Source organism: Pogona vitticeps, chromosome 2 (genome assembly GCF_051106095.1).
Source record: "Pogona vitticeps strain Pit_001003342236 chromosome 2, PviZW2.1, whole genome shotgun sequence".
NCBI lineage: Eukaryota > Metazoa > Chordata > Lepidosauria > Squamata > Agamidae > Pogona > Pogona vitticeps.
In genome coordinates this window covers 296,220,054-296,332,239 of record NC_135784.1, presented here as the reverse complement: position 1 = coordinate 296,332,239, position 112,186 = coordinate 296,220,054, and the positions used below count along the sequence as shown (strand labels likewise).

The window sequence follows — 112,186 nt, the reverse complement described above, 5'->3', positions numbered from 1 at the left end:
AGTGGCAATTCACCACTGAAGTTTACACAGGTGGACTTACACTAGCAGCTCTTTGTTCACATAAACATCATGTTGGTTGAAACAGTAATTTCCTCCTGACACTTAGGCAAGTGAGGAGAAACTATAAGAATTAGAGATCTTGGGAATTATCGAGTTGCAGAGTTCTGACACTGTGTAGTAATAATATGCCATCAAATCAACTCTGACTTATGGCAACCTTTTCCAGAGTTTCCTAAGTAGAACATACTCAGAATTGGTGTACTGTTTCCTATTTCTGGGGGTACCTTGGGGCTGTGCAGCTTGTCCAAGGTTACACAGGCTGGCCCTTCTCCTTAGAGGCACAGAGGGAAGTGTACTCCCAAACTCTGGCTCCACAGCCAGATACCAAAACTGTGTACACTCCTGAAATGGCTTTAATTTAAAATTTTTCAAATTGCCAACCATATAAAATTGTTATAACAACAGGTGGTTGGTGAAGCACAGCCTAGCGGCAAGTAGGTGGCAACACAATAATGTTATTTATATTGGTCTATTTTATCTCAGTGGTTTATGTGTCTGGCTTCAGAGCCAGAGGCTAGGCGTTCAGTTCCCCACTGTGCCTCTGGTTAGGGCATTCAGTCTGTGTAGCCTTGGGTAAGCTGTCCAGTCCCAGAGCACCACAGAAGAAGGGAATGGCAAACCACTTCTGAATATTGTCTACCTGCAAAACCCTGAAAAAGGTGGCCATAGGTCAGAATTGACTTGATAACACATGATGATGATTTATTTTCTATCTTTAAGTACTAATGCAATATAAAGTTTTTAGTTTACTCACATGGAGGCCATATTTTGAAATAGTCTGTTTACTTCTAAATGCAAATGAAAAAAGTGATTAAAGAGAGGCAGAAAGAAGGGCAAAGGTTTGGAAAGGGGTACAGATAACTATGGGGGGAGAACTAGCTTAGTTTCATGCAGGTTGCACACCATAGAGATGACGTCCTAAAAATTATGTGTACAGCAACCTGTAGGCAAAAGTTCAGTGTCAACAATTTCCTATGTTTCCATGCAGGTGAGCATACGGAGCTTAAATAGCTGGTGACAGGCCATCTGTAAAAGGCTAGCAGTGTGTTTATTAATCAGTATGAGCTGCAATATAATCAGGCATGTGTGCAATGAATAATTCAGCGTTGACTGGCATATGAAGAACAAGTAAAACCGCACATCTGGTGCAATAAAGAACAGGGAGGAAAACAGTATTTAAGTTTCCTGAAGCAAAAGAGCCTTATTAGGCCAGGTATTAATTGTGTATGTGATTAATACCCAGAGTGTAAAGGCCTAACTAAAAACTGCAACATCAAACATGGGTTTGGAAAAGGAAGCTTACTGTCTCTGCTCTTACTTTGAAGGAAAAGAAACCAATTGAGTAAGAAATTTTGACACAAAGTCAGACATGCTGTTGTTAAATATAGAGATCTAAATCTTATTGCTAGTCCCAACTAGAGTCGCCCTACTGAATCAATTATTTAATAGCAAGCCAATGCTTTTATAAATCTTATTGATTCAATTATCTACGCTAGGTGGGACTAAGAATTGGACTTAAGCCAGTGTATGCTGTTAAAAAATCCTTTTTTTTTTTTTATTCTGATCTGGATCGAGTCCAATGTGTGGAAGTGAACTTTTACCTTTCCCCCATACCGTTAATAAAAAAAAATCAGCCATCCCAACTCATGCTTGGGTTAAGAAAGGATTAAAACTCATAGTAGCACCAGTGAAAGAGGGCAAATATCAAAACAAAAGCAAAAGAGGGCAGTGCTTGCTTTTACCTCCGCTCTTGATTGATCGGGCCCACAATGGAGCCTAGAATGTAAACATTCTGCCATCTCACTCTCATGTCTCGCTCTGAGCAATGTGGCATAGACAGCTAGTTACAGAAAAAGCAACAACCTCATCTCTCTCTCTTACCCGTTATCTCCCGCTGAGTGATACAGTGGTGAGAATTGGGACCACCTGGCCATTTCTTGTTGGTTCAAATTTAGAAAAGCCAGGGAAGCTCGTGGCGCAGTGGTTAAAACGCTGTACTGCAGCTAAAACTGTGCTCACGACCTGGGGTTCAAATCCCAGGTAGCCGGCTCAAGGTTGACTCAGCCTTCCATCCTTCCGAGGTCGGTAAAATGAGTACCCAGCTTGCTGGGGGGGGGGCAATGTGTAGCCTGTATAATTAAAAATTGTAAACCGCCCGGAGAGTGCTTGTAGCACTATGGGGCGGTATATAAGTCCAATAAATAAATAAATAAATAAGCTCATAAGACTGGTGGCTGAATAGATGTGTCCTAGATATGACCAGTTAGGGTTGCCAGATTGATACCATCCCATTCCTCAATATCTACATGAAGGTCCTTGCAATGTTGGGATGCAGACCGAGCAGCCACAATTGCACAGTGTGGCAAAGACACAGACGGACAATGTCAAGAATGAGAAGTGGATTTAAAGACCAATATAGGAACAGAACTCTAGAGCATTCAAGTCAGTGAAAAAGACAACTGTGTTTCTGGACATTGCTAAATGGGATGTCCTAAAGCCATGAAAACAAATTCCAAAATGTAGACTTGGTCCATTGGCAGCATCCGAGTCCCTGAGATTTCAGGTCTAAAACTTGAGAACTGGAGAACCAGCCCTATGGTCACTAAAGATGTTGTGCAGTATCACAAAATGGGGTCGCTTAAAATTTACACTCCAGACACCCCCATATTGCCATGGTTTTTCAGGCTCAAAGACAAATGGGAAGAGTGTGATGCCTCAAAGCACCAGATTCCCAACCTTGTCCTGGTCCTGTATTGCCTTATGGAGCCTTACAGGATGTGTCTTCCTTTGAGTGGACTTACACTGGTGCTGCTTGCATGAACAGGTAGTGTAAATTATAAGACAATGCTTGGTATAAATATTAAGCCTTGTCAGGTGACATGGGCTCATCAGGGATGCTTTATCAAAGGGTCACTCAGAATCCTGCAACTGATATGTTGGTGTGACCTTGGGCCAGTCATTCTTTTGCTTGGCTTAATTACTGTAATGCCATAGGGCTGTTTTGTTAGGATGTTGTTGTTTAGTCGTTTAGTTGTGTCCGACTCTTCGTGACCCCAGGGACCAGAGCACACCAGGCCTTCCTGTCTTCCACTGCCTCCTGGAGTTGGGTCAAATTCATGTTGGTCACTTCGGTGACACTGTCCAAGCATCTTGTCCTCTGTCATCCCCTTCTCCTCTTACCTTCACACTTTCCCAACATGAGGGTCTTTTCCAGGGAGTCTTCTCTTCTCATGAGAGGGCCAAAGTATTGGAGCCTCAGCTTCAGGATCTGTCCATCCAGTGAGCACTCAGGGTTGATTTCCTTCAGAATGGATAGGTTTGTTCTCTTTGCAGTCCAGGGGACTCTCAAGAGCCTCTTCCAGCACCACAATTCAAATTTGTTAGGATAAAAGGGAGTATTCCCACATTGTCTCCTCTCTTCATCTCCTTGGGATAATAATGTGAAGAGAAAATAAATCCTACTTCCCAGCTCAACTCATTGTGAGATGATCCTCCACATTTTTGCTGTCTGAAGTTGAGAAATGACAACTGGTACAGTTATATTTTTTTTACAGTTAATAAAAGTTCAAAGAATAATGGAAGGAGAGAAAAATTCACATTCAGGGCTCTCAATCAGTAATTAATACATTGTAGGAGCTTGTAAATAAATAACATAATACAAGTTGCTTTGGGAACAAATTCTGAGATAGCAATTAAGCTTCCAAAGTCGATGGCTGTTTTAATGAAAGTTTTAAAGATGCTACTAGGAGGGAAAGATTCTATTTCCAAGAAGAAGTTGTTTAATTAAAGTTTTAGTTTGTCAGCCAAATAAAGCCCACAGGACTGGGTGCAAGGCAAAATGGATGTTTTAATGAAATGCAGCTAACAACCCTGAGAAATTGCTTTCATAAATAAACCCGTATGTTTATCATACAAAGAAAAGAGAGGAAAATTGAGGAAAATGTAAGATTGGCTTTGGAAAAAGTCCCTTAAAATGCCATTCTTAGAATCTGAAGGAACAATAAATCCCCCAATCCTTTTTTTAAATCTAAAATCATTATATGATTTCTTTTGGAGAAGCCACATACTCTCCAGAGGAGGATAGCAAACTTCTGCTACCTGGGTTGAATGTGATTCATGACAGGTTCCCTACAAGGTAAGCTCTAGTGTGCACTTCCAGAAACCACAGCGTGGAAATGAGTAGTGCTTTTCAGCCCATGAGCCCTTAAAGTTTGTATTTGCAGGAAATGCCAAATGGTTTACTGTACTTGAAGAAGTAGCTCCTCTCTGGATTAAAGGAAATTGCATTTGTATTTGTTTTTGTTTGAGTAAATAGTGCCTTGCGTTGATGAAGGCAATGATCTTTTAATAAAGGAAACTGCTTATCCATCTCAAAACAAATTCTGGTGCATCCATTGGCTCGACATTCCCTCCCCTCTTTCTTCCTGCAGCAAGTGGTTCTTCCTGCTCATTCTTCATAGATCATCTGGTGAGAAGTGGGTGTATGAAGGAGCAATGCATAGTTAAATGCCTGCCACAATTTCTGTGAACTGCGCAGCACTTTGGAGCTGCTGCAATCCTATCAGGTTGTTTGGAAAACCTTTTCCTACAATCTGTGTAGTTTGAGAATACTGAGAAAGAATAATAATAGATGCATGCTGCAAGTGCATAGCCAGGAAATAAGCAAATGCTACTTTTGAGCCACAATATAAAATACTCACATCTATATGAAAACAACCCAGAGTCTTAGGGTGTTACCAAAATCATAGCATGAGCTCTTGTGTACTCTGTTCAGATACATAATGTGTTATCCAGAATTTCAGAAACATAACCTATACACAGTACATATAGCCAGGGCTGAAGTGTAGACAATTTGGTCCGCGGGAAATGAAATGTAGGAAGTCCTGCCAGTGACAGTTTCATTATGAACACTGGCCATTCAGCAACCCGTTGCTGATATCACAAATGTGTTGGCACTAGACAAGCCAATTAACACAAGTAATGTGATAAGAAACTACGTGTGGGAAATGTCTCCCTCTTTTGTACCTTTGTTGAATGTCATCAAGGCTATTTTGATTTGGGATGCAGCTGTTCTGAACTACAGTATAGTATTGTGTTACTGTACTTTCAGATTAGTTTCCAAATAATCCCTTACCTTCTGTTTATGGATGCATACGTTTCTGCTGCTAGTTCTCCCTTCTCTGACCCCCCCCCATACATTTAAGCTTGTTGATAATGTGTTGTTGCTTTTTAAAAGATTATTTATGAAGGAGGAGTCCAAAAGAGAGTGTTAGTGAAAGGGTCTTCCTGAGAGGTAAGGGTAGAGATGCCGCAACTACTTTCTGAGAAAGGTCCGATGGGGGTGGGGAGGGAAATGAGATTTTCGTGGCTAGAATATGTGTATTTCATTTGCCACTATGGCCATGTTAGGGATGCAACTACAGATGAGGTTGGCCCAGGTTGATCAAAGTGTGCACCATGCCTTCTCACTTTGTACCAGCTGAATTCACTGCCACTATTTACCCAGAAACGTTTAATTATCCTACGAAAGTGTATTTCAGATGTCCACATAGAGGGTCAATTTCGCTCTACTTCACAGCTCTATCGCAGAGCCCCTTCCTTTCTCTGTGCCATTATCACTGCCCCTGTTCCTCATCTCTTCTCCTGGTCCCTTACTGCAGCTCCTGTCAGGCTTTCCAAGAGTTCAGATGATGCTCGAGCCATTTCCCATTAAAAGCCCCCCTCCCCATAGTTCGGGAAGAGAGGTAAAAATATTCCTATGTAAAGAATGTGGTGATTATTTTTTTATTTATTTGTAGAATGAAGAACAGTACAATTTTATTTGGCGGTATCTTTAGGCTTTAAATGGAGGTGAGCCCCCCAAGATAAGGCTTGGGCCAAATGGCTCTGCTGTCTCCTCCATGTAGAGCCCAGCGACTGCTACCTATTCACCATTGTCATTGCTGCAGAAAGTGGAAGCCCCAGTGGCTGAAATCCTGTTGCTTAACATAGTAAATTGCACAAAAGAAGGCCCACTGAATCAGTGGGATTGGGTGATTCAAAAGGACCTACTCTAATTGCAACTTATTATGCCATATTAAGAAAGAAATAGAGGAAGCCCATTTGAATCAACAGCAATTATGGAGGAACTGGAGCACCATATCACTACTGCTTCAATGGGCCTGCCTAGTGTGACTTACAATGCTAAGCAACAGGATTTCAGCCATTGTTTTATAATACATATCTAAGTGTTAGATATGGACATCTATACCACACATACACTTTTCTTGTCCCTTTAGCCTGTAACAAGGGATTTCAATTCCTTCTTTTTAAAAAACATTTAGTATATGATAGAGCACTGAATCGGTAAGAAGATTTGTCACAAGAGTGCAAAAATGACCAAATTTTTTTTAAAGAACTGGAACATCACATAATACACATTTTTGTATATACTCTCTTCTTAGTCAGGTCAGTTAAAGAGGTGGTGATGACAGAGAATTCTGATATAAACTGTCTTTAGTATGCCACCAGACCCAAAAATTGCTGTACTTCGCTTTTTGTCCCTGGGCAGTACCACTGAGTAATTTTAGTGACCTTTTCTTTTTGAGGTTGTATCTCTCCTCCTCCCACCAGAAAGCCCAAATAATTTGCCTTGGATCTGGCTGTCCTACATTTGTTAGAGTTTGCAGTAAGTCCTGTCCTCCTCAATTCCTCCAAAACCCTGCATAAGTGAATCAGATGTTCCTCCCAAGTAGAACTATATACAGTGGTGCCTTGCATTACGATGTTAATTCGTTCCAGCAAAATCACTGTAGAACGAAAACATCGTAAAGCGATTTTAAAAAGCCCATAGAAACGCATTAAAACCCGATTAAGGCATTCCTATGGGCTTGAAACTCACCGTCCAGAGAAGATCCTCCATAGCGCGGCCATTTTCGCTGCCCGTGCAGTGAGGAATCCGTCCCAGAAAACAGCGGGCGGCCATTTATTTTACCCAGACATTTTGAATCTGCCGATCAGGCATGCGCAAATCATCATTTTGCGATAATCGGTTAGCGAAGCAGGGAACCGATCATCGCAAAGTGAAAAAACCCCATAGGAAACATCGTTTTGTGATCGCTTTTGCAATCGCAAAAACTTCGTTGTTATGCGATTTTGTCATAAAGCAAAGCGCTCGTCTTGTGGGGCACCACTGTATAATGATATCATCTATGTAGGCGGCAGCGCAATCTTGTGCAGAGTGTAAAACCTTATCCATCAGATGTTGGAAGGTTGCAGCTGCCCCATGTAATTCGAAAGGCATTCTGGTAAATTGGAAGAGGCCCCTCGGGGTGGAAAAGGCTGTTTTCTCTTTATCTTGGTCTCTTAAGAGGATCTGCTAGTACCCTTTCATAAGATCTAATGATGATAGGTACGTGGCGCCCCCTAGTCTGTCTAGAAGATCTCCCACTTTGCGCATGGGGTATGCAATGAATTTGGAGACCACATTGACCTTATGATAATCGATACAGAACCGCACTGTACCATCCGGTTTTGGCACCACTACAGGGTAGCTGCGCCATGGTCCCTTGGCTGGTTCTATTACCCCAAGGTTTAGCATCTCAGTTACTTCTTGTTTTACTACTGAAGTCAACTGCTGTGGCCAAGACCTCCTTACTGACCTCACTACCACACCAGGTCTGGTTTCAATACTGTGCTCTACCAAATGGGTGTGTCCCGGTTTCTTAGAAAAAACATCCTTTCATCAATAAGTATCTGTGTATCCTTTTCCATCACTACCTCCCCCACTTCTGGCCCCAGTTCTTCTTCACAATCTCCAAAGAGGGTTTCCCTATCTACCCAGCACTTTAGCAAATTAACATGAAGTACTTGTAGTTTCTTTTTCTTACCTACCATGTTTACTTCATAATCCACCTCACTAGTTAGGCATCCTTCAGTCTCGAAAGACTATGGTAATGTACTCTGTATGGGGGACTTGGAACAGTGTCTAGTGTGGCTGAGGAGGCCAATTCGAGAGTGACAATCTCTTCCACACTGAAGACAAATACAATCTGTTCCCTGTCCAGCTCCCTGGTTTTGCTGCTTTTGTGACTTCCTCTTTGCCTCGGCCTGCTGGACAAGGGTCTCTTCAAATTGGGAGAGGCCGTGATGCACCGCCTGCCTCCAGGCTGAACGCTCAGATGTCAGGGTTTCCCATCTGTTGAGGTCTATTCCTAAGGCCTTCAGATCCCGCTTGCAGATATCCTTGTATCGCAGCTGTGGTCTCCCTCTGGGGCGATTTCCCTGCACTAATTCTCCATACAGGAGATCCTTTGGAATCCGACCATCAGCCATTCTCACGACATGCCCAAGCCAACGTAGATGTCGCTGTTTCAGTAATGTATACATGCAGAAAATTCCAGCTCGTTCTAGGACTACTCTGTTTGGAACGGTTAAAGTTTCCCATCTGTTGAGGTCAATTCCTAAGGCCTTCAGATCCCACATGCAGACATCCTTGTATTACAGCTGTGGTCTCCCTCTGGGGCGCTTTCCCTGCACTAATTCTCCATAGAGGAGATCTTTTGGAATCCGACCATCAGCCATTCTCACGACGTCACTGTTTCAGTAATGTATACATGCTAAAAATCCCAGCTTGTCCTAGGACGACTCTAGACTAGACTCCTTTGGTACAGGAGTCTATTGCTATTTCTTGTGTTGGGGTTGAGGGGTGGTTATCAATGAGAATGTGTTGCTTGTGAGCACTCCTTCTCACCCGTTTTAGGCATGCATCTCAAACTTAGCTAACCTCATTCTGCTTTGTATTTTAATGCCAAATAACCTTTGGTTATCATCTTGGAGTCTACCACCCCCACTCTCGAGACTTATGCCACTTTGGTATACCGTGTTTCCTCAAAAATAAGACAGGGTTTTATATTAATTTTTGCTCCAAAAAACACAGTAGGGCTTATTTTCAGGGGATGTTTTATTTTTTAATGGGCAACACTCTACATTTATTGAAATACAGTCATCTTCTTTTGGTTGCTGCACAAGGCTGAAGGGTGGGTTTCACTTAACTGTGACTTATTTTTAGAGTAGGGTTTATATTAGGAGCATCCTGAAAAATCATACTAGGGCTTATTTTCAGGGTAGGTCTTATTTTCTGGCAAACAGGGTACTACTGGTGAGGTGTCTAGACACCACCGCATAACCACTATGCATGTGTGGTGGAAGTTGCCAGTGGGATAATCCTGTGTAGATCTCCAAAAAGGAACTGGTGCTTCACCAAAAGAAGACAAAAGAGAGAATTTATTTGCATAAAATTGCATATGCTGCTTTATTTATTTGCATAGAATTGCACATGCTAATTTATATGCACAAATGCAAAATCAGATATAGGGTTAATAATGTACGCAGAAATATAATGCATCTTAACCTGTCCAGGAAAGACAATAGCTAGAGGACCTCTGCCTATTATATCAGTTGTCCAAATACGAACAATAGTCAATTTTGTAGTCCTTGGTCTCCCACCTTATGGTTCTTTATCTTCAAATCAGCTTTGGGATGGACAGTCAATTATATAAGGATAACTAAAAAACAAGATTGTCCTTTGGTGTCCTTTCCAATGGTGGGGAAAACACTTCTCATAGCCTTCTCCCAACAATACTGTACTTTAAAAACGGCTTGATTGAAAGAGCCTCATGGCTCAGTGGTTAAACTGCTGTACTGCAGCTAAAACTGTGCTCACGATCCGAGGCTCAATCTCAGGTAGCCAACTCAAGGTTGACTCAGCCTTCTATCCTTCTGAGGTTGGTAAATGAGTATCCAGCTTGCTGGGGGTGGGGGCAATGTGTAGCCTGCATAATTAACCTGTAAACTGCCCACAGAGAGCTTGAAGAGTTGTGGGGTGTATATAAGCAGCAAGCTATGCTTTGCTTTCTAATGCACTTGGATCCAAAACCAAGGTAGTATCTGAAAGGCAGAGTGGTAGAGTGCAAGGTGTAAAATGATTTTTTTAAATAAAATGGGGCTCGGGGGAGATCACATGCTTGGGCCTTTTGAGGGTGGGAGTGCCTTATTGTCGTGACCCAGGTTCCAAAATTATTAGGTGTTGGCGAAGAAGCTGATTTATGAATAGGCTTGGGTTGTAACACATAGTGCAGGGAACATGCTTTGCATGCAACCCTTGCTAGCTTCAATTTCTGGCATTTCTAGTTCGGTGGCAGTGCTGTGAAAAATCTCAGATTCCAGAGAGCTGGGTTGCTAGAGAAAGAGTGAATCACAATGTTCTTTTCTTTTAGTGCAAGGAATGCATGAGATCCTCTGGCACTCTTCATTCTGTTTTTGCATTTAGTAGATTGGTTTTGCGTATGTGTAAAATCTGCACAAAATCAGGATTACTGCTTCTTAAAATTCATCAAAAATAAAGAGTGTTAAGTACTAAATAGGTTGTTTCTCTCTGCCTTAAGAATCAGTTAGTACATTCACATTTGTGTACTTTGATTCTCAATAGGAAAGGATGCTTGTTTTGTGCATTTTTGGCTAATCATGGAGACATTAAGGTGGCAAGCTCTTTTTCTTGCAAATAATCTCCAGAGGCTTTCAAAATTCTCATTGAGGTGTGTCAATCCTCTTTGAAGTGCCTCATTAAACTGAGGCAGTTTAAGAACAAAACTTCTGCAACCCCTTGCTTAGTTAGTTACAAAGAAACATAGAGTTTACCATATTTCCATCTGTACTACCTTCTCTGAAGCTACTTTTCTGAAAGCCTCTACTCTCCCAAGGAAATCTTGAAATCCTTAACAAAATCCTTAGGATTAGGTTTAAAACCTCCCAGAACACAAAGTCACTACTAGAGGGTCCCTCGTGCAGCTTTAATTTAAATAAAAAAACAAAACAAAACACCTAATTGAAACTCAATGGAGCACTTCTGTCTGGGAGGTTCTAATGTCCAACATGAAATTGCTTCATTCCTAACATTATTTTAAAATAGTTTTAAAATTCCAATTCCCTGCAGGAAGCTCACTTTCTGAACATTTGTTTGCTTTAGAATTGAAAATGTCCAGTGACATTTTCTTTACGTCTCTAATTAAGAGTGAGCAATACCAAGCAACATTGCCTGGCATGAGAGGAAAGCAACTTCTGACTTTTTATTATTGTTGTTTTTATATCTTGAAAGAGGCAGGAACCTGATAAAGGAAGATTAGCCTGTCAGAAATGCAGCCTGTAACAAAGTCACAAAGAACATTCAGCTCGACAGCCTTAAAATATAAAATTGGAACTCTACATTCAGAAACTGATGTGGCTTCCCTCCCCAGTTTGACCTCTAGAAAATGGGCATGGGGAAGAATGCATGACTCAGGCAGGGCCATTTTCTCACTCCTGTATCATCTTATCGAAAGAAATCAAGACAGTCCAGTCATTCCTCTTATTACTGTCTGACGCTGGGTGTAACTCTCTGTAAGCATATACAGTACTATATGGTGCAGAATATGTCTTAAGCCTGTTCATGTATCACAAATGAATCTTTACCAAATCGTGACTTCCTCCAATGTGCACGGTAACATTAAGCTAGTTGTTTTCGGCCAGACCAGATGACTCAATTACCCCCTGCATGAGCCCCCTTCTATTGTGTAGGTTGTCTGTCTTTACCAATCTGCCAAACGCAAATCCTTCGCAGATACACAACACAGAGGTTGTCTGAACAAGTTCTTTGTATTATCACATTCGTGCTTGATCAAAAATCCTGAGAAGCAGAAGAGTGTTAAAGTTCTTTATTACTTAGCAAGATACATAAACAACAGGGTTACCAAATCATTTACATGTACACTACAAGATGTTGCAAGCTTGAAATCAGTTCTCTATTTAATGATAGCAGAATACTCTTTTCCCCACAGATGCTACTAGCTTCAATCTCTGGCCTTTCTCTTCAAAGGCAGGGAACGGGCCATGAGAACCACTCTCTGCCTGAAATCCTGGGGAGCCTCAGCAACAACTCAGAATAAAAATCACAATGGGCAACTTTGTGGCCATCTAGATGATGCTGGAATACAACTCCTTGACCATTTAGCTCAGCCTGGAAGGGACTAGAGTTGGACATCTTAAAGGCTGCATCTTCCCCAACCTGGTCTTGGGTTACCTGATCAGCAGCATCCCATTCCCTGAAATTTCAAGGCCAAAACCTGTGACCAGGACCAAGTTCTTGTGATGTCACTGAAGAGAGCCCCTGTGATGTCACAAAGGTGGGGCACGCACGTATTGGGAAGTAAGCAAGAAGAACATATAGACAAACACCTCTGTACTGAGTTACTGAACCTGCCAGAGGATGGATTAAGACTGGTATCAAGGCTGTAGAGATATCTATCACACAGATACACAAAATTTAGAGCTTCCTCCCTCACCAGCATTGTTCACACTGCGTTTTGTCTCAGCCTTGAGACCAAGTGAAGCTCAGGGATTCCCTGGATTTCATCCAGAGCCCTGGAATTGGCAATCTTACCTAAACTGAATGGATGATGGTGGAAGGCAGTTTCCTATAATCCCAGTGCAAGGTGTCAGTGCAGTTGAGCACAAGTGAGCCTTTAAGAAACAACAAGAACCTGTGGGGAGAGGGCTGGGCTGGGGACAACCACCCTGACTGACATATCCATGTAATTTTGCTATGGTCCATCGACTGCTAGAAAATTGGTAGTCCTGACATCTGGCTAATTGTAAAACTGCAGAGAAATTTCCCAGGGAACAGCTGAAGGACACTCCTGCTGCTTCAACTGAGGAAACAGAGAATAATATTCTAAAAATAAAGATGTTTACCACACAAGTAGTCAAACAGAGAAAGTCGGAGCCAAGAAAATGAAAGAGTTTCCTTGTCTCCATTGAGTGGAGCAGAAAAATATCCATGTACTGTACTGTAAATGGAAAGTGATAGAGGTTTGTGTATGTGTGTGCATTTTAGAAGAGATTTCTGCTCCTCCTAAGCCACATAAATTATGCCTAAAACAAAGGCTGCTTTATCATTCTAGCTTTTTAACACTGGCCAGCATGCTATTGCAGAAGCAGGCAGTTGGTTGCCTAGATAAACACACTTCACAAGGGGGACACCCCAAGAAGTTTATCATTATCAGAATGGGCTGGAGCCATGCATGTGCCTTCTGCTTTTATTCCACAGCCTCCCATGTTCTTTTTGAGGGCGATTCCCCCCCCCCCCAAAATGGGAGGGAAAGAAGCCCCTTGCCATATTCTTCTGTGGCAATGGGCCATCCTTTACTCTCTGTGCTGCAAAGGCATTTTCCCCAAACCTAGAACATATGGGGAGGTGGGTGGGAGCATTTCCTAGACTTTGCATTGTCTCTATTTTAAAACTCTGCCCCCTGCCTTTCTAATATACTGGATATTAAATTCCTGATAGAAAGAAAAAACCCACAATGTTTTTTAAAGATAGTTTATTTAAGTACACATTATACTCCTAAGCTTCGTTTCCGTTGATGTCCCTTTTATTTGAATAAAGAGGGCAAAGGCCCGAATATATATATATTTTCCCTTGTCACTCCGGTGCCCCTCTGGCCTGCTCAATCCAGGTTTGCAGGAGGAAAATTTCAGAACCACCGCCGCCGCCGCCTCGCTGCCCCCACAGGTTCCATTTTCTGCAGCCTCGCCTCTCCGCCTCCCCCTGTAATTAAAACATGCCCAGAAAGGGAATAGCTTTTAACTCTCCTTTTTCTCTCTGCTTTCTCCACAAGAGGGAATCCCCCGTTTAAAACGGTGTGTGTGTGTGGGGGGGGGGGAAGAAAGCAAGCTTTAAAAGCACCACTAATAAAAGCGGAGGGGGGGGAGAGGAATCTTTGCTTTCTCTCCACCCCCCCTTCCTTCACACTCCAGTGACAAGTTTTAAATTGAATCCACAGGGGAGATCTCTTCCACCCACCCATCCATCCCCTTTTCCAAGCCACAGAAACATTCCTCCCCCCCAACCCCCACCTTTTCCTCTCCTCCTCGTTGTCCCTGCAAAAACCCTCGCTCTCCTTCCTTGCCTGCCTGCCTGCCATTATGTGCAACCATCTTTTTAAAGGCAGGCCTCTCTCTCTCTCTCTTTCTCTCTCTCCCCCTCGCTCTCAATCTCTCTCTCGCTCTCTCTGCAGGCAGCGGGCTCCTCTGGTAGGGAGAGGCAGCCCTTAAACATGTCCGCCTGAAAAAGCACCCCTTGCAAGACCAGCCCCTCCCCGGGTGGCAGCACACTGGCCTCTTGCCCAAGGCTACCAGCAGCAGCAGGTCTGTTTGCATGGGGGTGAGGAGTTTGCATGCGATGTGGGGAATCGGGGAGCTAAATAACAGCTCTAGAATATATAATAATAATTATTATTTATTCTTCTTCCTTATTTCTTTCCCTTCTCTTCCGTCCACTCTGGTGGGGCCTGGCTGCTGCAGCTCTTTATGAAGACCCCCCTCCAATGGGCGCCTATCACACGCAGGCAAAGAGGCACACATAATATTTTACAGCCATGCTCCCTCCCCCGATATTGCAAGGGCTCCGTGCCTTTCACAGGGACACATGCACACACACGAGGGGGGGGGGGGAGAAGCAGCCATTTGTTCCTCTCCGGAACTCTCGCTGCCATGCCTACGCGGCACTGGGGGGGGGGAGGGAGAACCCAACCAACTCCCCGGGAGCTGCAGCCCAGCCTCCGCCCCAAAGGATCGGCGGAAATCTAGGAAAGGGCCCCGGCTTTGCCAGGTTCGCCAGGCCGCTGGAGCGCCCTACAGCCGGGCAGTCAGTGCCTTGGCCGGCAAGCCGCAAAGGCTTGCTTTTTTGTTGATGGCAAGCGGGGTCTTGGAGTTTCAGAGCCGGGTTAAGGGTGGCTGTCATGGCGTATTTGGTAGCTTCCCTCCAGTTCCAAGCGTGTGTGTCGAAGGGGTGGGTTGGAAGGTTTTTTAGTGCATTCAATTGTATGATACGGAACCCCCCCCCTCTTTTCCCCATACAAATCTTTTATTTACAGCAGGAGACAGAGCCAGAGGAATTTTTACTGAGGGCCTGTTTTTCCTGGGTGGAGTGTGTGTGTGTTTGTGTACATGTGTGTAGGTATGCCTCTTCAGCTGTTCCACTTTGGGGCACACATGAAATATCATAGGAGCCCATGTTCTTTCTTCATCACAGGCTTTCCTGTGGGTGACTGACTCTCCTAGGCATCAATATTTCGGTTCCAGGGAATGCAGAAAACCAACACAGTTCTGTCATGTTCACTGCTGTTTGGGAGGTTTGTGTGTATGTGCGTGAGTGGTCTCTGCTTTCCCAAAATGGCCTGTTCAGCCCCCCTCACTCCTCCCCAAGTATTTTTATTTAGGGGACATCTGTATATATTTACTCAGAAGTAAGCCCCACTGAGTTAAACGGTGCTATCCCATCTTTTAATAAAGTTGTTCTTCGTGCAAAATGGCTCCTGTCCATTGAATGTAAACATGTTCTAATCCGTGTTGATGCAACAAAATGTCTCATGGGCCATGGCACCTTAAATATTAAGTCATTTGTCTGGCATAAATTGTCAGTTGAAACCTGCTAGGCTTTAGGGTGGCATTCAGACTCCTTAATTATTTTTGCTGCTGTTGCCCAATATGTTTGCCCTTCCCCCCACCCACCAGAAATTATTCTATGGTAGCAGTTTTCATGGATTCAGATGGTTTTAAGGTGTTCTGAGCATTTGTTTTGAGTGGGAGTCAGAAACATAGAATCTTCTAGATGTTTTGGTTTAAAACCACCTTCAACCTCATCTGGCCTAGCCAGTGACCTCTTCCTACAAATAATCCATGTCTCATTGTTAACTTTTGTACCCGGAACCTAGCTTGTTTCTGGTCTGTCTTTAATGTCTACCTCAGAGGGACAGCAGGTTTCCAGAATACAGTGGTGCCTCGCTTAGTTAATCCGTTCCGGAAAAAAAGTTACTAAGCGAAAACATCGCTAAACGAAATTTAAAAGCCCATAGAAACTCATTAAAACGCGATTAATGCGTTCCTATAGGCTTAAAACCTCACCTTTAAGCGAAAATCCTCCATAGTGCCACCATTTTCGCTGCCTCTTAAGCAAGGAAAAACCGTGGGCGGCCATTTTGTTTCCCCGGTGGCCATTTTGAAACAGGTTCCCCGCGATCATCGCGAAGCGAAAAAGCCCCATAGGGACCATCACAAAGTGATCGCTTTTGCGATCGCAAAAACTCCATCGCTAAGCGATTTCGTCGCTCAACGGAGCGATCGCTATGCGAGGCACCACTGTATCAGACAAAGGCTTTTCACATCACTAGTTCACTGGATCCTTTTAGCAGAACATGGAAATGAAGGAACTTTTCTTTGTCAACCATGTGCTTTCTCACTAATTTATGCCCCTTTTGCTACCACCCATTAGGGGCAACAGGAAGGAAGACGGGTGTGTGGCAGATGAGAATGATCATAAGAGAGAAAACTTGGTTATAAGGTCAAGTTGCTGAGAAAGTAAATCAAACGATGAGAAATTATCACAGGGTTTGAGGGTAGGCCTGATAGTCATTTTGTGGAATGGCTGCCACTGCAAAATCACCACTCTAGTTGATTCCCCTCTTGTGCTAGCTCATACGAGTTGCTAGTACTGTATGATGAACAACTGATTAATGCACGGTTATCAAGGGAAAAGGGAAAGTATCTATAGAATCTGTTCTTGTAAGTGTGGCATGGGGTGCAACCTCTAATGAACAGCTTTGTCTTGGTATATTACTAAGATTGCTTGTGTATCAATCATAGATAGGAATCTTTATAATATGACAGAGAATCTAGGATGAGGGATTAATACTCTGTGTAAAAGTTGCATTTGTATGAGAATGACATAGGGAATGTAAGTAACCAATAAACCCATGAGCTTCATCAGTTTTTGATCTGGTAACACACTATCAATTAAATGGTGCCTTCTATCCCAAAACCTTTACATTTAATAACATAAAGTTAATCTGAAAACTAGTCATTGCAAAGCAAATAACAAAGTTCAAAAAATTGGTTACAGTTACGGTATTGTGAAGTAATTGTCATTGCATGGTGAGAAGAAGAGTGGCATTTTTCAAGACACAATTTTTGGAGTGTTCTTTGTACGAGGAGGTATTCACTACGAACATCTCTCTCTCTCTCTCTCTCTCTCTCACACACACACACACACACACACACACAGATGTGGTGCACACGCACACACAATTGTGGGATGTATTCCCCACTGCAGTCATGACCACCAAGGTTGAATATATAGACCAATTCTAGGCTTTGAAAAGTCATTTCGGTGCCCAGGAAATGTGGCATAGGGTAGAGGTCAGGGACTCTTAGTAATTTATTCATACCGTGGATTTGAAAGGTGACATTTTGGATATTGCTTGAGCCTTGAGAAAGGCTCGCGTATGCCGGGACTCCTTCTTCTGTGCAGGTATGAACGGCAGAGGAAGCACCCTGCTTGCATCCAGGCAAGGCTCAAACAAGATGGTTTTGTTTTATATTTAGGCAATGCTGTCCATGCAGAAAAGGCAGGCACCTTTTGTGTGTGTGGGGAAGAAGGATTGTATAGGTGAGAGCAGGCCTTGCAATAAACCACCTTCTAGGGGAAATTGTTGCCCACAAGGCCGGTGTTTTATATATACTTTGCTAATCACTCAGGGATGAGTAGAAAAGACCTATAAGAACTAATGTTGTGGGAAGAAAGGATTCTGTGTACCAGCCACCTCAACTGCTGTACAGATGTTCGTGCTTGAACTGGAAGGCTTGCTTTGCAGATGGCCGGGCGCTGAGGGCAGTGGGGAAGAACTCGTCCTCTTAGGGAGCAAGAGGCGAGGGAGCCCTATTTAGCAGTCCCCCCTCTTCCTCCTGTGGCTGAGTATCCTTTTGTGAAGCTAAAAGAGATCTTGTGAGGATTTTTGTTTTAAAACTGCCGTCTCTCTTTTGTTAGCTACAGGCACAGCTTCTCAGCCAGGTTCTGGGAGGTAAGTTGTGGAGGAAAGGAAAAAAAGGAGAGGGGGATGATTTGAATGGAAAATGCTGTTGTGGGGGTGCTCTGTGTTAAGGGGGCTGTGATTTTTTTTAAAGTGGGGAGGGGGGGAACACAGAAATTGCCTTCACTCTAAAGAAGAAAGCAACTGAGCCCCTCTGGTTTTCAAGATTTGTTGGCAACTCAGCGAGGGTTGCCATAGCTTTTTATGTAGGGTGACCAGAACCGGCTGAAACTGGTTTGAGGCAGATCAGCTCCTGAACACAATGCAGTCATTGAGCTGCTACAGTGGGATAGCTTCCTCCCTCCATGGCAGCCAAAAGCAGAGGATCTAGCAGAAAAGATACCACCATCCCCTAACAATATGTGAATGCACACTTTAGACACACAGCACTGGTATGTGGCTAATGTAATAGTCATAAAGGTTTCTGTGTATCTCTGTACATATTTGCAGTAACTGCGATTACTTTGGCTGATTCATGCCTTTTTCCTCTTTTTTTTCCTTTCTTTTCCTTTTTTGCTAAAGGAGAGGACAAGAGCTGAGATTTAGCACCCTTATTAAAAATGTTTCCTTTGTTTTGCTAGGTGGTACACATTGCTCTCTAGGTGTTTTCTTCTTTTTAAGCTGAACAAAATAAAAAAAAAATGGAATGAACGATTTGTATTTCTGCTTATGCTTGTGGCTCAGAATTGCTGCTTTGCATGCCGATTTTATTTACAAGCTGTTGTCTTGTGGATTTCTTTTCAGAAAAAAATGTGTGTGTGTGTGTTGTGTCTGTGTTAAAGGCCAAGAGCAAACAGCTTTGTAGGATTGCATATGAAAGCATTTGCAAAAGAGGCTGTAAAGGCATACTCTTTTCTTTTTCCTTGTAGGCCTATTGATTGGGGCTGCCTTTAACCCTTTCAGGTTTGCAGGGGTTATCCATCTGTGGCTGTATAACCTGGTCATTGGTATTAAAAATATTTCACAGGTCAAGGTACACAAGGTGAGCTATCACATTTTTTGACTATGATCACAACAGCATGGCGATAACAAATGTACAAAAGCTGAATTGCAATTTCTGATTGCAATGCCAGACATGTATTGGTGAGTAAACAGTGGTCCAAATTAGGCAAAGAAATAATTTTATATGCATCCAGGTTCACAAAGATTAAAGTTATTGTTTCTGAAGGTTTATTAATGCCCAGATTAGCAATACTGTCTTTGTTTGGGATATAAGCAAACATTTCTTCCTCGCTGCTGAATCACAAAAGAACAGGCCCTATGTGGCAGTCATAAATTGTGGACCATGTACAGTAGTAATAAATTGTTTTATGTTACATGGCCATTTTGCTTTTCCATAATTTTCCATCTTAACCTTTTAAAAATAATGATTTCGTATCTCTGCTCCCTTTTGGACCAGTGAGGTAATCTTTTGTTTATTTGTATGTGAAAGGAATTTTGAGGCAGACCCCTATATTTTTATATACCTAGGGGGGGTATACATATGATAAACATACAAAGCATTCTGCTTAGTAAACTTCATTGTATTGAAGGTTTTTGCAGTCCAGTGGAAGAGGTGTGTTGTAAAGTTTTTTGCCAAAATCCCAGGGATTACTAGTAGGATAAATTACACGAACATTAATTACGTACAAAGAGGAAACCGGATGGACACTGCATCAGCTGGTAAGGCATGTCTCCTTCTGACTCAGTGCTTCAGAACATTAGATAATAGATAAGGTTTGTCTTGTCTTTTCTAAAATATAACATGTACTTAGATTACAGCATTCATTTTGCATTTTATACTGAAGCTGGAGGCTCCAAAGGAAAGGAATGGGGGGGGGGGGAGATGAGACCAAGCAATGTGGGAAGGGAAAGAACAAAGGCTCTTAGAGAGATTGGAGCACTAAACATTTTTGTCTTGGTTGTTCTTTAGCTAGAAACAGTGGCTTCCTAAAACAGGAAATCATCAGCAATGCTGGAATTTTGCATGCATTATAATGTTACTAAAATCCAGCCAGTCCTGGATTGGCATCTGGCATTATAAATCTATAATGGAAAAACAAGGAAAATAAAGATGGAAGATAAACAGTTGTGGGAGAAATGTGTTCTGATTTAGTGTGAATTTTAGGTTGTCCATTGTATTCAAGCGGAATAAAGTAGACAATCTTAAAAGCCTTGGGAGTATTTTGATTGGGTAAGTTCCATGGAGGCTGGTGACAGGCAGGGTTCGCTGCATTTACAGGGTGACACAAGCATTAAGGAACCTCTTTATTTCCTGATTGTGCAGCAGATGACACAAGGTATTTAAGGAATAAATTGTAGTGTATGAAAGTCGCATGTGATCTGTTAAAGCCTGACAATATTTGATGTAGACGTCTTAGTCCAGGTGTAATGTATTGTGCTTCTCAAGTCTGACAGGGCATTAAATAGCTTTGCATGGGGGAATCAAGTGTGCTGTGATACCATCTTCATGTTATGTTTAATATCAGTATACAGAGGTTCTGTTCTAACTGTAGATGTCTGTTTGAGAAGCCACTAATACATGTTACAGCATGGGGGAGAATATTGAGTGTTTGCTTGATTTTTAGCTTTTCTAAGGGTCATTAAAAATACATAGGGTTAGACGAGATCACCTTTATATGTTTTGGAGACTTTTCTAGAACTGTGAGTACTAATACTCTATTTGGTGACAGTATTCTCACCAGATTTAGGTTTGGGAAGTAACATTATACTGTACTGTGGATGTTTGTGTCTGTGAGTTGTCTGCTGCCTTAATTTCCTCTTGCTTACTGCAAAAGTATTTCCCCCCCTTCATTTAAATATTGTGCTGGGAACTGTTTGCTGTAACATGAGAAACGTTAACAGATAATTGTCTATGATTCATTGGCTGCTTCAAAATATATTCAGACATTATACAAAAAAAAGATTTTGTGGTGTCTTAAAAAACACGTAGGCCATTCTTTTGAGCTGAAAATGCAGATGAATATTTGAGGGCTGGCCCTCTTAGGAGGAGCTGATGTTAGAGTCTGCCTTGGCTCAGGAGCTGTTTGTGAAGAGAGGTACGATACTTAATGTTTAATAGGTCTTAGGTCTTTTCTGAAATGGAATAATTGACTTTATCATTGGAAATATCAATATAAAGTAGTAGCCACATATACTGTATTGGTTTGTCCGCAAAGGTGTGAAAATGTTGACCCAGACATTTCTAGGCCTGTTTCTTGCCAGTCATTGATGTGGGGGTTTTTTTCTTGGTGTTACCTCTTATGTCACTTGAGGAGGAGGAGGAGGAGGAGGAGAAAGAAGACATTCATAAAATTGCTTTCAGCAGAGGACAGAAAACTAGTGTAGTTGAGATTACTGTGCTTGGTTGCTACTACTGTACGTTCATCATCACCTTGGATACATGATATCTCTAATGGTTTACTGAGCTGCCCTGTTACACGATTGTGAGTTTTCCCAATTTCCATGTCCAATAGTAGTCATGTCTGCAGTGTCAAAGAGACCACTGACTTTTAGGGAGAGTCTTATTTAGGTTGGAGGGAGGGACTTAAAACATTTTGGCCCACGTTCAGGAAATCCTGTCATATATTTGGGGGTTCTGTCAGTTTCCCTCAAATCTGACCCAGGGTATTTTTGATCCTGATGTACAATCAAAGTGGTCCATTGCATATATTTAATAACAGAGCAGTGCCTAAATCTGATATATAATTTTTATTTAAACCGCAAAATGTACCATGCAGTTTCTGCTTGAGGCCTTGTTTGGATAGAGTACCTGTACATAATACATGAATCCAAGTTATTAAATTGAATGTGTGAAACAGTCTTTCACAGCTTATTTTTTCAGTAAGAAACAAAATCCAAAATTAATAGTTGGAAGTACCCATTTCAGGACCCAGCTAAATATCGGAAAGCAGTAAATTGAACAGCCCAAGAAGGTATTATATATGGGGTAAAGCTGGGGTGGGAGAGTGACCTGAAAACATCCATTTTATTCCCTTAGATGATATTATTTAGGTAATTTACAGAGTGACATGCATTCCACCACTTTCTACTGATGCTTTTTTTGGTTGCTTTTTGTTTTTGGATTTTCAAAGGTGGTTATGCAATTATTTTGTAATCACAAATGAAATGAAGGTTCAACATTGTTCTTTTTTAAACTTGCAACATTGAAGCTGAAGAACCCCACAGCCAAAGATTTGGATAATACTAGCATCTTAGTGTCATGGAAACCGGAGACTTTGTTGTTGTCTAGGGACCTGAAAGATTATTTAGCTCTATGCAGGCTAGCTTCTGTAATCTGGTTTATAGAAGCTGATGCTGGCAACATGTACCGTGTTTCCCCGAAAATAATACAGGGTCTTACATTAATTTTTGCTCCCCAAAACACATTAGGGCTTATTTTCAGGGGATGTTTAATTTTTTCCCCAAGTACAACAATCTACATTTATGTAATACAGTCATACCATCTTCTGGTTGCTGCATAATGGTGGAGGGCGGGGTTTCGCTTAACTGGGGCTTATTTTTGGGGTAGGGCTTATATTACGAGCATCCTGAAAAATCATACTAGGGCTTATTTTCAGGTTAGGTCTTAATTTTGGGGAAGCAGGGTATGTCGTGATGCATAATGGCCAGTGGATAACCATTGGATTCATTTGTTTCTATCCCATTTTAAAGAACACTGCTTAAGGCTCTTGGCCATCATCACGTTTGTCATTCTTCATTCCGAGTTACTCATCATGTCCGTACTTTAGAAGTTAGTTGGCTATGCATATCCTATTCCTTAGCTAAGCCTAGGAGGACAAAGCATGGCCTTTTGGCCCAATACAGCACCCAAGGCCCTGTGCACTCCCCCCTTTTTAGATTAATTTTTTTGTTTCAGAAAGTTGCTTGTGGCATCTGGGGTGTGGGAAGCAATTTTGCTCTCTTTTGGTCGCCACAACACTACTGCCTCCTCAAATTTGTAAAAGTAGCTTGGCCATTAGGTTACAATGTGTGAACTTTCTGACTTACAAAGCTTTTTAAATAAAAAATTTGAGATGGGCAAGGTGTAGGAGCAGATGTAGCCCTCAAGTTCCAGAGTATATATTTGTTAGCCTTAGACCTCTGAAGGTTGTCCACTCCTCATCCAACCATAGCTTAGGTTCCTGAGATTTGTCTTGTTTCAAATTGTGATGCTGTCTCCTCCTCCCCTTCTTGGTGGCAACAGATGGCAAGGAGAGTATGTAGATATGGAGTCTTTCTGTAGCAACGTTTCCAAAACTGGAGTGCATCTTACATCATAATACAGGCATGCAGGGTAGAAAAGATGGGACTTGTATCCAGAATATTGGAGGGCACCTGGTTGGGGAATCATTCTTTACTGCATTTGGTGGAATGCACTACATACCAGGAAATATAACAAATAAAACTTGTTAGTCCTTAAGGTTCCACAAGAGCCTTTATTGTTTTTGCTCCAGCATGGCTATTTCCCTGGAATCTACTGTATTTGTAAATTTTTCATACATTGCACAGGCTCTTTTTCTTCTTCTTAGCTAATTTGGTTAATTTACTGGAGCTTATGTGTTTTCTCTGTTAGCCACATGCAGCTTAGTAGTCATTTTGGTTACCATTTTGAGTAATACATTGCTGCAGTTAAGCAGCTACGTTACAGTCAATTTTATATAATGGAGATATTATCTTGCTCTGACTGAGGATGTGACTCACAGGCTGTTGGACTCGCTGAGGTCATGGTTAGGGATAAACCCAAATAATGTTAGAGAAGACAACCTGGGAAAACATTGAACTATGTCTCTTCCTTGAATTCTTGCTGCATCTAAAAGGGCCGGCGGCCTGGGCTGCTAGCTGTGCAATGCACTCAATAATGCATATGCCACTCCTTATATATGCCAAGTTTCTCGAGGCCCTAGTCTTGGATGGTGAGTATAATCCTTTGGGTTAAATTGAGTGTTTGCTTGAGGTGCTTTGTTTCCATTCCTTCTTAGTGGCCTATGAGTTCTGATCCCTGTAGGGTGCAACAGTAATGCCAGAATGGGTTTCTGAGGTTGGTTTCAACAGAGCTCAGAAACATTACTTTTGTGAAATACTCCCAGACAGCAAAATGGTGGTGGTGATGATATTTTATAAAGATTCTCTTCATAAAATGTGCCTTCTGGGCCTGAGGCACTCACAATTTTTTTCCTCGATTTCAGTGGCTTCCAACCTTGAGTCTACAGATGTTCTTGGACTAAAACTCCCAGAAGCTTACATCACTCATGTTGGCCAGGATTTCTGGGAGTTGTAGTGCAAGAACATTTGGGGACCCAAGGTTGGAAATGTTGATTGCTGGGAGAATTTTGTCCTGTTACACTAAGGCCATGGTTTCGATAAGAGATTAGAATAAGCAAGGCTTCTGTGTTGTATTCTGGTGCTAGAGACATGGGCAGTGATACAGGTGGGGCGATCGTCTTCCTGGTGAATCTGCATCTAGTTCTGTCTTACTAGTTTTAAAGAGACAAAATGCACGTCTAGGTTGCAGTCTGACTATGTGATTAATCATAGACTGTTGTATAATGCTCAGCCTCACAGATACAGTTTTTTTAATGCTGATCCTGAGTGAGAATATAGAGCATTCTGGAGAAAAATGTTCTGTGAAGTTTTGTAATAGGCTTTGCTTATAGTCACTGAGCCATAGCAGCATCTGAGAGGCGACTCACTTGCCTTTTTAATATTAATTCAGGGACTGGTTTGCCAGATGACAATTTTGCATTGTTTTACACTTGCTTGCTCAAAATTCTTGGCAGCATTCTCCAAATCAGGTGTTTTGTTGCCAGAACAGAAATCAATGGATGGCAAAATGGGAAAAAAGGTGATCAACAGCGTGACTCCCCCCCACACACACACATGGGTGAACACTAGTTCACTGTAACTAAGACAAGCTGTACCCTGATTGCTGCATTTAGGCAGCTAAGTCAGGTCACCCCTTTTAATGGCATTGCCAAAAGGATAATTCAGGAACACTGAGCAATGTCTGGCACTTTTGAAGCAGTGGTAGAAAAATTGTTCCTTGAAGAATTAAAATTGAAATATATATGAACCTAAACCTGTTTCACTGCTGTAGCACTGCAAAATGCTTAATTCACAACATAACATATAGCATGGTATTGTTTGGCACTTTTAGGAAATCTGAAAATAAATTACCTTAAGTCAGAATGATAAGGAAAGAGAGAGTGTAAGGGCAATTGTATAGGTGGTTCTTCCCTCTGTCACACTATCTTTTGAGCCTTAGTTGATTGCAAAATCAGGTGTACACCCAGTCACACAAATGACATCTTGCAGCACGTGGGAAAATATTATGCGGTTGCCCATACATGTGTGGGACAATGCTCCCTCTAAACTGTGCCTCTGTGCTGGCATGCAGTGCTGCGTCCCCCTCCGCTCAGTGTTCCTCCCCTTCGGTGCACCCACAGGGGGTGTTTCCAGCTCCTTTGATTCAGGGAGTAGAGTCACACATGTGGGAGAGCAGAGTTGTGCATGTGAGGGGCAGAGCCCTGCTCGGCGGAGCTGAAAATTAGAGGGAATATTGGTGTGAGGTTTTTAGCAAGATTTTGGCCTTAGTTTTGTGCAAGCAGAATAATGAGTGTACTCATCTGAACAGGGTAAAGAGGGACTTGCAAACTGTTGGAGCCTGTGCTACCTATACAAAGTTATCTTTCCAGGAAAGGGGAAAAATGAAATCTGTATAGTAAAATAAAGTTCATGCTTTGGAAAGAAATAGTTTAGCTTCTTCTGTGACTGTCTCCATTAAGCTAGAACAAAGGACATTAGGAGAAGGCAAGTAGCAATTGACCAGTAAAGATAATGTCCCCTGTATTATTTTCTCATGATGATGGCAGCCACTGTGAGGTACAGAAGTATGTCGTGGATTTAAGTGTTGCATACAGTGTGTACAAGATGGACTATTCTCTAGTTGTACACATTTTGTTTACCAATTTTAATATAATATTTGTATAATTTTTTAAAAATATTTGTTTACTTATCTTTTAATGTAAGCCTCCTTGGTTCCTTTTTAAAGAAAAAGGGATGCATGTGTTAGAATATTATAAACAAACAAACAAACATTTGCTTACGTGAGCAGGTAAGGTGTGAGCCGTGCCACACCTGTGCTGAACAAAACCAGCAGCCTTGGGATCTCCTGCCAATAATTCCGTTGGCTCCAGGTTGCTGGTTGAAGTACTTTCTATTGGATCAAGTGCCTTCTAACAGTTCCCTATTACCACTCTCACACACCCCAGAGGACTTAATTTCTGACACTACTCACCTGGAAATAGTCAGTTAGGTACTGGCCTAAGTTCCCAGCATTGAGGCTAGAGAAGCCCTGGTGAAAAGCAAGGTCAGTAGAGGTGCCTGTTGGTGTGTCCTGGCTGCTTTCTCACTCCTCAAGGAACCTCCTCCTCCTCCTCCTGTCTTGCTGGCATTTGCCCTCCCACTTCCTCAGCTGTGTGGGGTGAGCCATAGAGCTGATGGGTCCGGAGCTATCTCTGAAGCTGGGATGGTTGTGATGCCTCTTCCTTGGCCTCAACCGCTAACTACCAAGAATCTGCTTGGGGACCCTTGCTAGGGATTGTCTTGTGGTTCCTACCATGCACACCATGAACTCCAGCTCCCCCAACCTGCCAGATGCATCATCTTGTTCTCTGAAGACACCTGCGCCTCCCTCCCTGCCTTCTTGGAATCCCAGAATGGCTGCTTCCCCAAAACTCTTAGCTGTGGGCTGGGGGTGGGATCAGGGCAGATGTTGTCCTGCAGTTTGCTGGCAACAAACTTTTCTCATAATGACATCATGTAAGTACAGTACATGTTTTCCTCCGCTTGCCTCTCCTTTGTTCAGCCAGACATACACTGATTGCAAAATGGGTTGTGTGATGAGGGAACATGCCAGAGAGGGCGGAAAGCTGGGTCCCTGCCCTTGAGTGTTTGAAAAATAGGAATAGAATTTGTGCCATATGTAATACATCTGAAATATAAGTCTGTGCTAAATAGTCCTGTGATTGTGACTGAAACAGCATTTCACTCAGTTTTTTCCCAAATATATCCTTGGAATATGTGTGTCTGTGTAGGGGAGAGTTTTTCCCCTTGAATTCTTCCACCTTTTTTTTTCTGTCTTGGAGCTTCCTGTCTTTATGAAGGAGAGCCAGAGGGAGAACATAACTCTTTCACCCCTTGCTGTGAAAATTGTCTCATTTGGCCTCAAAGCAAACAGCAGCTTTAAGACTACTATTTGATTTTAAAAGCATACTTGTTAACACTTTTTTGTTGTTGTTTAGTCATTGAGTCAAGTCTGACTCTTCGTGACCCCATGGACCAGAGCACACCAGGCCCTCCTGTCTTCTACTGCCTCCTGGAGTGTGGTCAAAGTCATGTTGGTAGCTTCAATGACACTGTCCAGCCATCTCGTCCTCTGGTGTCCCCTTCTCCTCTTGCTTTCACACTTTTCCAACATCGGGGTCTTTTCCAGGGAGTCTTCTCTTCTCATGAGGTGGCCAAAGTATTGGAGCCTCAGCTTCAGGATCTGTCCTTCCAGTGAGCACTCAGGGTTGATTTCCTTCAGAATGGATAGGTTTGTTCTCTTTGCAGTCCAGGGGACTCTCAAGAGTGTCCTCCAGCACCACAATTCAAAAGCATCAATTCGGCAGTCAGCCTTCCTTATGGTCCAACTCTCACTTCCATACATCACTACTGGAAAAACCATAGCTTTGACTATGCGGACCTTTGTCGGCAAGGTGAGGTCTCTGCTTTTTAAGAGGTTTCTTGTCCCACATATAGGTTTCTCAGGAGATAGATAAGGTGATCAGGCACTCCGAACCCTGACAGGACATTGTAGCAATGTGGAGTCACATTTTGTTAAAGAATCTGCACAAAATAATATCTGTGAGGTAGGTATTATATGTTATCATCTAAACAATCCTAAATAGTATTTGTGAGTTTCAACCACTTACGTAGATTTTTAAAAACAAATAGGGGAGCAATAGAGCACAAATCTGTTGCTTTCTCCCTTTGGATTATTCTTTTTTCTCCCAGTCATTTTGTACGTACTTTGAGAAAAAAAAACTGTTCTTGATGAGCTATGGTATACGTAGAGAGAAACAGATGCTACATATTCTGAAGAAGTGGACTTGTCCATGAAAGCTCACATTAAAATATAGCAGTTAGTCTTTAAGATGCCACCATGTTTTTGTCTTCTTTATTTTTTTTTCAGTTTTTTGTTTTGTTTTTGCCTGACATACATATTCTGATTATCATTAGGTAGTTCACACTGGTGTATGAAGAGGACAGATACAGTATTAGAATTCTCAGTGAACCCAGGAAACACAAAATGTGTAATCCTTCTGCTGACTGTGCCTATGGCCCTATTGCCTTCTTATGCCAGACTCACAATCTGTTGGAATTCCCATAGGAGCAGAATATACCTAAGAACTCATCCAATGCCACTCAGAAAAACCCCAAAGCTCCACATGGGTGATTGTTAATTGCAATTCTTCATACTGTTACCTTTTAGGCTTGTTTTTGCTTATTTTCTTTTGTTTCTTGCATTTTAAATGCATTGGCCAAAATCTATTAACATGAATCTATATTGCATCTCACATGGTTACATTTGGGAAGATGTCTAACAGGTGGAAAAATAAAGGCACAAGGACTGGAGAGAAAAGAGAGCTGAACAGTCTATCTTGTCTAACTTAATCAAGGAACAACAGTGGATTGTTGAATAAGGTTCAGTGGGTTACCTGCACCTGTTGACACATTGTTGACAGCCAGTGGGTGAAGCATGCATGCAGCTCTGGACTTCTGGTTTCCCTCTATTCTACAACTCAAAATATGGTTACCCCCACTCAGGCCAGAAGATTCCTGCTTCATTTTCACTGACTCTGGCACAAGCTCATCTTCAGATTTCCTGTCCTTAGTCTTCCTGTTGTTCAACAGTTTGCTTACAGTACTTATTAGTGTGGAATGTTTCAGTAAGAGTTGTCTAGTAATAGAGGATTAACAAACATTGGCTCCAGCGATAGGCCACTAAAAACTGAAAAGAAAAGGAGGCAAATTATAGTTAAGGTTGTTTTAAACTTTTTAATAATTATGCCTTTGTTTGACTTCAGCTCAGGCGAATTTGTAGTTTTGATGGGGAACTATAATACTTCTGTGTGATGAAGGCAAATGAGCATTGAATAGAATTTAATATCCCCCCCCTTTGCCCTTAGAATCTTTCTTTGGTTTGATTTCTTTAGCACATCAGGAAATGGCTTATTTACAAGGCTCAGAAGAACTCAGTTGTTTGAGTGATTCACTAAGTAGTCATGTTCAAGATGACCAGTGAGCCTGTACCACATGGCAAAATTATACCTAGTTGTTTGCTCACTGACATTTGTGTTTATGACAAATATGTTTACTGATCCGTAATCATTTATAACATGTTTGTTAAGCCGCCCAGAGTAGACTATGTCTAGATGGGTGGCATATAAATAAATAAATAAATAAATAAATAAATAAATAAATAAATAAATAAATAAATAAATAAATAAATAAATAAATAAATAAATAAATAAATTTTAAAAAGTGGGGGTGGGGTCTTGAAGCTCTTTGTGAACTTAAACCCTGTTGTTTAATAAAATTCAGTGTAAGTATGTTCTAAAAACTTGTCACAGACACAACTGAAACACTAGCTCGAAAGAAAGCCTCCTTAATATTCCAAAGGACTAAATGTTTTCTTATTAAGCAGAAGTAGACAACGCATAATCCACAGCTACATGCATCTGTAAGCTGGTCCCATGCAGAAGCAGCAAATCAAGAAGTTTCCCTTAAAATAATTGTATCTTGGTGTAGTCAAAATGTTACTTGCTGCAGACTGTAATATTCAATAGTCAGGATGGATAAAAATCAATGATTTTTAAAAATCAAATTGATTAAACCATGACTTAAGTAAAAATATCAGTCTTTTTTTTAAATTTTAATTGTGATTTAAATCCACTTCACATGGCTTCTAGTAAACTTTAACTTTTACATTTTGTGTGGAAAAATTAAGCACTGGAAAGTGAGTGATTGCCTGCCTTGTTTTGGTCAATGCTGCTTTGGAAAGACCAACAATGGGAACAGGGATATACGTCTTTCCACATGAGTTTAAGACACTTCATAAATATCCTCCTTGTTTATGAAACAGCAAGGTATTATTAATTAAATACAAATAAAAATCATAACATACAAATATTGCTTTGCTGTAGCAAGAGTATGTTGTAGTGCATAAATTTTATAGAACAGTAATGTACCAAATAAGAGGTCACAGTAGTTCTGAGACTGAGTGTATCGTACAGAAGAACTCTGTGGCAGAGTTAAGTGTATTTCATATGTTTGTAGGAGTGTGCTTTTATTTTTGTCTCTTTTTTTACTCCAAATCCTAGAATTCTGCAAGAATTCCATAGATAGAATCCTGGGAATTTCAAATCATAATCATGCACCTAAAGAAACCTATATTTCATTCACCTGGAAGTTGATCTCTTAGACGACACAGCTTTCTTTGTCCCTGCTTCTTGTTGTTTAATATACAGTAAAAGAAATGAAGCTGATGTGGTGCTTCTTGGGAGTCATAGTCTTGCAACAGGAAACAGGGCCAGAGAATGTGTTGCAGCCTCAGAGGTAGGCTGTTCTTCAGATCAGTGAAATATAGGTATCTGTAGGTATGTGTTTCTGAGCTGAAAGTCCCAACATTCTATCTGAAAAATTCTTAGAGAAGTATGAAGTTACAACCCCTCCAAAATGAAAACCCCCACCTCTAGTTGTTTATCCTGTTCTGTCTATAAAATTTCTCCATCTGTTTCCATTAGAAGTTGGCATTTGTCCTTGGATGTGCTTATATTGGAGGGCTGCATAGATGAATTGTTATCATGTGATGTCAAAGCTACTTAAGTGTGTGTGATTTCTTGTGTTTCAAACTTTTTGTATCAGCCTCCTGAAAGCACTAAGTTCCAGGAGCAAGTGGTAAACTACCTCGGATTATTTTATACCTAGGGATTATTTTATACCTAGGAAAGTCTTAATAATTTGGAATTGGCCTGATGGCACATAGTTATTGCATTGTGAGGTACAGTGCATAGAACAGTTTAATGATGGTTTTCTTTTTGTCTCCTGGACAACTTGAACATTTTCTGAGACTAGGCTTGTTGCATGGATGTTAAAAATTACAAGTAGTAAATAGATTGTATTCTTGAAGGCTTTCATGGCCAGGATCTGATGGTTGTTGTGGGTTTTTCGGGCTCTTTGGCCGTGTTCTGAAGGTTGTTCCTCCTAACATTTCGCCAGTCTCTGTGGCCGGCATCTTCAGAGGACAGGAGTCAGAACTCTCGGTTTTTAAAACATCACAACAGTCACATGATATAGGATGAGATTAGGAGACAAACATAACCATCAGTATGCCATCCCAATTCTCCTAGAAAGTAAGTTAAACAAGAAATCTCTAACAAGGGCGGGGGCACTCAAAGACCTATGTGGTCAGGAGACTGCGGCAAGCTATTGCAGCAGCGCAGTATTTGGTCACTTTACTTGTAATGTAAGAAACCTTATTGGAGAGTAGCAAAAGAACATGAAATTCTTCAGATCTCCCACAGCTGTAACCAATCAAGCAGGCTTATCTCCGATCTCTGAAAGAACAGAGGATGTACAAGTGCCCTGCTGCAATCAAGGAAGTAACAGGGAGAGGTGGCTTACAATTTGAGGTTTGGCTGCATTACCCCCAGGATTTTCACTTTTACCCCATTTGGGGTAATTTGCCCCTGTTCCCCAACCACTACTCTATGCGGTCTTTCCAACTAACCCTTCCCTCTCTGGAGGGAGCACATTGCTATGCTTCAGAATGAAGCTGGATTGTAGCTGCTGATCATTTTCAAATTTTAGGAACTCCTGGGAAGTGAGGATAGAGAGTCCAGTGGCTTTCTTAGAAATAAAGATTACATAAAGATTACATTGGTGGTCCATGTATTTCATTATAATTTAATATTATTTTTTTAAGCTCTAAAATGTAAAAACTGGAGAGGATGTCTGATGAGTACCAAGGGAGGTACCTACCCTGAGGATCCACCTTGTTTTCTAGAGACAGAGCATTAATGCTCTGAAGAGATTGAAAGTGTGCTTATACTACAGTTGCAGCAGTTTGAAACTACTTTAACATGGCTTCCTCCTAAATGGGTCTTGGAATTAGTGCATAGGCATCCTTCAGTCTCGAGAGACTGTGGTAACATGCTCTGAATCGAGGAGTGTCCTCTCCAGAGCATGAAGCCCGGGTAAGGTAATATGGAGGATAGGCTGTTACCCAGGCAGCAGATCCCCCCTCTCCACATTGCTGAAATGGTCCAATGGAAAGGCAAGAGCCAATACAACTGGTTCCAGCAACGTTGCAGGAGTTGGCAGAATGACACATGCTGCCTTCGGGACTCCAGCTCCGGATTTTGCCTCGAGGTTAACTCCTGAAGCCTTTTCCATGAGTGGATATAGCCACAAGGCAGTGGAGGTTTGAAATCGGAGTTTTCCTTCTCCTAGATGGGCTGCCATCCATGGCTGACGAGCCCCACCTACCCGGCCTGCTCTTTAATAGTGCAAAAGTATGATCTGATCCTTAAAACTTTCCTGACTACCCAGCTTATGCAAATCTCATTGGCTTTCCTATTTACCATATTAAGGCCAGATATAAAATTTGAGAATTGGCCCCACCCCCAGGCCATGTGCTCAGGAGACAAAAAGAAAGCCCAGGAAAAAAAACTCAGCAAGGCATCCATGCAAACAGACCTGGCCTTCGCCCTCAGCCCAGCTTCCTAGGGGAAAGGGTCCAGGGTCGTGGGACACGCTCTTTTAAATCAGGAAGTCCCACCCCTAGGCCCCACCCCCAGGCCATGTGCTCAGGAGACAAAAAGAAAGCCCAGGAAAAAAAAAAACTCAGCAAGGCATCCATGCAAACAGACCTGGCCTTCGCCCTCAGCCCAGCTTCCTAGGGAATTAGTAGCTTGGTAAGAAACTTAGAATTCTTTGCTTAGAGGGCTCTGGTCCACTAACATTTTTTAACAGAGGATTCTGAGTACTTCAGGACTAGATAGAGCCACAGTAGTTGAAGTAATGTCAAACTGCTCTAACTGTAGAGTGGACACACTCTTCAGAGAGTGTGATCCACATTTGCTATCTTTAATAGAAAAAAGCTAGAATCCTGTTGGTTAAAGCAACCAGAGAAAGGAGCACACCATTAGTATCTTGGCTTGATTTCTCACAGTACTTGAAGATGTGAATGCCATCTATGAAGGAGGACCTACCAATTCAACCTCCGTTTCCCTTTGGCTGATAGTTTAGTCAAAGCAGCCTTAAGTGTCTAGTTAAAATGTGATACATCACCTGACATTTATATAGCATCTATTTTGTCCTTCAATATAAAACTGTCGTTGTGTATTTGTCTAATATGATTCTAGTTACAACTAGAAAGCTAGATGTGGAAGGCATACATGATTATAATTATTAAGTGAAGGCCAAAAGGAGTGCTGCTTCCTGTGCTATATTGAGGCTGCCATGATCCAAACATTTCTGTTTAAATCAGAAAGAATTTGTGACACAAATGGTGGAGCTTTTGAAGGCAAAGTATTCAAAGTTATGAAATCACAGAAGACATTACCAGTTGCATGATGAGTCATGCAACTCATTATGCTACTGGTAATGTCTACAGTTTCCTTACTTATGGCAATTTGCCTTCAAATGTTAACACTGTTTGTGCCACAGATTCTTTCTGATTTAAACAGAAATGTTAGGAAGCAGCACTCCACCATTTCTGCTATGCCCAGCTATTTTCTGTTGGACTTTTGTTCTAAATGATTTTAACTGTACAGTTGTTTTGATCATAAACCCTTTTTATGCTCAAATGCATTATCTTTTTCTCATCTTTATTTGCATATTCTGACTTGTTATGGTGGAATGGCTTATTATCATGTTTCTTACTTACTGAGGTTGTTCATAAATCAGACCAAAAGAAAATCTGTGGCTTGTTGTTCTGTACTCTGCATTACTGTGGAGGATGTTTCACCTTTTGTTAGGTATATTAGTCAGGTGTCAGCTGTACACTCCAAAACTTACTTGCTTGGTCACGTTCATGCTTATCAGATGCCATTCTCTTTTTATAAGTTTCAAGTGAGAAGGATCTTGGAATGGTTGTAGATCACAAGTGGAATAAAAACTAAAAATGCGATGTGGCTGCAAAAAAGGCAATTGCTATTTTAGGCCACATTAACAGAAGTATAGTTTCCAAATCCCATGAAATACTAGTTCCCCTCCCCAGGTTAGATCTCATCCAGAGTATGGTGTCCAGTTCTGGACAGCAACTTTAAGAGGGATGCCAACAAACTGGAATAATTTCAGAGAAGAGTAACAAGGATGATCAGGGGACTGGAAACAAATCCCTATGAACATGATTCCCTCTAAGGTATGTACCTCTTTGCCTCCCTCCGTGCATCCTTCCTCCACCTTTGTGTACTGACAGCGATAGTTTGCAGCCCCTTTGATTCCAGTCATGATGGAACCCCTCGGGGGGGGGTTGCATGCATGAAGGCAAAACCCCACCCATCAGAACTGAAAATTAGAGGGAATGCTGCTTATGAAGAAATACCCAGTGTTTAGGGAAGCTGCTTTAAATATTTTAAAATACTATATAAGACTTGCAATTTCTGATAAGTTTATGGGGACTAATTGAGTAAAAGTTATATCTTACCTTTTCCACCTCTTATGATGCCACAATATAAAAGGTCATGTATTGACCACTAACAGTGAAGATTACTTGCTCTTTAACTAGAGATAGGCACAATGCACTTCATCACGGTTTGTGTAGATTCATATGCGTGGCACCACAGATGGCATGCATTTCCCCCACTCACAATCTGGTGCATGCTACCTGGGCTCTCTACTGGCAACTGTGCAGTCCATGCAGGACCTTGGGCTTCCCTTCCCCACTTCTTCCAGCAGCCAACCACTCAGTCAAGGAGATAGAGTGGGGATTCTTGCTGCTGTTGAGTGGTCAGCTGCCAGAGGAGGTGGAGAAGGGAGGCCCAAACTCCTGCCTGGACAGCTGCCAGCGAAGGAGAACCTGGATGGTGATTGCCAGATTGTGAGTGGGGCAGCTGGCTGGAGGGTTGGAGGAAGGAATGCATGGAGTGCAATGAAGTGTTTCATGCCTATCTCTTCCCTTGACTTTTGGCATATAAAGTTCCCTAACCATACACCATTTGGGAGCAACATTGTCCTTTAATTCCTTTGAGATTTGTGGAACAACATGCTTTGTACTGTTTGAATTCTAGCTTTCAAAGAAATTAATAATCCGGATGTGGCTCACATATGACTGTTCAAAAGTATTTTATTTGATGGGTTCTTTTATCTTTTTGCCATCTGACACTGAGTTCATTCTCGAGCAAATGCAGTTATGGTAATCTAGATTTTGCAATAATCATCGAAGAAAATAAGACTCATATCCATTACAACGATGCATCTGAATGGAATTATTTCAGTATCTTTAGATTATTAACTGGCCCCAGCAATTTATTTTAAACAGAAACAGAATATGCCAAAAAACAAAAACTAGAAGTGTATCGGGAGGGGATAGATTTTGTTTTGGGAAGTTTGTAATGGAAAATATGGAGCTTGTGTGTAGGATACTAGATAGAAAGGCCCCAGTGATTAACAGCGCTTTTGAGTAATATGTAAGCTGTTGCCACTATTGTAACTCATCATTTTAATAACATTTTAATATCAATATTAGCTATACATACAGGCTATACAACCAGTTTTGCCAAACCAACTTTGAAAAACAGGTTTAATAGCAGTTTAATAGTAAATTATTTCCTTACCATGGTTGTATTATTTGTCAGAATAAAGAGTGGATTATCATTTGTGGTGAAGAGAATGAGCCTAATCAGGCCTTTGCATGTCCCCCATCCATCAAAAAGGAGATCAAAAGTTTTTGCTTCCTTTTTTGTCTGTTAGAATTTAGTGTCACTTATTGATCTTAACTGAACTGTTTGAATCAAACCAGATTTTTAAACCATGATTTGTAGCCTAGTTACAAACAAAGTATAGTTAAGATTCACCACAGTTTATTGGGGTTGGATGGCTAGAAAAGCAGCAGATAACAAAAAATGAAAGCAAATGCTTTTAGTTATCCTTCTCTAAGCTCACTGTAGTGTTATGCCTGAACTGTTTTCTCCTCTCCATTGCTTTGAAAATAACAGTGAGAAAGGTGACTTTTAGACTTTCTAAGTTGAGTAGTTCCTAGTTGGATCATAGCATTAGGCTAATTATTAGGAAGCTATGGAAGTGGCTGTGTACATTTAGATTGGAAAAAGAACTGGAGTAATCATGCCGTTACATTTGTTGTATTTCTGTGAATAACTAAGTGGTTGCCTCCTATTGGATTTTGATATCTTGTTCCATTTTTCTTCCCTACCATTTTATTCTCATTTCATCAGTTTGGCTATGTTCATCATAGTCCCACAGGTATCTTTATGTAAATGTAAGGATGTTTTTGAATCTATGCAGAAATCTTTTGCTTTTGCAAGATAGTTTCTTAAGAAGGAATAACAAGTTGTATAGTTGCTGTGTAATGTTTCCTTCTGTGTTCAGAACTGAGACCCAGATGTATCTGTTTATCACTGTTATGTGCCAGTCCCTGTTTTGATCAAAAATAGAGATGGGCACAAACCTTGGTTTGGAGGTCTGGCCCAATTTGTCACTGTGCTCACACAGATGTTGTGCAGGCACGGCATCCTCCCCTGCACACTTGCCCAATCCTTGGGCAATGTGCGCTTCCCTCCCCATCTCCTCAGTGCAACTACCCACTCACCTTTTGCAGCATGCTCTTCCCTCTTCCATCTTCTCCATCAGCTGTCCACTCAAAGGCAGCACTGCAGGAATTTCGTCCCTGCATCCTTGTCTGAGTGGGTGGTTAACGGAGGAGGCGGAAGAGGAAAGAGCATTCTGCAAAAGGTGAGTGGGTAGTCCCGCTGAGGAGGCAAGGAGGGAAGCACCCGTCGCCCAAGGAATGGGTGAGTGTGCAGGGGAAGGGGGAGGGCACTGTGCCTGCACAACACCTTTGTGAGCATGGTGACGAATTGGGCCAGACCTCTGAACTGAGGTTTGTGCCCATCTCTAATCAACAATTTTCCTGTCTGTCATTTCTTCCTTCAAATTCTATAAATTGCTTATGTATACTAAGGTGAGAATGTGATCTGTCAAAATGTGCACATATCTTTACACATGCAGAACCAAACAGATGATTTTGCCCAATAGGTAAAAAAGGTCTTATCATACATAGCATCTCAACCTCATTCTGTGGGACTTAAACTGATTCTCAGAAATCGTCACTGTGCTTGGAGCTGGTCAGATGTAGAAATGGAAGGTAAAGAACTGGTAGCATACAGTAGGACCCCCCTATCCACAGGATCTGTATTCACTGGTTTATTTATACATGGTCTGAAAATATAAAAATATATATATTTTCTAAATCCAGAAAATTGATTTTCACATCTATTAGCAGAACCAACATTAGAAGGAGCCAGAGACCATGCTAGGAATACTGTGTTTCCCTGAAAGTAAGACAGGGTCTTATATTAATTCTTGCTTCAAAAAAGCATTAGGGCTTATTTTCAGGGGATGTTTTATTTTTTTATGTACAACAATCTACATTTATTCAAATGCAGTCATGTCATCTTCTGGTTGCTGCACAACGGTGGAGGCCAGGGTTTCACTTAACTGGGGCTTATTTTTGGGGTAGGGCTTATATTACGAGCATCCTGAAAAATCATATTAGGGTTTATTTTCAGGTTAGGCCTTATTTTTGGAAAACCAGGGTGCTTGTTAGTGAAGAATACATAGCATGGTCTCTAGTGGCCTGTTCTGGTAATACATGTGAAAATACTCTTTTTTCTGGTTTTTTCCCCTTTTACCTAGTTATATATACAATGTTCGCTCTTACCCTGTTTCCTTGTAAATAAGACATAATCTGAAAATAAGCCCTCGTATGATTTTTCAGGATGCTCGTAATATAAGCCCCACCCCCAAAATAAGCCCCAGTTAAGTGAAACCTTGCCCTCCACCATTGTGCAGCAACCAGAAGAAAATGACATGACTGTAAAATAAAATATCCCCTGAAATTAAGCCCTAATGTGTTTTTTGGAGCAAAAATTAATATAAGACCCTGTCTTATTTTCATGGAAAAACTGTATTTACAGTTTTCAGTATCTGTGAGGAGGCTTGGAACCAATTCCCAGCAGATATGGGTGTCCGGCTGTATTTTGCCAGAATGTTCATGGTGTTATATTGGAATTCAAAAGTCTGGACAGTACATGAATGTGGTGTTTTGATGGAACAGTATTATTCTGTGCTGGTAGTCTTCTGTGCTGGTAGTCTTCTGTGTACTTTTATGGTAACTCAGATGCGCATCATCTGTTACTGAGATTGTCATGGCTATCTACTATTGACATATTTTGCATCATAATAAGGGTTTTTGCTTTGATTGCTTGAAACCAAAACCGTTCTCTTACGTGTGAGAGCTCAAAAATAATTAGAGATACTAGGATGTTCTTCTGGGTTCATTGGTGAAATGGCAAAAATAAAGTTATATAGACTTGTATTCGTGAAGGCTTTCATGGCCGGGATCTAATGGTTGTTGTGGGTTTTCCGGGCTCTTTGGCTGTATTCTGAAGGTTGTTCTTCCTGACGTTTCGCCAGTCTCTGTGGCCGGCATCTTCAGAGGACAGCACTTTGTGCTCTGGTGTAATTTCCTTGGGAGTGTAGTTTGCTTGGGACTCCTAAGCAAACTACACCAGAGCACAGAGTGCTGTCCTCTGAAGATGCCGGCCACAGAGACTGGCGAAACGTTAGGAAGAACAACCTTCAGAACACGGCCAAAGAGCCCGGAAAACCCACAACAACCATTATATAGACTTATTTATATGTGCGTTTATATGTCAATCATTTTATTGATATGAAACATTTATGCTTGTTTTGTAGGTTTACAGTAGGACAATTAACGTGACCATGGGAGATATGAAGACTCCAGACTTTGATGACCTTCTTGCGGCCTTTGACATCCCAGATATGGTTGACCCTAAAGCTGCTATTGAGTCTGGACATGATGATCATGAAAGCCACATAAAACAGAACGTGCATCCTGATGATGATTCTCACGCACCATCATCATCTGATGTTGGTGTAAGTGTTATTGTGAAAAATGTGAGGACAATCGATTCTTCTGAAGGAACAGAGAAGGAGGGCCACCATTCCGCTGGCAACGGCTTGCATAATGGGTTCTTAACTGTGTCAGCTCTAGAAAGTTATAATAAGGAGGAGGGGAAATCTCTCAAAGATGAGGGCTCCATTTCTGATACTGCACTCAAAGAGTCAGCCTTCAACCAGTTTAGCCCTATCTCGAGTGCTGAGGAATTTGATGATGATGAAAAAATTGAGGTTGATGATCCCCCAGACAAAGAAGACCTGCGAGGAAACTTCAGAGCTAATGTATTAACAGGGTCTGTCTCCCAGCCAGACTATGAGAAGTTAAAGGGACTTGGAGGAGATAACCTGATAAAACCTGGAGCTGCTGGTCAAGGTAACGCTGATAAAAACAAGGTTGTCAAAAGAGACTCAGAGACAAGCTCAACATCTTTAGGCATGTATGAACCTTTCAAAGCAAGGAAGCTAGATGATAAGTTGCTTAAAGAAAATCCTGAAAAATTACTTGAAAATAGAGCAATGGATGGGAAAGTAGGCACGGAGAAAGGAGATACGAATCTTACCAGTGTTTCACAATCTAAAGCAAAGTCATCAGCAAAACTGTCCTCATGTATTGCTGCAATTGCAGCACTTAGTGCTAAAAAAGCAGCAACGGACATCACTAAAGATCCACAGTCTAATTCAAGGGAACCTTCTCCCTTGCCGAAAGATACAAGTGAAAGCCCCAGGGCCATTGACAAGTCACCCGAATCTCAGAGTCTTATTGACTGTGCCAAAAAAACCTCCGTTAAGCAGCCTGATAGTCCCAGGAGTGTGTCGAGTGAGAACAGTAGCAAAGGGTCCCCACCATCACCTGCAGGATCAACACCAGCAATTCCAAAAGTCCGCATAAAAACTATCAAGACGTCATCTGGAGAAATCAAGCGAACGGTTACAAGAGTGTTGCCAGAGATTGATGTGGACGGTGGTAGGAAACCAGAGCAAACGGCTTCCATGATGGCTTCTATGACATCATTGCTGTCGTCGCCTACTTCTGCTGCAGTCCTTTCTTCTCCTCCAAGGGCTCCACTTCCGTCAACAGTTGTCACCAATGCTGTTGCTTCTGCAGAACTTGCTCCGAAACAAGTTACTATTAAGCCCGTAGCTACTGCTTTTTTACCCGTATCGGCCGTTAAGACAGCAGGATCCCAGGTTATCAACCTGAAGCTTGCTAATAACACCACAGTGAAAGCCACAGTCATTTCTGCTGCGTCGGTGCAGAGTGCCAGCAGTGCCATTATCAAAGCCGCCAACGCTATACAACAGCAGACTGTTGTGGTGCCAGCATCAAGCCTTGCTAGTGCAAAACTTGTGCCAAAGACTGTCCATCTTGCCAACCTTAATCTACTGCCTCAAAGTGCTCAGACCACCTCTGAACTCCGCCAAGTGCTCACAAAACCTCAGCAACAGATCAAGCAGGCAATAATTTCTGCTGCAGCAGCGTCACAGCCTTCAAAGAAAGTATCCAGAGTCCAAGTGGTGTCGTCTTTGCAGAGCTCTGTAGTTGAAGCATTCAACAAGGTGCTGAGCAGTGTTAACCCGGTCCCAGTTTACATCCCAAACCTCAGTCCTCCTGCGAATGCGGGTATCACCGTGCCCACACGCGGTTATAAGTGTTTGGAATGTGGTGACTCCTTTGCCCTTGAAAAGAGTCTTACTCAACACTATGATAGGAGGAGTGTGCGGATTGAAGTCACCTGCAACCACTGCACAAAGAATCTTGTTTTCTATAACAAGTGCAGCCTTCTTTCTCATGCTCGTGGACATAAAGAAAAGGGAGTGGTCATGCAGTGTTCCCACTTGATTCTGAAACCAGTTCCAACAGATCAAATGATAGCTTCTCCTACAAGCAGTGCTTCTGTTGCATCATCCATTCTCCAAAGCCCTGTTGGAGTGGGTACCCACACTGTAACAAAAATTCAGTCTGGCATAACTGGGACAGTCATATCAGCTCCTGCAAGTACTCCTGTTCCTCCCGCTATGCCTCTAGATGAAGACTCTTCAAAGCTATGCAGGCATAGCCTGAAGTGTTTGGAGTGCAATGAGGTTTTCCAAGATGAGACATCTTTAGCGACACATTTCCAGCAGGCTGCTGACTCAAGTGGACAAGTACAGTATCTTACCTTTACATTCCGATCTTTTTGCACTATAATTAGGATTTTTCCTTGTTTATTATAACTTAATTTTTTTTAGTTGTGACTTGTTTTAGAAAAGAAAAGTGCCTTTGAACTGGTAAAGTATTTTAAAAATAAAGGGGGCGGTGTCATTTGGAAGCATGTTGCTCCTTTAAAGAGCTATACAATAAATAAAAGACCCATACAAAGGAATTTAAGATCTGAGTCAGTGTAAGGCAGTTTGCTATAGAACGTTCATGCACAAGGAACATACACAGATGCAGTGACATTTTTTGGACTGTGAACTGAATATACCCTGCTGCAACTAGCAGATATATCTGAAAGGAAGAGTTCTCTCTTTTTTTGGACTTGTAAGGCACAGTTGTGCCCTAAGTCTTCTGCTGCTGTTGGTCACAAGTGGGAGGATGCTGTTGCACTCATGTTCAAGTAATAACGGGCTTCTCCCAGGCATCCCGTTGGCCACTGTGTGAACACAGTGCTTGCTAGATTAGACAGGCTTTTGGCCCAATCTGGTGGAGTTCTCCTATTATTCTTAAGGCCTTAACATGAGAATGATGGTAATGTCATCAGCATGTGCCTCTGAATTGGGCCATCAGAGGTATTTGAATACTGTATATGTTGGAGGAGGCAGGAACCCACTTGGGCAGAGGTCTGTGTCAAAATAGATCTTACAGTATAGGTGTGGACACCCGAGACCAGATGTCAACATTTGAGTTTGGAGAAGTCATATATCTATATTAAAAAGTCTGGTTCTGTGACTAAAAGGGTTTCTATCAGGGTGAACCAAAGTGAAATTAAAGTTTAGATTTTATAACACCTTAGAATGATTTTGTGATGTGTTTTGCTAGAGCTGTCAGTTCATTTATTGATTTATTTTATTTATGCCCCATCTTTCTTTCAATGAAGATGATCTCATTTGCCTAAGGTAGAGCATTAGAATAAGTTCCACACACCCTGCGTGATGTTCCTTTTCATATTAGTGTATTCAGTTATCCAGTGCACTGCTTCTTCCTATCACCCATCTGGGTCCCAAAATTGTGTGGCACCCTAAGGCAAACAAAACCTGTCAACATTATGCAGTGGCCCACCAGTTATTTGACATACTCTGTGTTCTTGTAGCCTTCCTGTGACTACAAAATTGAGTGTGTGTTACAAATTTCCTGATGGCCCGCACTGTATCATTGGTACAATTAATAAACCTAGTCGGTCAAGTACAGTATTCTGCAGATCTCTGTTGTTCATTTCAGACAAGCTTTATTGATAGTACATATTATTGGAAGGATGGAACGTCCATGGTTGTTTGACTAGGCACCTATAATGGCATATTCTGAACATAGATCTAAATAATCAAGGAGAAAGGAGAGGTGGCCAAAAATATAGAATGAACTACTAAATGTACAACAACCCTGTAAAATCTACTTCAGTGATACACCAGAATGGAAATGGTACAGTACAGGAAGGATATCTGATCCCTCGTTGAGACCTTTAGGTTGCTCCTTCATACTTTGCTTCATTTTTTTTACAATGATTTACCTCAAATGTGATCTATTTGCACATTATCAACTCTTGTTGTGTGCTAACATCCAACAGTGGAACTAATTTGGTTAGGAGTCTTTTCATTATTCGTCACTTTATTGACACAGTTATGATACTTTATTACAGCTTCAGTTACAGTTTCTGTATAAAGTTCCCTCATCATTTTGGGTATTTCTCTTTTGAACTTTGTTAATGTGTGAATTACTTTGAAGACATGCTTGTGGTTTGCAGACCTCCACAAGCAGAAGTCGAACAAGGTAATGAATGACTCTCATTTCTGCTCTAGTGCCGGGTTCGGTGCTTAACTGAACCTGGCACTACATGGAATATAATTGGATTAGTTTTCTATCCCTTCCCAGTATGGACTTCGTTTTAGTGACTGGAATCCTGTTGCTTTGTTTAATAAGAGGTGGTAGAATAGAACCACTGAATCACTGGGGGTTTAATAAGTGAATTCTCTGTAGGTCCCATTGATTCAAATGGGCCTATTCTCATTGAGACTTACTATGAACAAATTATAGCTAGAGTAGGTCCTTTTGAATCAATGGAACTTACAGAGGATTCGATTCACTAAATCACTACTGATTCAGTGGACCTACTGTAGTGTGATTTACTACACTAAGCAGCAAGATTTCAACCAATATATCTACAGTAATCACAAAGATATAAACAAGGCATTAAAGTACTGTAAATTCGAAATATGTATTCATACAAGGAAACATAGCTTGTAATGTGTTTACTAAAAGAATGCAAAAATAATGATGGAAAACAGAGATAGGGTATTACATGTTGGACAAAATCCTGTTGCATAGTTACCCATCAAACTGATGTACACCTGAAATTCTTAGGGTAGTTTGTTAATTGGCAGCAAAAAGCCACTGCAAGTTACATTGTTTGCTTTCCAGAGGCTTAACTCAGTAGGATTTTGGCCCTCATCTAATTCCTTTCACTGTGCTATGATATCGTGGAATGTTCACAGATGTTCAAACTTCTATTTATTTATTTATTTATTTATTTATTTCATTTATACCCCGCCTATCTAGTCAATTGTGACCACTCTAGGCGGCTTACAACATGCAAATTGAGTACAAGGGTCCTAAGAGCAGAGAATAGGTTTTATTACTTGACATATGGAATATAAGTTAAATAATGTAGAGTGTTTCCTAGGTTTGTTTCCATCCCTTGCTATTGCAGGGTGAAATGGAACAGTTTTGTTAGTACCAGAGCCTCAATGTGTATTGTTGTGATTGTTTATAATAATTGTATTCAAAAATTTTCTCAAGCATAGCTTATACTATACAATTGCTAACTGCAGAGTGCAGCAGTCTGTTGCTAGGGGAAAAACAGCTTTAGGAACAGAAAATTCAGGGCATGTACTTTTTTAGAGCTTGGTTGGATTAATTCCAATCTTGGAAATTTTGTGGAGTTGACTTTTGTAGCTGAATATAATCTGAAACGTAGTCTCTTATATGCAATAAAATTTTCCCAGCATTTCCCTATCTAAATCATGAAGAAATGTCTAAATCTTGGTGTTCGTTATTGTCTCTTAAAAGCGACATGGTTATTCTTGACTTTTTGTAACTTGGACTGTAGTTTCTTCTCAATACACATATTTTCTTCCCTTCCTCCATCTGAGTAGGGGAAAGCTTAGGAGCTCTACTGGTGAGTCCAAAGAAATGAGCAAAGCTCTGATGCAGTGGTACCCCAACCTACAGATTCCTCAGCTGGTACTGGGTATTTTTTGTAAAGTACAGTAGGACTACAGTATCCACAGATACCAGTTTCAAGACCCCACCCCAGAAATGCCAAAAACTCAGAACTAGCCAAAGCAATACATAATACCATCTTAGGCTCCCTCTAGTGGCCAATTCTGGTAAATATGTGTGTGTCTGTTAGTCGTTTTGTCGTGTCCGACTCTTCGTGACCCCATAGACCAGAGCATGCCAGGCCCTCCTATCTTCCATTGCCTCCCGGAGTTGTGTCAAATTCATGTTGGTTGCTTCGATGACACTGTCCAACCATCTCATCCTCTGTCGTCCCCTTCTCATCTTGCTTTTACACTTTCCTAACATCAGCGTCTTTTCCAAGGAGTCTTCTCTTCTCATGAGATGGCCAAAGGATTGGAGCCTCAGCTTCAGGATCTGTCCTTCCAGTGAGCACTCAGGGTTGATTTCCTTCAGAATGGATAGGTTTGTTCTCCTTGCAGTCCAGGGGACTCTCAAGAGCCTCCTCCAGCACCACAATTCAAAAGCATCAATTCCTCGGTGGTCAGCCTTCTTTATGGTCCAGCTCTCACTTCCATACATCACTACTGGAAAAACCATAGCTTTGACTATGCGAACTTTTGTTGGCAAGGTGATGTCTATACATCTATGATGTCTATACATCTATGTCTAAATATACTGGGTGGATTTTTTTTTAATTTGATATTTTCAGGCAGCGGATAAGTGAATCTGCAAATCCTGTGGTTAGTGGAATCATACTGCAGTGATTTCACTGCTGCTCTCTTTTTAAGAAATCGGCATGATAAGTTCTTAACAAACCCAGAGACATTCAGGGACATTCAGAAGAGGGAGAATTATTTTACTGGAAGACTTTTATAAGCCACATCTTCCAGAACAACATGTGGTGAATTCATTGAAATTTGTGAAGGTTTGTGAAGAACATGGCTGTTTGGGAATAAGAATGTACAGGTTACAAATTATTATTTTGTTTCAAGACTCACTTCAGATGCTGATAACAGTTGTTACCAGGTTTAGAAATTTGAAGGTTATCTTTAAGGATTGTTTTTGGCAGCTTCTAACATTTGCACTGGAGACTGTGCTTTGTGGCCATTATCAGAAAAAAAAAATAATTGATGAATATCAGGTGCAGCAGTTTTAGTACCACTGTTTTAGAATTGATTTTCCTAGGAAGGTTTGACAAACTGCCTCCCTACGTTTTGGATAACAACTGGAAACTGTATCATTCCAGGAGGCATTATATGGAAAACTCATCTGTTCTGAGTTACTAATTTTTTATTAGCTGCATTTATAATCCATGTTTCTCCAATGGGATACATGGTTCTGACCCCCCCCCCCCTTTATCCTCAAGGTCCCCCAATGGGTTTCATGGCTAAGTAGTGTTCAAAAATTCTGCTATGCTTTTACTGTTTCCTGTTATTTTAATATTGTATTTTAAATTTTTAACATGTTAGCGGAAGTAGTCTGCACTGAAATAACATTATTTTTAAAAGTGGGGTATAAATAGCTTTATTAAAAAGGTAGATTCATACTTAAGCTCCTCAAACTCGAGAAGGGGGCAACCTTAATAAACAATAAGGCTTCAGTTCCATACTGTAAAACAATGTGATACTCAGTTTGAAACAGGATAGTATACTTGTATACAGATAGCCTGAAGAAAATCTCTGTAACTAAAATTACAATTAACAGTCATGACTAATTAGCATGGATGTTCTTTAGTTGGTAAAGCAACTTGTTTGATTAAATCTGCTTACACACAGATTTCTGGTTGTTCAGCTTGTTAGTGAACAACCCATATTTCATGTAATTCTTACTGCTAGAGACCTTCTTTGCAAGTCATTGTGTTATCTTGTCTCCCGAGTCAGAATATGTCTAACATGAGGAAGAATTTTATTCTGGGTTTTTCTGGGATACAGTTTTGCTCAGCATCTACAGCTCAGTATCCAGGCTTCTAGTTGCAACATTCTCTTGTAGACTCTCTGGACACACTCTCTGGACTGTTGGAATGGCCTATGTAGTGTTACATTTGCATATGTTTTGTTTTATGGGTCATTTGCCATTGTAGACACATTGTGACAATAAATGTTGATTACTCTCTGGAATTGACAGCAATATTTTATTTTGAATGTTTGCACACATTCTTCCTCTTGATAATTTATTCTTCATGCAGCCTTTTTGTGCCTCTGTTTGCCATTTTGTTGAAATTCTGTAGGCATTCTGAGACATAGTCTAGAAGCTTTATCTTGAGCACAGACAAGCAAACCCAAAGCATTGTTTGGGTTCCAGTCATTGTGTAGCATACTTTGCAGCTGTTACTGCAAAGAGCTATTGCTGTTCTTAGCAATCTATATCGCATTTCTAGAGTGACCTTTCGCGGTTGGAGATGTGGTCTCAATCAGAGCTTCACTTTCAAATCTCATAGCCCCACTGCTTCTCCTCGTTGTTACTTAAACCTCCTCTTGTCTAGATGCGACTGTGGCGCAGTGGTTAAACTGCTGTACTGCAGCCAAAACTGTGTTCACGACCTGGGGTTCAATCCCAGGTAGCGGCTCAAGGTTGACTCAGCCTTCTATCCTTCTGAGGTCGGTAAAACAAGTACCCAGCTCATGGGAGGGGGGTGCAATGTGTAGCCTGCGTAATTAACTTGTAAACCCCCCAGAGAGTGCTTGAAGCGCTATGGGGCGGTATATAAGCAGCACGCTTTATCTCAATTATAGCACTAAACTCTTACCTAGTTTTATACTCTTCTGTCCATAGGCCACTGGTTTTAAATCCCTGTTTTACCTCCAGGGTGTGTAATGAAGAAGAGAAAGGATGGGAGAAACTAAGTTAACACAGCATGAGAGGAATTTCAGTAACATGATGGCCATGTCAGTCTGACCCACAAAAGCACCAACATCAGCCGCTGTCTATAAAATAAGTACATTGGACACTAATGACCTGTGCAAGGCTGGCCAGCTTAGTGCAAGAACCTCTTTCAGTGACACGTGTTCCCAGGTCAGATTCCCAAATTTGAGAAAGTTGTTTGGTTTGGTAGAGGATAAATCCAGTAAAGAAAATCAGCAAGCTGTTCCTATCATGAAAACATTGTTGTGTTGCTTTCTACAGTGGCAGAAACCCATCAGCCTAGCTGAAAAAGCTTGACCAAGCACTTTTCTGACTGTTAAAACGAGGCAAGTAGACTCCAGGGCAACATCTGTTGCTACAACTATTCTGAAGACATCTCTGAAGCTAAGAATTTCAGATATGTTACAGCTGTTCCTATTGAGAATGGAAATTTACCAAGTGATTAAGAAATTATGCAAGACCAATGTGTTGCAATTCTAAACATTTAAAAACTTAGAGATAGCTGTGGCATTTTTTAAAATTGCATGTATATGTTGGCTAAGAAAGGTGGTACAGATTATATGTAATGTACCCCATTAAACAGTGTTAAAAAACTAGGAGCACTCCCCAGCCCCCTATCCTGTTTCGTTTCTTTCTTGCACATCCTCAGCTCTCTTTATTTTTCTGCATTGGCATTTGTGCATCAGTAGCTGAAATTATGTTGCTTAGCGAGTACATTGCAAGTAGAGTTGACCCATTTGAACCAATGGAGTGTCCAGAGGAGCTGACTCACCAAATCTCTACTGATTCAGTGAGTGTACTCTAGTGCAACTAAACAACACTAAGCAACAATATTTCACCCATTATATATCTATACTGCTGTTTTTCATAGATCTGTTTAAACTGGCAGTCTAAAGCAGTGGTTCCCAACCTTAGGTAACCCAGGTTCTCTTGGGCTGTAGTTCACAGAAACTTTCACTAACAGTCATGCTGGCTGGAGTTTCTGGAAGTTGCAGTCCAAGGACATCTGGGTTTCCCAAGGTGGGGAACCACTCATCTAGAGAAGCTAAATCTGAACTGTGAAGTTGGATTCAACCAGAGGGAGACACAAGACTGTACTACCAATAACTCAAAAATGGAATAATAATAATTGTGTGTTGTCACGTCTATTCTGACAGATGGTGACCCCTCTCAGGGTTTTCCAAGTAAGAGAATACTTCGAAGTAGTTTACCATCCCCTTCTTCTGGGGGATATCCTGGGACTGTGCAGCTTGTCCAAGTCCACACAGGCTGGCTATACTCACAGGAGGCACAAAGGGGGGGGGGACCAAACTTCCAGCCTTTCACTTTGCAGCCAAATGTCTATCCCACTGAACTATCCAGCCAGGTAATGGAATAAAATGGGGAACATTATTGCTCTAGGACAAAACAGGGAGGAACAGTGATTCCTTAACCATGGTTAAGAGACTCAGACTGATAAGGTTCCTGCCCTGTTTCTTAATCACTTAAGATGCCACAAGGTTATCTCTTTACTAAAAGACTCCCCTGTACGACTGAAGGGATTCCATGGGAGCCTCAGGACCTTCCAGGCCCGGGGTGGGGGTGTGGGAAATCCCTGTGGCTGATGACATCATTAGCCTTTGTAGCATAAGTTATGGAACAGGATTTCAGCCAGTATGTGCTGCCAATTTACAAAAGTTTTCTAAATCTGTAGGTTTAGGTCGCACAGTTTTGGAAAAAGAAAACCCTATCTATATGGATGTCTTGCTGGGAAAATCCTAGCCGGTCAGGGACCCAGGGCAACATGGTGATGTCACAGAACCAAATCACAATGTGCCAACACTTTCATCCAGACAGTAAGATCTGCAAAGAGATTCCATGGAATGGAATACATGTGTAAGGGAGAGAGAGTAAAAAAAAGAGAGGTGTCCTAACATGAAGCAATAACATTTCTGGGGGTGATGCAATTCTTATGGATTGCATAATACAGCACTTCTTTAGAAGTTTAAATACATTTTACATTTGTTTACTAATCTGCATGTAAGAACAACTGATGTACAGATATGTGAGTGTGAAATGAATTCGCTTGTGTGATTGTTTCTAGAAGAGTATTTAAAATGATACCATTGTACTAATTTTGAATGTTTACAGTTTACAGGTCCTTAGTGTGCATTCAATTATCTGCGTAATGCTTGAAGCAGGGGAAAAAAACCCCCAAAAACTAGAGACTTGAATCCTGCTATAGTCCCAGGAAACTTGTTATGCAAAACAGCTGGTGGCTCCAGGTGCTGATACAGAAACCCAAAAAGAAGGCACACTTCATGCAGTGCAGATAGGAAAGTACAAATAGAAGCACATAGAAATTGGCAAGTGTTCTCTTAAACCTCTTTCAGGCATAGATACTGTCTGATTTAAATTTGGAAGAATTTTTATTTGTTTTGTTTTCTGCCAAACAAATAAGAAGCTTGGTTGAAGGCGGTTAGCTAGCTTCTATAACAAATTGTACAAGTGGAGTTGCATGAAATGTCTTTGAGGTTGCTAGGTTACCTATGGATTAATGACAGAATCTGTTTCCCTCTTACTTCCAAACTGAAAGCTTATCTTTTCCACAACAGGCTGGTAGAATTCTGCCTTGCATTACATAGGACTCTAGGTGGTAAATTTCTTCTTTGTTTTTAATGTTTCCTTGTTTCCTTGCATGACTAGAACTTGAGAATGCAATGTGTAATGTACCCATCTTTCTGATGTGCTAGTTTATTGTATAAAAGGTACATTTTTTCCTGAGGAAGTATGCTACAGTAGGCTCAGAATTCTGTCCCTTTGTAACTCTACCTGAAAACAGTGCTAATCAGATTGGAGTCAAAATGGGGTTGAGAAGTGTCAGCCCATTTGGAAATAAAGATTTTTTTTTAAAAAAAAAACACACATTTACAGGTAGTTCCCTGAAAGCCAACAACTGAGCATGCCTACAAATGCAGAATATGGGGTGCCACTTAGAAAAGAAAATCAGGATAAAATTGGAATATCTTGCGTATAGAGAGTGACCATCTGGAACTTTGGACGGGATCACGTTCTGTTTGAAGGAAGGAAACACTGCCGTGTTCATTGCAAATGCTGCTCGTTCTGTTAATAGTCCAGTTTTTTTTCTTTTTGCGTGTTGACTCCATACATCATGTTTTAGAAGACTTGCTCCCTAGTAAATACGGTGGAAGAAATAGAAAAAGGGACTGGAACATGTTCCTGCACTGTGATTTTTTTAAAAAATATGAACAGTTCACAATTCTTTCAATTTTTAAAATTTATTGTTCAATGTTGGATGTATTGTCATTGAATTTTCATTATTGTTACATTTTCATAACCTCCGTTTCTCCAAGGTGATCAGAATGTTGGACATAGTACTTTAATGCGGTCTCTCATCAACTATAAAACTTATTGGGGGAACTTATTGCTGTTTCTTCAGCTTAATTAATATGGCTTTGAAGGTAAAATAGGAAGGAGGGAAGACATACTATGTACACCATCCAGGACTCTATGGAAGAAGGGTGGTATGAAAAAAAAAATCACCTCTCTGGTGCTGTTTGCTCTAATTTGTTTCATGTGACAGTAGTGTGACAAACCCAGACCTACTGGGATATGCCACACGTTAACTAAGCTGCCACCAACCATTCCCTATAAGAAGTCACACAGACCAGGGATGGATTTTTAACAAATAAAAGAACAAGGTTTATTAAATAACACACAGGGAAAAATAAAAGGATCAAGTGAATAAGATATAGTAACGTGGCTTAGTCTCATTCATACATGCACACAGTTTGGTTCACACAGAACACTTAACTTGAAGCACAGACCCTGAACCTATCAGTTCTGGCTAACCAACAGACACCTGAACCTATCAGGTTGGTACTGACTGACACACAGTAGTACCCTGTCTGACACACAGACTCCCACACCAGCTTCTTCTTCCCAGCTGCTGCTGCTTCTCCTCCAGCTTCTAAACTTCTCCACACACGCTCCACATATATATACAGTACAGCCCCTCCTCCTGATGTCCCGCCTTCCACTCCCCATAGGATGGAACTTTCCCTCCAAACCCATGACAGACAGGTAACATCAGTGCTGTATGTAACAAGTAGTTCGCTCAAGCAGCCCTTGTACCATCATATTTGTAACTGCTGTGGATCATAGCTATCAGTTATTGTGGGGTTTTTGTATTAAAATAAAAAACTCTGCCCCCCCCCCCCATGCTTTATAAAGCTGCCAGTAAAATTCATGGGCCAGAATCCTGGTGAAACTTCCAGCTGGCTGACTTTATGCCACCAGTTGCATACTGGTCATGAAACAGGATGGGAGATAAGAGGGTATACTGATTGTGAGAATAAGACCTATGAAGAACAGCCCATCCTTCCATATGTGGTTTCCCTAACAGAATTTTGGCTGAGGTGGCCATTTCAAAATAATACTAAAGGAGATAGGAGTTTTGTCCAAATGTTAATGCCTAAATATTATGTAGTCAGCTCTTCATGGAGAAAGGAAAGGCGTAGAGGAGAAAAAGGTAGCAAAGACAATCTAAATGAAATATGTAGATTGTAATTTATAAGGTCTTAACATCTTAACCTAAACATATTAAGAGAGTCAGTTAGTTAAAAAATAATTAAGGGTAATGATCTTTTAGTTAATAATTTTCTGACCCTAATGGAACTTTGTACATTGGTTTGATTTTAAATTCTTATTTTGAATCAGGACCCCCTGTGACGTAGTGTCTCGTTTGTTTGTTATATAGAAGACGTGCAGTATATGCCAGATGTTGCTTCCGAACCTGTGCAGTTTTGCATCACATCAGAGGATTCATCAGCATAAATCTCCCTATACATGTCCTGAGTGTGGCGCAATCTGCAGATCAGTCCACTTCCAGACCCATGTCACAAAGAATTGTCTACACTACACTCGAAGAGTTGGATTCCGGTCAGTATAATGATAAAATAATAACAAAAAGAGTAATTTCTTGAACTTTAACTAGTTGCAGCAAACAAGAAGAAAATAAGGAAACTCAAGTACCGGTTGAACACAGAAAAAACACATAACTGATCTTTCAGTGCCCTGCTAGAAAAGCTATGGAAGAGACAATGTTTAGAGGTTGGAAAAATGCAGATCAGTGCTGTGTTAAAATTACACTGCAAATAGTCATAACACTTCAGTAAACATAGATGGAAATACATTAAGCATACCTCCGTGGATTGTAGTGCAGGCAACTAAATTATACAGGTGTTCTGTTTACCCTCTAGTGTCTCCTCCATCATTGCTCTCATTGCCCTCCACTTGTGAGAGGACATGCATTTGCTGCAGGGGACCATTTGAATGGGCTCCCCATGTTAATTAGAATGGCAAGAAGGAATAAAGCTAGCTTGGCTTTTGCCTATTTAGTCAGTCATAGCCAGACATTGGAAAAGAGGTTTTTTTTTTGGCTAAAGGCATCAGTTGCCAAACAGTCTGTAGTACTTTGGTGATTTAAAACAAAATGAAAAACAGTGCATGGATAAGTCAATGGTCATTAGGGAAGGGATTTGTATTTCTTGGAGTACAAATCCTATAATTCCCCATTCTGGGAGTTTTACCTGACGTATGCATAGCTTATAGTCACCTAAATGTGACTCACCTGGAAAAAAAAGCCTATACTGGAAAGCTTTGAGGCTTAGCTAAGGCTACCTCTGCCCAAGCTTCCTGTTTCCTGCCCCAATACGATCTGGGAGTTTTCTTTCTGAAGAAGTATCTGGGTGGACCTCGGCTTAGCTAAAATCGCACCCCTACGAGCCATGCTTTGTGATGGATTCTGGAAATTGTTCTGCAAAAGAGCAACATTTCTAAGCTATGAGGAGTTTACTCAAGTGGAAAATATTCATTCTTCTATATACAGTGGTGCCCCGCATAGCGAGGTTAATCCGTTCCGGATTAACCCTCGCTATGCGGAATCGTCGCTAAACGGGTAGGGAAAACGTACCCGTTTTTCCAATACCTTGCTTACTTACCCGTTCAGCGAGGATTCCCCTTGCCGGCAGCCATTTTCGCACCCTCGCTAAGCGAGGGCAGGGCGTGAAAACGGCTGCCGGCAGCCATTTCCGGGCTTCCGGCGGCCATTTTGGAGCCGCCGAACAGCTGTTCGGCGGCTCCAAAATGGCCGCCGCAATACCCGATCTTCGCAATGCGGGTTTTCCCCATTGCGAAGATCGGGTATGTTTCCGTATAGCGATCCCGAAAAAGGGATCGCTATACGGAAACATCGCTATACGGTGCACTCGCTAAGCGAGGCACCACTGTATTTATAGATGCCAATGTGTGTATAAGGTCTTAACTTCTTAACCTAAACATATAAAGAGAAAGGCGGTTAGTTCATATATTTATTGGCTTTAATGGAATACACTCTGCTGTAGAGCACAATATAATAATAATAATAATAATAATAATAATAATAATAATTATTATTATTATTATTATTATTATTATTATTATTATTATTATTATTATTATTATTATTATTATTATTATTATTATTATTTTATTTTATTTTATTTTATTTTATTTTATTTTATTTATACCCCACCCATCTGGTCTTGCGACCACTCTAGGCGGCTTCCAGATACATAAATCAAAACATACAAATATAAACAAAAATATAAAATAATATAATATAAAATATGTTGTTGTTGTTGTTGTTGTTGTTGTTGTTGTTGTTGTTGTTGTTGTTCTTCTTCTTCTTCTTCTTCTTCTTCTTCTTCTTCTTCTTCTTCTTCTTCTTCTTCTTCTTCTTCTTCTTCTTCTTCAATACCAGACAGTCAAAATTATAAACACATTGTCTGGTATTAAATAACAGATACAGGTTTTAACCCGGTAGGAAAGTTACTTTTAAAATAAGCTTGTTACCGACAGTAGCAGGCTGTGGCCAGTAAGTGCTATAGTTACAATTTTTACAAAATATTTTCCTATTTTTCCAATATTATTAGTATAACTACTTTTCAGTTAACTTTTAAAAAAATGTGAATGCCTCACAATGCTGGCCTGTGATACAGAACAGGCTCTTCATAATTGCCTCAGTAGATGTAACTGAGTGTGAAGTATTTACTCAAGGCATACGAAGGACAAGCCTGTTCAGTCATGCTTAAACTGCAAAAGGAATAAGGCTGTTCCTCCTTATGTTACACTCAAAATGTAGTTGCATTTCTATTTTCAGAAAAGGGAATTATTTACAAGTAGTCACCACAGGAATAACCATACTGGTTTGCTATAGCAAAATAAGTGTCATGTGGGCAGCCATAAGATTATGAGATTTAATACTATAATAAAAGTTGGTTTTAAAGTTGCCACGTGACTCCTTGTCATTTTGCAGGTATGTGTTTATTTGTAACTACTTATTCCTAATTTCTGAGTGATTCCCCACCCCATATCATAAAATACCCCCAGTCCTCTGCCAAGAGGTTATTTCACAGTACAGCATCTGCTTCTTTTTTCGTCATGTCCTCTCTCCTCTGTTAGAAGCTCTGTTTATAGGCTATTAATGAACATGTACAGTATCTGGGTATGGTGTACCCAGTGTGGTGTAGTAGAGAGAGTGATAGACTAAGATTCAGGAAGTCTGGGTTCAAATTCCCCACTCATCCATAGAAACTCACAGGGGGAATGGAAATGATAACACCACTCCTTAAAATACCTCGTTTACCTTGAAAGCCCCGTTAGGGCCACTATATGTCAGTTCTGAGTTGACAGCCCATAACATTCAGCTCATTATGCAGAAGTCTGCAGAGCAGATGACAGAGGGCATCTATGAAGACCATTCTCCTTGTGCCTGCTGAAAATGATTTTGTTGCTGTTTCCTGACTATGTATTATAAATTCATGTCATCCTTGGAATGAGCTTCCTGCCAACATTTTACGGGGAAAGGGAAAGCCTTTGGCCCAGTCCACACTCTTTTGCTTTCTCTGCAGCTGCATGGAAAACCTTTTGATGCTAGATGCTTGGAAATAGGAGCATCCTCGGGATTTGAGATGTTTGACATCCTTTCTCCTCTCTGCAGTTAGAGCCAGTTTTCTTTCACATGTCATTTCTTGCCTGTGTCATGGTCAGGCCACTAGCTTGCAGATCTGTTGAGTTGAGATGCCCGTAAGAAAGTGCTACAATAACATTCTGTCTCTTTTACAGCTGTGTCCACTGTAATGTGGTATACTCAGATGTGGCGGCACTCAAGTCCCATATTCAAGGTTCTCACTGTGAAGTCTTCTACAAGTGTCCCATTTGTCCGATGGCTTTCAAATCGGCACCTAGCACACATTCTCATGCCTACACACAACACCCTGGAATCAAGATAGGAGAACCGAAGTAAGCAGTACTAATCTTTGTTTCCACTAGTTAATAACACTTACTGATCATAAGACTTGCAGTATTGGAGATTATCATGCTGAGAAATACAGTGGTGCCTCGCTTAACGAATGCTTCGTACAACGAAAAATGCACTTAACAATGGCTTTTTCGGAGTGATCTTGCGCTTCACTTAATGATTTTCCCTATGGGCGATTTTCGCTTAATGATTTCGGGACCATGCTTCGCTTAACAATGACAGTTTTAGGTCCCCTTGTTTCGCTTAACGTTTTTGTTATTTTTAAAATATTCTAAAATGTTTAAAATGCTTGGAATCGTTAGTGCACCTAATAAAACCTTCGTTAACTTAATTTGGCTTTGTTCCGAGTCTTTTTGAATTTTTTGTGAATTTTCCCCCCATTGAAATAGGCTTCAATGCATTTCAATGGGTTTCGCTTAACGCTTTTTCCTATGGGGATTTTCGCTTAAGGATGGTAATCCGTTCCAATTGGAACGGATTATCTGGTTTTCAATGCATATCTATGGGAAATGGTGTTTCGCTTAACGATGTTTTCACATAGCGATTTTTTTTGAACCAATTAAAATCGTTAAGTGAGGCACCACTGTATTTACTTTTCCTTATGGGGTATGGCATTTCCAGTACCATTAGAAAAGCAGCAAAAGTCAGTGCCAGGGAGCAGTTTGCTTTCGTACAACTGTCATACGGATTATTGCATATTTAGGTGTAAAACTTAGTTGTAGTGTGTAAATGCAGAAAGATATATTTTAAAATGTGTCATACCAGAACAGAACTTTATTGTTGGAAAATTGCATAGCTCCTATTACCAGGTCAGTGCTAAAGGGAGATTCAACTGGCAGTCCAGTCAGCTTCTCTGAGCGGACAGGATGTTGTTGTTGTTTAGTTGTTAAGTTGTGTCCAACTCTTTGTGACCCCATGGACCAGAGCACGCCAGGCCCTCCTGTCTTCCACTGCCTCCCAGAGTTTGGTCAAATTCATGTTGGTAGCTTCGATGACACTGTCCGCCCATCTCGTCCTCGGTCGTCCCCTTCTCCTCTTGCCCTCACACTTTCCCAACATCAGGGTCTTTTCCAAGAAGTCTTCTCTTCTCATTAGATGGCCAAAGTATTGGATCCTCAGCTTTAGGCAACCTAAATGCCTCAGAACCTATTCTGTAGTTGGCAATGTGAAATGAATCCTGTGTGTGCAGAGAAAGTACTTTCTATGTGAATCATTGAACACCAGCTACATCTCAAAGAAAGATAGGAAGATGTTCCTAAACTTAGATTTTTTAAGGTCCTGTTACCAAGGGAGAGAACCAGTGAAGCTCCAGATCCTCACGGGGAAACAGTTAGCCTACCTGACTAGGTAATAGCGTTCTCAGTTTAAAATACTAGGTGGGGAGCGGACTGCTTTAGGGTGGCATTTACATTCTTGATATTTAAAGTCCATTAAGTCAGTTAGAGATTCAAGGAAGATATAACAGAGTGAGGGTAACTGGTGAGGAAGAGAGGTCTTTGAGTGAAAAAAGAGTCACAGAAGCAAAGAATTAATGATTTAAGAAGATGACATCTGTGCTTTGTTCAATTTGGTTTAATAATATGACTATAATTACTGTTTCTGCCTCTGTCTTGAAAAGGATTTTTGTCCATTTTTGTGTTGATTTCTCCAACCTTTCTTTTCTTTCCTGTATCTGGATGCCAAAAAGAAAGAAAGAATGATTTCTTTTTTTATTCACTTTAGTGTATTTAAGATTATTTATTGGTCACCTATATATCTTGCTTTCCCCCAAGTGACCTTAGGTTGGAATACATGTCGGCTCTCTTCCTTCCCACTTTATCCTCACAATAACCTGTGAGGAATGTCAGGCTGAGGGGAACACTCTTGTAGAAGAGTTAACAGAATCATAGCGGTGAAGGATTCCTTGGTTGACACTGAACTCAGATTTCCATTGCCTTCTGATTTCTCAGAAAATCCTGTAGACCTTCCTAAGAAGAAAACATGGTGGCAGCTAGGAGAAGGCATAAACCTTCCCCCAGTACTCCTTTCTTTCTCTTCATGTGACTCTTTATTACATACAGTGGTGCCTTGCTTGATGAGGATAATCCGTTCCAGCAAAATTGCTGTAGAACGAAATCCTCGTCAAGCGAAAAAAAAACCCATTGAAATGCATTGAAAACCGGTTCAATGCATTCCAATGAGCTAAATACCTAATCGTCCAGCGAAGATCCTCCATAGGGCAGCCATTTTCCTGTGCCTGTAAAGTGAAAAATGCCTCCTAAAAACAGCGGGGAGCCATTTTGCACAGCGGGCGGCCATTTTGAAACCCGACAATCAGTTGTTTTCAGATCGTGGTAATGTGAAGAATCGGTTCCTGAAGCAGGGGACCGATGGTCGTAAAGTGATTTTTGGCCATTGAAACATCATTTTGCAATCGCAAAAGCAATCGCAAAAACCTCACAGTCAAGTGGATTCATCGTTTAACGAGGTAATTGTTAAGCGAGGCACCACTGTAGTTGACAAAGACAACTGTGGAGGGCAAGGGATGTTTTTTTTTCCTTTCCAAATTTTGCTACTTTAAGTAATCCAATGTTATGTTTGCCTTTTAAAACTTTGGGATAACCTGTGAAAGCAACTGCCCTGTTTCCAATACTTGGTTTGTAGCTTACTTGTGTTTAGTCAGTACTTTAGAAGGAAAAAAAATGTTGGCCACTGTGGTGAAATGTGATTTGTGCTTACAGTGGTTATAAATATGACATTTTAAAAATGTTTTTAAGGTTTTTCCAAAACTTTGGGATGTCCATATAGGATAAATTCTTTGCAGCACTTATGATTTTCCTGCTAATGAGCACTGTGCTCCTGAGTAAAAACTGGAAAAAAAATTCAGGGCTATTTTTAGCATACTGGAAAGGTCTCAAATCAAAGTAAACTTTAACCCATGAATTTCCCATAAAGAACTTCCTTATAAGCATTTATATTATTGAGAATGCCCTTATCTTGTTTCCTCCATGTTTTCTAAATGTATCTTGACAATGTTTTATTGAAAATATTTGGCAGCCTTCTCCAGCCTAGGCTACCACCCTCTAGATAAGTGGACCAGAGCGCCCCTCATTCTCTCCCAGTTTCATTCGTCATATCTGAAAGGCACTAGCGTAGGGCAGTTTCATAGAGAAGCATCTAGTTTCAGTGCCATCTCCCAAGAAAACAATGAGCTCTGTTGTGGGGAGGAAAAGCTTGAGGTCTTTAAGTATATTTGTCCAATGACAATTTCGAGGATCTCTCGAGGGATGCCAAAAGGTTTTAGCTAGTGGGCAACTGCAAATACGTACACACACTGGGCGGGTGTCTGTATAGGGTTGTCTTCTCAGTGAGACTAGGATAAAACGTAGAGCTGTGAGAAAGCCTTCTGAGAAATTTTGCTGGGTATATCAGAATTCTTTCAGCTGCCCTTGACATTCTTCACATGCTTTACCAGGAGAAGAAAACTTTCTTCCATTTATTGCTCCAGGCAAAATTTCAGCTCCAAGTCTGCCTTGTTAGCAGCAAAAAATCTCGAAGGTGCTTCCACCTAAAGGTTCCGAAAGCTGTTAAAGTGATGTACAGCTTCCGGATGTTGTGTATGTACTATACATGTATTATACACACAGACTCACACACAGGCATAGAGAGACAAACACAGAAAGACACAGACACACACACTAAAGCAACCAATTAATCAAACCCAGTATTCCTTATAATCATATAGTTATAATTTTTTAAATTTCCTTTCATTTTTAGAATTATATACAAGTGTTCTATGTGCGACACAGTGTTTACTCTGCAGCCGTTGCTGTATCGCCACTTTGATCAACACATTGAAAACCAGAAGGTCTCTGTCTTCAAGTGTCCAGACTGCTCACTTTTGTATGCTCAGAAGCAGCTTATGATGGATCATATCAAGGTGTGTGGGATTCTTGTTTTGTTTGGATGTGAGACAGTTGCATGCTACAGTAATAGACCTGTAACTGCATGATGGCCGTTCCAAGCAGCTGACCATAGGTTCAGAACCAGGGGGCCTGGGTGAGCATTATTCAGGCTGTATGCAACCCCAAGCCATTCTTATGCTCCCCCTAATCTCTTTAAATTAATTGTTTTAAATTGAAATTGTATTGTAATTTTATGATTTTATATATTTTTATACTGTTCTGTTTTATTTTGTAAGCCGCCCCGAGTAGACATGGTCTAGAGGGGCGGGGTAAAAATCAAATAAATAAATAAATAAATAAATAAATAAATAAATAAATAAATAAATAAATAAATAAATAAATAAATAAATAAATAAAAATAATGACTTTTTTTTTAAAAAAAGCTGCCAGATAGATCAGTGGCAGGGCTTCCCAACCTCTTTACTGAGTTTGCAGTAACTATGTACAGTCTGTTTTAACTAATCTTTATTGTTGAATGGTTTTGTTTTATTGTGAAATTTCAGTTCTGGGCTTTAATTGTCCCATTCCATAAGGAAGTCTTCAGTAACATTATTTACTTATAAGGTTTCCAGCATCCTTGGTTTATAGAAGACTGTTATTTCCTACTGTTTGTTTTCATGTCTAGCAACTGTTTAAGTGTCATAGAACCATAGAGCCATGATGATTCCTTTATGCCTAAAAGCGCCTTAACCATTAAGACACGAGATAAGTGATAAGAAATAACAAATAGCCTCCAAAGAACATGGAAGGGAGCCAGGAAAAAAGAAATGCAGAGATTGAAGATTTTCTCATGCAAGTGAAACAGTTAAGGTACTAATTGCGTTTTTACAGGAACAAAAAATAAAAGAACAGTGAATAATGTTTAATTGTTAAAGAAGTTAAAATAAGCTAACGTAAGCCATATATAGCTGCCATGAAATTAGGAGAGTGGCTGGAAACAGCTGCTGCTTCTGATTCTCCCAGTGCTAGAAGGGGAACATTAATAACAACCCTAAGTTACATTGAGATAATGGCTGAAGTCCTGTTGTGCAGTTATACTAATAGCACAACTTGCAGACACAAATTTCCATAAATTAAGAACTCTCCATAGGCATTATCTGTTGTGCACATGGCCATACAACTCACTATGCAACAGATAACACCCATGGAGATTGGTGAACTGATTGAGAAAGTCATGCAATTTACAGAACTGCCGAAGATGTCAGCTATTACAATATGTCTATATTCATTTACCATAACATTATCAACATTCCAGATTATTCATTGAAATCACTATGTATCTGTTCATTTCTTATGTATCTGATGATCCTATCAATGTTGATCTGAGTGGCAAATGTATAAATCGTTTCATTGTTGCAGTAATTCCAAGCAACATCAGCTGGTTTGATTTCACAAGGTTTATTTATCTACATTGCTTCTATGTTCCATATGCACAAACTTATTTTAAACAGTAACAAGTCAAAATTTATTTTTTTAAAAAAAATATATATAGATTAGATGTAGGGAGGACATGGGATTGGACAGGGGTTGTAAATCAACATGAACATTTTACAATATTCATTCTTCAAGGATACATAAGTTTCTAATGTAACAAATTTATAATACATATTCTATTTCTAAATTGATCTTAGGCTTTCAGTTATCAAATATTAATTTGCATTCTATTCTATTTGACTCACAAAAGTCAAAACTGAAGGCTGTCTTAACAGTTGTAAGAAAAACAATAGACACAATTACTTAAAATGTATGAAATCTGATCTTAAGTTGTAGACATTTCTTTCCAAAATATAGGAGCAAAATACATTATTCAGCCTCTAAGTGAGTTAAAGGCACACAGAAACATACTGAATAAAGTTTTCAACCAGCCAAACCATTTAAAGTCTGTGGAGGAAATGCTTTTGTTGGTTTTCTGGTGCTGCTCTGCCCCGTGATCTATACAACATGTAGAATGTGTTGTTCTGATGATTATGCCTCCATGATAGTATGTGTCTTACTCTCCACATTTGTATTAGTTCACATATCTATGAACGATAAACAATTTCTGTTCGCTTATACAGGTTTCCCTCATCCAGGAATTACTGGGTGAGCAACAGCAATTAAAATCTTTATTTTTTTGCCCCTTCTTGTTTTTCCTCAAAACGAGGAAAACCTATAGTTCATATATAAATTTTTCCCCAAAGATGGTGCTGTCGGATTACAAATGCTGTTTTCATTTAAACCGCACATTACATCATTTGCCTCTTCATTTACAATAATCTCATATCTGTGTTTACAAATTGTAACCAAAACATTCTTTCAGAAGCATTCAGTTGCCTTGACTATTTAAGTTTCATTGATGTTGCTCTGTTGGAGCTGTTTCATTGTTTTGGAAAATAGGGATTGTTCTGAAATCAGTGATGCTGAAACTGTATTTGAGAAGCAGTTTCAATTTAAAAGAGTACTTTTTTCCTCTCCACCACCTGTTGTGGATTTGTTGGTGCCATCTGGTTTTTTAGGGTTATTTCTATTGGTTTTCATACCTCTATTTTTATTTTTGTTCTCTATTTTATGAGTTGTAACCTGCCCAGAGTAGTGCTGTGATACTAATGGGAGTGGGATATAAATTGAATGAATGAATGAATGAATGAATGAATGAATGAATAAATAAATAAATAAATAAATAAATAAATAAATAAATATTTTTCTCTCAAAGATACAAGGTTTGTCACCTTGACTCTCCAGTGCTGTTGCTTTCTTCTTTGGCCTCAGACGTAAATTTTTCATCAGCAGAGAAGTGCACCATCAGCTGCAAGCAATCACACAAAGTGCTTGTAAAAGTTCAGCACTTTTCCTGCATAGAAAACTATGCATATTAGGAAATTGAATGTCTAGTAGTCTAGGCTGGAACTTCTCCATGTGATGTGCCAGTTTTCTACATGTAGCATAATAGTGAGAAATGCATATATGTTGTCAATCCTCTGTGAACTGCTATACTCCAAATGTACTATGTGATTTTACTGCATGTGTCCTTTGGCGTGAACTTGTAAGTGACCGTTTAGGTTTTTAGTCTGAAGTTACCCGATTACTGTACATGACAGTTTCTTTAAACAACAGATGCCATGTTATATAATGCTTTTCTTTTCTTTTATTAGTCTATGCACGGGACACTGAAAAGTGTTGAAGGACCACCAAACCTGGGTATTAATTTGCCACTAAGCACGAAGCCCACCACTCAGAACTCCATCAGTCATAACAAAGAGGACTCAAAATCTGTAAATGGGACAGAAAAGACAGAGAAGAAGTCTCCTTCTCCCGCAAAGAAAGCAGATTCCAAAAAAGTACCTAATCCTGGCTGGACATGCTGGGAGTGTGATCGATTGTTTACCCAGAGAGATGTTTACATATCCCATATGAGGAAAGAACATGGAAAGGTAAAAAGCAAGTTTGGTTTCCATGTACGCGTATCTCTACAGAATGTGAAGATTAAAGCCAAGCTGACACTCAGGTTTTGCTGAGACTGTTAATACATTGAAATAATGTATTAAAATTTTATCAAGCATCCATCTAATGCCAAAACGGTTGTTAAATTTACTTGTTACACTAACATGTATGTTGGCCAAACCTCATTAGACGTGTATTTCTGAAATATTGAAGAAAATGTGAGAACTTACAGTTTAATTTTTTTAAAAAAAGTTAGTGCTTATTTATTTATTTATTTATTTATTTATTTATTTATTTATTTATTTATACCACGCCCATCTAGACCAAAGTCTACTCCGGGTGGCTAACAATACTAGATAAATTAAAAACAATATAATAAAAAACAGCAGTAGTAATATAGCTCAAGATGGAAAAATATTTAAATGATGACAGGAGGGAAAGCCTGCCTAAAGAGCCAGGTCTTCAGTTGGCTCTTAAAAACACCCAGTGAGTGAGCCAAACAGATCTCTTGGGGGCAGACTGTTTCAAAGGCGAAGGGCCACTGCCGAGAAGGCAGTGCTCTTTCTCTCCAGGCCTCCCTCAGCGTTAGGCCCCTCAGCCGCCCTTCCTGGCTAGAACGAGTGATTCGGGTAGATCTAGGTGGGAGGAGGCATTCTGCTAGATATTGAGGTCCTAAACCATTTAGGGCTTTATATGTCATCATTAACACTTTGAAATCAATGCGGAAACGAATGGGCAGCCAATGCAAGGCAGCCAGAGTGGGGAAATATGCTGATATTTTCTTGTCCCACTGAGAAGTCTGGCCGCCATATTTTGCACCCTTTGAAGCTTCCGCATCAATCTCAAAGGAAGCCCACGTAGAGCGCATTACAGTAGTCTAATCTCAAGACTACAAACACATGGACCAGAGTGATGAGTGCCCCAACATCAAGATAGGGATGCAGCTGGGCAATCTGCCACAGATGGAAATAGGCGGAATGGACCACTGACGCCACCTGGGTTTCCATGGTGAGCACCGGATCCAGATGGACCCCCAAGCTGCGAACCTCACTCTTCGCAGTGAGAGTCACTCCCCCAAAAGAGAGGGAGTTTCCCAAACCACCAATGGAGAGACCACCCACCCTCAGGACCACCGTCTTGTCTGTGTTCAGCCTCAGTCCATTCTCCTGTATCCATTGCATTACAGCCTCCAGGCAGCGCTGGAGGGATGGAACGGCATCCACTGTGGTTGGAGAAAAGAAGATATAGAGCTAGGTGTCATCAGCATACTTATGGCATGAAGCCCCACACACCCTGATGTCCCCACCCAGCGGCCTCATGTAGATATTAAACAGCATTGGGGAGATAATCAAGCCCTGTGGAACCCCACAATTGAGGCTCCATGGGGCTGAAACAGTCTCTCCAAGCTGTACTCTCTGATTATGGTCCTCCAAGAAGGATTGGAGCCAGGCAAGCGCCAGACCACCAATTCCCAGCTCAAAAGAGCCTCTCCAGGAGGATACCGTGGTTGACGGTATCAAAGGCGGCTGAGATATCGAGGAGGACCAACAAAGACATTTTGCCCCTGTCGGCCTCCCTCAGCAGGTCATCATACAGGATGTCATTTCCATACCATGGCACGGCCTGAAGCCCAACTGGAACAGATCCAGGGCATTGCTTTCATCCAAAAGAGCCTGGAGCTGGTCAGCCACCACCTTCTCTACCACTTTGCTAAGGAAAGAAACATTGGCGACGGGCCTATAATTGCCAATGTTGTCCGCCGCCAAGCTTGGTTTCTTCCTTATGGGCCTAATGAGTGTCTCCTTGAGGACAAGGTTCTCCTTGCCCTCCTGGAGAGACCCATTAATTATTGCCATGGTCCATTCGGCTTATAGGCCTTGCTGCTTTGATTAGCCAGGCTGGGCAAGGGTCAAGGGAGGAGGTGGTGGCACGACAGCAGTCAAGCACTTTGCCCACCATGTCTGGCATCACAGGCTGAAAGAAATCGAGACTCATCGGGCAAGGCGGAGTGCTGGACGTCTCTGTTTGATCTACTGTGTTTGAAAAAGGAGAGAGCTCCCAGCGGATCGCCTCCACTTTAGATTTTTAAAATGCTGCAAATTGGACAGGTGAGATACTAGTAGGAAGCCCATCACTTAGACCAACTCTGGATAGATCGCGAACTATAAGGAAAAGTTCCGTCTGCTGATTTGAAGGTTCACTTATTTGGACAGCGAAGTCAGCTCGACTAGCAGCCCTCACCTTAGAAGGTAAACGTTCCCCTTGACATTTAGTCCAGTCATGTCCGACTCTAGGGCACAGTGCTCATCCCCGCTTCCAAGCCGTAGAGCCAGCGTTTGTCTGAAGACAGTTTCTGTGGTCACGTGGCCAGCGCGATTAGACACAGAACGCTATTACCTTCCCACCAAGGTGGTACCTATTTATCTACCCACATTTTTACATGCTTTCAAATGGCTAGGTTGGCAGGAGCTGGGAGCGACGGGAGCTCACTCCGTTGTGTGGATTCAATCTTATGACTGCTGGTCTTCTGACCTTGCAGCACAGAGGCTTCTGCAGTTTAACCTGCAGAGCGACCACATCCCTTTTACCTTAGAAAGATAGTGGTTAGTTGCAATCCTAACAGCTTTCTGATTATAATCCGCCAGGTTCTGTCTCCAAATGCACTCTAGCCTTCTCCTGTTTTGCTTCATAGTTCACAGCTGCTGGTTAAACCAGAGCACTGGCTGAGCTCTGCAATGGAGAGGATGTTTAGGAGTGATCGTGTCAGCAGCCCTGGTGGCGGCAGTAAGCCAGCCATCAAGCAGAGCTTCGACAGGAGCTCAAATCAGATCAGCTGGAATCCCTCTCATGGAATCCTGGAATCTTATAGGATCCAGTAGCCTTCGAGGGTGGACCATTAAAATAAGTCTCTGCTCCCTGCGGGGAGGGAGAGCCACTGAGAGGTTACATTTTATTAGGTGGTGATCCAACCATGACAACGGAACTGACACAAGGTCAGTTACCATCAGACCACACTCACTCCACTCAGTGGAGAACACCAGGTCTAGCATGTGACCACCCACATGGGTGGGGCCGTTAACGTGTTGGGACATGTCCAAGGAAGTCATGGTTTCCAAGAACTCAAGAGCTGGATCGGAAACCTCTGCCTTCGCATGGATGTTGAAATCACCCAAGGCCAAAAGCCTCGGGGATTCCAACAGTGCCACGGAGACAAAGTCGGCCAGCTCCGGTAAGGAAATGGCTGGTTCGTGGGGAGCGCAGTAACCCAGCAAGATCCCAATACCATCCCTGGCCCCAATCGACACATGGAGTGCCTACAGACCTGGATTCACCACTGTAGAGCGCCTATCAACCTCCAGAGTGTTTCTATAACAATGGCTACTCCCCCCCCCCGCCGCCCCTCCAGTGTACCCTGGTGCTGGACTGCATATGGCCTTTTTTTGCATTCTCTACAGCAGCATGCAAGTATTAAAACATCTTTCAAAAGCCATAAGACTCAGTTTCAGTCTCAGCTGATTAAGACTAGCTGTTAACCTCTTAATCAACTAAAGCTTTATTTATTTAAATACTCATATACTGCCTTTGGGGACAAAGCCTTCTCAAGGCAGTTTTTAACCAACAATTAATTTTATACACATTGTGAGAACATAATATTATGACCATTAGTTGACTCATACGTTTTGATGATGATGATGAGAAAAGGAATATTATGCTTTGAAACACGTTACAACTCACTTTCAGTACTTCCAGGCCAGACACTTTTACCCACAGACCTCTTTGGTGATCCATCAAAGTTGTTCCTAACCCATATGTCTACACCCACTCTTGTTCCATCTCCCTTCCTGGATGGTCTGTACCCCAGTTTGTGAAACATTGTCCTAAGGATGAAAAGATTTTAGAATTCAAACAGTGCTTGACTTGCTGTTTCCCGTAGCCCTTCACATCTGCTGTGGCAAAATTCTTCCCAGAGTTTTCTAGGCATAGAATATTTAGAAGTCTTTTGCCAGTCTCTCTTTCTGGTGACACTGTGGGACTGTGCAGTTCACCAAAAACTATACAGCCTGGGGTATCTTGCGTCTGGGTGCAACTGGGAGAGAGAACTCTGCTTATGTACTTGCACCAGCTTATACTGTATCACTAGCTTGTGCTACTTGGAGCTCAACCTTAACACTGCAGAGAAGGTCCAAGCCAAATTTGTAACCCTATATACAGGGTATATTTAGGGATCATGCACCCAAACTGGTCAATTACTTGGATTTGCACAAGTATCCAGTTGGGAAATGGCACTGTATTATTTATTAATAGACACCTAATCACCCTAAGGTGGATCCTTATGTAGGCACAGCACCAGATGAGATGGCTATCAGTGGGCAAGAAGGTTGATAGGAATTTAAAAAATAAACCTTTCAAAGAAAAAGAAGAAACGAAGGAAACTCCAGAAGAGACTACTGGGTTATATCCAACTGTGTCTATCCATGGTTGGAAAAGGTACCATTACCAAGATGAGTTTGGTCATTTGCTCACATGAATATGTTCTAAATCTACTCCAGAGAATTGGTTGTCCTCTGGGAAAAAATTGAGTGATCTGTGAAGGGGAGGAAGAAGGAAATCAAAGACAAACACCTTGGTCACATGAGGGAAATGTTTTCTAGGTCTTCTGATACTTTCTATACCTTTCTTTTACTGAATTGTGGTCACATGGTTTATATCCCGGGACGAACATCCCAAGAACTTTTAGCAGTGGTGGTTGTGGGGGTTTTGGGCTCTTTGGCTGTGTTCTGAAGGTTGTTCTTCCTAACGTTTCGCCAGTCTCTGTGGCCAGCATCATCAGAGGACTGGAGTAGCAAGTTTTAGACTTTCAATTTCAATTCGGAGCCCACCCAGCAGTAGCTGAACATGCCCTAAAACAAGCTAGAAATGAAATTCTTTTTCAAAATACTGAAGTACTGGACAACACCAGCAATCATTATGTTAGACTGCACAGGGAAGCCATTAAAATCCATAAACCCCAACAGAGCTTCAACAAAAAAGAGGAAAGTCTAAAACGTAATAACGCCTGGCTCCCAGCACTGGAAAATACAGCCTGCAAAAGGTCAACGAACTCTACCCAGCCGCAAGGACCAGGGATCATTGCATACAAAAGACCAGCTAAAGACAACCATCAATCACAGTGACAGATAATTTCTCCCTCCCTTATCACAACAATACATCTCCAACAGAAACACGCTGATCACCATCATCACCCTAACTCCTGAAAAGGACAAAAGCTGTTCCCACAGCTATAAATACTCAACTACAAAACAAAGAGCAACAGAGCATGGACAGAGTTCCTACTCCTGTTCCTCTGAAGATGCCGGCCACAGAGACTGGCGAAACGTCAGGAAGAACAACCTTCAGAACACGGTCAAAGAGCCCGAAAAACCCACAACAACCATCGTGTCTTACATGCTTGGCTTGCTTTTTGCTTTGCTTTTTCCCCATTTCCGATGTGTCTTGCATGCTCTGCTTGCTTTTTGCTTTGCTTTTTCCCCATTTCCGATGTGTCTTGCATGATCTGCTTGCTTTTCTCCGCCCCCTCTTCAGCCGGATTAATCGCATTTCCGATCGGTCTTGTAGTGGTTTTTTTGGGGTGTGTGTGATTTTTTTTCTCTGGTCGGAACGGATTAATTGCATTTCAATGGGAAATGGTGCTTCGATTTACGACCATTTCGAGTTATGCCCATCTTCCGATCTTCTGGAACGGGTTAAGTTTGTAAGTCGAGGCACTGCTATATCTGGAACCCTGAACATATGGGAACAGTGTGTCATACTCCTGCTTATCTAAACAGGTATCAATGGGTTGTCTTAAGCCTCCTTTCAATTGCTGTCTCTGCCATGCCAAAAATGTGTTTGTGAAGTAGCAAAATTAAAAAGGAAAAGAGAAGAGAAACTCATAATTTTTCATGATTGATACACAGCACAAACCTCTAGGCATGAGTAAACCTAATAAAAAATCGTGTCGGTGTTCTTGCCTGCAGTAGCTAGAGAGTGTGGGGAGAAAGCATAACAGATACCACATGGGAAATACTGTGAAAATGTAATAAGCTTAAAGATGTTGGTATAGACAGAAGAAACCTCTTAGAAAAACAGGGGTCTCGTGGGTGAGAGATACCATAAGGAAATAGTCATATGACAGCTTTCAAAGACAAAGGTTGGCAAGAATGAGGGTAGTGAATTGGGTAGTAGGATGAGTTCATGGATGTAGGTGGATGGCTAAAAATATTTGTTCCAGCTGTGCATTGCTTCGTCTTGGATTCCAAGCTTCTTACAGATTCCCACTTACAGCCTATCGCTTGTGCTGTGATCAGTTGTGGCAGCCATTCAGAGAAAGCTTCAGAAGTTTCTTAGCAAACACCAAATTGCCTTGGGTTTCGAACCTTCCCAGTCTGAGACAAGCAAAGGCAGTAAGGCAGGCCAGTCCCACAGAAGAAGACAAACTACTTAGGACCACCTCAGAGGTTGACATAAAGAGTTTTCTTGCCCAATCAGACTCATCCTTTCACTGCCCCAAACTTTGCACCTTCAGATGTCTTGAGACTATAACTCCCATTATCCTCATCCAGTGTTTGAGGAATGCTGACGTTAGATTAATACTGTTTCTTACTGGACCAGTTAAATACTTCTGGTAGCTCATAAAACAGGGAAGGAAGGCTATGACTTCTATTATAGATCCCTGTCATCTCATATGGTAGAATATATGGCCTCGGTACAAAGAGGCTCCATTTCTTTATTACAGTATATATATTCTGTATGTGGGTCTGAGGCAAATGCAAGAATTACCCAATGGCAAGATACAAGTACAGAGAATGGAAAATGTAAAATACAAATTTACTGCATCTATATGTCGCCTTTCATATATCAACTGGCTTCCTACGTGATGCCTTTTGCATTTCTTAGCTGGTTGCCAGTCTAGTTAATTTTTGATTGAATGGGTAACTGAGAAAGATTACAAAGGAGGGTTTCCTCCTGCTTATACCCATACTTTGTGTTCTTCTATCCATCACTCCAGTTCATTCTATTTCTTTCTTTCTTTCTTTCTTTCTTTCTTTCTTTCTTTCTTTCTTTCTTTCTTTCTTTCTTTCTATATATATCCCGCCCATCTGGTCAATTGACCATTCTGGGCGGCTATTGTAATGTTTTGTGCTGTCAAGTTGGAACCAACGTATAGCAGGTAAGTGAGATACTTAAGGAGTCGTTTTACCAGTTCCACACCCCCAGAGAGTCTCCATGACTGAATGAGAATTTGAACCCAGGCCTCCTGAATCCTAGTTCATCACTCTATCCACTTCACCAGTGATTCCCAACCTTGATTCTTGGATATTTTTGGACTAAAACTCCCAGAAACCTTCACCCTTAGCTGTGCTGGCCAAGATTTCTGGAAGTTGTAGTCAAATAACATCTGGGGACCCAGTGTTGTTGTGAACCACTGTTCTACACCACACTGGGTATCAAGTATCAGAATTAGTATTGAACAAAAAGGGGATATTTACTCCAATAGCTTTCCAGAGATAATTGTCTATGTATGTCTTCTTACTCCCTCTAGTGGACACTTTGGATCAGATCCAAACTTATTCATAGAATAAACAGATTGAAATCAGTGGAACTAACGGAATGTAAGTGGCCCTGCTTTCAGTATGGCTAAGTGCAGGTCCAACCCATTGCTTTGAAACAGTGCTGTGGGGTGTGTGTTCTTCTTGCAGCATTACTTTGGAGGAGGAGTGGATGTTCAGCAAGTCGTAGTTACTGGTAAAAATCACGCCTGTGTTTTCCTCCCCAGAACTTCTAAATGTATCATTTCCTTTCATTAAAGCAAATGAAGAAACATCCTTGTCGGCAGTGTGACAAGTCTTTCAGTTCATCACACAGTCTTTGCCGCCACAATCGGATCAAACACAAAGGCATTCGGAAAGTTTACACTTGCTCGTAAGTCCTGCTTCTTACTACTGTACCTCTCTTTTAAAGATTGCAGAGCAAGCAAGACCAATGGCTGTCACCTGAACGGAGTGTCCTCTTTATGTTCATTGTGAACATTGTTCCATTTTTTAAAAAAAAACTGGTCTTCTGCTAGTGAAGGGCCCAATTGATCTAATTAGTTAATCTAATTATCTAATTAGTTACGTCAGATGAAGATCACATGTTTCAAATGATAATGAGATAGCATCCAAGGTGCATTTTCATGGTGATGTTCAGGCTTATTGGAACTGGAAGCGTCCCTTAGGATGCCCCAGGGTTTTTTCCAATGCGGTAGTATCTTGTCCTTGCTTAGTCTCTCAGTGTCTTGTATGTACTGCAGCAGCTTGCTTAGACATGTTGTTTACATTCGTTGTGCATATTGCAAGTGTTGAGTCTCTCCATTTTCTTTTTCAGTACCTCTGGAAATTGTATGGTTTTTCATACTTCTTTGTATCTATTGATGATTTCCTTGCATTTCATTCAGGCATTGCCCAGATTCAAGGCGTACTTTTACCAAGCGATTGATGCTAGAAAAACATATTCAACTGATGCATGGCATCAAGGAGCCTGATGTGAAAGAGATGACAGAATCAACCAGCATAGGGGATAGTGCAGTCAAAGAAGAAACTAAGGTGAGGTGTGTGTGTACTGGTTGGGTGTATGTATGTCTGTTAAATAATTTCTAGACCTTTCAGCTTGCTGAAATTCTGTCTTCTTGCACCAGTTCTGAGTTGGACGGTGTAGAGCAGGAGTAGACAAAGTGTGTCCTTGTCTGTTTTTGCAGCCCTGCATCTCTAAATTGCTCTGGACATCAGGCAAAATGATTTTTTTCCCCAACAAAAACAAACATGAATTGACACAAGTCTCCATCATCATCAGTACTCCTTTTAAATAGATCAGGGGGCCTCCTATATATCGTCTATAATCCTATAACATTTATTCTTCCAGTCACTTACAGATGCTGTGTGTGTGTGTACCTAACCCAGAAAATCCCCATGGCAAAATATTGACCTCCAATATTCAAACATTGAAACCATTACATTAAAACCTGTACAGGCCAAAATCTTCAACTACCAAAGGCTCTAATAAATAATTTCTGACCTCTCAGTGAAATTATGCCAATGTCGGCACCAAGTGAGCTTCCAAGGGGCGGTGTGTCAAAGAAAGCCCTCCCCCAGGTCCCCTCACAGTAAACTTTCCCTCAGTGGTAAGACTCTCCCTCAGTGGTAAGATATAGAGGAGGCCTCTCCAGAAGATACTAGTGATCAGGCTGATATATATATCAGCTTGATCACTTATGTATATAGGGAGAGGCACTTCTTTAAATATTCAGGCCCTAAACCATTTATGAATTTATTAATTACACCCTGTGGGAAGAAGGTATTTTTTTTAAATGTCTGAACTTGCTGTCAGTTGCTTTGGTTGGTTCTTCTTATTGAATCACACATATGGGTGTTTCTGTCCCTGAGCAAAACTCTTTGGAACATTCTAGAACTTAAACAGAGAGAGATTAGAATAACAGTAATGACATTAGCCTCATCCCTACTGCACTTATCCATGCACCTAACAATTGCCCTTCGGTTCCCTTTAGCAACCACTGAGGAAATGTCTGGGATGTTTGCTTAGCGCTATTATTTAACTGACTTCTTTCAAAACTTACCTCTTTTTTTGTCCTTGTCACTTTTCTTTGTTTTCTTTCTACTCCATGATTCCCCCCTTAAAATATACATATATATTTACCATTATTATTATCACCATTATCATTATTTTTTACTTTCATTCTGAGGCCTTTGTCATTTTTCCTACCAAGCCGGCACACCATTACCAATGACAGATGGGTTTTAACCATCATTGATAAGGGCTGTGCTATAGAATTTACATCTTTACCTCCCACAGGCATCTTCAGGCCTATGGCCTGTCTCAGGTATTACAGGAAGAAGTCATATAACTCCTGAGAAAAGCCTGTTCCTTTAGATATGCTCCTCTTTGGATTCTATTTCTGTTATTCTATGGTCCAAAGAAAGATGGTGGCCTGAAACCCATCTTGGACTGGACAAATGTAAATTCCTACATGGAAGCAAAAAAAAAAAAAAAAAAAAAATCAGGATAGTAACTCTGGAAAAAATATTGCCACCACTCAGGAAAGGAGGCTGGTTCTCTGTGATAGATCCAAAAGATATCTCTTTCCATATCACTATCTGTTCATATCATTGTTGTTACCTACGCTTTGCACTAAGCAACCATATCTACAATTCAAGGTGCTCCTCTTTGGTCTTTCCACAGCAGCTAGAATTTTTACTGAGTGTATGGCACTGGTTGCTGCTTACATGAGACTTCACAGTGTGATTTTCCTCCTGTATGTAGACGACTGGCTGAAAGTAGCAAATTCCAAGGTCAAGGCACAACAGGGCATCTTGTTCCTTTTATGTATGCTGGAGGATCTTGGTCCCAGAGTGAATCTAGACAAATCAAATTTAAAACCACATGAAGTTTCATTATGTCAATGTGCTGCTGAAGTCCAGAACTGCGAGGGCTTGCCTACCACAGAACAGGAAACAGAAACATATATCCTTACTGAAGAAATTCAAGCCACGTGCAACAGTGACAGCATACATGGCCCAGAGACTACTGGGACTAATGGTCTCAACAATGTCTGTTATCCCACGTGTTCACCTGTAGTTGAGATATTTTCAGACCTGGTATTTGGCATCCTTTGATGTACCGTCCGAAAGGTCTACAAAAAAATTAACTATGACTCCCTAGTTAGGTTTACAACTCCATTGGTGGAGTTACTCCCAATGTAACCATAGAGAGGCCTTTTAAAACCTCTCAGACTCAAAAGTCCAGGTAACAACTGATGCAAGTCGTATAGGCAAGGGCACTCACTGCATGAATTGTCAAGTACATGCTCTTTGGTCCAGGACAGAGAGACAAATGCACATAAACAGATTAGAACTTCTATTAGTGCAGTGGTCCCCAACCTTGGGCCTCCAATGTTCTTGGACTACAACTCCCAGAGGTCTTCACCACCACCTCTGCTGGCCAGGATTTCTGGGAGTTGAAGTCCAGGAACATCTGGAGGCCCAAGGTTGGGGACCACTGTATTAGTGTTAACAGCTTTCAAGGCCCTTGAGACTCTTATCTTATCTCGGGCAAGGTAGTACCAGTGGCCACTTACAACAACAATAATATGTACTACATAAACAAACAGAGTGGAACACATCCAGTGTCTCTCTTGTTTTTGACAGTCCATCTCTGGGAATAGGGCCTGGTTTGCCACATTTTCCAATAGCTAATCATCGGCAGGAGAATGCAACCGAGTGACAATCTGAGCAGTCAGTCAGCACCGGACCATTTCAGCAGAATTTGCAGCTGATAGAATCTACTAGCTGTAGACCTTCTTGTTACAAAAGACAGTAAGAAGTGCCAAAAATACTGCTTGCAATCAGGCTGGGTCCAGGTTTGCTAGGGGATGCCTTCATGATCTGATGATTGAAAAATCTTAATCATCGTTTCCGATCAATACCTCTGCTGCAGAGGCAGTGTTGAAACTCCAACAAGAAAGCTCAAACACAATTTTTATTCCCATGGCAGATCTCAGCCTTCTTACATATAAAGGTGTTTTCTTGTTAGTCATTACATTAGTACATCACACAAGGAAATTATTCATTCCCCAGCATGACTGACCCTACAATTTTACAGAAATAAAGTCACAATACTAAGTTGCAATACTAAGGCTAAACATATTCATTTTTGTTAGTTATCAGAGTTTGAGGATCGGGGCTCAGTTAATGCCCCAGGGTCTGTCAAAGTGGCTTGTCAACATCATCAGGTTGTGTCACCAGCTGGCAAAAAGATGACTTGCTGAACCTGTAAAAGGTCACTCAACTAGAGCTGTTGCTACCTCAACAGCCTTTCTTAAAGGAATCCCCCAAGAGACATCAGTAAGACTCCAACGTGGTCTCAACCCTCTACGTTCATCAAACACTATGGATGTCAGGGTTGAGCTCAATGCCATATTGGGTAGAAATGTGATTTCTTCTGTATTCCCATGATAGGCCACCAGCCAGTAAGTGAGCTTGCTAGTCACCCATATGTGTGATTCACAGAGACCACAAAGAAGGACAAGTTACTTACCTGTAACTGTAGTTCTTTGAGTGGTCCTCTGTGAATTCACACAACCCACATATCCTCTTAGTAGTCTCCCATGCTACTAAAATGTTTCATGTATGGCAGCGGACTGGGGGGACAGAAGGAGAATTGTTGGACATGCAGATATGTGTGCAGTATGGAAGGGTATTCAGATGGCTCTCTGTGTAAGCTCTAGAATGTTCTGAAGAGTTTTGTGCAGGTGCAGAAAAACCCATAGGTGTGAATTCATTGAAGAACTACAGTTGCAGGTAAGCAACCTGTCCTTCATTCCAGCTTATTGTGTAAATGCGCCTTTGCTCAGATATGCCCTTTGATTAATTTTGAGGGCAGATGCTGAGTCTTTCTGAGAATAACTGCATGACTCCAGTTGATTTTTACCCCCTTTTTAACGGACCTGTTATCAACTTCAGGTTCCCAGTCCGAAGCGTAAGCTGGAGGAGCCTGTGCTGGAATTCAGGCCCCCTCGAGGTGCCATCACTCAGCCGTTGAAGAAATTGAAGATCAATGTTTTTAAAGTTCACAAATGTGCAGTTTGTGGCTTCACAACAGAGAACCTGCTTCAATTTCATGAACATATTCCCCAGCACAAATCCGATGGCTCTTCTTACCAATGCCGGGAATGTGGTCTCTGTTATACCTCCCACGTCTCTCTCTCCAGGCATTTGTTCATCGTGCATAAACTGAAGGAACCTCAGCCAGTCTCGAAACAGAACGGATCTGGGGAAGATAGTCAGCAGGAAAACAAACCCAGTCGCGAGGAGGAGTCATCTGACAACGCCATTTCTGACAGGAAGTGCAAAGTTTGTGCAAAGACGTTTGAAACTGAAGCTGCCTTAAACACCCACATGAGGACACATGGGATGGCCTTCATCAAATCCAAACGAATGAGTTCGACTGAAAAATGACCTGACCCCCCCCCCATCCCCTGTGCATTTTCCAAAAGCAAAAAAGGCCGTCTCTACTTCAAGAACATAATTAGGATTTCTTTCTCTTCTTTTTTTCTTTTCTCTTTTGGTACAGAAAATTTTCCATACTAGAGTTTACAGTTCTTCCTCGGCTGTTGCAATAGATTGTACGTAAAGGATTCTTCATCACCTCATTGCTAGATACACACAGAGGTATATAAAAATCCCCCTCAAAAGCATTAAATAAAGCAGTATTTGAGAAATTTGTATATATTTAAACAGATAGTTTTTCTACTGTTTGTTATGTGTTTGTATTGGTGTTTAGTGGGAATTCCTGGTGCTTTTTTGTCCGTGTTTTTTTCTTCCTAATAGAATGTTTGTTTTAAAGCAGAGTTCTTAGCAGTGGGGCAGTGCTTAAGAGTCCGTTAAACTGCTTTGTCAAGGGGTCCCTGTCTGCCATTTCTTTAGCAATGTGGGAACTCTTCCCATTTAAGTCCTTTCTGTGCTGCTCTGATAACCTCAGGAATCCCAGATACACAACTCTTCCTCATGGCCAACGTCACTCTTCCAGGAAACAGGGGCAATACTGACATTGGACAGTTCTATATCATGAGGCATGTGCACACCACATTGGTCTCTCTGGACTAGGCTGAAACATCCAAATTACTGGAGCTGCAGGGGAGGGTCCATATCTTGCTGGCTTCCATGGCTCTTAAGTTGTGGTCAGAAGATGGGCCTGAGATCTATTCTTATGACAGGACGATGGCGCCTAATGAAACTAGAAGGCAGCAATTAGAGACAGTGAATGAAAAGCAGGTGCTCATTTTGAATGATGAACTAGATGTATGCTCACAAATAATTCATCACACTTGTATGTTGGTAGGATCAGAAGGATGTGGGATCATTTCATGATGACTGTTGGCATTAAAATTTTAGATGCTTGCTGAATATCTTTTAGTATTAAATTCAGAGGGTCTCACAGAAGTTTCACCAAAATTATGATAAGAGGCTGCACAATATCATTTCTCTCCTATGCAGCAGTACTTGCGTGGGAGTAACACCCTTGGAGCATTGTGCAACTTGTGTGTTAAGAATCACACTCCTTAGCTGTCCTCCGTTACACTTTTGAGAGATGTCTTTGGGATCTTTTAAGCCCAAAAGATTCATAGTAATTTTTGCAAATATGGAAGGCTTAGATGTACTACATTAAATAATAACAAGCTGAAAACTAGTTTCATAATTATGTCTCATACTAATTCTTAATGCTGTATTAGAACCTGTGGATTTCATGCATTGGCAGAAGGTTGGAATGGATGACCCTTCTGGTTCCTTCTAATTTTTCATTTCTGTCAAATATTTATGGCAATACTAGATATGAAAAGCCAAAGTATTGAAACTTAGTGGGTTGCATAAAACAGTAGTGGACTGTCAGCTGATATTAAATCAGATGTTCCGTTGCTCAGATCATAAACTTTCAGCCCCTGAAAGTTTATGATCACAAAAGCCAGCCTTATCCTGGGTTTGGATAAGTTGTCCATGTAGTTTCTTGCTATCTCCTATTGGCAGCAACTTTATAGGATATAAGTCATGTTTTTTTCTCTGGGCATGCTTGAGATTTGAACCTGAGACCTTCTGCATGCAGTTCAGGTGCTCTGCTCTGATCTCTTACATATAAATCTAGTTGGAAGTGCTCGTTGAAATATGCTGTTATTCTAATGAATACAGAATCAGAAATATGGGAAGCTGCTAAAACAAGAACACGTGTGTTTTTTGTAAGGAGTCCACTGTGTCATCCAGAGCATTACAGATGGGACATAGTGCTTCCTGTCATCTGTGTGGTGAAGAACACCACAGGCTGTGGGAAGGAGCTAATAAACTGTGCTGTTCCTTGCAGTTTTATGCTTCTCTTATACAAAGATGGAAATGGTACATGGTTCAGAATCCCATATCATTTGAAACATCTTGTTTTATTTTAAATGGCTTTCATGGGATGCAAAGAATGGCTTTTGAAGTCTCGGAGGGGAGCATGAAGAGGATTTCCAGTGACTTGGCAGTAGGGGTTCTGAATATATAGTAGTTCTCGCTATCTTTGTGATTAGCAGGTGGAAAAAAGAAATAGCACAAAGTGGGTGAATACAGATGGATTTGATCTGCAAAATCAGCAGTTCTTGGTGTAGAATACAGTGTTATCCAGGTTTGGGGGGGAATTCTTGATCCTTCATTTTTTTAAAAAAATTATTTTATTAGACTTCTACCCCACTCATCTAGACCAAAGGTCTACTCTGGGTGGCATTACAATTTTAAAAAACAGTAAACCCAATAAACATATACGATAAATCTAAGATGGCAAAAATGACCAAATGTAAGATACGGCAGGATGGAAAGCCTGCCTAAATAGCCAGGTCTTAACTCCTGAAAACACCCAAAGAGGGAGCCAGGTGGATCTCCATGGGCAAGCTATTCCAGAGGGTGTTCTCAGCAGCCGCTGCTGAAAAGGCTCGGTTTCTCATTTTTCCCCCCTTCCTTACTTCCCTCAGCGTTAGGCCCCTCAGCCACCCGGCCTGATTAGAACAAAGTGACTCTGGCAGAACTGAGTGGGAGAAGGCGCTCTGCCAGATATCGAAGCCCTAAATCGTGTAGGGCTTTATATGTCATTGTTAAAACTTTGAAATCAATGTGGAAGTGAATGGGCAGCCAATACAAGGCAGCCAGGGTGGGGGAAATATGGTGATACCTTTTAACCCCTGTAAGAAGTCTGGCCGCCGTATTCTGCACCATCTCAAGTTTCCGCATCAGTCTCAAAGGCAGCCCCACATAGAGCGCATTACAGTAGTCTAATCTCGAGACTATGAGCGCATGGACCAAAGTGGTGAGTGCCCCCACATCAAGATAAGGATGCAGCTGGGCAATCCGCCCAAGGTGGAAGTGTGCGGAACGGACCACTGACGCCACCTGGTTTTCCATGGTGAGTGCCGGGTCCAGATGTACACCCAAACTGCGAACCTCACTCTTGGTGGCAAGAGTCACCCCTCCCCCAAAAAAGAGAGGGAGTTTCCCAAGCCACTGATGTCTAGACCACCCACCTCCATCTTGCCCGGGTTCAGCCTCAGTCCATTCTCCGGCATCCATTGTTGAATGAACTGCAGGCAGCACTCAAGGGACGAAACAGCATCCACTTTAGTTGGAAAAAAGGACATGTAGAGTTGAGTGTCATCAGCATACTGATAACACGAAGCCCCACATCCCCTGATGACCCCTCCCAGCAGCCTCATATAGATTTTAAACAGCATTGGAGAGATCATTGAGCCCTGCGGAACCCCACAATTGAGTCTCGGCGGGGCTGAGAAACTCTCTCCAATCTGCACTCTCTGGGGGTGGTCCTCCAAGAAGGGACGGAGCCAGCAAAGAATTGCATAGCATTATATTTACATAGCAAAGCATTAGTAAATTTGCTGCCTAAAGTGCTGTTCATAGGAGTCATTCATGTTTGTTCATCTGGTGCACTGTTTTATGCTAGCAAAGGCTAGAGAGATTTTTGAAGGCATTAAGAGAGAAAAAAGGGGTCATGTCTTACAAAGCAATGGGCTAGACTATATTTTAATAGTCTGCAGCTCTACAGTTACGTGGCTCTTTTGATTGACCTACAAGACTATTTTCAGTTTGCAGTGGCTTGTTTGCATACTCTGAACAACTTTGAGTTGGTTTCAGAATGTTCTCCTGAATTGTCCACTCAATCACCAGCGTCTTGCTTATGCCAACATGAGGAATTGCACTCTGCAATTGTGCAGTCAGTCATGTGTCCTCAGCATGACCAATTGTCCAGTATGCCAGTGGAAGTGCTTTGGGGATAGCATTTCCGTCTTGGTGCTCAAACAGCTACCATGAGTGTAGCCTCAAGTTGCGTGCATGTAGTTGCGTAACAGGATTTTGGATAGTGTGCTTTAGCCTCACATGCCCTTCCTTGCTCACAGTTGGTCAGTTAGTCTTGTTATTGTGTTTATGCTTTGAATTCAGAACTACATGTTGTGGTGGCTTGGTTAAAATGGCAGTAGCCAAGATTCCTGAATGTCACAAGTTTTCTCTGTTGCTTTCAGCTTGTTTCAGCCTCTCAGTTTGTGTACATGAGGTACAGATTCATGCAAGTATAAGTGGTTGTTGAAATCTGAACGGAGGTCTTTGTTGCCAAGGTGATGGAAGAAAGGTTGGAATTGTGAATGTGGGGTATTTATATGATGGTGCTATAGAATTGTCAACAGTTTATCACAAAAAGGTGAGTGAGAAGAGAATCACAAAGCACTTTAAATAAGAACACTAAGAATCAGACTGTGAGCTTTCGTGGGTCAAGTCTACTTCTTCAGTCATGCACCAATATTTTGTGGATAGTGCAGAAAAATTACAAATGAGAGTCTCAGAAATTTGTGGCAGGTGGTTGTGCCAGGTCTGCTTATTAGAGGTGAGTTCAAACGCTGTGAATTCACCTCTGAACCAAGTGGAACTGCAAACTGAAGAAAGCATTTCCTTACAGTCACCAGGTAACACTATTAATTCGACTTCCCTTGCCAAAGGGTAGACCAAATTTTAACCCCAGCTCTCTGACAGAGGTTGCTACATTTCCATGGTGCCTTTTCCCCAGCCTCCCAGCCAGTCGAGAACTTTGTGTTTCAAAATCAGGCAAGGCGGTGGGGCAGGTGGTGGGGAGAGAAGTGCATGCACATTATTTGGCAGTTCTTTGTTTGAAAAGCTAGGTGGAAAATTCCTGTCAAACCTCTAGTAGGGGTGAAGATTGAAGCCACATACCCCAAAGACTGTTTGCAGCCAGCATTTGAACGGTGGGAAGGTCATGGTGTTCCGTGTCTAGTCGCGCTGGCCACGTGACCACAGAAACTGTCTTTGGACAAACGCTGGCTCTATGGCTTGGAAACGGGGATGAGCAGCGCTCCCTAGAGTCAGACACGACTGGACTAAAGGTCAAGGGAAACCTTTACCTATGAAGCAGACCTGGCACACGCACCTGCCATGAATTTTTGGAACTCTCATTCCTCATTGTTCTGTACTCTCCACCAAGGGTTGGTGCATGGCCTGAAGAAGTAGGCCTGACTCACGGAAGCACCCTGTTTGTTCAGTTTTTTAGTGGTCTGATTAAGGTATCGCCTGATCTTGCGTTTGTGTAATTTTAAGGACCACATGGCCTTTTCTTAATTTTTAAATAAGAACAGTGTTCTATAAATTAATTAGGAATAACAAATTTTATCTCTGTAGATCGTTTCTAATTTTGCAAGGAAAATGTAATTTCTGTTTTTAAAGAAACTCTAGTGTGTAATTCTCATACCCTATAGAGTTATTGGGGATTCTTGGTAATACTAACAAGTTCATCACTTTAGAACAGACATGGGCTAGGGTTACTTCAAATTGGGGCTAAATTGTTTCTTGCTGAGGACAGCAGAGGCTTGAACCCATTCTCTTGCTCTGCTGATAGAAAACCAAAACAAGAAACCTCTTGCAGTGGCTATCATGGTAAAAGAGCAACTCCTCTGAAGTAAGATGTATGAGGAGCATACTCCCTGTTTCCAAAGTTGACAGTGTTGGAGGAGCCTCTTGAAAGTACTGATAAGGTTCAAGACAAGGTCTACATCCCCCTGCATAGTGTTGTAAAAAGAAAGGACTTCCAGCTTTTGCTACCATGCTGTTGCATTTAGGTGATGCAGGAGTGAATTTAAAAGATGCAAGGATTTCCAGATCATGCTTTCAACCCATAGCAGTACATCAGCTCTTGTCCACCTTAGTTTGCACCCATGTTTCTTGGGACAAATACAGTATTAGCTTAGGTTTGGGGAGGGGGTAATAACAGTGCCCACAACTTTATATTAAAATACAGTTTAGGATGAAATATTTGGCTTTTTAAGAACTAACTGAACCGAACTAATCAGAACACCTGTTGCACTTTTACAGTTTTCTAGATCCCACAGCTATGAAACTGTCTTGTGTATCAAAGATCATCTAGTTGTGTTTTCCAAACCAAGGCAGTGTTTTCCACAGATCTACACATTTGCTTCCTACACAAATACTGTCAAAGTTATACTGTGCCTTGTGTGGAAAGCACCACTGAACAAGCTCCACTTTTCCTGAGATATATACAAAACATTGTTGTGAACTGGATGTCTTGGTGATCAAATGTTTTAAATGGTGTACAGGAGTTCTGTGTTGTGTAATGCTCTGTGGGGCATTCCCATGAGGTGAAAAAGTCCTCTCTGAGTTGTGAGGGCAAATATGGTGCTCATTTGAACACAGCAATGTATACATTTACACTCTAACTATTGTGTCAGGATGAGTGTTTATATCCAGAACACATTCTTGTTCAACATGGGGAAGGAAGGGACAAGTTATAGTTTTAGTTTCTGTGTGTGGCTGTCTTACCCCTACTCTCCGTAAAATGTATTGATTTTTATTCACATTTCCTAAATGCAACCAGTTTTTGTTGGTGTAAAGTTTGGTAGTGGAAGTAGGGACCACCTCAGAGTATACCTACTGTCTAGTATTGGGTAGTTGTCTGAGTGGGCAGACACCTGGGGTGTGAGGACCAACCCATTTTGGATCTTAGATTATCCCTACTGCCATTCCCAACTTAACATTTCTAGGAAGTACAAATAGGAAAGGTACCTAGTACTGCCCTTTTTACACTAAGGTCTCTGGATTTTTGTTGGTCTTAGGTTGTTGCTTTTATGCTACATATACAATCTCTAAACCAATTTTGTACTTTTTTTAAAAGGACAGATTTTTTTTCTGTGTCTACGTGTGTACGTATGTAAATATGTATAGGAAATGAGAGAGAGAGAGAAATGCCTGCATGTTTATACCTGTAGTCAACATTTTGTTCTCAAAAACCAAGGAGAGGTATCACTGCTCTCAGACATTATACATTTTGTCCATAATTACTATATTAAAAACATTTCATATGTAAATAAATGTGGGACTTTTTGCCCTTAAAGAATAATAAAATTCTGTTATTTATTGATGAATTCTTCATCAGCTTTAGTCACCGGAAGTCTTGATCTTAGGGTTGTTCTAGATGTTCTGCCAGAAACCGGAGGTTCTTGCTGTCGCGATATACTTTGCTCTTCACTTAGTTGATGATAAACAGTGAACAATTGTGGTTCTTTTCCCTCCCTGCCCCTATTTTTTGTATTCATCGATGGGTGGTTAATGGAGAGATTCTAGGATCTAAAATCTGTAGCTAATAAACATACGGACTCCTGTTACATTTCTGTCAGTGATGTATACTAGCTTATCACTGCCTTTAAAACAAAACTGTGTACCTCTTAAAGCCTCACGCTTGTTGATGTGCACTTTTGACTTGTATAACATGGATTGTCACTATGTGGTGATGATTTTTTTTCTTTTTTGTACAGAGTGAATGAAATAAAGGATACATTTTTATTACAGACATCTTTGGTTTTCGTCCCGTATTTCTACATTGCTTTCCCATTGTCCCAGACATTCAACACACTAAGCCAGAGATGGGGAACACGTAGCTGTCTAGATATTGTTTGAGTGCAGTGTGTCCATCTCTCACCACCCATTCTGCTGACTAGGGCTGGTGGGAACTGCAGTCCAACATCATCTGGAGATCCATACGGTCCCAGTGACTACCCTAAACCAATAGAGTTACATTACCACCATTGATACACTTTGAAGTACTAAAACATCTGGGTAGATTTCTCAAGCTCGTCTTCAGTTTGATTAGAAGAGAGATATACAACTCCAGCGGTCATTTGGTCTCTTACCATCAGTGCTCTTTAGAATAGGAACAAACCCATATGCCACTTAGTGTAATGCATTTATGCCTTTCGACCCTTAGTTTGCACAATGAGCAAAAGATCGTTGCCTTTTGGTTATAATAAATAATATATAACCTATAACTTAGTAGAATCTGAGTATAGCAGCAGGATATGTTTAGATTTAAAAAACCACTGTTGTAAAGAGATTTGGTGTTCCCCCTTTTTGTGTGTGTGTGCATTTGTGTCAGCAATTATATTAAATAATCACTTGTGCCTTGGTTTAAAACATGCAATAACTTTTACTATTTATAAGCATCTATAAAACAACATAACTTACAGTGCTTATACATTTGGTATTTTCTCTCACATTGTAAGCCCTGTATGGCCCAACTACATATTTTTGTCACATATTGTTCATTGTCCCTGTCAGCCCTGTAAACCCTGTCTTAGTTGCATATTGCGTGGGATCCTGTCTGTTAGATGAGGGGTAGGCCTTGCCAGAACCGGGCCATGGAGACAAATCTCCTGCCCCCCACATGTGCAGATGCATCACCCCCCTCTCATGCACCCACAGCCCCTCCCATGCACGGTCGGCCCTTCTCATGGACCCTCACACACACACACACGGCCCCTCCCACGCACACACAGATGCCTACCCACTAAACTGGTCTGTGGAGGTAAAAAGGTTGGGGACCACTTTGTTAGATGGTTTAGCATCGTCTGAGATACATATTATCATATGAGACCCTGTTTATTTCGTATTTGGTTCTGTCCCCTATTGGACCATGTCAGCCCTATCGTCGTCTCATATTGTTTGGGTCCCTATCAGCCCCTATCTAACAGACTCTTGACTATACGTGTGTATGTGTGTGTACTGTGTTGTGTGTGTATACACACACATGCATATATGGCAGAATAGTGCTTTCCATAACTGCACATATGGCTGCTTAAACTAGGAATTCAGAGCACTGACAAAGGTAAACAAGTGTCTTGATCTCTGTAGAAAATTGTGGCAGGTGGGTAAGAGGACACAGGAAATGAGAAAGGGATCCAAGTCAAGAAAACATTTGTGCGCAAATAGCTTTTCACACCTGGTCCTGCTACACCTGTCTTCCAAAGCACATCAACATTTTTGAGATTAAGAGGAGATTGTATGATCTGCTCACCTACAATGATTAGTTTGACGTCCTTAAATATAACGCCAGGCATAGCTGAAGAAGGCTAAAGACAATCAAGAAAGGTGGAGATGGAAGTGGCAGCATCTGTGTTCAAGCTGTTTTTGCTGCTTTTGCTGCCTTGCACTTATTTTGCCATAAATGTAACTCTTGGATGTTCAGAAGACGTCGCCGAATTTCTTTCTGATCTGAATGCAGAAAATCCCAAAGCTTATGCTATAAAGAGTGAGTAGAAGTTTTGTTTTATGTGTATTTGTGTTCTATCCATTGGCTTGTATTAGCAATTTATTTGAAATGCTCTATCCAAAATTCTGGAGGTTTACAACATGCTTAAAATACAATTAAACCAATAGACTTGGATTGTCAGTTTACACATCTCACAATTCCTGGTTCCTGAAAGTAATGGTGCTTAACTTTCTCCCTCGAGTTGTAGTTTTCTACTAGAGCAGGCCTTGGGTCCTATCTCTGCTCTAGAAATGGCTCATTGGAACAGATCTCACAGTTCTCATGTGATGAAATGCCTACAGGTCAAATGAGACATTATCTTGAATGTGATATTTGAGGTTTGTGAATGATAGGAGACAGGCTAACCCACTGGCTAACACTTCCAGAGGATTACCCTTAAGCGTACCAGATGTTTGTTCAGGCTTCACATGAAGTTACTCCAGTTTAATTTGCCAGTGGACTGTGCCTGAACATCTCTCTGCTTGGATCTTCTGAAATGGGTTGAATAAGAAATGGAGTTGATTTGATTCTCATTAGTCTTGTCTCTGTCTTCACCTCTCACTAGTTGACAGAAATTTTCAATAATGCTCTGTAAAGGATTTGTCTTCCTCTGTAAATATATAAACCTGGATGTTCATGTTCCCAGTACACATGTTATTTAAAATGTGAGTGTTTGTCTTAAAACCACCTCTGAGGAACATACAATTGCTGGATCTTACAGAGCTGTTGGTCAGAGATGAGTTGTAAATTATGATAATATCTGGAGGGCCACCGTTTCCCACTGCTATATATAGAAGTTGTCTATCTTTTCCTCTAGTCAGTTTTTCCATGCACAATATTTTTGTTAAGCTTCTTTGTTTTCGTATTACAGTGTATGATTCTGTTGGGAAACCTAGCAGCAATGTCCTTAGTGGTAATGTGGACAGACTGGGATCGTATACTGAATGCATGTCTGCTGAGGCTCCTTCTGGAAGGTTCCGGGGGCAATACTGCAAACTCCAAGTGCAACAGGTCTGTTACCTATTACGCTACTAGTATTTGGTTTCACAACCATAGTATACTGGTGCTGTTGCCTTAGGGACCAGCTCCAGGCGGACTTCCAGTTTAAAAAAAAATCAGACCAAAAACAGACGTAATACTGGTGGTTGCATTTTAACAGCAAATCCAGGTGTTATATATTCTACACTCAAGACATCTGAACCATTCTAAAATCTAGCATGATGCTGTGGGGTCCTCTTTATAGTTTATTATGGGGTCTGCTATAAGACAGTTGATCTCTAATGGTCAGAATAGTTTTTTTTCCTTTTGTTCCTGTGTGCATGTGAATCAATTTACTGAAATACATGGGCTCAGATGCCTGCTCTCCATGAAGTTCTAAGGGTGGTTTTGAGCAAAGCACAGATTCTTCACTCAAGCTAACTCACAAATTTGTTTTACTGTTAAATTACAATAACCACATAAACAGGATTGAGTACTTTTATAGGAAGTGTTAGAAAGGAAGGATTTTAGCCGGTGCTCTGTCTTTTCCAAGTCATAATATTGGTTCGTGTAGTGTCTCCGCTATACTAATTGTGGCAGTTTTCCAGGATTCAATCAATAATCATTTCCCATGAGTGTTGTCTTTTAGCGGCTGCTTCTTCCACTGATGTACATAATCCTCAGATTTTAAAAGTTTTGCTTGAATACCACTGAGATCAATGTGTTGGGGGTGCCTAATGTATTTGCTTGTTTTTGACCATACCAGTCCAGTTTTCTCTTAAATCTGTTCAAAAACAGAACTAAAGAATATTACCTCTTAGGATGGAATTGATTACTACAATGGGGTATGTGTGCCCGATTCCTGCCAGGAAGAAGAAGTTACAGAATTAGCCATACAAGGTAACCGAATTGTGCCTATGTTGACTTTTATAAAGTAGCAACTTGTGGGTAGAGAAACTTTCCTAAAAATCCAATATGCATTGATGTGTTGTACATTGTGTACATGTCAATTAATTTTGTCTTGGCTATAGTGGGTTAGATTTTTTGCTCTTTTTTAAAAGATCCATTTCCTGCCATATAAATTCAAGTTCCATTTTTCTAATTTTGATACCTCTTTTCCATGGACAAAATAAAATAAAATGAATTACAATGACACATACTCTAAAATTTTAAAATAGCCTGCAATTTATAGTTTGCTTATTATTTAGAGATACTTTGCAAGCCTTTTTGATACCAAACAATCAATATTTCCTGTCAATACTGTGCCTTAAATAGCATAATACAGCAACCCTTTTCATGTGACGTTTTGAAAAATAAACACACACAAAAATCACACTGAAAACTTTGCTGTGTATGCATCCTCGTTGCCCATTTCAATGTGTGCTTCGTGGAGCTACCTTTGAAAAGAGTCTCAGGCCTTCATTGGGTGCAATATGCGATAATACTGGTCCACAGTGTTGAGACTGTGTGATCTTGATAGTGAAAGGCTGTTACAAATAACTGGTTGCCAATAGCTGAGCAGGTCCAATTAAACCATAAATAGCTTGGGGACCATCTGTCTAAGGGGCCACCTGTCTCATTAGGAGTCTGAATGTTAAGATCTTCAGGAGAGGCCCCCTTAATAATATTGACAGCTGCAGAGGCCCACTTGACAGGCTTTCTTTAATGGCTCCCGGACTCCCAACGCAGTTGAAATCAGTGTCCACTCTCACTGCTTTCAGAAAGGGTGTGGCGACAAGTAAATAAAGGGTTCACTCTAAAGAAAGATAAATAACGGGCCCACTCTAGTTGTAATTAGCAACTAGATTTTGCCCAGAGTTATTCCATCACCAGCTTGAGGATGTATTTGTTCGCCTAGACATTTTCCTAACGGCTAACCTCATCAGATACACCGGTATTTTAATGAAATCTTTATTGGTCAGGTGTAGATAAAAATCACAGGGATAATTGCTAGGGTTTGAATAGGAATGGGAGACAGTTTGTCATAGGGAAGATTTTGGCCACATGATTTGCGGGCCTGCTCGGTCTACTGTTTCCAGGGACTAATTGCTGATGGACAACTTCCAAGCCATAACGTGTTCCTTTCTTAGGGCTCTTTGGGTACAAACAGGACTTGGACTGAAAAGTCCTTTTTCAGGAAGCTTCAGTGGGTCCAAAATGCAGCAGCCAGATTGCTGGCTGGCACTGGTTAACAGGGATCACCTCTCCCAGTCCAAATTCAATTCTGGGCACAATTCAAAGTGCTAATTTTAACATAAAGGTAAAGGTAAAGGTTCCCCATGACAATTTTTGTCCAGTCGTGTTTGACTCTAGGGGGCGGTGCTCATCCCCGTTTCCAAGCCATAGAGCCAGCGTTTTTGTTCCGTGGTCACATGGCCAGTGCGACTTAGACACGGAACACTGTTACCTTCCCACCGAGGTGGTCCCTATTTATCTACTTGCATTTGCATGCTTTCGAACCGCTAACATATGAAGCCCTAAATGGCTTGGGTCCAAGCTGTCTCAAAGATTGTGTTTGTCATTATGAAACTAGTTGGGTGTTAAGATCATCAGGAGACACCTTTCTCTTGGTCCCATCACCATCACAGATGCATCTGGTGGGGACCTTTACTGTTGCTGCTCACAGACCTTGGAACTCCCTCATACAAGAAACCAGACTAGCTCCATCTTTGCTGTCCTTCCACAAGCAGGCAAAGGCCTTTCTCTTCAGACAAGCGTTCCTTTAAATGTCCTGTTGACCAAGGGGATTTTTAATTGGATTGTTATGCATTACTATTTTGAATATGTTTTTAGTATTGTTTTTTTTGCTCACCATTTCTCATAGTGGTATTTGTTTGAACCTTTTTGGTATTTGTATGCTTATTGTTTTTAGCTTTAAATATTTAATTTAAATTATGCAAGCTGCTTGAGTTCTTTTTGAGGAGAAAGGTAGAGTAAAATTATTTAAATAAATAAAAGAGGATGCCTTTAAACAGAGAGCTGTCGTCTGTAGAATATATGGCCATCCCAGACTAAAAAAAACTTGAAAGAAAGAAAGAAAGAAAGAAAGAAAGAAAGAAAGAAAGAAAGAAAGAAAGAAAGAAAGAAAGAAAGAAAGAAAGAAAGAAAGAAAGAAAGAAAGAAAGAAAGAAAGAAAGAAAGGCTTACCTGGTGGAGCTGAGCTTATCCCATCGGGCAACAAAGTCCTGGGCACCAACATTTATTTATTTATTTATTTATTTATTTATTTATTTATTTATTTATTTATTTATTTATTTATTTATTTATTTATTTATTTATTTATTCATTCATTCATTCATTCATTCATTCATTCATTCATTCATTCGATTTATATCCCACCTATCTAGTCAGTTAGGACCACTCTAGGCATGGCTCCTACCCAAACCATTTTTGTCTCTAGTTAGGCTGAAGGTGAAAACTGATCCTCTTGGGTTTCAGGGCTCATACACTGGCAGAAAGGTCCAGATTCCTTCCTATTTGCTGTTTTTCTGCTTGAAATTCTTCCCTGCCCCTAAGCAACTTCTAAGCTATGGGTTGCTGCTGGTAATGTGTAATTTGGCCCTCGTCTGCTCACCTGTTTGGTTTATAATTACTTTATTCCTTCTAGTGTCTTGCCAAGGAAAATGAAGCAGGCAGGAGGAAATACGAGTGAGAGATTGGACATTTACCGCTTTTCAAAAATGGCACATGCAATTAAAAGGTCTTTGTGCTAAATGGAAACACTTCCTGAAATTTAAAAGGGGCACATAGTTTCCATTTACTGCTTAATTCTCATTCTCAGACATTAATGTTTTTCTTCCTTGACAGATGTGTTTAAATTTAGGACCATTTCTTTTCTATTGCCGATCCCGTCCCCATTTGTGTTGAATTCAACAGTCTCCTTCACAGAGGTGGTCAGATGCTCTAAAGGCCTTCTCCCCATCGATGCGTTTGCAGGCATTTGTTTGTAAGTAGCAAGACTGGGGAGGGAGAGAGAGCGGGGAGGTGTAATCCAGCTGTTGTCAGGAAGAGAAAAAAAACCCTGTGCTTTCCAGGAACAACTCTTCCTCCGCCTAATGAATTTCTCTTTTTCTCCCAGGTTTCTCAGTGTTTTCTTCATCATTTTGCCAGTCGTTGGAACTATTTACAGCGCCAGAGTGTGGAAGAAAGCTAGGCACAATGAATCCCCACCAAATAGACTGACCCCTGAAAATTATGGAAGCACCTCCTCTAGTCAAAAAGATCCGAGTACATCAGAAGCAGAGAGAAAACATAGCAATGAATCTGTATCACCACTGCTGAACGTGTCTGATAAATCGCAGAAAGGTGTTGTTGTTTTCTTTGTACTCGTAGTGGCCTTATTAAAATAAATTTGCTTTTATAGCACCAACAATACCTCTGATGAATTATAGAATAAACAGCAACAAGAAGGAGGCAAGATGTAAAGGAAAGCAGGAATCTTGAACCCTTCATGCAGATAAGATGTCCCTTGCTTTATAATAGCCTACGTCAGTGGTCCCCAACCTTGGGCCTTCAGATGTTCTTGGACTTCAACTCCCAGAAATCCTGGACAGCAGAGGTGCTGGTGAAGGCTTCTGGGAGTTGTAGTCCAAAAACATCTGGAGGCCCAAGGTTGGGGACCACTGGCCTACATCATGTTTGGATAGCGATGGGAGAATTGTGGTTCACCAGGTATAGTTGGAAAGCATCTCCCATCAGCCCTAGCTACCACAGCCAATGGTGAAGAATGTTGGAAAATCCAGAACAGATCTATGCATCCTCCAGAACTCTGCAGGTTGTCCACCCCAGCTTAAAAGCTGGCAGATACCACTGTGTTGGCATTAATTCAATAGTAAACTAAATTCCTCTAGCTGTCTCCTGGGCATTTAATAACATCAACAAATATTTGTGCGGCTATCTTCTTATGAAGTAAGGAGACAAATGGAAAACCAATGTGTGGTGTTAACACTTTCAGCCCTTCACGCTGGATCTACAACGCCCACCCAAGAAGATTTGCTGCCAGAGGCAAAGGACAAAATGTACCAGCCAAATTTCGGAACCAACCAGACTAGCAGATGACTTTTCTTTCAGCGCTGGTGAGAGGATGGTGCTCTCCGTTGCAGCTAAAGACCACAAGCTAGTTTTAAGGGACGCAGGATGCACTCCCTGGCACAGTCAGCCCTGCCCTCCTGCAGAAGGGAAAGGGGCAGAGGGCTATTGTTATGTTTCTCCCCAGCCTCTGCTGCACAAGGGAGCTGCTTCACTCTGCCTAATGGTTGGGCCAGCCCTGCATCCTTGAGCAGCTGGCAAGGAAACATGCTTCCATTCAGAAATCCTAGCATGCTCCTATGGCAGGGGCATTGTGTGAAAGCAAAATGGCAGCCAGGTTCCACAACCTAGCATTGTTGGGAGCTTAACCAGTTCTGCTCACTGCCAGCTAAGTGTGCCAAGGGCTCCTCGGAGAGGAGAGAGCATTTTGCCTTGGGCACCCTCAAATCTAGACTCATGTTTCTGCCACTGCGACTTTTATAGCTTTATCTCTTGCAAGTGGAGAAAATACAACCACGCTTGCAGAGCTGACTATGTCCCTCTAAAGGGCAGTAGAAGTAGTGCTGAATTTTTAGGATATCTTGATGGGTTCTGCCTTTTGCTTGCTCTTTTGCGTCATCACTTATAAACAGACGCTCTTAGGTTTGACTTCACTTCCTCCCATATGTCTCTTCCTGTCACTTAATCATGTAGCTAGTGACAGCAGACTCCATTTTCCCTCCCTCTCAGGTATACCGTCCTTCTTCCTCACTGGAGGTAATTTTCCATACAGACTAACATTATCTGCTTCTTGGTTTGTTTGTTTTTTGGTTTGTTTGTTTGTTTGTTTGTTTTGATGTTTAGTGATGCTGGATTTATTTTTATTTTTGCTGTTGTGTCATGCTTCTCTTCCTTTTCTGCTAAAAATTTACAAGTCAAGTCTGGTGAGGCAGATACTGTAGAGAACAACAAACAAAAACAACAAACATCACTAAAAGGAATTGTTTAGCAATTTGATTACAATCCTCACATAATGGCCGTGTTTCATTTCATTTTATTCAAGTCTTTGTACATAATGAAAAGGTTGCCCTTTACATGACAGGCGCTTGAGAAATAATTTAAATAAATAAACAAATGCTAGCTGATTTCTCATGAATTCCAAAATTAATTCAGATTAATTCAGCCCTTCAGGAGTCTCTTTTCTCTTTGTGTGATAATAACATGCATCATATTTGCTCTAATGAATAAATTATAACGAATGCTTGGTATTTTGATATCCTTCAGGTATCTTGGACAACATCTTGAAATGTTTTTCTTTGGGAAGAAATCTTCCAACCATTTGGCCGACAAAACTTTCCCGAGAAGTCTCTGTGGCTTTAAATGGTATCAAAGCACTGAGTCTTTTGTGGATAATTTCTGGGCACACAAGCCAAATGACAGCATGGCAGAATTTAGGTATGAGGTTAAGTCACCAATGCAGTTATATTTCTGATTGAAAGAAAATCCAATACATCCTTTATGCACTCACTTATCAACTGAATTGTTGTTTTATCCCACATTTGTCACTTGGGGTTATGGTCTGTGGACTATGGCTTTGCACAAAAAAGCTCAGTCTCTTTTATGGAATATAATCAGTTGTGAGCTTATTATGTCAAGACAACAATTGTAAACAGCCGTAAATTGTAAACAACTATAATGGAGAGATCTTGCTTCATATTCATATTATTAGTACAACGTATTTTTCTTTTTTCCTGGGTCCTGTGTGTGGGGGAAACTTCTGCTAAAAGGTTGCAGCTGCATTCAGTTCCAGTGGCATGCATACACTCCTGGCAGGAAGTGGCAGCTGCCAGCAGGCGGGGTAACCCCTTATTCTGCCCTTTCGCTTAGAGATAGAGCATAAGATCAAAAGGTTATTTCAGCCAGTCCTAATTACGATTAGATAACTAATATCCTATCTGTCTCTCTCACAACATACTATGTAAATCATGCTAAGTAAATAAAAGAGCTCTCAGGGCGTTGCCTGTAGGCTCCGGTGGTTCAGACATCCGTTGTGGACTCCTTTGTTCTTTCTCTAAGGCAATTAGCCTTCCTTTGTTCCGTGAGCACCCACAGGGGTGGAAGTCAAGGTTGTGGTAGAAAATAGTGGTGAGGTTTGAATTTAAAAGAGGGGCTTTTCAGTGGCTGCCCCTAAATTGCAAATTCCCTGTCCAAAGATACACCTTAGGCACTTTGCTCACACTGACGGCCTTCCACCACAGAACAAAAATCCTTTTTAGGATAGGTCTTAGATTACTCTTTCTCCCTACTTGTTTGGGTGACTTTTCCTCTGCTCCTTCTCTTTTTCTAGTTTGCTTTCCATTGTCAGTTGGCACAATCTCTTTAGAACTGTGGTTCCCAACCTCAGTTCCCCAGATTTCTTGGACTACACCAGCACAGCAATAGCGGGGAACATTTCTGAGAGTTTTAGTCCAAGAACATCTGGTGACCCAAGGTTCGGAAGCACTGCTTAAGAAAGATGGTATGTACATATTTTCAACAAAAATGTTGAACAGCTTTTTTTAAACATACATACTCAATGGAATCTTGGAAATGTTATCATTTTGGACTACAACTCTCACAGTCCACTTCCTCTTATAGGAACCTATAGATGGTTTTGGCTTGTTGCTCTCTTGTTTGTTTCTTTTCTCCTTCATATATGTGCCTACACACCTGGATTGCCTCTTCCCTGCAATGAGAAAGGAAGGATAGAGTTATGTTCTAGTAACAATTCTAGAAGACTTCCCATAAAGCAAGGGTTGGAAACCTGAGGCCATAATACTGTGTGTGAACCTAAGCGACACTTTCAATAACTTCCCTCAAGTGTTCAGTCAAGGGCTCTGGCCAGAGTGATCCCTAGCTGCCTGCTCTATGGATGGGGGATGGTGAAAGAAAGAAAGAAAATGGATGGCAAACATAGAGGGAATGTGTGTGGCCGTATCCGCCATTCATTTTGACCTTAACCACTGCTGTCACACAGCCAGTACTGGATGGGACATTTATTGTATAAAACGTACATCATTTCATGAATGTCGCGTCTCCAGCAGTGAGCCATGATCCTAGAAAGAGTGCGTATGGAGAATCCTAAATTTACAAACCTGTTGATCTGTGAATAGCTTGTCTTAACTGAGGTGATGGCATGGTGATCTAGTCAAAGGAGGGGTTTGTGCTGGGTCATGCATCCGTTTCCCCCCCCATGCCAAGGAGAGAGGTTGCTGTTATCCTCCATTTCCCCAACCAGCTTCAATGTAGGGATGCTAGGCTGTCAAGACCCTGACTTGCCCATGGGAAGGAGGGCCATCCATCTGTGTGGCACCTGGCCTCAATGACCACATTGAGGTGGACTGGGGGGAGGGCTCCCCAGCATAGGAGGGTGTCTGTTTCCTTTTGGTATATTGTGTCATGCTTGCCCAACTATAGTTGAAATCTGCTTGTTTAGTGTAGTACATTGCACTACAGTAGGCCTTTTGTATTTATTAGTTGGGATTTAGTGAGCCAACTTCTCCGTATGTTCCACTGATTCAAATGGGTCTTCTCTAGTTGTGACTTACTATGCTAAGTGAAAGGATTTCAGCCAATAAATCTTCCAAAGTACAAGAGGCTTTCTGTCTTCATCAACATTCAAAAGAACATAAGGTCATGGGGGTTCTGGATGATCTAAAACTTCTAATTAGCACATTATCTGTAGCAGAAAATGGACCTGAACCGGGGGAGGAGAGAGGAGGAAGTTTGCCACGTTCTCTGTATGATAGTGGCCCTGGGTACATTTGCCAATATATCCAGGAAACAATCCTCTCTAAAGCTCTTGAGAGCTTTTGGTGTTGTTTAGTTGTTAAGTTGTGTCTGACTCTTCGTGTCTCCATGGACCAGAGCCCGCCAGGCCCTCCTCTCTTCCACTGCCTCCTGGAGTTTGGTCAAATTCATGTTGGTAGCTTCGGTGACCCTGTCCAGCCATCTCGTCCTCTGTCGTCCCCTTCTCCTCTTGCCTTCACACTTTCCCAACATCAGGGTCTTTTCCAGGGAGTCTTCTCTTCTCATGAGATGGGCAAAGGATTGGAGCTTCAACTTCAGGATCTGTCCTTCCGGTGAGCACTCAGGGTTGATTTCTTTCAAAATGGATAGGTTTGTTCTCTTTGCAGTCCAGGGGACTCTCAAGAGCCTCCTCCAGCACCACAATTCAAAAGCATCAATTCTTCGGCAGTCAGCCTTCTTTATGGTCCAGCTCTCACTTCTATACATCGCTACTGGAAAAACCATAGCTTTGACTATGCAGACCTTTGTCAGCAAGGTGATGTCTCTGCTTTTTAAGATGCTGTCGAGGTTTCTCATCACTTTCCTCCCAAGAAGCAGGTGCCTTTTAATTTTGTGGCTGCTGTCACCACCTGCAGTGATCATTGAGCCCAAGAACGTAAAATCTGTCACTGCCTCCATATCTTCCCCTTCTATTTGCCAGGAGGTGATGGGACCAGTGGCCATGATCTTAGTTTTTTTGATGTTGAGCTTCAGACCATTTTTTGCACTCTCCTCTTTCACCCTCATTAAGAGGTTCTTTAATTCTTCCTCACTATTTCCTCTTGAGAGCCAAAGCCAGTCAGTTTAGACTGGGGCAGACAAATATCTCCTGTTGGATTGCAACTCCCATCATCCCTAGCTAATATAGCCAGTTGTAGTCGATGATAGGCACTGCAGTTCACCAACATGTGGAGGGCTGCATTTGCCTACCCTGATGCAGATGACAGAAATTAATAGCTGGAAGCAGCTGCTACCTGCCACACTATAAAGGGACATTCTTTGAACCTTCTGGGATATCACCAAGCTATTGGCTTAACAAAAATTATGAGCCACCTAGTGTGGCTGGCAGGCCACGGGCAGAATTGGCCACACCGTTATTTGAAACAGCTCATGCTTCTGAGCAAAGGTACAATGAGTACAATTGTTTAAAATAAATAATAAAATGAATAAAAGACTACTTGTCTCAAGTAGAGTTTGGTGAGCTATATGCCTTTCTGTGTGTACATTCATGGTTAAGGAGATATCCTCTGACCCTGTTTTGTCCTTCCTTTGTGTTTCTTATGTATTGTTATAGACAATGTGTCCGAATGGGAAGCAAAAGTGCTAAGAAGTCCAATCTATATCTTTTCTCTAAGTGGACCATTTTATTTAGGTGTTGACTCATTCTTCCTCATCAGGTAAGCTGGACATCCTTTGTTTCTGCATATGCACAACTATTGATCAGGTGCTTAAACTACTTGCAGCTTTTTGCTGTTGTAGGCAATCTAGCTCAGCCTCTCTCCACTCACTGCCCTCTGGAGGTGTTGAACTGCATACTGCTGGGCTGGCTGGGACCTTCTGGGAGTTGCAGCTCAACACATCTTGAGGGCATGAGGTTGGGAGTGGCTGATCCAACATCAGGGTGCATATATACTTTGCTGAAAGCCAAATCCAATTGCTAGTCCACCGTCTTTAACACGAAATGGACACGTTTGCAGTCAAGAGGTCTCACCAGGTAATTAACCAACCTTTCACCACAAGGATTGCATTTATCACCCAGGAGCTATGGGCCAGTTTTTCCTGCTGGGTGGCTGATGGTTCAGCTTCAAGGTTTACAGGGTGCTGCTGGTGGACTCAACAGCCAGCAAGTCAGGAAGGATTATGTGAAGACAATGGTCTTAGGGACTAGTTGTTGTTTAGTCGTTAAGTCGTGTCTGACTCTTCGTGACTCCATGGACCAGTGCACACCAGGCCCTCCTGTCTTCCACTGCCTCCCAGAGTTTGGTCAAAATCATGTTGGTAGCATGGGACTAGTAGCTTCGCACAAACTGCTGCTGCAGCTCTATGACCACCAACATGGAAATGTTTTTGTGTGTGCCATATGCCTCGCACTCTGGAGCTAAATAGAAACCCTATATCTATATTTTGCATCTTTTTTATATATATATAAAAAGTATGTTCCATGTAGATCACTGTTGCATTTTTAACACCCTTAAACTTCATCTGAATCATTTTTCTCACTCATTTAAATGAGTTAGTATGAGTGCTCTGCAGTTTTACACAAATCTTTGTCACATTTGTTCTCTCTCTCTCGAATGAATGAACGAATGAACCAATGAACGAACGAACAAATGAATGAGAGAGAGAGAGATTTTCCCATTTTTGTGTGTAACCAGCTGTCCCAAGAGGTCATGAAAGAAGTTGTTGCAGGGAGAAGAGATTAGAATTGCTATTGGAAAATCACTATTATTTATTTGTTAATTATTCATTCATTTATATGAATGCATTTATATTTTATTATATATTTATAACTTGCCTTTTCTTCATCTAGCTCAAGATAGTATACATCAGTGGTTCCCAATCTTGGGTAACCCAGGTGTTCCTGGACTGTAATTCCCAGGAAACCCTAGCCAGCACAGCTGACAGTGAAGGTTTTTGCAAATTACAGTCGAAGAATACCTGACTTACTCAAGGCTGAGAACTACTGGTGAGACTATGAACTCTTAAATGCTAAACCACGCCAGCTCTTGATAGGAGTGTATGCGCTTTAAAACCCATCAGGAACCAATAACCAGAGCACCAGTTATCTTAGCAATTGATTTACTTTCATCAAGGAAGTGTTGAGCTAAGATGGCAGAATTAAGAAGTGATATTTGGGGAAGTGAAATAATAAACTAATGGTTGTTTCTTTACCCACAGTGGCTTGTTGAGCTCCCGGTCATTCTTGAACATACTGAATAGCTCAGGAAAAAAGATCACCTTTCAGGTTGTGCTGAAATATCTATGGAGTCGGCTTCTTCGGTACAATTTGCAAGACTTTTCTTTTGAAGATTCTTAGTAGATAGCTTATAATGACTTATTAGAAATAGAGCTTTATTGCTACTCCAGGCCAAAAGAGATGACAGGGCACCTTCACAGTTGGATGTGATGGCACCTTAATTATCTTCAGAGCTGCCGTGTTTGGAAAAATCAATGTGCAAACACAGCTTTTGTTTCATCCCGATGACCCATTGCAAATTTCAAAGCTGTGAAAGCCGTTATAGGATAATCAGACATACTTTAACTGCTGAAGCCAGCTCTGCTTCTAGTTGCAAAGCTGACTGTTGGTCTATTATGGCCATCATTGGCACAGATCCCAAAAGGAGTTACAACACGAGAGAGTTGCAAACAGGTTTATAAAATACGTTTTCTATTATTGTAAGACCTAAAATATGCTGTTTTTTTTAATCTCTGGCATACAGTGCACTGGAGATCCTTCCAGATAGTGGAAGCCAATACAGAGAAATGTCACTGCCATTCATAGATTTTGGTCATGGCTGGCGAGGGGATGGGGGGGGCTCACCCTGAAATTTCAGGGGGAGATTTTTCAGATTTTCAGAGATGTTCTCCACCGCAGTCATGAGCTGCCTTTAGTTTTGGTGGAGAGAAAAAGGTTTCTGTAGAAGTTGGGAAATTGGTATAGGGAGTCACCTTCCTTAAGAGTGGCTTATATAGTGCCATTGAGACAAATAAGGTCTTTTGTCAGAGCATACCTGGGCTTCTCCAGAGTTCCAGTAGAGGAAGGCCTCAGTCGGTTAGCATATTCATGACTTAGTTTAACTTTCACCAAGCTGGTCCCCACTTTGTAAGAGAAATGGGTGGCAAACCGCGCTTTTCAGATTATAACCCTCTTAAAATGATAAGCTGTCATTTGGGGGACCTTTTGCTCATTCTGCTGAGTGAAATTCTCTGACTCTGCCTTTAAGTCCTGTCCAAGTGTTGTTTTTGTTAGGTGCCATCAAGTCAGAATGAACTTATAGCAACCCTAATATGGGTAAGTGAGATGTTTAAGGTTTTACCTGTTCCACACCTCCAGTGAGTTTCCATGCTGCTAACTATTTTCCACAGTTGTTTTCTGCTGGAAACAAGCTCATGTATAGAAGGATATAAATATGAAGATCTCATCTCTACTCATGTATTTTGTATTTCCAGTTTAAATGCAAATATTTTGGGAGTTGAATTCCAGCAGAAGGATCATCTTTAAAGAACTGTCTGAATTCCAGATGTGATCAGCTATAAGCTTTACATGTCTAACCACTGGGGGGGGGGAACTGTTTCTTCATACAGCCTAAGTAGCTTCTTCTGTTGTTTTTGCAGACTTCAGCCACTCCACATGTATTCTGTGTGTCTTTTAGTTGGGCTGTATTCTGTGTCTCCTTGGAGAGCATTATGGGAGTTCTCGAAACTTGAGGTGGATAACTGTAGACAAGTGTGGTGGACCAATCTATTGCTGATCAACAACTTCATCACTGGATCCAAGTCTGTAAGTCTGTCCAACAGAAAAACTGTTGGCACATCATAGAATAAATTGCTTGAGCAGTGGCCCATTTTCTATTCTTTCCCCTCTAGCCCTCCTAAATGAGAGATAGGGTGGAGAGAAGAACTGCTACATTCAGGACATCATGCAGACAGCCCTCTATGTGATGCTCTCCTGTTGCATACTATGGTATCCATAGTATGCAACATGTAATGGGTACTCCTCCCCCTCACAGTTCTGTAGCCTGTTAACGAAAGAACCAGGATGAGATTACCTGTGGAGAAATGACTTGGGGACCTCTACTCATGTCCTGGTTATGCTTATGGAATAGTCCTTAGTGGTTTTAATCCCCACCACCTCTCCAGCTGTCATTTCGTGCTATCCTTCCATCCAGGTTTGGAAGCCGACACATGGTGCCTTACATAACTGCACTTACCTCCTAAGATGCTATGGAGAGGATCATTTTGATCCTTTTTTATAACAGACAGGTTTATTTTATGTGTTACTTGTCTATGCTTTTAGGTGTTTAATATGTTTAACTCGAATCATTACCCGAAAGGGCTCCTAGGCCAGTGTATAAATATCTGTATCAGAAATGAGGCAATCCTTGGCTTTAGGTTTTCAATCTGAAATGCACAAATCAAAATGGACACACAGCAAAGCTGTCCTCTGTGTGTGTGTGTGTACATATATATATATATGCACACACATACGTACATTTTCTCTCTCCCCCCCCCCATTTTCAGTGTAACGGATGGACATGGTATCTTGCCAGTGATTTCCAGTTTTATTGCACAACACCTCTGCTGGTATTTTTCTCCACCAGGTAAGCTTTTCTTTCTTTCTTTCTTTCTTTCTTTCTTTCTTTCTTTCTTTCTTTCTTTCTTTCTTTCTTTCTTTCTTTCTTTCTTTCTTTCTTTCTTTCTTAAATACAAATAGACATATATACATCATGGAATAAAAATCCATTTGTAACTCTGTACATTTGTTTCAAGACAAATGACAATTGGACCGAAAGGGCCCCATTTGGTTCAGTTTTGATCAAGTTTTGTTTCAGGTGTATCAGGAAAGCAGAGCACCCCATCCACATAACATACAGATTAAGAAGTCCCATTCATTCCTTATGTTTCTGTTGTTCTGGCAGAGCTAAACACTGGCTTATCGTGTTAGTGACCTTGCTCTTCCTGGCCACGTTTACAGTGACGGCCCTTCTGTCTTCACTCTACAGACTTCCTGTTGTGAATCCACATGATATGAGGTGAGGATCCAGAGATAATTCCTTTCAGCAATAATGTTCTATGGCACTCCCTCACCCTTCTCCAGTTATGATTCTACCGTGTGTCGCCACCAGGCACCAACACAAACACCATGCTCTCTTCTTTCTCACTGCCCCCAGGCTCTTTAAGGATCTAGCTTTGAGTATCACAGTATGTATGAACTACTATGTTACTTTTGGGCTCTTCAGCTCTGTCCAGCTATATTCAAGGGCAGTGTTATATATTTACTTTTATCTCCTCCTTTGCTTTCCAGCACATACAATTGTAAACCAAATGCCTCTTGGGGTTACAGCCTGCGGGGCAAGTGGTATAGGCTTTTTTAGGGTTGTCCATTGTATGTGTGGTCATACTCTGATTGTACAACTCATCATGTGAATGGTCATGTTCTGGAGAGCGTGCAGAAATTGCTGCAAACAAAAGCATCAGAAATCAAATTAGGTGAACTAACTGCTGTTTTATACCACTGAGAACACATTCATCTCATTGGATTTTAGAAGCTCATCATGATGAAGTGTATGTAGTGCTTGGATGGGAAACCACCTGGGAAGACCTGGGATTTCCAAGTACGACTAGGAAAAAGGGCTGCCTGAAGCCCTAAAGAACTGTTGCCAGTGAGACTTGACATTACTTGGCTCAAGGAACCAGTGGTCTGATTCAATATAAGATAGTGTACTCAGTTCTTAATTATCCTTTCCCCTTCCTTGTTCATAGTCTCTCTCATCTCTCCGTTCCCAATCCCTGCCTGCTTTTCCAAACTTCCCAGCTCATTCTCTCAGGTAGTCTCCATATGAATGCAATGCACACAGTCTACCAGATCTTCCACACCTATTCACTCTGCATTGAAGTGCACATGGGTCAACACACACATGCACCCGGTTCTATTTGCCAGATTAATAGGCTGTATACAAATGCAAACTCATGTTACACTTCAGGGAGGAAGACATTTCTGTCTGTTGCAACAAACCCAGCAAAACCTTGTGGCACCTTGAAGGCTAAACTTTTATCAGCCTAGGAGTTTTATATGGCATAAAATTGTGTGGACTGCAGTCCATTTCCTCTGATGCAAATTGCAAGCCATGAAAGCATATGCCAAATAACACTTGCTTGTTTTTAGGGAGCCAGAAGACTCTTGGGTGTTTTCATATTATCACTACTGATGGGTTTAGAGAGACTCAAAACTTGGTTGCCAGTTTCTTTAGAGCAGATCTTCTCAAGAATACGTCTGCCTTTTTCCTTGGTCTCTCTAAAATGAACTGGGGAAAAGAAGGAAAAACAGAGAGGTTTTGGACAATACCGGGAAAGCCAGGTTGGGCAGAGAAATGAATATAAATGGTTAAACGAGAAAAGTAGGTCCCACATTTCAGGTGAGGATTAAAAGGCCCAGATTCTGTAGTAAGAAAAACTAAATGTTCTAAAATGTAGAAAACTGTTGACAAAATGAGCATAGCCCAAGTGCAGCAATGGTGCACCTGTTATCTCTCGTTTGTTTCCCGTTTCGTAAAATGTTTTACAGGTTTCACCCAAGCATTATTCCTTTGGCCAATTGGCAGATTTAATGGATGAGAAGCTGGAAAATAATCTTCATTATGAACAGTCTTAAAACTGGCTATAAATTAAGGGGTGGCTTCATTACTAGGGCCTGCCTGCCTATGAATGCCACTCTCTTAAGAAGAAGAGAGCAAGTGTGGCAAGGCAGACTTTTTGCAAGATGTGTTTGGAAGCTCAGTTCTTCTCTGTGGTCTCTGTGAATCATTCAAAGGAGTGTCCATGGCTCTCTCATATAGCTTGGGAGTGCTTAAAATGAGGTCTTGCACATGTTGTAGGACTGGGTCTCCCACCAGCCATTACCACTATAGCCAGCAGTGAGGAATGCTGGGTCTTGTAGTCTAGCATCATCCGTAAGACTGCACCTTATCCATTAGCGATGTAGCTGCTCGCTGGTGCTGCAGCATTGATTACTCTGTTAGCATTTCCTCATAACACTGCCCAAGAGCAAGGGTCTGAATTCCAAAGCAGACCCAGACAGGTTGGAACCAACATATTTGCAAATAAGACATATTCTGTACATGTCCGGAGACTCTTTGTTCCAGATTCCTGCCGAAGGAATAAGTGAGTGAATTCCTTGCACACAAACACTCAACAATCAGTAGCTTAACATCCTCTAGGGAAAGTAACTCTACACATGGTGAGAGGTACCTCTGAGGTACCTAGAATTCATGGAGAATTTGATAACCCTGGCAGCTTGATTGATGGTGTAGTGGTTCCTTTGTCAGATTAAGACTTGGGAGAGAGAGGTTCTGGGTCTTTCTAGAACCTTCACACCCATGAAAATCATTGGGTGACTTTGAGACAGTTTTTCTTATCCTGAACTACCTCAGAAAGACATTGTGAGGATTAATTGGTGAAGAGGAGGGATATGGACACCGTGTTAAGGTTAATTGGAGGAGGAGGAAGAGGAGGAGGACGACGACAACAACAACGACAACAACAATGTGCTGTCAAGTCAATTCTGACTTCCAGGGTTTTCCAGGTAGAGAGTACTCGGAAATGATTTGCCATTCCCTTCTTCTGGGGGTGCCCTGGGACTGTGCAACTTGCCCAAAGCCACACAGGGTGGTTCTTCTTGTAGAAGACACAGAGGGAGAATTAACTCCCAACCTCTGGCTGTGCAGTCAGAGACCTAGATAATGATCTAATACATAAACAGGTAGAGTGCTGCTGCTTTGCAGAGCGTTTTCATAAAGCTGACTCATAATTGTCTGAGCAGATTTTTTTTTCCTCACTTGATTTTCTAAAAATAGGAAAGTTTGAATTTTGTGAAATGAGCAGGTGTTGCTATTTCACTTCTTTTTGGAGCAGAATTCTTGTAATGTGTCATATTCTTTTTGCAGCTCTTTCCTGTGTTTTATTAACAGCCATAAAGTTCAGACATTGCTGTCAGTTCTTTTACTTAAAAGAACCCTTCTTTCATGTAACTTTCCTGTGTCTGAGGGAATGGGTTGCAATCGACGAAAACTCACACTGAAACAAATCTGTGAGAACTGCTGTAAATTTTTTTTTATTTTTGCTTTACACGGAAAAAATGACTTCAAATTGACTTACATATCTTTTGTTTATTTATATATAGTGGGAATGGTTATTTTTTCATGTTTTTCTGACCATTGAAGACATTTAGTGTAGTTATTTATAATCTGCTTGCAGGAAAACGTCCACTGTGATGTATTTCACAGAATATTATTCAAAACCTTATTGCCGATATGGACCATTTCTAGTTGGTATTCTTCTAGGACTTTTCATCTACCACAAGCAAACACCATTCCTAAGAAGCAAGGTAAAAGAACACTGGGCTTCGGCATGAATGCTGAGTCCATGTCCACTAAAATTATGTGTTGTTTTTATATTGGTTTTTACACCCCAGGGAAAACAGCGGTGGTCAAAGTTGACAGCTCCCTGAAACCTGCTGTGTATTGTAACACAATAAATTAGCAACAGTCCACTAGTAAGGTACACCACTGCATTTAGGTAGCAGACTGGAAGTATTGCTTTAAAATAAACATTTGTTGCTTGTTTTAAAGAAAACTTCATGGTTTGCTGCCAGAATTAATCAGTGGGAGTGGAGGAGTAGAGCTGTTAAGACAGCCTACGAGGGCCATATACAGCCTGTGTTGCCCCCCCCCCCACGGGCTTTCATCTGACCCACTTCATTCAAAAGAAGTATTAGACAGAAAGTGGAGCTGTTTATGCCAAATGATTAGTGCTGTTGCTTGTTATTCCTGGAAGGCATGTGCTATTTTATATTAGATATTGTCTGTGGTGTTTATGCATTTTATAGCTATGGATAGTTTAATTATTAGATGCTCTGAGTCATTTTCAGAAGGCTTGTTATAACTGTGATATTGCTGCTGCTGAAAACCAATACACAGGATCTGAGTTCGCTACAGGTATAAGGAAGGAGTTAAATTAACACAAGCAAAGTTTTGTGTTTTTTACTGGCAAGAACCATTAATCAGGAAAACCTGGGGCTTTCCTTGTGGTTTGCTAAATGACGCAGCAGCTTTGCTTTCAGATCTTTGAGGCACCTTGAAAGGATGGTGTGCAATGTGCTACTCTTGAGCTGGGTTTAGCATTGAAGTGATTCCACTATAACCCCATAAGACAGTGGTCCCCAACCTTTTCTGAACCGCGGACCAGTTGGGGGGCACACATGCAGATGGGCGGGGCACTCGTGTGTGCAGAGGGGGGAGTGCATCCAGGGGGGTCGGGAGATCTGTCTCCCCAGCCTGGTCCTGCCATGGCCATGGACCGGCACCGGGCTGCGGTCCAGGGGTTGGAGACCCCTGCCATAAGAGACTGGAAGCAACCTTGATCAGAAAAGAAAGGCACTTGCACATTTGGTGCAAATTAGGAAGGTCTTGGCAGAGAGAGAAAAGAGCAAGCAACAGAAGAAACAGAGAGTCTGGTGACAGCATCAACAAGAGGTGACTTCCTTGTCAAAATGGCCAGTGAGAAAATCTAACTTCCCTGGCATATGCCATCGGACATCTATGCTCCTTAAAAAGGGGATGATTTATTTATTTATTTATTAGATTTCTATCCCGCCCATCTAGACCAAAGGTTAAAAACAATAAAAACAATAAGCATGTATTATAATGACTGTTGTGGGTTTACCGGGTTGTTTGGCGGTGTTCTTAAGGTTTTTCTTCTTCCTAATGTTTCGCCAGTCTCTGTGGCTGGTATCTTCAGAGGACAGGAGTCAGAACTGTCTGTACTCTACTGCAGTTTAATTGTCCTAAACCATTTAGGGCTTTATATTTAATTGTAAGAACTTTGAAATCAACGTGGAAACGAATGGGCACCCAATGCAAGGCTGCAGGAGTGGGGGAAATATGGTGGTACCTTTTCACCCCTGTAAGAAGTCTGGCCACCGCATTCTACACCATCTGAAGTTTCCGCGTCAGTCTCAAAGGCAGCCCCATGTAGAGCGCATTACAGTAGTCTAATCTTGAGACTACAGGCGCAAGGACCAAAGTGGTGAGCGCCCCCACATCAAGATAGAGACGCAGCTGGGCAATCCGCCAAAGATGGAAATGGGCGGAACGGACCAGTGACAACACCTGGGTCTCCGTGGTGAGCGCCGGGTCCAGATGTACCCCCAAACTGCAAACCTCACTCTTGGTGGTAAGAGTCACCTCCCCCCAAAAGAGAGGGAGTTTCCCAGATCACTGATGTCTGGGACACCCACCCAAAGGACCTCCATTTTGCCCGGATTCAGCCTGAGTCCATTCTCCTGATGATGACGTTGTTTGATCAGTGTTTTCAGGTCAATTGACCAACTTCAGATCTTGGTCTAATATGCACGTGTTAGGTGCAGCAGACTGAATGTCATCTGAATTTGGACACCCTGAACTTTTGAGTTTCAGTTCAAGGCTCAAAGATGGCAAGTGTGGGCAGTTGAAGTTAGAAGGAAGCTGCTTGGGAGGAGAATTGCATTGTAATACTTCATACAAGAGACTGTTGCTAGAAAAAGAAGGGGGGGGAAGACTATCGCAGATGTAACAATGGAGTTATATGGAATTGTGCTGGTTAACTAAAGAAGTACAGGGTTTTGCTCTCATGTCCCTGTAGGTGCAAGCATCTGTTGGGTGGCTTTCTGCAATGTTTTCCATGTTCATGGTGGTTGCTTTGGCCTATACGTTGGAAGACACCTCCAGTTCCTATTCGCCAGCTGTAGCTCTATACCAAGCCCTTCACCGGACAGTTTGGGCGATGGCTGTGGGTTGGATGATTTTTGCATGCGAAGAAGGCTATGGAGGTACTAGACAAAGAAAAGGTGGCATTGCTTTTGAATGGGTTTCATCTTCTCTAACGGGCCTTTTTTCTTTCATATCATCAGGTATTCAGATACATGTAGTTTAGTGCTACAGTGCTCAGAGAAAATGCACCTTGACAGCATTCTCCTTCCTTTGTGACCAGTGGTGAAGGAAGTGTAGTTCCTCATTATGACTACCCCTATCCCCCAACTCAAAGAAAAGCCCAAAGAGGCATTTTGCGTGATTGGTCCATTTCAGCAAATGTGAAGCAGGTCTTTTCTGGTGATGCTGGGAAGATAATAAAAGAAATGCCAAGGGAATCTTTTCAGAGTGTGTGTCCCATGACTTGTGGTGTCACCATTGAAAAGGCTTAATTCTAGACCAGCCTGACCATTTTGCAAAGTAAGGAGGCTGCTGTCAGGCAGCATATTTGAGATATTAAAATAGGGGACCACATAAAGGTAAAGGTTTCCCTTGACAATTTTTGTCCAGTCGTGTTCGACTCTAGGGGGCGGTGCTCATCCCCGTTTCCAAGCCATAGAGCCAGCGTTTTTGTCTGAAGACAATCTTCCGTGGTCACATGGCCAGTGCGAATTAGACACGGAACGCTGTTACCTTCCCACTGAGGTGGTCCCTATTTATCTACTTGCATTTGCATGCTTTCGAACCACTAGGTTGGCGGGAGCTGGGACAAGCGATGGGTGCTCACTCCGTCACGTGGATTCGATCTTACGACTGCTTGGTCTTCTGACCCTGCAGCACAGGCTTCTGCGGTTTAGCCCGCAGCACCACCACGTCCCTCAGGGGACCACATATTAATCTCTTTTTTTTACTCTTATTGGATTTTTACCACCTGGAAGAAAGAGAGATTTTTGGGCCATGGATACCAAAGTAAATTGCCTGGCCTGGGAGATGAGGGGAGGGTACCATTGGCTTCTCTGCCAAATGCCTTAGATCAGCCAGATCAACCCATGATAGCCTCTGAAGATTTTAACACAGACTAATACGAAGGCACATAGATTATTTCATTCATTGTTCTTTATTATGCTGTCACAGACCCAAATTCAAGTCTTTTAGATATCCAGTCCTAATCTGCTCAGGGTTTTCTGAGGAAAGACGAGCACTTGGAATATTTCACTGCTCAGTATGGCTAAAAGACCTTCAATGCGACGAGATAAGTTTCTTGGTCAGAGCTAGAACCCTGGAAATTCTGTAATTCAGTAACAGGCTGAGAATGATGCACCTAGAAGCACCCAGGAGCTAAAAAACCCAAATGTTGCACCTGTGTTTTTTCCACACAGGGAGGCATCGGATAGTCCTGGAACCCACACATCTCACAGACCACACCTTCCCCATCACTGCTGTCCTCTATGCCTAACCCGGTTCTGATATTAGCTATCAGGGGCAGGGAAGTCTAAATCAAACTCTCTGGTGCCGTGTTCCAAATAACTGACCACCTGAGCATCTCTGACTGAAGATGTACACGTGGGCACATCCATTGGGTAGATCAGAGTATGGCACTGCATGCACATCTTCTTACTCAGCCAAGGGTATTTCTGCCTCAGTGCCTGCTTTGACATGCATCTGGCACCCAGATGGATCTCATAGGGTGCACCCATGGACACTGCAACCCAGGAAGGCAATTAAAATTTTAATGGGGGCAGGGCCAACGACAGACAGACCAAACCAGCTACTTACAGGTTTCTGGTGTTTCCCACAACAGGTTTCATCAATGAGATCCTGTCATGGGGCGTTTGGACTCCTGTTGCGAAGATCAGCTATGCCTGCTACTTGGTGCATCCAATGTTAATTCTCCTGTATAATGGACTTCAGGAAACTTTCATGCATTACTCAGACATCAACATGGTGACTGCTGCTTTTGTTTCTCTTTCTTCTTTAAAACAATAAAAATAGTAAAATCCATTTTTTTTAAAAAAAGCATTCAGCAGGGATCCCCTCTGCAAACCTAGGAAAGTTTTGAGGCTTTTTATTGTTATTATTTGTGAGTGTCTGATGAATATGCTCACAAAAGATCGGTGAACAGTTGTACAACTGCAGTCACTTGGAACAGGGCAGAAGATGATGCCGGAGGTGGTGTGAAATCAAGGATGGGCCCTGTGTTGCCTCTTTTCACTGCTCCTTTAAGTGCTGCTGAAGGAAGGGAAAAGGAATGTTATAAAGCAACACAAAGCAATGCATGCTGCTTATATACTGCCCCATCGTGCTTAAACTGCTCTCTGGGCAGTTTACAATTTAATTATGTAGACTACACATTGCTTGGTACTTGGAAGGCTGAGTGAACCTTGAGCCGGCTAACTGCAATTGAACCTGGGTCTCCAGCAGACTTTTGGCTGCAGTTCTACAGTTTAACCATTACACCACGAGGCTTCCTAAATCCCTTTTGCCTTGTCAGTTACACTGAATATTTCCATAATATTGTAAACTGTGTAGAGTGGCCTTGGTAGCCAGATGGGCAGTATAGAAGTCAGTCTTTCAGTCAGTCAGTCAGTCAATCAATCAATCAATAACCCATCAGTATCATGTGGCAAGACTTTCACCTTGTCCAGCTCTTGTTGCACAAAGCCGTGTATGATAGTTAAGGTAGAATATAGTGTAGGCCGGGCCAGCCCGACTCAAGATATTTTCTCACCTGAGGCCCGCAACCAGATGGTGCCTCCTCCATTTCACGCACAGATGCTGAGTGGGCAGACGTTCAGCTGAGGAAACCCGACTTCAACACAACATCTTTTAAAAAGGAGACTACTTTAAGGGGGGGGGAGGCAGGACAGGTTGTGTGAGTCACATTGTAATGTTCGCTAGGGGAAGGAAATGACCAGGAGGCTAAAAACAAACAGCCGGAAGGGCTGCTACTGCCGATCCACAATATTTGCTGCTCAAGGCAATTTACCTCACTCTGCCCTATGGGAGAGTCTGTCCTGGGTATAGTTCTTGTCTATGACCACTGCAGCACTTCAAATTAGCTCATCTAGATATTCCCAAATGTGAAACCAACTCCACCTTCTGCCCCAGGTAATCAGGTGAGAACCGCTGAGCTTAGGTGATAAGAAGTATTGGCCTTGTTGCTTTAGCAACATGAACACATTCCTTCCCCTCCCTTGCCACAATACTTGGCCTTCTGTGGGTTGTTTCACCAAAAAAAGAAGAACTCTATACTGTGGAGGCAAAAAACAATGGGATCACACACACATACTTTGGATAACAATGATTTCAGTCTTGCATTCCAAGTATGTACTGCATTCATGCCAGAATTCCAGCTGGCCATTTCTGCACCCACTTCTCTGCAAGTGGAACCATCTGTAGTCAAACCCTTGTAATAAGGTTGTTGTTAATAAGGCAGGGAACCAATGTAATCTTAGGGCCAGTTTTAACCTGTAAAAAAGAGACAGTGTACAGTAGCACTTCCTGGCTTGCAAACACTTCACACCATTACAAGTGGGCCAAATGACATATTTATTCCCAGGTTCATTTCTAGAAAATGGAAAACAAGCATGTTGGGAAAGATACTCCATGGTTCTGTTTTCTTCCAGCAGGCAGCATTCCCTACTCAGAATGTATTCTGATACTGTCCTAAAGGTGCTTTACCATCATTTCAACCCTGTCTCCTCTCTGGCCAACCCAACACACCTATGGTAACATTTGACTGAGTGAGCATAGCTAGTTAGCAATGAGATGTCACACTGCTTATAAGCCATGTTCAGACCTGGCAATGTGAGACCACCCTCAAAAGATTCTGAGCTCAAACATATGCTACATTGTCAAACCAAGCCATCCTTGCCTTATTTTCACAGCTCTACCTGTTCCTTGGACACTGCCTGACAACACTCATGGTTGGATTGGCATTGACGGTGATGGTTGAGATGCCTTTTCAAGAGTTAAAGCGTTCATGGGCTCACATGCACCAAGAAGTGGTTCACTTGTAAAGGAAGAAGCAGAAGAAGGGCGACATCTTTAAAAACAAAACAGAGTCCCATTCTATTCTTTCCCTTTGAAGAAAAGTCTGTACAATATTGATCAGAAATCTTGCCCACATTGCGTTCAGCTCTTCTGTACTGAGAATTATCTCCACTGCTATGTTATTTTACCATTTATTTCAATTTAAATATCTAGTGTTTTAGAATAAAGAAGGTTAAACCAGCCATTTCTAAGTCATTACTCTATGTTCCTCTTTCTCTTCCTTGATGGCAAGCCTTAGATTCTCCCAGACTCACAATCTCACACTCTCTCTTCATGTGTTCAGACTAGATTGATGGGAGCAAATGACTCCAGGCAGTTGTTGAAGAAGCAGGGTCTCGAGTCTAAGCTTGCTGTTATCTATTGCTTGAAGAGTTTATGTTTAATATAAACCACGGCTGAGTTTTATCTACATGGAAAAGCACAGTGATTTAGTGAGACTTCCTTTCGTGACCGCTAATTTGGTCACTGAATTATAAAGTCAATCTATAGGCAGATTTGCCACACCAGACATGGAAATAATGAAAAGTGTTCCAAAATTAAAACAGCAAGTGCCTAGAAGCCCAGTTCTGGTTTTGATTTGGCAAAGAACAGGAGTGGGGTATTCCTGGTCTGTTTTATGCTGAAACCACCATGCCTGGAGGATAACAGAAAAGAACCATAGAATAATTGAGTTGGAAGGGGCCTTTAAGGCCATCAAGTCCAACCCCCTGCTCATTGCAGGAATCCAAATCAAAGCAGATCTGACAGATGGTTGTCCAATTTTCTCTTGAATTCCTCCAGTGTTGGAGAAACAACTTTTAAAAATGGAGGTGTTGTGAGGACAGGTTTGGGCTGTAGACTGCATTTTGCTCGCCTGTGCACTGAAATATTGTTCTATATTGGGAACAGGTAGGTATCATCTTTAAACTTTTGTGGTTGCAGGAATCAGAATCATAGAATAGTGAAGTTGGAAGGGGCCTATAAGGCCATCAAGTCCAACCCCCTGCTCAATGCGTTAAGTTGGAAATGTACTTATTATACAATGTTAATTGAATTGACATCCACTTTTTTCCCAGTGATCACGGTGGGGGTGGGGGTGTTCCTTGGTTTTTCCTCCTCCCAGCTTTTATCTTCCTAATAATACTTTGAGGTAGGCCATAGTGAGGCAGACCAGTATCCAAAATCAACTGTTTATTTATTTGGCTTTTACTCCGCCCATCTAGATTCTAAACAAATCTACTCTGGGCAGCTTACAGTCCGAGCAATATAAAACCAAGAATTAAAACATACAATATAAAAACAAAAAAGAGATGAGCAAAGTCAAAATGGTAAAACACAAGAAA

The 112,186-nt window shown here is 41.4% G+C and overlaps 2 protein-coding genes across 9 annotated transcripts; both read left to right on the top strand.

The window, feature by feature from the left end:
- Positions 1-14,013: 14,013 nt before the first annotated feature.
- ZNF532 (zinc finger protein 532) lies at positions 14,014-83,760 on the top strand. Of its 8 annotated transcripts, none has more exons than XM_072992875.2 (9): positions 14,014-14,280; positions 39,024-41,393; positions 52,304-52,485; positions 55,711-55,887; positions 59,663-59,825; positions 62,982-63,260; positions 71,120-71,232; positions 71,747-71,894; positions 75,825-83,760. In XM_072992875.2, the coding sequence occupies exons 2-9, from the start codon at positions 39,051-39,053 to the stop codon at positions 76,317-76,319; spliced, it is 3,900 nt and encodes a 1,299-aa protein (XP_072848976.2). In that variant the 5' UTR covers positions 14,014-14,280; positions 39,024-39,050; the 3' UTR covers positions 76,320-83,760. The 8 variants fall into 8 exon arrangements, with proteins under 8 accessions (XP_072848976.2, XP_072848978.2, XP_078241313.1 ...); XM_072992877.2 differs by lacking the exon at positions 14,014-14,280 and adding an exon at positions 14,939-17,990; XM_078385187.1 differs by lacking the exon at positions 14,014-14,280 and adding an exon at positions 14,939-18,391 and having other exon boundaries at positions 76,073-83,760.
- Positions 83,761-96,599: 12,839 nt separating this feature from the next.
- Positions 96,600-112,150, top strand: LOC110085066 (O-acyltransferase like protein). Its single transcript, XM_020804880.3, has 8 exons — positions 96,600-96,704; positions 98,206-99,808; positions 100,549-100,628; positions 100,947-101,060; positions 104,281-104,410; positions 106,705-106,891; positions 108,613-108,755; positions 110,699-112,150. The coding sequence occupies exons 2-8, from the start codon at positions 99,572-99,574 to the stop codon at positions 110,828-110,830; spliced, it is 1,023 nt and encodes a 340-aa protein (XP_020660539.3). The 5' UTR covers positions 96,600-96,704; positions 98,206-99,571; the 3' UTR covers positions 110,831-112,150.
- Positions 112,151-112,186: the final 36 nt, after the last annotated feature.

Bases quoted from the DNA above. Each gene is read 5' to 3' on its own strand.
- ZNF532 (XM_072992875.2), top strand. From the start codon at position 39,051: ATGGGAGATATGAAGACTCCAGACTTTGATGACCTTCTTGCGGCCTTT. The intron at 63,261-71,119 runs GTAAAAAGCAAG...CTTTCATTAAAG, and splicing joins TGAGGAAAGAACATGGAAAG to CAAATGAAGAAACATCCTTG. The intron at 71,895-75,824 runs GTGAGGTGTGTG...TATCAACTTCAG, and splicing joins CAGTCAAAGAAGAAACTAAG to GTTCCCAGTCCGAAGCGTAA.
- LOC110085066 (XM_020804880.3), top strand. From the start codon at position 99,572: ATGTCTAACCACTGGGGGGGGGGAACTGTTTCTTCATACAGCCTAAGT. The intron at 101,061-104,280 runs GTGAGGATCCAG...ATCTGCTTGCAG, and splicing joins GTGAATCCACATGATATGAG to GAAAACGTCCACTGTGATGT. The intron at 106,892-108,612 runs GTACTAGACAAA...TTCCCACAACAG, and splicing joins ATGCGAAGAAGGCTATGGAG to GTTTCATCAATGAGATCCTG.